This window comes from Macaca fascicularis, chromosome 1, assembly GCF_037993035.2.
Source record: "Macaca fascicularis isolate 582-1 chromosome 1, T2T-MFA8v1.1".
NCBI lineage: Eukaryota > Metazoa > Chordata > Mammalia > Primates > Cercopithecidae > Macaca > Macaca fascicularis.
This window is the reverse complement of record NC_088375.1, coordinates 113,555,231-113,677,126: the sequence shown is the minus strand read 5'-3', so window position 1 is coordinate 113,677,126 and position 121,896 is coordinate 113,555,231. Positions and strand designations below refer to the sequence as shown.

Sequence of the window (121,896 nt, the reverse complement as noted above, 5' to 3'; positions counted from 1 at the left end):
GGAAAGTTTCAGAGATGAAAAATAGGCTTAAAAATTAAAATGTGGCAATGTAAAATCTTAACTCCTGAAGACCAATGAATTACCAAAAACAGTGAACTGGCTGCAGACGCTCACTGCCTCTATTTCTGTGAGGCAAATTATTTTAAGATTACTAGGAAAAAAGACAGTAAACAATAAGTTGAGCACTTTGAGAGGTTGAGGCAGGCAGATCACTTGAGCCCAGGAGTTTGAGACCAGCCTGGGCAACAAGGCAAAACCCTATCTCTACAAAAATATAAAAATTACCCAGGCATGGTACCCAGGCATGGTGGCAACATGCCTGTAGTCCCAGCTACTTGGGAGGCTGAGGTGGGAGGATCACTAGAGCCTGGGAGGTCGAGGCTGTGGTGAGCTGAGATTGTGCCACTGTGCTCCAGCCTAGGTGACAGAAAAAAAAAAAAAAATCAGTGAGTTGGGGATTTTTTTTTTTTTTTTTTTTGAGATGGGAGTTTCATTCTTGCTGCCCCGACTGCAGTGCGATGGTGTGATCCTAGCTCACTGCAACCTCCGCCTCCCGGGTTCAAGTGATTGGCCTGCCTCAGCCTCCCGAGTAGCTGGGACTACAGGCATGCGTCACCACGGCCAGCTAATTTTGTATTTTTAGTAGAGACAGGGTTTCTCCATGTTGGTCAGGCTGGTCTCGATCTCTTGACCTTGTGATCCTCCTGCCTCGGCCTCCCAAAGTGCTGAGATTACAGGCGTGAGCCACCGCACCTGGCAGGAATCATTTTTTAAAATCTCAGAGGCAAAGATCTCAAACATCTGTCTTTCTGTGCCTGTATGCTGCCCAACTCATTCCCAAAAAGGAATGGGAATTAGATTCCTACCAACATAAGGCTCCCAATATATGTTATGTAGGTTTCTGGGGAAACTACATCAACTGAAGTAGTCTTTAAAAATTAAAGTAAGACGCCAGGCGCAGTGGCTCACGCCTGTAATGCCAGCACTTTGGGAGGCTGAGGTGGGCAGAGCACAAGGTCAGGAGATTAAGACCATCTTGGCTAACATGGTGAAACCCCAATCTCTACTAAAAATACAAAAAATTAGCTGAGCATGGTGACAAGCGCCTGTAGTCCCAGCTACTCGGGAGGCTGGGGCAGGAGAATCGCTTGAGCTCGGGAGGCAGAGGTTGCAGTGGGCTGAGATCGCGCCACTGCATTCCAGCCTAGGCAACAGAGCAAGACTCTGTTTCAAAAAAACAAACAAACAAAAATTAAGAAAACCAAAGCACACAATGATGAACCACTTTTCTCTTCTTGCTGTAATTTTTCTTTGATTTGCTCTCTGGGGTTCAAGACAAAACGAAATCATTAGTCTTAGATTCCTGAATTTGACCTCGCCTCATAGCTAATGTGAGCAAGAGTAGTTTTTTTTTTTTTTTTTTTTAATACAATTAAGACAAAAGGACTTTATATCAGCAGGACTTTAGGGCTGTGGTTCCACTGTTTTTATAGTAAAATACACTAATGGTAGGGTAGAGGTTGGAGAAGGAGGTGGAAACACCCGTTACAAGGCAACATGACAGATAGCAGGACCCTAACTAGACTTTCAGGAATTAATTCTATTCAGGTGGGAGGAGCCCTACATAATTAAGTTTCACACTTATAAAATTATCACTCTGAATTCAGGGATAAGAGGCATTTGGTTGTAGACACAATTCCATCTGTAGATACTAACTTTAAATTTAGAGAAGAAAAACATTCATTGCATTAATATTATGTGTTGAGTTTCTTACATGATTCCTAAATCCATCTACTAATTTTTTGTTTTGATACAATGTACAGCTATGGTAAGATGATTACCACAGCCCAGATTCAGGTGTGGTCTTTAGCTTCAGAAAGTCCATCGGTCATGTAACTGACTGTCATTGCTAAATCTGTTGCTTGCAGAGGCCTCAGAGCTCTGGCTTTGCCGAGTAGAGTCCTCACCATTTAAGCTCTTCCTACATACAGGACATGTGTCATGCTGAAACAGAAAAATATTAGTCTATGTGAAGATCCTGGCCTGAGAAGCTGGGAGTACTGCACACTTAAATAACCCTGAGAATTGTCACATCAAAAATTATGACTTGGAATAGAAAAACAATAGGGAATGCATCCTCATACAGCATGCACTGGCCTCTAAGGTGTGATACCAGGGTATCTCCCAAACAGAACTTTAAGCAGAACTGACAGGCACAATTCTAGGCCAGCAAGTTAATAACAGCTAACACATACCACCAAACAGAACTAACCAGAAACAGTGAGTAATCTATGACAAGAGGGTAACTGCCCATTACTTCCCATATGGTCTAGAGCAGAGGTCAGCAAACTTTTTGTTTAAAGGGACAGGAAAATTGGCCGGGTGCACTGGCTCACACCTGTGATCCCAATACTTTGGGAGGCCAAGGCAGGAGGATCACTTGAGGTCAGGAGTTTGAGATCAGCCTGGCCAACATGGCGAAACCCTGTCTCTACTAAAAACACAAAAATTGGCTGGGCATGGTGGTGCATGCCTGTAATCCTAGCTACTCTGAGAGACTGAGGCACAAGAATCACTTGAACCCAGGAGGTGGAGGTTTCAGTGAGTTGAGATCATGCCACTGCACTCCAGTCTGAGTGACAGAGTGAGACTCTATCTCAAAATAAATACATAAAGGGACAGAAAATAAATATTTTAGGCTTTGCAGGCCACACTACAGCTGTTACGACTAATCAACTCTGCTGATGTAGCACAAAAGTTGCCACAATCTATAAACAAATGAACATAGCTGTGTTCCAATAAAATGTTATTTACAGTAACAGGTGGCAGGAAACAATGACCTGTAGAACATAGTTTGCAACCCTTGGTCAGAAAAGTTCCAAACAAATAACAGTACCAGAGTTAGCCAGGGATTTATGGGATAAAATCTGATCTACTTGGATCTCGAGGAACTGTTAACTATATCTTTACTCTGAATCATCCCCCCAAGAAGCCATGACTTGCTGTACTCACCAGTTCCAGCCATGGCACAATACAACTGCTGTGAAAGAAGTGATTGCAAGGTAACTGCCGGACTTCCTCTTCAACTGTGTAATCTTCTTTGCATACTGGACACTCTAAACCCATATCTGTTGAAGAAGGTAATGCCTTTTAAAGTAAACAAGCAAAAGGAAGGAAGAAAAAACTAACCCAATGTCTCTACCAACCCTATGAATGCATAAAGACATGAGACAAAAGAAAATGTACACCCAAGTAGCAGGCAGCTAAGAGGCATGAATTTATTTCAAAACGAGGGCAAAGGTGTAGTAGACGGAGACACGAAAAGGAGGAATGACGAATGGGGCCTACTCCAAAAAGGCCTACGTAGGAATTATACAAGGCCTATTTTTTGATGTAAAGAGTTGGAAGAAATAAACCGGGGCTTAGATGATCTGTTCAGTAAAACGGAAAAACTTCTTCCCAAATGTGTGACAGCCCTCTGGCAGTCAGTTTCCACTGTCAATCTGTCCACCATAGCCAAGGGATTCATCTCAGCAACCTTGGCAGTTCAGTGTCTCAAGCCACTTGCCACTTTCACCATGCTCTTTTCAGCATGGGATAAAGCACTCTATTTCAGTGTGGCTGCCCTAAAGTCCTCTGTAAAAATTGTTAATGAGGGCGAAGGCGGGTGGATCACGAGGTCAGAAGTTCAAGACCAGCCTGGCCAAGATGGTAAAAACCCTGTCTCTACTAAAAATACAAAGATTAGCTGGGTGTGATGGTGGGCACCTGTAATCCCAGCTACTTGGGAGGCTGAGGCAGAGAATTGCTTGAACCCGGGAGGCGGAGGTTGCAGTGAGCCAATTCGCGCCACCGCACTCCAGCCTGGACAATAGAGCAACTCTGTCTCAAAAAAAAAAAAAAAAATTGTTAATAAAAGCTATACCAGAAAAGAAAAAAAAATACCAGAAGCTATACCAGAAAAGCTATACCAGAAGTGGTGCTACAGAACTGCAAAGTTGAAGTCTAGCTCAGGTCACCAAATCAAGAGACAGAAAACCCTCTTCTCTGAGAAGCATTAGTCACCAACTATATTGGGAATTCCAAGCAGCAAGTTTTGAGTTTCCCAAATTTGGCTAATACTGTCAGCTAGTCTACATGCCTAGTGGCTGGGATATGCTCCATGAACCAACAGCAGATAAGGCATTTGGGGCAATACTACTACTTAACCGATTTACTCCTTACTCTCCATTCTTACCACCTTAGCCTTAATTATTTTACTTCTCATGCCTAGTCTGCTGCAACAGCCTCCCAGCTAGTATCCCAGATTCCATGATCTTAACCCTCCAAATATATCCTATACTTTGCTACAACTTAATTTTCCCTCAAACCAGCTCCATAGCAATCCCCAGCTCCTCTTCACTTGGATTCTCAGCTGGCACCTCAAAAATCAACGAATTAAAAATGTAAAACATCACCTCATCTCCTTACCCAAACCAGGGCCCATTCACTATTTCCCCAGCCCTTAAGATGTCAGCACCATGTTTACAGTTACAAAGCTGTGAAATCTCAGAATTATCTTTGACTTTCCCCTCCTTCATCCCATTACGCAATCAGTGAGGAAAGCCTCTCTCCAAAATGATCTTCTGAATCTACCCTTTCCTTTCTGTTAGTATTGTCACCATCACCTGAACCTCACCTGGACTGCTGCGACAGACTCTAAAATCCCTGTTTCTGCTATCTCGCTTCCAATGTGCTACACACTGCCCCTAGACTAATCTTCCCTAAAGACCACTTTACCTGACTCACACACCACGTATATTAGTGCATACTTTTCCTTAAATAGAATGACCTAAGATGGCCCACCTTGTCTTTGAAATCTCTAACTCTAAACCCAAACTGATGGGAACAGAAACTCCCAGTCCAGAATGTTGTCCCTTGTCACTAAATTCCTCCAGTGCTTACAAATAAAGTAATATCTATGACTAATATACCTAACTGTACCTGACACAAAGTAGATCTGAAACAAATTCCCAGTCTCCTATTTTTTTCTCTTCTCCTTTCCCCAATGTCAGTATCATGTGTCCAACACAGTTTTTAATCATTTGATGAGTTTTTCTTCAACTTATCAGAGTCAAGTCTTATCTATCTTTGTACCTCTTTATTCCCAATGGCACCTAAAAAAGAGACATAATTGCTTAGGAAATACCTACTGACTAACCTAATAAAGGGGTAGGAACTTTCCAGATTTGGCACCCAGGTAGGAATTTTAGAGGGCCATAGCTTCACTTAAAGGTCCTTAATATAGGAAGGTATTGGGATTTTTTTTCTTATTTATCTTTTTTGTCTTTTTATTTTGTTCGTTTTTTAAACTTTTCACTTGTCAGAAGATACTGGGATTTTGAACAGAGATCAGAAGATGACAGAGTAAGTATAAAAATGAACCTACCAACTTGTTCCTGAGTTACTGTCACTGTTGGAAGAGATGTGATCTTTTCCTTGTCAGCTGGTGGAGGGCCTGTGTTTTCCAGTTGTCCTAAAAGCTACAAAAAAAGAGAAAGAAAAAGATGAAGTGGCAGACATCTCAATACACCTGGAGAGGGAGCTGCTCCAGCTGAGAACCAACAGCACAGACATTAGGTATGTTAGTTACCCTTACTTCTGCTAGGCTCTGAGAGACTTGGGTTTCCCCTTTCCTGCTGCCAGAACACTCATAATTGCTTTACAATTTCAGAGTGACATTGCATAAGCCTACAGACAAACCCATGATTGCAAGGCCCACCTCTGGGCATAAAGCAACTTCAGGGGCAGCAAAAGGGTTGTGATGTCATGAATAAAACTACAGCTTAATAAAAAGTTAATATGTAACTGGTCCAAAAGCTTCATTCTGCTGGAATAAGAAAAAAGCGAGAGTATGAAAAGTAGCATAATGTAAGCCAAGAAATAGGTAAATTACCGCCTATAAGAAGACTGAATATAAAGGACATGCTTTCTAGTCTCAGAAATCCACAAGGGAAATGAAAAACCAATCAAATTAAAATGAACATAAACAAGTGGAAGCAATTATACATGGCATGGGAATACCTTTTTCTCTGCTTCCTTCCCCTACTTTGCTCCATCTAGCAGAAATCCCTGCTTCGACATGTGAGGAAATCCTCCTTTTTTTGTGAAATACTTGTCAACAGAATCCTTATAGGACTGAACAAGAAAGACCAAAAATACAAAATACTATTTTTTATAGAAGTCTTTTCTTCCTATGGAGATGAAACCATCTTCTAGAAATTCCCTCGGACCTAGGAAGTGCATGGATGCTGAGCTAACCCCATAAATCATTCATCCCTTTAGTAAAATGGAAACCCCAAAACTCAAAATATTAGAGAAAGCAGAATGACTGCCATTTCAGAAAGTAGCAGAAGGAAAGCAGGAAGCCTATGGAACCATGAGACACACTGAACAGACACCCTCAAAAGGCAGCTCCTCACCTGGGTTACAATGGCATCAAGCCCTGTCTGACCCCAGGCATAGTCCCCAGGGTTGGAGTGCAGCATCCCGCTCCTATACATGAGATGAGACAGACAGCATTAGATGGAGTGACCAGGCTCTGCCTTACACCACAGAAAAAAAGTGGCAGAGGGATCCTGTTCTCTCTCAGAGCTGGAAAGTCACTAGTCCTCCAGGATCAAGAGGCAAAGAATTCTGTATATTTTCAAGATCAAACAAACTATCCAGAGATAGTATCTCATTCTCTAGGAATTTTACTTAACTAGAACATAAAATGTGAAGCTACCTAAAGTACCACATGACATGCCAGAACAAAAAGAGTGACTCATTGCCTGCTGGTTTCAAAAATTTGTCTTTTCTGTGCCCACTTATATTAAACACAGATGGAGCTGCTTTTTAAGGAGAGTTTTCCCTTCATGACTGGTCAAAATCTACAGCAAACATCCCTCATTATAAGAGGCTGCCCACAGTTCTGGACAATGAGGAGCTTTCAAGTAGAGAAGCAGCCATAGCAGTCTCTCTGAATCACAACTTAGAGCAATTACAAAAGGGACTTGGCAACACCTTTTTCTCCCCCCTCCGCAGAGCTGCTGGTACACTACCAGCAGAGGTCCAGACTAGTGGATGACAGAGGTCCTAAAAGGACTGAGGTTCCTTTGAGCAAAGAAACCTTCTGGGCCACAGTCAGAAGCGGCAAATAATTTCTCTGACAAGAAGAAATTCCATCTTTAATCCCTATCATACGTAAGTGTCACTCTGATACTGAATACAGCCTATTGTTTCTTCCGACAAATCCTCTTACTTTGAAAAAAATAAAGTTCAGCATAATGTTTTCAACTTCAGAAATTCTTAAGGAGTAAAATATTCCTGTGTAGTCTACTGGGGAACCCACAAATCAGATACCAAGCCTGGCAGGGACCATCTCATTCCCTACCTCAACACAACTCTCAGATCTGAATATAAAAGGGATCAAGACATTTCTAGCAACCAAACATTCTGGGGGACCAGGACAGCCTTCCTGAGCCTGAATAATAAAAAAATAAAAGTTCTGATTAAGTTTGGGCTTAGCAGATAATGGCAGTCTAGCAGCCTCCAGTTACATCTACATACTCACCTATGCAGTTTTTTTGTTTTGTTTTTTGAGATGGAGTCTCGTTCTGTTGCCCAGGTTGGAGTACAGTGGCGCGATCTCGGCTCACTGCAACCTCTGTCTCCCGGGTTCAAGTGATTCTCCTGCCTCAGCCTCCAAGTAACTGGGACTACAGGCGCGTGCCACCACGCCTGGCTAATTTTTGGTATTTTTGGTAGAGATGGGGTTTCATCATGTTAGCCAGGATGGTCTCGATCTCCTGACCTCGTGATCCACCAGCCTCGGCCTCCCAAAGTGCTGGAATGCGATTATGGGCGTGAGCCACCACGCCTGGCCTATGCAGCTCTTTTTCTCTACTGCACAGAAATGACAGCACCTAAAATGATGTCACTCCAATAGAGTAAGATAGAAAGCAATTAGTTACTTACCAGGAAAAAGGGTGTGGAGATCCAGGAATGGCAGAATTTGCAAAGAATCCTGCAAAGATGTGTTGTAGTATTCTGTTAGAGAAGAAAAAATTAGGTAAGACAACAGACTAATGAAAGTACTCTACAGATATCCATGGCTGCCTAATTACCAACTACTTCCCTAAACCAAAATAGTTTTTTATTGGCTATTACACAAGAGACAGCATCAGAAACCAGCCTGCCACACGGCGGTGTGCTATTTTGCTATTATGGCTATCTTCCTGAACTCTGCTATCTTATAGATTAATAGATTTTTGTGAATTAAGCTGGAAAGGGATCTGATGGTATGGTATAGTTTTTCAAACTATGTTCCTTGTTCCACCAACAAGGAACTATGTTCCACCAACATAAGAAAGGGTTAGGGCCGGGCGCGGTGGCTCACGCCTGTAATCCCAGTACTTTGGGAGGCCAAGACGGGCGGATCACTAGGTCAGGAGATCGAGACCATCCTGGCGAACACGGTGAAACCCCGTCTCTACTAAAAAATACAAAAAACTAGCCGGGCGAGGCGGCGGGCGCCTGTAGTCCCAGCTACTCGGGAGGCTGAGGCAGGAGAATGGCGTAAACCCGGGGGGCGGAGCTTGCAGTGAGCTGAGATCCGGCCACTGCACTCCAGCCCGGGCGACAGAGCCAGACTCCGTCTCAAAAAAAAAAAAAAAAAAAGAAAAAAAAAAAAAAGAAAGGGTTAAAAGGGATGCCGAGCCAGTGGAATTCTGGACCCACCTTCCTTTAACAAGGGTAGTTCCATTTTTGTATGTTGTACACATTGGGTTTGTGAATAAGATATCATTTAATGGGTCCTTCAAAATAAAAGTTCAAGCAATAATTCTATTTTAAGGTTGTTTTAGATGATTATAACACAAACACATATAAACACACACATGCTTAGCATTTGTCACTCTGAATACTTAAGATGGCACAGGTACACAGTTCTTTATACGAATGAGTCTTTGTTACCCAAAGAGATACTGGAGTGATGCCTCAGCAAAAGAAAAACCTGAAGAAATTGTTCCCCTAGATCTTCTGTGTTCTGGATGATGTGTAATTTTTTTTTCTTTTTTGAGACAGAGTCTCGCTCTGCCGCCCAGGGTGGAGTGCAATGACGTGATCTCAGCTCACTGCAACCTCTGCCTCCCGGGTTCAGGCAATTCTCCTGCCTTAGCGTCCCGAGCAGCTGGGATTACAGGCACCTGCCACCACACCCGTCTAATTTTTTGTATATTTAGTAGATTTAGTAGAGACGGGGTTTTACCATGTTGACAAAGCTGATCTTGAACTCCTGACCTCGGCCTCCCAAACCGTTGGGATTACAGGTGTGAGCCACTGCGCCCAGCAATGATATGCAATTTTAAGTCCCTGGTTCCCACTTTACTTATTAGGCCAATTAATGTAACAATGGCAGTAGCCAACATTAGACTTTCCCTGCTACTAAAGTTCAACAGCAGTTCAGCAGCTAACTGCACTATTCCGTTTGTTTGCTTGCCTTTTTGTATTATTTTTCATTATTTATTTTTAACTGACAAAAATTGTATATATTATGGTATAGAACATATTTTGAAATATGTAAGCATTGTGGAATGACTATATCAAACTATCAACATATGCATTACCTCACAAACTTATTTACAACAATAACACTTAAAATCTACTCTCTTAGCAATTTTCAAATGTACAAAACACTGTTTTTTGTTTGTTTTTTTTGAGATGAAGTCCTGCTCTCTCACCCAGGCTGGAGTACAGTGGCACCATCTCGGCTCACTGCAAACTCTGTCCCCCAGGTTCAAGCAATTCTTGTGTTTCAGCCTCCCAAGTAGCTGGGATTACAGATGCGCACCAACATGCCCAGCTAATTCTTGTATTTTTAGTAGAGATGGGGTTTCACCATATTAGCCGGGCTGTCAAGTAATCTGCCTGCCTTGGCCTCCCAAAGTGCTGGGATTATAGGCATGAGCCATTGCACCTGGCTGAAAACATTGTTATTAACTACAGCCACCATGTTGTACAACACATCTCTTGAACTTTTAACTGAAATTTTATATCCTTCAACATCTCTCTAATCCACCCCCTCTGCCCCACAGCTCCTGGTAATTACCATTCTACTCTCTGCTTCTATGAATTCGCTGGCTTTTTCAAAGAATGCTTCGTGTTGTTTTAAAAATATGTCCAAAAATTATTTGATAATCTTCCCTTCAGTGTGGGCTTGACTTAGTGACTCACTTAACAATAGAATATGGCAGAACTGATCACCTGTGACTTCCAAGACAAGGTAACAAAGCAGGAGAAATGGCCAGGTGTGGTGGCTCATGCCTGTAATCCCAGCACTTCGAGGTGGATGGATCACTTGTGGCCAGGAGTTCGAGACCAGCCTGGCCAACATGACTCCATCTCTACTAAAAATACAAAAATTAGCGAGGCATGGCGGCACATGCCTATAGTCTCAGCTACTCAGGAGGATGAGGCAGGAGAATCACTTGAACCCGGGAGGCGGAGGTTGCAGTGAGCCAAGATCATGCCATTGCACTCCAGCATGGGTGACAGAGTGAGACTTTGCCTCAAGAAAAAAAGGTGGTGTGGTGGGCGGGGCGCATAGTGCTTTCTCCTTGTACTTCTGTTGGATCAATCACTTGCTCTGGAAGAGTGCCATATCAAGCAGTCCTATAGAAAGGTCCATGTGATGAGGAACTGAGCACTCCTGCCACCAGCCAGAACAAACCTGCCAGAATATGTGTAAAGCCTAGTCACCCCTATACTGCAGCAGTGGCCAACATCTTGACTGTAAGCTCATGAAATCCTGGGCCAGCATCACTCAGCAACGCTACTCCCAACTGAACCTGTTCCTGACCCAGTGAATCTGTGAGATAATAAATATCTGTTTGTTTTAAGCCACTAAACTCTGAGATAATTTGTTATACGGCAATAGGTAACATACAGATTTTGATACCTGGATACACGTGCTACCATAATAAAGACCTAAAATGTGAGAGTACCTTTGGAACCCAGCAGTGGGGCAGAAGTTAAAAGGACTTTGAGGAGAACATCAGTAAAGTTTGAAGAGCCTTGAAAAAAAAAAGCAGCACTATGGCCTTTGAGGAAGTTAAAGGTGAGATTAAGAAAAGGCAGAAAAATCTTATTAGAAACTGGAGGGAAAAACATCCTTGTTATATACTGGCAAAGCTGTTGCCTTACCATAACATGGAAAGCAGACGTTGCGGTCCACAAACTGGTTGATAATCTAGCTAAAGAGATTTCCACTTTTGAAAGTACCTCCTGGCTTCTTGTTGCTTACTTTAAAATGCAAAAGAGGTATAAATTAAAGGAAGGACAGACAGTTAAACAAAAAGGACAGAATTATATAATTCTGAGAATTCCCAGCATCTCCAGATTAGTAAATGACACTAAAATTAAGAAATGGATTTCAAGCAAAGATTAAATCCAAGGCACTGCCAAAAGACTGATTTCAGATGAAGCCAAGGATCAGACTATAACAATTCTTTGTTAAGACCTCAGAAAGGGCCAGGCGCAGTGGTTCACACCTACAATCCCAGCACTTTGGGAGGTCAAGGCAGGAGGATCACTTGAGGCCAGGAATTTGAGACCAGCCTGGCCAACATGAAGAAACCCGTCTCTACTAAAAATACAAAAATTAGCTGGGCATGGTGGCACACACCTCTAATGCCAGCTACTCGGGAGGCCGAAACATGAGAATCACTTGAACCCGGAGTTAGACGTTGCAGTGGGCTGAGATTGTACCACTGCACTCCAGTCTCGGTGACAGAGTGCAACTCTGCCTCAAAAAAAAACAAAAACAAAAAAAACCACCACAACCTCAGAAAGATCTAAAATAGTACCTAAAGAATCACTCAGTTAGAAAATTGGACTAAGAAGTTTAAGGGTGTTACTGCTATAACAAACTACCACAAACTGGGTAGCTTAAAACAAAAGGAATTTATTCGCTCACTGATTTGGAGGGTGTCAGTAGGGTTAGTTCTTTCAGAAAGTTCTGAGGGAGATTATTTCCATGACTCTTTCCCGGCTTCTGGTGATGGTTGGCAGCAATCTTTGCCATTCCTTGATTTGTAGACGTTATGTCCCCCCAGTCTCTGCCACTGTCATCACACGGCTTTCTTCTCTTTGTCTTCTGTGTTCATGTCCAAATTTCTAGCTTCCTCTTTTTTTTTGAGGCAGAGTCTCACTCTCGCCCAGGCCGTAGTGCAGTAGGTGCGATCTTGGCTCACTGCAACCTCTGCCTCAAGGTTTAAGCGATTCTCATGCCTCAGCCTCCTGAGTAGCTGGGATTACAGGCATGAGCCACCACGCCTGGCTAATTTTTGTATTTTTAGTAGACATGGGGTTTTACCACATTGGCCAGGCTGGTCTCGAACTCCTGACCTCAGGTGATCCTCCCACCTCGGCCTTCCAAAGTGCTGAGATTACAGGAGTAAGCCGCCGCACCCAGCAAATTTCTCTCCTTATAAGACTATCAACCGTTGGATTAAGGCCCTTCCTGATCCAGTGTGATCTTCTTATAACTTGACTACATCTGTAAAGACCTTGTTTCCAAATAAGGTCATATTCACAGTGACCTTATCAGGGTTAGGACTTGAATACAGCTTTCTGGGGGACACAATTCTACCCACTACAAGTGGTATCCCTCAGCAATCCCAGCAGAAACCCAAGTTGGAAAAAGTCTAATTAGAAGAGATTGGTGGACGTGGCTTTTGCCTAATTGCATGAACCCCAGTGAGATTCACAGGATATCAAAGTTTTAAAAAGAAACACTGACAGCTTAAACCGAAAGGTGGAAAGATAGTACAAAATGAAAACAGGTCTCTGGGCCCTCAAATTTCTACCAGCAAGAAGCATGCTAAGAAAGCTATGCAGCTACAAATATGAACTACTTTTAATGGAAAAGAAAGGATGACTAACAAGGTGGACTCCAGAGTCACAGAGAAGAACTCCTGGGCAGAAACAGAAGTCCTAGTCAAGGAATTTCTGACATTTGTCTAGACAACTATTATAATTGCTATGAACCAGCAATTTCTTTGTGCTGCCATTTTTCCCTTTTGGAACAGGAAATCTTTATACCTGTTCAGAATCACTGCCTGTCCACATCACTGCATGTTGGGTGTGTGATAGGTAGATTACTTGTCTCTTTAGTTTACAGGTCTTCATATCAAAAGGAACTGTACCTGAGGAACTATACCCAAGAAGCCACACCCACACTTGGACCTAGTTAAAGGACAGCTACCTGTATTTCAAGTTGATGCTACAGAAGAAGGAAACTTTTTTTGATAGCTCTTGGGAGGAAGAAGTGTAAATAATTTGTGGCTAGAGGGCAAACTGGTGATTTTAAAATACATCCATGAATTCTTTAGAGGTGGAGCTAATTCTCTTCTCCTTGAATGTGGGCTAGACTTAATGATTCACCTCTTACAGACAAAATGCAGCAGAAATGACAGTGTGTGACTTCCAAAATTAGGATATAAAAAGGCATTATGGGTTTTTTTCCTTCTTCCTCTATCATTCTCTTGGATCAATAACTCCAAGAGAAGCTAGCTGCCAAGTAATAGGGACATTCAAGGAGCCCTATGGAGAGGCCCAGATGGTGAGGAACTATGGCCTCCTGCCAACAGTCATGTGAGTGAGCCATCTTGGAAGTGGATCTTCCAGGTCTAGTTAAGTGTTCGGATGACTGCAGCCACAGCTGACATGTTGATTATAAATAACCTCATGAAGCCCTTCACCAGAACCACCTAGCTAAACTGCTCCCAAATTCCTGACCCGCAAAAATTGTGAGATAATAAATACTGTCATAAGCTGTTAAATTCTGGAGTAATGTGTTACACAGCAATAGGTAACTAATATATATCCACCTATTTGCCAGTGACAAGAAGGGCAAATTATCACATGCTTAAACTGATCAATAAGTAAATGGTAATAATCAAGTGTGAGAGACAGCCTAGTTCTTGAAGCTGTTAAAAGTCAATCCTATAGGAATGCTTGGAATTATGAGGAACAATTCACCAGCAGCTGATGAGCTGATGATTCCTCTTTCTTGGCTGCTCACTCTCTGGAAGTCAGATGTTAGTCCCATATTTTTGCAGCAGTAACAGAGACTGCTCAGGGTGGCCCCAATGCATATGAGCTGTTGCTCGGAGAACAATAGTTCATAGAGTATTTACAATGAATTTTGTTTATTAAAAAAAAAATCTTTTCTTGTTAAAGCTAAATGTCTGGGAGGATGTGGAGGGAACAAAGATAGTGTATACATTTAATTTCAGAAACTTACAGAAGAGAAAAATCAACCCACTGGGTCTGGAAGGGAAGTCACATGCTAAAACCAGGTAAGAGTCTTCACATAGTTGCCAGAGCTGTACTCTCTCTAGGTTTTCCTCATACTTCCCAGGCTGTTTCTTCTGAGTTTCCTTTGCTTATTCTTATCTTCCAAACTTCTAAGTTTGGAAGGCCCAGGCCTCCATTCTCTGAGCTCTACTATCTCCTATCTTGACTTCTTTGACCATTTTATCCAGCTTTATAATTTTAAATACCATATATAGGCCACAACTTCCAAATTTTATCTCCAGCCAAGACCTCTGCCTACTCAACATTTCCACTTGCGTAATAAGCACCTCAAACTTATTATGTCCCAAACTGAATTAACTCTTAAATATTTTCCTCCAAACTTACTCCTCCTAATGTTCCCCATGTCAGCAGATGGTGGCTCCATTTTTCTTGTTTTCAGGCCAAAAACCTTGATGTCATAACTCTTCTTTCTGTTACACCCCATATCCAATCTGTCAGTAAATCCTATCATGAATATTGCCAAACTGCATCTGAAACCAAACCATTTTTCACTACTCTCACCCAAACCACTGGTATCTCTAGCTTATATGAACGCAATAGCCTCTTAAATAGTTTCTCTGCTGTGTCTTTGCCTCGCACACCTTGCAGCCCCCCATTTTATTTTCAGCACAGCAGTGAGAGCAATCATTTCAAGATATAAATGACACCTAACTCTCCACTGGAATAGAAGTTCTTATAATTGCCAACTAGGCTTCATATAATCTAATACCCACCTCCCCATTCCTACTCCCATCAACTTCTCCTACCATTCCCCTCACCTTCTCTGCCCTACATTGGTCTCTCCTTGTTTGTACATCCCTACACTTCCTTGGTGTCTATTCAGATACTTTCTCAATAAGACATTTGCTGACCATGCTCTTTTTGAAACTTCACTTCCACCATATTCCCTATCTCCCATCCCTGCTTTTCTTCCACCATAGCACTTACTACTGCTTAACATTCTGTTTATTTTGATTGTCTATCTCTCCCCATTAGCACTTAAGCTCCATAAGGGCAGTCATTCTTGACTATTTATTGACTACTATATGCCCAACATCTGGCACATAGTAATACACAATGTCTGTTGAATAAATTAAGAGACCTCTTATGGGGCCAGGCAAACTGGCTCACACCTGTAATCCCAGCACATTGGGAGGTCAAGATGGGAATACAAGACCAGCCTGGACAACATAAGGAGACCCCATCTCTACGAAAAAATTTTAAAATTAGCTGGGCCTAGTGCTGCACACCTGTGGTCCCAGATGCTTAGGAAGCTGAGATGGGAGGATCACTTGAGCCCAGGAAAAAATTAATTAATTAAGAAACCTCCCCTAGATGGGCTCTGATATGGTTTGGCTGTGTCTCCACCCAAATCTCAACTTGAATTGTATCTCCCAGAATTCCTACATGCTGCGGGAAGGGACCCAGGGGGAGGTAATTGAATCATGGAGGCTGATCTTCCCCATGCTATTCTCATGATAGTGAATAAGTCTCATGAGATCTGATGGGTTTATCAGGGGTTTCTGCTTTTGCTTCTTCCTCATTTCTCTTGCCGCCACCATGTAAGAAGTCCCTTTCGCCTCCCACCATGATTCTGAGGCCTCCCCAGCCATGTGGAACTGTAAGTCCAATTAAAGCTCTTTTTCTTCCCAGTCTTGGGTATGTCTTTATCAGCAGCGTGAAAAAGGACCAATATAGTAAATTGGTGCCAGGAGTGGGGCATTGCTAAAAGATACCCAAAAATGTAGAAGTGACTTTGGAACTGGATAACAGTCAGAAGTTGTAACAGTTTGAAGGGCTCAGAAGAAGACAGGAAAATGTGGGAAAGTCTGGAACTTCCTAGAGCTCAATGGTTTTGCCCAAAATGCTAATAGTGATGTGGACAATAAGGTCCAGGCTGAGGTGGTCTCAGAATGGAGATAAGGAACTTGTTGGGAACTGGAGCAAAGGTGACTCTTGGTATGTTTTAGCAAAGAAGAAGCATTTTGTCCCTGTCCTACAGATTTGTGGAACTTTGAACTTGAGAGAGATGATTTAGGATATCTGGCAGAAGAAATTTCTAGCACCAAAGCATTCAAGAGGTAACTTGGGTGCTGTTAACCAATTTTATAAGATAAGCAGAGCATAAAAATTTGGAAAATTTGCTCCCTATGTGATAGAAAAGAAAAACCCATTTTTTAAGGGGAAATTGAAGCCAGCTGCAGAAATCTGCATAAGTAGCAAGGCGCCTAATGTTAATACCCAGGACCACAGGGAAAATGTCTCCAGGCCCTGTCAGAGACCTTCACGGCAGCCCCTCCCATCACAGGCCCAGAGGCCCAGGAGGAAAAAGTGGTTTCATGGGCTGGGCCCAGGGTCCCCGTGTTGTATGTAGCCTAGGGACTTGGTGCCCTGTGTCCCAGTTGCTCCAGCCATGGCTGAAAGGGGCCAACATAGAGCTTGGGTTGTGGCTTCAGAGGGTGCAAGCCCAAAGGCTTGGCAGCTTCCCTGTGGTGTTGAGCCTGCGAGTGCACTGAAGACAAGAATTGAGGTTTAGGAACCTCCACCTAGATTTCAGAAGATGTATGGAAACACCTGGATGCCCAGGCAAAAGTTTGCTGCAGGGGCGGGGCCCTCATGGAGAACCTCTGCTAGGGCAGTGTGGAAGGAAAATGTGGGGTGGGAGCCCCCACACAGAGTCCCTACCAGGGAACCGCATAGTGGAGCTGTGAGAAGAGGGCCACCATCTTCCAGATCCCAGAAAGGTAGACCCACCGACAGCTTGCACCATGAGCCTAGAAAAGCCATAGACACTCAACACCAGACAGTGAAAAGCAGCAAGGAGGGAGGTTGTATCCCACAAAGTCACAGGGGTAGAGCTGCCCAAGACCACGGGAACCCACCTTTTGCATCAGCATGACCTGGATGTGAGACTTGGACTCAAAGATTATTTTGGAGCTTCAAAATTTGACTGCCCCGCTGGATTTCGGACATGCATGGAGCCTGTAACCCCTTTATTTTAGCCAATTTCTCCCATTTGGAATGGCTGTATTTACCAAATACCTGTACCTCCACTGTATCTAGGAAGTAACTAGCTTGCTTTTGATTTTATAGGCTCACAGGCAGAAGGGACTTGCCTTATCTCAGATGAGACTTTGGACTTTGGGTTAATACCTAAATGAATTAAGACTTGGGGGGACTGCTGAGAATGCATGACTGGTTTTGAAATGTGAGGACATGAGATTTGGAGGGGCCAGGGGCTGAATGACATGGTTAGGCTGCCGCCATGTTACAAGTGCCTTTAGCCTCCCACCATGATTCTGAGGCCTTCTCAGCCATGTGAAACTGTTAAGTCCAAATAAACCTCTTTTTCTTCCCAGTCTCAGGTATGTCTTTATCAGTTTTGTGAAAACAGACTAATATAGGCCCCAATCAAATGTATCTTGAAAGATATATACAATCTATTAAGATAAAAAATATTATAAAATATGTGTAGTATAATCAATTCAATTTCAATTATATAGATGTAATTATCATATATATATATTTTAAAAGGTCTATAAGATTATACATCAAGGCGTAACTATGGCTATTTCTGGATAAGGTTGTCTTTTTATTCCATACCAAAAAAAATATTTTTTTTAATAAGGAAAAAAAAAGTTAACCGAAAAAAGTCAGTTCTCAAAATCTGAGATGTGATCAGTGGTCAGAAAACCATGGTCCAAGAATCTAGGGTTAACTTCAGAAGCACATATTCTCTAGGTAGGAAATCTTAAAATATATTCTTTACACAGCCATAAAAAAGAACAAAATCATGTACTTTGCAGCAACATGGATATAGTTGATATAGTTGGAGGTCATTAGCCTAATAAGCAAGTTAATGCAGAAAACAGAAATACCATATGTTCTCACTTATACATGGGAACTAAACATTGGTTACACAGGGACACAAAGTAAGGAATAATAAACACTGGGGATCACAAAACCGGACAGGGAGGGAGAAGGGCAAAGGTTGAGAAACTACCTATAGGTACTATGTTCACTGCTTAGGTTATGGGATCATCATAAGCCCAAACCCCAGCATCACACAATATACCTGTGTAATAAACCTGCTGTTCTGTGAGTTACCAGGAGAGCAAATTTTTAAAAATTTAAAAATTAAAACCAAATCTGTACATGTACCCCCCGAATCGAAAATAAAAATAATAAATTTTAAAAAGAACATATTATTTAGGTGGGACAGCTTCTTAGAAGTAATGTACCCTACAAAGCGAATCGGAAACAGCTTACTGCTAACTAAAATCAAAGAGGCTTCCTTTATATAGCCAGGAAGGAGACTAAACCACCAGGCTAAAATGCAACAAAGAACCAAAAGAGTAAAGCACAACAAAATAAAAATGGGGCTGGGTGCAGTGGCTTATGCCTGTAATCCCAACACCTTGAGAGGCTGAAGCAGGAGGATCACTTGAGGTCAGGAGTTCGAGACCAGCCTGGCCAACATGGCAAAACCCTGTCTTCACTAAAAATACAAAAAAATTAGCCAGGCATTGTGGCTCATGCCTATAGTCCCAGCACTCAGGAGGCTGAGGCAGGAGAATTGCTTGAATCTGGGAGGCAGAGGTTGCAGTGAGCTGAGATCACACCACTGCACTGCAACCTGGGAGACAGTGAGACTCCCTCTCAAAAAAACAAAACAAAACAAAACAAAAACAACAAAATAAAATAAAGATGGGTTTCAATGTAATAAGTGCAGACTAGTGGGTGGTAATCTCTATTACTTGTCTGGAAAATATGAATGTGCTGGTGTTGACCTAACACAAAGCAAAAAAACCTAACAAGCATTAATATTTTACCGTCCTAAGGCCGGGCGCGGTGGCTCAAGCCTGTAATCCCAGCACTTTGGGAGGCCGAGACGGGCGGATCACGAGGTCAGGAGATCGAGACCATCCTGGCTAACACGGTGAAACCCCGTCTCTACTAAAAAATACAAAAAAAAAACTAGCCGGGCGAGGTGGCAGGCGCCTGTAGTCCCAGCTACTCGGGAGGCTGAGGCAGGAGAATGGTCTAAACCCGGGAGGCGGAGCTTGCAGTGAGCCGAGATCCGGCCACTGCACCCCAGCCTGGGCGACAGAGCAAGACTCTGTCTCAAAAAAAAAAAAAAAATTTTACCGTCCTAAAAAATTTTTTGAAGTGAAATATGAGTAATTTCTTAGCATTTATCACAACCTGAATGGAATTTCTCTTAAAGATCATGCAATTTCCTTGCTGATTCTATATGTACCAAACCACCATCCGATTGCTTTTGATTTCTTGATATCTGAGAAATTCACAGACAACAGTATGCTAACAAACAAATGAGTTTTGGAGTCACTGAAACAGAATACCCTCAGTTATAAATGTATAAATTAATCTTCTGACACAGGTCAGATGCACTTAAAGTCAGATAAGATGAGCTAGTCTATTCAAGACCTAATTAACTATCATTCAAAAGCTGCAGATTAGAGGATAAAGCACATACTTTAGGGACACTGAATAAATATTTGCAGAATGAATGAACAATGTGAGATTTCCCTGTCTTTGTGTTAGTAAAAAACTTTTACTCATGCCAATGAAAAAGTCAAAGAAAATGGATCTCATTTCAGGGAAACTTATTAAGTTGGCGTGAGGAACACACTAATAATCCCACAAAGGCTAATCTCTGACACCTGATTTCTTAAATACAAAGTACTCTTTTTCTTGAAATGGAGTCTTGCTCTGTTGCCCAGGCTGGAGTACAGTGGTGCGATCTTGGCTCACTGCAAGTGATTCTCCTGCCTCAGCCTCCTGAGTAGCTGGGATAACAGGCAACCACCACCATGCCTTGTTAATTTTTGGATTTTTAGTAGAGATGGGATTTCATCATGTTGGTCAGGCTGGTCTGGAACTCCTGACCTCAAGTGATCCACCCACCTCGGCCTCCCAAAGTGCTGGAATTACAGGTGTGAGCCACCGCAGCTGGCCATTAAATACAAAGTACTCTGTTTACAGTGAAACCAGTAAAATGAACAGGAAATTGAGATGTAGCCCATGGAAACCATAAATGGAATGCCCATATGTTCCTTCTCAAAGCAAGAGGACAAAACTGTTATCAGGAAGAAGCCATGCTAAAGTTTAATCAATTTTTTAAAATTTGTAAAACATGAAATTGTACTTTCAAAACATACAGTGACATCATAATGACAATTACTGTAAAGTAACAACCATATGGAACAATCTGGGCAGGCCTGCTAAGTAGGTATAGTAATAGGCCCCAAAGATATACTGTGTTTATTTATACTTCTATGAAAGAAAAGAGAAAAGAAACTGAATTTAAAATTTTCAAGTTCTATTTACTGATATACTGGTGCCTTGGAAGGAAAGTTTCTGAGAAAATTAGGGAAATGCTTAATTCTTTGGTTAAAAAATAAGTGAGAAGGCTACTTAATTTTAAATTTTTGACTTATACTAAACAGTTATACTAAAATTTTTCAGTACAAGTAAACAGTTAAAAATCTCACCAAATACAAACACTTCCATTTCTGCACTATCCTGGCTCCAATATTTAACTGCCTTTATACTCTTAGACAATTTACCTAAACGCTCTGTGCCTCAGTTTCTCTGGTAAAATGGAGATATTCACAATACCTTCTTCACAGAGTTATAGTGAGGATTAAACAAATGAATACCTGTAAAGCATTTAGACTAGTTTCTGGCACATACTCTTAGCTATTATTACTACTAATTTATATTTTTTTGTACTTTTTAGAGACATAATTACAATTATCCACTTATTCAAAACAAACACGTTTAGTAGCCACTATAAAACCGATACTGTGTTGAAGCTGAGAATACAGAGATAAATAAAACATTACCCTACACTATTAACCCCAGAAGTAACTGAAAAGACTGTAATAGATCTAGTTCTCAAAAGATACCAGGTCCAGATGGAATTACAGGTAACTTGTATTAAACCTTTAAATAATAGGTAATTCCTGTGTTATTTAAACTATTTCCAAGCATAAGATTACAGCAAATTTTCCCAGTTCCTTTTATGCAACTAATATAATCCTGACACCAAAACTTGATAAAGAGACTCACCGTCTTTTGAATAAATATAAAAATTCTTAAAAAAAAAAAAAAAAAAGATAAGGAACAAATCAACTCCAATAATGTATTAAGAGACTCCAGCCTGAGCAACCTAGTCTCTACCAAAAATTGAAAAATTAGCCAGGTGTAGTAGTACATGCCTGTAGTCCTACCTAGTTCGTAGGCTGAAGTGGGAGGATTGCTTGAGCCCACCGAGTTTGAAGTTGTAGTGAAACATGATCTTGCTACTGCACTCTAGCCTGGGCAACAAAGTGAGACCCTATTTCCCCAACCTCCGAGCCCTAAAAAAGAGAGATTAGTGCTCCTTGACAAAGCAGCTTGAATAGAAACACTAGAAAACATTAGAAAACATACTTGTTAATAAAATGCATTAACTGTTTAAGGGAGAAAAACTCTAAGGTCATTTTGATAGGACTGCAAAGGGCATGTGACAAAATCATTAGTCATTCTTAATTAAAAGCCCCTAATAAATTATGAATAAAATTAAACTTTCTTAGTGTGATAATGCATATACTAGGAACCAAAAGCAAACATGTTTAACAAAGAAACACTAATTCATTCTCACTGAAGTCCGGAAAAACACAATGATGCCTATATTAAACAACTTTGTTTTGGTAGTATAGTCAATATAACAGATAAGAAAAATAAGAGGCATAAACATTGGAAAGAGAAACACAATCAATATTTGAGGATGATATGAGTGCTAACTAGAAAACTAAATAGAATAAAATGAAAAACTATTACAATTAATAAGAGAATTCATTAAGTAACAAGACGAAGGGTAACAAAAAGTTTGCCAGCAATAATCAGTTAAAAAGTCAAATCGGCCGGGCGCGGTGGCTCAAGCCTGTAATCCCAGCACTTTGGGAGGCCGAGGTGGGCAGATCACGAGGTCAGGAGATCGAGACCATCCTGGCTATCACGGTGAAACCCCGTCTCTACTAAAAAATACAAGAAACTAGCCGGGCGAGGTGGTGGGCACCTGTAGTCCCAGCTACTCGGGAGGCTGAGGCAGTAAAATGGCATAAACCCAGGAGTCAGAGCTTGCAGTGAGCTGAGATCCAGCCACTGCACTCCAGCCTGGGCGACAGAGCAAGACTCCGTCTCAAAAATAAATAAATTAATTAAATACATAAATAAATAAATAAAAAGTTAAATCAAACTATGAAACTTGACTGAATGATGAAAAGTGTCCTGTATCTTCTACTCAATTGGCTGTGAACCTAAAACTGCTCTAAAAAAGTCTATTTTTAAAAAGAAAGAAGAAAGGGAAAAGAAGAAGGAAAAAGAAGGAAGAAGAAGAAAAGAGAAGGAAGAAGATGGAAAAGGGAAGGAGAAAGAAGAAAAGGGAGGAAGAAAAAGGAAGGAGGAAAAAGAAAGGAAGGAGGAGGAAGAAGGAAGAGGAAGAATGAGGAAGAATGAAAGAGGAAGGAGGAAGAAGAAGGAGAAAGGAAGAAGAAGAAGGAAGAAGGAAGAGGAAGACAGAGGAAGAAGAAAAAAGAACCAAATAAACTGAGACCATGAGCCATAGGTCTGAGAAGTTTCAGTATTACTAAAACGTACCGGCTGGGCACAGTGGCTCACGCCTGTAAACCCAGCACTTTGGGAGGCCGAGGCAGGCAGATCACCTGAGGTCAAGAGTTTGAGATCAGTCTGGTCAACACGGCGAAACCCTGTCTCTATCAAAAATACAAAAATTAGCCAGGTGTAGTGGCAGATGCCTGTAATCCCAGCTACTTGGGAGGCTGAGGCAGGAAGAATGCTTGAATTGGGAGGCAGAGGTTGCACTGAGCCGAGATCACACCACTGTACTCCAGCCTGGGCAACAGAGCAAGACTTTGTCTCAAAAAAACAAAAAAGCCTTTCCTGTCCCAGCCTGCGTGGTGTGGGCTTGTGGGTCTTTGAGACCTGAAAATTGAGAGCGTTTTCGCACCCCAGGGGCTGCTTCTGGTGGTTCTGCGGCCATCACCATGCCACAGACCGAATATATTGAATTACACCGTAAACGCTATGGATACCGTTTGGATTACCATGAGAAAAAGAGAAAGGAGGAAAGTCGAGAGGCTCATGAACGTTCAAAGAAGGCAAAGAAAACGATTGGTCTGAAGGCTAAGCTTTACCATAAACAGCGCCATGCTGAAAAAATACAAATGAAAAAGACTATCAAGATGCATGAAAAGAGAAACATCAAACAAAAGAATGATGAAAAGACTCCACAGGGAGCAGTACCTGCCTATCTGCTGGACAGAGAGGGACAATCTCGAGCTAAAGTACTTTCCAATATGATTAAACAGAAACGAAAAGAGAAGGCGGGAAATTGGGAAGTCCCTCCGCCTAAAGTACGTGCCCAGGGAAAAACAGAAGTATTAAAAGTTATTCGAACAGGAAAGAGAAAGAAGAAAGCATGGAAGAGGATGGTTACTAAAGTGTGCTTTGTTGGAGATGGCTTTACAAGAAAACCACCTAAATATGAAAGATTTATCAGGCCAACGGGCTTGCGTTTCAAGAAAGCCCATGTAACACATCCTGAACTGAAAGCCACCTTTTGCCTACCAATATTTGGTGTAAAGAAGAATCCCTCATCCCCACTGTATACAACTTTGGGTGTAATATTACCAAAGGTACTGTCATTGAGGTAAATGTGAGTGAATTGGGCCTTGTGACACAAGGAGGCAAAGTTATTTGGGGAAAATATGCCCAGGTTACCAACAATCCTGAAAATGATGGATGTATAAATGCAATCTTACTGGTCTGACAGCAATTTCATATATAATTATTGAGGACTACACACCAATTGAAAAAACTGCCATTACTGTGATGTTTCTGAATACTACCAAACAGCCATACATGTCTGCAATGAAGAGATTTATTAAATTGTAAACATTAAAATGGTCCTGTTTTTAAAAAAAAAAAAAAAAAAAAAAAAAAAGAAAAAGAAAAGAAAAAAAAACTCAAAGTACCAACTGTCCCCAAATTAATATATAAATTCAATGCACTTCCAATCAAAATCCTAATGGGATGGGAAAAGGGGCAGAGATTAAAAAACTGCATCTAAAATCCATTTGGAAAGGTAAATACAAGCAAAGCATTAATAAACTTGCAAACAAACTAAGAACTTTGTTTTTTTTTTAAGAAAAGAACAATAATGAGATGGACCTTCCCTACCAGTTTTCAGATCACAGTATAAAATCGTAGTGCGTACACCAGAATGGTACATGAATAGAATACAAAAATAAAGATCTACAGCACATAACAGAGAATCCAGAAAGAGAAAGGTAAGTATGAAAATGTATACATAATAAAGGTGATATTTCAAATCAGATATGCTATATATTATGCTGTAAATAACTGGATACGCAAATGGGGGGGATTAGATCTTTAACTCAAAAATACACAAAAATACTCCCCACCCACCAGAGATTTGGGCATAACGCCCAATCAGGGCCAGAAACCTTCCACAAAAGTCGATGGATGGGCACGCCTGTAATCTCAGTACTTTGGGAGGCCATGGGTGGATCACTTGAGGTCAGGAGTTCAAGACCAGCCTGGCCAACATAGTGAAACCCCATCTCTCTTAAAAATACAAAAAAAAATAGCTAGGCATGGTGGCGTGAGACTCTAATTCCAGCTACTCAGGAGGGTGAGGCACAAGAATTGCTTGGATCTGGGAGGCAGAGGTTGCAGTGAGCTGAGGCCACACCACTGCACTTCAGCCAGGGCAACAGAGCAAGGCTGTCTCAAAAAAAAAAGAAAAAAAAAGTTGACAGATGGACATATCCTCTGGGATGAATCCTCCATAATTCCTGTAAACTTGGAGCCATCACCGGCTATCTTTCATTTCACAAAGAGAGAGCCATCATGATAACACAGGAAAGCAGATTTGAGAGAGAAAGAATGATAGACAGATGAACATAACATATTGACTGACCATCTAGATCCACCTATAGACTTCTAATTTACATCAGTGCTTCTCAGTGTTACTCCTAGGAAGTGATTTAGAAATCCAAGGGAGCAGTTTTGCTAGTCACAATAAATGGTAGGTACCATTCACATTTACTAAGCAGGAAAAATGAGTGCTAGCTACCCTGCAATAAACAGGAGGACAGCCAGGCCCAACAAAGAACTGTCCGCCAACCTGCATATTCTGAACATTCTGCCTGGACATTCATTTGGTGACAAACTACCTATATAATTAACTGAAACTAAATCCAGCTCCATTCTACACATAAACACAAATTATTTTCCATTTGGTTTTAATATATACTGAATTTTCTAGGCATGTAACTATTGTGAAAACTGAGGGAAGTTTATGCTTCCCCACAAACCCCAGAAACTTCCTAAGAGTTCTTCACCATTCTGAAAAGTCGTAACATTGTACCAACAATGCTTGTGGCAGATGAACTGTAAAATATAATCCTCTTGTACTGTTTGCATTTGTAGCTATCATCTTAATGATTCTATATACAGAAGTAAGCACCTAACTTTTCCTTTTGTCTCCCATAATAGTTATGGCTAGAGATTTACACATTAAAACACATATATTCATATATTTTTTTATTTCTCCTTTATATTAATTGGAGAACTGTGTGTGTGTGTATATATATATGCATATGTGTTTTTATTATGTTTTATAGCTTATATTATCAATGAGTTTCTAATCAGAATAGTAGAGGGCATTACAAGACAATTGTTATAATAGGGAGATGTTGGGTCTGATATAGCTAACAACCATTTGAGCTATGTGAACCAACACATTCTAGTTTTTTGGGTTTTTTTGAGACAGAGTTGTGCTCTGTCACCCAGGTTGGAGCAATCTCGGCTTACTACAACCTCCACCTCCCAGGTTCAAGCGATTCTCCTGCCTTAGCTTCCCAAGTAGCTGGGATTGCAGGCATGTGCCACCATGCCCAGCTAAATTTTTTTAATGTTTAGTAGAGATGGGGTTTCGCCATGTTGGCCAGGCTGGTCTTGAACTGGCCTCAAGTGATCTGCCCACCTTGGCCTCCCAAAGTGCTGGGATTACAGGCATGAGCTACTGCACCTGGCCGCCGGTTAGTTTTTTCTTAAGTTATATTAAATTGAATTTCTATCACTTGTAACCAAAGAGTTCTAACATAACCATAAAAAGCATTAAGAAAATATAAAAATTAAATTTTAAATCTTGGAGTAAGAAGAGCCTCTTTTTTTTTTTTTTTTTTTTTGTGAGACAAGCAAGGACTCACTTCTGTTGCCCAGGCTGGAGTGCAGTGGTGTAATCACTGCTCAGTGCAGCCACAACCTCCCAGGCTCAAGCGATCCTCACACTCATCCTCTGGAGTAGCTGGGACTACAGGCACATGCCACCATGCTCAGCTGATTTTTCATTTTTTGTAAAGATGAGGTCTTGCCATGTTGCCCAGGGTGATCTTAAATTCCTGGGCTCAAGCAATCGTCCCAGAAGTTTGAGACCAGCCTGGGCAACATAGCGAGACTTCATCTTTACAAAAAAAAATTTAAAAATTGGCCAAGCGTTACAGGCATGGTGGTACATGCCTGTAATCCAAGCTACTTGGGAGGCTAAGGCAGGAGGATTGTGTGAGCCCAGAAGTTTGAGGCTCAGTGAGCTATGATCACGCCACTCTACTCCAGCCTGGGCAACAGAGCAAGACTCTTATTACAAAATAAAGAAAGAAGAAGAAGAAGAAAAAGTAATTTCAAGGGGGAAGAAAAAAGATTAAAAGGGTTGAATTCAGTGAACTAGACCTATACAATAAGGATTTTAAAGTATCCACTGGGTCTGCAATTATTAATAGAAAGTCACCAGGGACTTTAGTGAAAGAAGGGCCAGACTACAGCAGGTAGAAGAATAATGAAAGATAAAAAAGTAAACACAAACAACTCTTAAGAAATTTTATTGAACAGGAAAGGAAAAAGATTACTAGGCAGTAACTGGAACAGTAATTCTCAATTCTGGCTACAATAAGAATAACTTCAGGAGCTTTTTAAAATTACCAATGCCTGGTTTCACCCAGACTAATAAAATCACAGTCCCTGGTGATGGAGTCCAGGTACCAGTTTAAAAGATATCCTCAGTGACAACGATTTACAACCAGGACTGAAAAACACAGAGCTAAAGAGTAAAACAGTGGCCAAAGGGCATTAACTGGGAAAGAAAGCAGGAAGAAGAAGATGGATGATACAAAATCCCAGACGAAACAGCTAGAGAATGGGTCAGAACATGGGCTGATAGGCTTGCCTTGAAAAAAAAACAAAGGACACCTCATCTCAGGAGGCTCGAAGGAGAAATGAATGTTGATATAGAGAAACTGGGCACAGGGATTTGGGGAGTTCATGCCCAAGGCCCCAATTTTCATAAAGGAGAATATAAATCAGCTTCTGAGAAATTTGAAGAATGAAATTTAGTGAAAATTAAAATATCTGTTGAGGGAATGCAAAACAAAAGCCTAATCAAAAGCATGAAATCTGGTGGCGATTAAATGCACCTTACTATCTGCAGGGGCACGATTGGGAACATTTATGTGACTTTTCTAAAGCAGTATTGAACCATCCCCTAGTAAAGGAGCAAGGAAATGTGAATCACAGCACTGCTCCAAAATTGGCCATTTAGTGGGTGGAATGGAGAAAAAAAAAAAAAAAAAGATGCATAGGAGGTAAAAGTTTAGACGAACCGTAGTTGAGAAACTCAATAATGGGATCTCAAATCTCAAAACAGGTAGAAAAGGGAAAGTAATCTACACACAGTTTAACTGGCACAGGATATAGTAGTTTTAACTCTGGGTGCCATAAGCTATTAAAACAATGTAATTCACTGATTTTTCTCCTAGACAATCTCATTAAATCAGATTTCCCATATCCTGTATTTGTTCCATGAAGCGATGTCTGCAACTAACTTTGAAATGCACAAAACATAAGATGAACTAATGGAGAGCTAGATGGATAGATATGTAATAAAGCAAGTATAGTAAAATGTAATAAAGCCTAGAAGGTGTGTGTTGGGGGAGGGGGGAGTGTAGGCTCTAGAACAGCACTGTTCGATAGAACTTTCTAAGATAATGGAAATTTTCTATAATATGTTCTGTCAAGTACGGTAACTATTAGCTACATGTGGCCAATGGGCCCTCAAAATATAGCTATTTGGGATTGAGGTCTTTGAATTCTGAGTTTTATTAACTGTTGGTTAACTTAAATGTAAACATATAGCTACATGTGGCTAGCAGCTACCATATGAGACAGTGCCGCACTAGATTCATAAAGCCCTAGATTCAAGTCTTAGATACACCAATGGCTGTTACCTTATTTCTGAGACTCAGTTAATTATTTTATAAAATGAAAACAGCAATAGCACCTATTACTTCACACAAATTAAACAACATAAAGCAGATAAAGCATGAAGCACAGTCCTCTACATATGGTAAACACTTAATAAAATTAACTTTTATTATTCCAACTAAATGAGATCCATGAGCAAAACCATCTATTTGACTCATCATTGTGCTCCTACTGTCCAGTACAGTGCCCCATACAAAAAAGACACTCAACAAACATGTATTACATGAATGTTTTTACAGTCATAAGACTTTATATTTATCCTATTAAATTTGTTTCCTTTCTTCTCAAAAAGCAGATACTTGATTCAATTTCATGTTAAGTCCATTGTTCCAATCTGTTGAAATATTTAACCCTAATGCCTATATATTTGATACCCTTTTGAAATTTTGATAAATATATGGCTATAGTTTGAATGTGCCCTCCTCAAAAATTCATGTGTTGGAAACTTAATCCCCAATGGAGCAGTGTTGAAAAAGAGACTTTAAGAGATGAATCTCCCATGAGTGGATTAAATGCCTTCATCTCGGAAGTGGATTAGTTATTGTGGAGTGAGTTCCTAATAAAAAGGATGAGTCTGGCACCTTTCTTTCTTGCTCATGCATGCTCTCTTGCCCTTCTGCCTTCAAACATGGAATGACACAGCAAGAAGGCCCTCGCCAGATGCAGATCCCTCAATCTTGGCCTTCTCAGCCTCCAGAAATACAAGAAATGAATCTCTGTTCTTTATAAATCACCCAGTCTCAGGCATTCTGTTATAGCTACACAAAATGGACTGAGACACATATCGTCTATATATTAATTTAAGACATTAATAAAAACGTTAATCAGAGACGTATAACATTTCTCACTCTCTAGTTCATCATCAGGTGAGTACTAACATTCAATTTAGCTTCATTTTCATTCTTTCTACTTATGTCCATCTTGTCCACAAAGGTAGTAAGTATGAGACCCTTATAAAGATTAGATTACACCAATTTGTCCTTCACTGAAACTACCTTAAAAAATAACTTTAAAAACAACAACTCACCCTTCAATAGCTGGAGATCTGTCAGGACGAGAACTTCCTCGAGATCTGTATCTCCGACCCAATGGTAACCGTGGAGGCCTTGCTCCCCAGAAGTCAGTGTGAGTCTGGTGACCCCTTTCATTGGCTCTATTATCTTGGTCCAGTGGATTGCCACTTAGAAATGGTCTAAAATCTTGAAAAAACATTGTGTGATCCAAATGGCCCCAAAGCTAGTAAAGACCAGAAATAAGTCACGTGTTAGAAAAATCAATCAATAAACACCTGGATTGTTTACAGTTTTTTATATTCCAAATGGCCACCGTGATTATTACTGGATGTGTCTGCTGCTGCAGAGGTACAAGAGTTTTTACGTTTTTGGTCTGTCCAACTATTACATGATCCATACATCTTCAACTTTACTGGGTAGCGACAAATTGTTTTCCAAACTGGTTGCAGCAATTTATACACCCACCAAATGTTTAAGAGTTTCTATTGTGCTACATCCTGGCAAGCACTTGATATCACAGGACTGTTTTTAAAAAAAGTTTTTAACAATTTGGTGAATAGAAAATGATTTTCCAATGTGGGGTTTTTGGTTTTGCTGTGTAAGAAAAATTACGAATGTTTAATTAAAATGCGTATGTTTTGGTCCTATGCCAAAAAGAAAATTTAATAGATCTGTGGTGAGCCTGAAGACTCCTTTTAGCATTTCTTACAGGGCAGGTCTATTAATAATGAAGCCCCCTCAGCTATTATCTGGGTATGTCATGATTTCTCCTTAATTCCTGAAAGATAGCTTTGCCAGATTTAGAATTATTGGTTGGCAGGTCTGTCTTTCATCACCTGAAATATGTCATTCCACTGCCTTCTAGCCTCCATGGTTTCTGCTAAGAAATCAACAGAAATTCATCTTATTTAAGATCTCTTATATGTTACAAGTTGCTTCTCTCTTGCTGCTTCCAAGATTCTTTATCTCTGGCTTTTGAAATTTTAATTACAATGTGTCTTGTATGGGATGTCTTTGAGTTTACCCTTCTTGGGTGTTAGCTTAGCTTCCTGGATGTGTATATTCATGCCTTGTCAAATTTGAAATGGTTTCGGCAATTATTTCTTAAACATGTTTTCTGCACCTTCCTCCCTCTCCTTACCATGATACATACGTTGGTATCCCACACATCTCTTGGGCTCTGTTCATTTTTCTTCAATCTTTTAAATGTGTGCTCTTCAAACTGTATAATTTCAGTGGACCTATCTTCAAGTTCACTGATTCTTCTGTCTGCTCATATCTTTTGTTGAGCTCCCTTAGTGAATTTTCATTTCAATTATTGTAATCTTCAGCTCCAAAATTTATTTGCTTACTTTTAAAAACTTCTATCTCTTTACTGATATTCTCTATTTGTTGAGATATTATTACCTTGAATCCCTTTACTTCTTTGTCCATGGTGTCCTCTAAGCTCTTTGAGTATACTTAAGACAGCTGATTTAAACTTTTTGTCTAGTAATTCTAGTATTAGTGCTTCCTCGGGGTAGTTTCTGTTCATTTCTTTTTTCTTGTGAATGAGGCATATTTTCTAGATTCTTCACATGCTTCGTAATTTTTTTTAAAAAAAACTGAACATTTATAATGCGTAAAAAATAAAACAAAAACAAAAAGAGATGGGTGCAGTGGTGTGTGCCTATAATTCTGGCTACTCATGAAGCTGAGGTGGATCGCTTGAGTCAACGAGTTCAAGATTAACCTGAGCAACATAGCAAGACCACATTTCAAAACAAACAAATAAACCAAAGAGAAAAAAAAAAGAAACAAAAAAAGAAAAAGACGGCCAGGCGCGGTGGCTCACACCTGTAATCCCAGCACTTTGGGAGGCCAAGGCGGGTGGATCACCTGAGGTTGGGAGTTCAAGACCAGCCTGACCACCATGGAGAAACCCTGTCTCTACTAAAAATACAAAATTAGCCGGGCATGGTGGCACATGCCTATAATCCCAGCTACTAGGGAGGCTGAGGCAGGAGAATCGCTTGAACCTGGGAGATGGAGGTGGTGGTGAGCCGAGATCGTGCCATTGCTCTCCAGCCTGGGCAACAAGAGTGAAACTCCGTCCCAAAAAAAGAAAAAGAAAAGTAAAATGCTCGCCAGGTCTTTGCTGATTAGCTGTTGGGGCACTCCTTCAAAACTCAGCCAGGGCCTTTATAAATCTGCCTTAATACTCACTTCCTGCTTGTGCTGAACCTAAAGACAAGCCAAGGTGAAAGCTAATGGCCTTCTCTTTTCTGAGCATGCATACTGCCCTGAGCTGTGCACTTGGCTTTCCAGTTTCTCATCCACAACAGCTTTTCAAAGCTCCTATTCCTCCACAAAAACTCACTCTACAGCTTTTCCTCTCAGGCTTTCAATATCTTATTGTTTGCCCTGGTTTTTTGTTTGGTTGGTTGGTTAGTTGGTTGGTTGATTTTTGCCCCTAGTTGCAGTCCTTCGGGGAAAGGACAAAACAGAACACATAACCCCTTAGGAGGAAGAGGGTTCACTCTCTGGAATCAGGCACCAGCATGGGGAACACAGGCTCTCATCTTCAAGATTGCAGCCATACCAGGAAGGAAGGTGAGGCTAGGGTAAGCTAAAATGCTACAAAGATCTCTTATCTTGTTTCAGTGCCCTTTCTTCTGGCGAAGTATTTGCTTGGCTGCTGTAAACCTTTGACTATCTTTCCAGAGTTTCGATAAGCTTGATTCTGACTTTTTTGTCAAGGTATTTGGTGTTTCTGCAGAGGGATGACCCCCAGAAGCTCCTACTCTGCCATTTCACTGACATCACCCTGTCATTGTGGTTTTAGTTTGCTTTCTCTGATACTAATATACTAATAAGGCTAAACATCCTGTCATGTAATATTTACTAGCCATTCCTATGTCTTCTCTTCCCTGCTGCGCCCCCCCAGCCTTTTTCTTTCTTTTCTTTTTTTTTTTTTTTTTGATGTTTTAGAAATCCAAAAATTTCTTTCTTTTTTTTTTTTTTCCTTTTTGAGATGGAGTCTTGCTCTGTCACCCAGGCTGGGGTGCAATGGCACGATCTCGGTTCACTGCAAACTCCACCTCCTAGGTTCAAGCCATTCTCCTGCCTCAGCCTCCCGAGAGGCTGGGATTACAGGCATGTGCTACCATGCCCGGTTAATTTTTCATATTTTCAGTAGAGATGGGTTTCACCATGTTGGCCAGGCTAGTCTCAAACTCCTGACCTCAAGTAATCCGCCCACCTCGGCCTCCCAAAGTGCTGGGATTACAGGCGTGAGCCATGGCACCCAGCCACATTTATTTCTTAAATTTAAATCATATTCTTGTTAAATCACACAGAGTTTACTTTTTCAGCACTCATCAGTTGTTTCAACTAAATCAGTTTTAAATCTCTATTCTTTCTCTTTTATGTCTTCTCTTCTTTCATGTCTTTTGTCCATTTTCCCATTGAACTGACTTTCTAATTGCCTTAGTATCTTTTTTTAAAATTCTGTATTTTAATAGTTAATTCCTGGTAACAGAAATGCAACTGATTTTTGTATACTGACCCTAGTATACAGAAAATTTGCTGAACTCTTAATAATAATTTGTGTACATAGAAAACCCAAAAACAGGCTGGGCACAGTGGCTTATGCCTGTAATCCTAGCACTTTGGGAGGCCAAGGCAGGAGGATCACTTGAGTCCAGGAGTTCAAGAACAGTCTGGGCAACACAGTGAGATCCTGTCTCTACAAAAAATTTAAACATTAGGTGAGTGTGGTAGCATGCACCGTTAAGGCCCAGCTACTCAGGAGGCTGAGTGGGGAGGATCACTTGAACCCAGGATCCTGAGCTCAAGATCATGAGGTCGAGGTTACAGTGAGCTATACAGAATCCTAATTATATGCTATGTTTTTTCATATACATACATACCTATGGTAAAGTTTAATTTATAACTTATAACTTAATTTATAACTTAGGCATCGTAAGAAATTAACAATAACTAATAATAGAATAGTTATAACAATATATAATAATAAAAGTTTTGTGAATGTGGTTTTTTGTTTTTTGTTTTTGAGACAAGGTCTCAACTCTGTCGCTCAGGCTGGAGTACAATGGCGCGACCATGGTTCACTGCAGCCTCAATCTCCTAGGCTCAAGTGATACTCCTACCTCAATCCCCCAAGTAGCTAGGACTACAGGGACGTACCATCACACTTAGCTAATTTAAAAAAAAATTTTTTTTTCTTTTTTAGAGATGAGGTCTAATTTTGTTGCTCAGGCTAGTCTCAAATATCTGGCTTAAAGTAATCCTCCTGCCTCAGCCTCCCAAAGTACTAGGATTGAACTATGAGCCTCTGTGCCCCACTTTAAAATATCTTTTTGTAGCTGGGCATAGTAGTTCAAGCCTATAATCCCAGCACTTTGAGAGGCTGAGGTGGGAGGATCACTTGAGGCCAGGAGTTTGAGACCAGCCTGGCCAACATGGTGAAACCTTGTCTCTACTAAAAATACAAAAAAATTAGCCAGGCATGGTGGCATACACCTGTAGTCCCAGCTACTCAGGAGGCTGAGGTATAAGAATCGCTCAAACCCAGGAGGCTGAGATTGCAGTGAGCCGAGATCACTCCATGGCACTTCACCCTGGGCAACAGAGCAAGACCCTGTCTCAAAAAAATAAAAATAAATAAAATAAAATATCTTACTGTGGTATACTCACCTATTTTCAGGCCCTGGTTGACCACAGGGTAAGGGGGGGCTACTGTACCAATTTAGACTCCTACCAGAGTATAAAAGCTTACATTTACCACTACTCTGACCAACGTTTTTTTTTTTAAGAAGGAGTCTCGCTCTGTCGCCCAGTCTAGAGTGCATTGGCACGATCTTGGCTCACTGCATTCTCCGCCTCCCAGGCGCAAGCCATTCTCCTGCCTCAGCCTCCCGAGTAGCTGGGATTACAGGCGTCTGCCACCGTGCCCAATTAATTTTTGAATTTTCAATAGAGACGGGGTTTCACCATGTTGGCCAGGCTAGTCTTGAACTCCTGACCTCAGGTGATGCACTCACCTTGGCCTCCTAGAACACTGCAATTACAGGCATGAGCCACCACACCCAGCCTGACCAACATTTTTTAAAAGTTTTAAAAATTCCAATACATAAGCTGAAGAACAAAAAGTAACATGCAGAGTAAAAACATCAGTTAGATTTCTCAGCCAGGCACAGTGGCTCACATCTGTAATCCCAGCACTTTGGGAGGCTGAGGCGGGTGGATCACCTGACGTGAGGAGTTCAACACCAGCCTAACACGGTGAAACTCCGTCTCTACTAAAAATACAAAAAGTTAGCTGGGCATGGTGGAGCATGCCTGTAATCCCAGCTACTTGGGAAGCTGAGGTAGAAGAATTGCTTGAACCCGGGAGACAGAGGTTGCAGTGAGCTAAGATCGCGCCATTGCATACTCCAGCCTGGGCAACAAGAATGAAACTCTGTCTCAAAAAAAAAAAAAAAAAAAGATTTCTCTAAATACTGGTGACATAAAACACCTTTTCATTTTAACTGCCATTTGCACTTCTTATCAAATCTGCCTTATTTCCCTTTACTTTCCAGTTACAGTCTTCATCTATTAGAGATCACTGGTTTCTAGTCTGAAAAATTGTCTAGAACACAAGAATTCTCTTGACCCAAAATTCCAAAGTAAACGCAAGATTTAAAAACCTAAAACCGAGGCGGGCGGATCACAAGGTCAGGAGATCGAGACCATGGTGAAACCCCGTCTCTACTAAGAATACAAAAAATTAGCCGGGCGCGGTTGTGGGCGCCTGTAGTCCCAGCTACTCGGGAGGCTGAGGCAGGAGAATGGCGTGAACCCGGGAGGCGGAGCTTGCAGTGAGCCGAGATCGCGCCACTGCACTCCAGCCTGGGCGACAGAGCGAGACTCCATCTCAAAAAAAAAAAAAAAAAAAAAACCTAAAACTATACTTGTCTTCAATAAGTGAAAAAGTACAAGCAGACTCCTCCATGTTCTCAATCATCTATCTCACGAAGATAATTACAAGAACTATGATTCCCTTACTATATACGATTCCACAACATTTGCTCACAGAAAACAACTCTCAAAGTAACCATTAGTTTCATTATAATTTAAAAATAAAATATTTTAAAATCTTGACTGGAAGAAAAGTCAAGCACCAAGTTCATAATAATCTGCTTTGATACTAACATACTTTTAGATGACTATAAATTGTTATCACACCTAATAATATATAAAATTTCTAAAGGATCCATGCTTAAAAACAGCTTCAGCCAGGCGTGGTGGCTCACGCCTGTAATCCCAGCACTTTGGGAGGCCGAGGCGGGTGGATCATGAGGTCAGGAGATCGAGACCATCCTGGCTAACACAGTGAAATCCCATCTCTACTAAAAATACAAAAAATTACCCGGGCGTGGCGGAGGGCGCCTGTAGTCCCAGCTACTCGGGAGGCTGAGGCAGGAGAATGGTGTGAACCCGGGAGGCGGAGCTTGCAGTGAGCCGAGATCGCGCCACTGCACTCCAGCCTCGGCAACTGAGCGAGACTCCGTCTCAAAAAAAAAAAAAAACAACAACAACAACAACAAAAAAACAGCTTCAACATCATAACGAGGCATTTTTCAACTTGTATAGAAAGTGCAAATTAGTGCAAATTAATAGTAACAGTCAATGTATTTGTGGCCTATTTTAATCTCAAAATAATAGTGTACCCTGACCAAAGAACACAGGACAGCAGAGCACACCTCGCAAATTTATACCAAATCAGCACTAAGGATAAAAATAGCTTCAGGTCATTTGTCTCTGAGTAGACTTAGATAAGCATAAAAGAAAAAAAAAAAGCTCATACAACAAAACTGGGTATTTAGGACACAGCTTACATAAGTAAAAACTAATAGGGAACACTATCATAGAGTTTTGCTAAAATAGTCTAAAGAATCACAGAGACAGTTTGACAAGTTTTGCCTTGAAAACCTGAAAACATTACTCTGAATATAAGTACAATGACAGTATTTCTGAAAATATTTGGGGTGAACTACTTTCACATTCAAAATAAAAAACAGGATGGACAATATCTTCCATTTAGCAGAACTTGCTCTACACTAACCATGATCACATCAGCACTTCTTAAAATATTATGGTATGGTCCTCAAAAACGTAAACAGTTACCAAATGACCCAGCAATTTCACTCCTAGTTATATAACCAAGAAAATTAAAAACATATGATCACACAAAAACTTGTACAAAAATATTTAGAGCAGCATTATTATTCATAACAGGCAAAAAGTGTAAACAACCTAAATGTCCATCAACTGATGAAGAATAAATAAAATGTGGAATATCCATACAATGTAGTATTATGCAGCCATAAAAACGAATGAAGTACTGATACATGCTACAGCATGGATGAACCTTGAAAACAGTATGCTAAGTAGAAAAGAGTCGGTCACAAAGGTTCACATATTACGTGATTTCATTTATAACAAATATCCTATATATGCAAATCCAAAGAGACAGAAAATAGATTGGTGGTTGCCTAGGGCTGAGAGAACTGTGGAGAAGTATGTAGTGACTACTAAGGTGTATGGGGATTTTTTTGCGGATGATGAAAAAGTTCTAAATCAGTGGTAAACGGTTGTACAACTCTGTGAATATACTAAAACCACTTAGTTGTATACTTTAACAGGGTGAATTACATAGTATATGAATTATATCTCAAAAAATAATATTAGAGTCTATAAAGATGAGTCAATTAAGGGTAAATAATTTTATAATTATTAACCTTAGAAACGTAATCTCGAAAAAGTTCACAGGTGATTTTGTGAAAACATTAAAGCAAAGCAAGGAAGACACTCATCACTCCGAAATGTTTCCTCGTGTGCCTTTATAATCCTTCCCTCCTGCCCCTCCCCATCCCCAAGCAACCCCTGATCTTTCTGTGGTATGCGTTTTTTAGAATTTTATGTAAAGGGCATCGTATTCTATGTACTCTTCAACAGAGGAATGATGTAGCTGATTAGTGAATAGCAAAGTCTAATCTCTAATGATTTCACATTTCTCCAGCAAGTGAAGTTGCACAAATGCAAAATAAGAGGTTCTGATTATGTGTGCCTGCTCTGCAGACTCTAATTCTCAGGTAGGTCATCCTGTATAAACTTAGGATGTCCATTTGGCCACAGTTCAACTTTGTGTTCCAATTCAGCTGAATAAAAATTAAATTTTTATATCCATCTGTCCAGTGTTCTGTTTTATTTCTCAGTATGTTGTAGACTTAGGTAGAAGAAGTATGATCAATGATCAACCATCATATATAACTAGACATGCCTAACACAGGATAATAGTTCAATAAATATAGTGTAGCCATTAAAGAATATGAAGTCCTAAATTTTTTTTTCTTTTCTTTTTGAGACAGGGTCTCACTTGGACACCCAGGCTGGGGTACAGTGGCACGATCTCAGCTCACTGCAATCTCTGCCTCCCAGGCTCAAGAGACTCTCCCACCTCCGCCTCTCGAATAGCTGGGACTACAGGCATATGCCACTACACCTGGCTAACTTTTTATTTTTATTTTTGTAGAGACAGGGTTTTACCATGTTGCCCAGGCCAGTCTTGAACTCCTGGGCTCAAGCGATACGCCTGCCTCCACCCTTCCAAAGTGCTAGGATTACAAGCGTGAGCCACCATGTCCAGCTATAATTCTATTAACTATAGAGAGACAAGTAAAAGGTTTATGACATAATACCAAGTAAATTTTTAGAGGCAGAAATATGATACACTCTTATGACAGCAACTCTAAACAGTTATGAGGTATGCATATGAGAAATGAGAAGTATGCTAAAAAATGCATAAAGCTATAATCAAGTAATGAGAATATGGGATATTTCTTTTTTTTTTTGAGACAGAGTCTTGCCCTGTTGCTTAGGCTAGAGTGCAGTAGTGCGATCTCAACTCATTGCAACCTCCGCCTCCTGGGTTCAAGCGATTCTCCTGCCTCAGCTTCTCGAACAGCTGGGATTACAGGTGCCCACCACCACACCCAGTTATTTTTTTTATTTTTAGTAAAGATGGGGGGGTTTCGCCACAGTGGTCAGGCTGGTCTGGAACTCCTGACCTCACGTGATCTGCACACCCGGCAGATATTTCTCATTTTTAAAAAAGCTTAGGCCGAGGCACAGTGGCTCATGCCTGTAATCCCAGCACTCTGGGAGGCCAAGACGGGAGGATCACCCAAGGTCAGGAGTTCCAGACGAGCCTGGCCAACTTGGTAAAATACAAAATTACAAAAATTATAAATTATTTTACTTGGTAAAATACTAAAAATACAAAAATCAGTCACGCTAGGTGGCGGGGGCCTGTAATCTAAGCTACTCAGGAGGCTGAGGTGAGAGAATCACCCAAACCCAGGAGGCAGAGGTTGCAGTAAGCCGAGATCATGCCACTGCACTCCAGCCTGGGCAACAGAGCAAGACTCCGCCTCAAAAAAACAAAAACAAAAAAGCTTAAGGTTGTTATTTTTCAGTGTCTACACCTTAGGACAAAATCTGAAAGGAAATGTATGGAAAAAGGGAGCTCTTAGAATAGTGAAACTCGAATGGGCGCAGTGGCTCACACCTGTAATCCCGGCACTTCGAGAGGCCAAGGCGGGCGGATCATGAGGTCAGGAGATTGAGACCATCCTGGCTAACATGGTGAAACCCCGTCTCTACTAAAAACACAAAAAATTAGCGAGGCGTGGTGACATGCGCCTGTGGCCCCAGCTACTCAGGAGGCTGAGGCAGGAGAATCACTTGAACCCAGAAGGCGGAGGTTGCAGTGAGCCGAGATTGCACCACTGCACTCCAGCCTGGACAACAGAGTGAGACTCTGTCTTAAAAAAAAAAAAAAAAAATTGTGAAACTGAAGATACATATTTTTAATTTTTTTTACTGCCACTATAATGCTGCTTATGTAACAAAAACAAATTTTATTTAAATACATATAAATCAGACAGCTCAGAGCACTCTGCCCTCTTGTGCATACCTGAGAGCTCTTTTTTCCAGAAAGCCATGTATCTTATTTTCTCCTAATCTGAGGCAGCCGCCAGAGCCACTCTTGCACTGAAGTGATCCATTCAGGTAAGCTGAGACTCTAAGATCAGATGACCCACTGGCACCAGGTCATGGTCAGAAGTGCAAGTAATCAATGAAACCTTCAGGTAGCTATGGGGCTCACTTTCCAGATTACCAGCAGGAGCTTAGTATAGCAATGTCTTCTCTCTACAAATTGCTAGCAACATTTTCAGATTCACTCTCTACTGGCCCTCACACATTATTCAAACATTGCTCCCATGTAACTGGCAACCCTCCCCTACCTTCTCTCTATCCCATTAGTCTCTTATCTCCCACCCCAGTCTCATTTTTTTAAAAAAAAGTCAATACCGATTTTGTCAGAAATTTTCTTGGAATGAGCCTCTTCTAATACAGTCAGTATTTTAAGAATTCAGCTATCAGTAAATGTTACTTATAGAAAATAACCACCTCATTGTACAAGTAGCTCTGGCTAAAGAAAAATAGAGCAAACCTGAGCATAAGTCTTTGCTGAAATTACCAACTAAAGCGGGGAAAAGAAAAACAACTTTAGTTTCTATATATAATTTTATTTCTGTTTTTTCTTCAGCGACATAAGCATAAAACCTTACAGCTTATGAATATTATTTTGAGATAATTTTCACATCTTTGCTTATCTAAATTCCACCTACTCTTCAAGGCTCCAGTGCCAAGTTTTACCTTCTCTATGAAGTCTTAAGAATGGCTAAAATGTATCAAGCACTCACTAGATGGTAGGCACAGTCAGGTCTACATACCTAGCATGTATTAACTCAATTTAATCATCATAACATCCCTATGAGGAAAGGATGATTATTTCCCCCAATTTACAGACAAGGAAACAAGAGAGGCACTGAGAGATTCTAAGTAACTTTGCCCAGGTTACACAGCCAATAAGTGGCAGACACAGGATTTGAGCTCAGGCAATTTGGTTCCAGAGGCTGTGCTCTTAATCACTGTTATATGACCTCTCCTCAAGACCATGGCCCACCTTATCTCTTCCTTCTACTATACTTGTTACATATATCCCACAATAAATTTATTATACTCTGTACATTTTTTTTTTTTTTTTTTTTTTTTGGAGACAGAGTTTCGCTCTTATTGCCCAGGCTGGAGTGCAGTGGTGCAATCTCCGCTCACTGCAACCTCCGCCTCCTGGGTTCAAGCGATTCTCCTGCCTCAGCCTCCTGAGTAGCTGGAATTACAGGCGCCCACCACCATGCCTGGCTAATTTTTTGTATTTTTTAGTAAAGATGGGGTTTCACCATGTTGGCCAGGCTGGTCTCAAACTCCTTACCTCAGGTGATCCACCCGCCTTGGCCTCCCAAAGTGTTGGGATTACAGGCATGAGCCACCACGCCCAGCCTTCCCTGTTTTCTTAAGTGTTTCACTTGCTCCACAACTAAATTTTAAGTTCCTTTCAGGCAAGGCAACCATGACATTTACTTCCTGGCCCTATTTCTAGGAGAGTGCTATGTATGAAACATTCAATATATACTTTTAGTCAGGCACAGTGACACCTGCCTGTAATTCCAGCTACTAGGGAACCTGAGGTGGGAAGATCACTTAAGCTCAGAAGTTCGAGTCCAGCCTGGGCAACACAGTAAAGCCCCATCTCTTAAACACACACACACACATACACAAACACTCACACACACACACATACACAAACACTCACACACACACACATACACTTCTTAGCTAATTTTTTAAAAATCCCTGGCAACATCTAAAGAATATGAAGTTACAAGCTATGAATCAGCAAAATTACTTTAACACCTGAAGGATAACTCATGCCATCAGTGTCGGATTTAGCATTACTAAAGTTAGGTAACTGACTACATATATTTATTTTTCTTCTTACTCAATGCATCTCTTCCTGGTGAGTCATATCTACAAAATTGGCAGACCAATCTATTTCCATTACCTAAAAGAGAACACTAAAGAAAAATCAAATGAAATTTCTTCTTCTGCATATGCATAATCAGTAAGTGACAATCTGTGTTATCACAAATAGCACACACAAGAGAAAAGAATACTGAAATCACAAAGGCTTCCAGGACTGGCAAACAGAATACATTTTATTTTATTTTATTTTTTTGAGATGGAGTCTCGCTCTGTCACCCAGGCTGGAATGCAGTGGTGCGATCTCGACTCATTGCAACCTCTGCCTCAAGCAATTCTCGGGTTCAAGCAATTCTCATGTCTCAGCCTCCCATGCAGCTAGGATTAAAGGCACATGTCACCATGCCCAGCTAATTTATTGTATTTTTAGTAGAGATGGGGTTTCACCATGTTGACTAGGCTGGTCTCGAACTCCAGCCCTCAGGTGATCTGCTCACCTCAGCCCCCAAGGTGTTGGGATTACAGGCGTGAGTCACCATGCCTGGCCCAGAATACATTTTAAATAACGTTTTTCAACTCATTAAAATGAGAAAATAAAAATGGAAGTTCAAAACATGATCTGTCTGGAATCACTCTAATCAACCTGGGCAGTTCAGAGTTAACCAAAACTCTTAATACTGGATATTAAGAAGTAGTACAGACCATAAGCAGAAAAACCACCCTAAATAGAACTGGACCATTACCCACACAATGTTGGTAAATCTAACAACATCAAAATGTGGGGGCTACAGGTCTTAAAACAATTTTCAAATAATAAGGGAGAGAAGCTTAGGGTTTTACAGGCTTCTTCTTAAATATCACTTTTCAAATATACTACTAGTACAATTTCAATTTACATACAAAACAGTGAAATATTTTGCTATCTCTCTAGGCACTTCAGCTATCTCTGGAAAAGGTTAATGTGATCCTAAAACAAAGAAATCCTGATTATGGGATTTAACTTATTTCTTACTTTTAGCATCTGTCAGCTTCCTAGAGCTGAACAAGTTGTATGGCAATATAGGGTACACATACAAACAAGCAAAAGAAAAACATCAGTGTTTTTTGTAGGCTGGCAGGTTTGTACCTTCTGGGCTGTAGTCTCTAAATGATTAAAAACAGAGAGTACTAATGCCACTGAATTATACACTTAAAAATAGTTACAATGGTTTCTTTTTTTAAAAAAAGACAACTAAAGAGACTTTAGGTCAATGGACAAAGTGAAAAAAGAAAATTACTCTGGATTTAATATAAAATGGTATTCAAGAATGAAGACTAATACCCTATTTTCAAATCACAGTTAAGATTTTTCCCAAAAAATATGGACGCCACATTATAAGAACACATAGAAATTATTTATAGACCCCATCTTGGGATCTGAAAGGCAAGTAAATGTATCCTTAATCTACACCAAACTACTGTGTTGACTAAAGGTAAGCCCTGGAAACCAGTACCTCTGTACAAGGTTGAAGACTATTTCATTGTGACTTCAACAACTCATCCTGGCCTGCACTTTACCTGGTTGTCACACCACTAAAGCAGAGTCTGCAACACTGTTATTTCAAAAACAGCACAAGCTTTTTATTCTCACACTGTATGTACAATAACGAAGTAGAAAACAAGAATTAAAAACACTACCAGTTTAAAAGAATACAGTTTGAGGCTATTACTTTCTCCTAAACAAGGGTTTATCAAAGGTAACATGCTCAAGCCCCAGTTACTGAAAACACAAACCTTCCCAAGGGTTACTCTGGCCCACATTTTTTCTTATACATTCAGTTAAACTCTGATGTCTTGCCACACTGGAAAATTAGTATCTGCCATGATTTTAACACCTAACCACTTCTCAAAGAATTCCTACAACTAAAGGAAAACTTACCTCTGCAAAATGTGTTGTTGTGCTATTGTCTATCCGACTGCCGCCACCACCTAAAAAACTAAAGAGAAAAGGAATGAGTGGTGATTCTATTCCCAGGAACAAGCTCCCCTCCCAGAAGCTAAATATAGAATGGCATAATGAGAACAAAGCCCAATAAGGAAAAATAACTCATCCCAACACAACACCTATAAAGGAAATTATGAATAACTGGCATGTAAATTAATCTATGAGAAGTATCATAAACCACAAAATCAAGTGATTTTCAAGGCTAAATCCAATGAAAATTGGAGAAGTCACCATAGAGAAGGAAGAAGGACCCACAGCCAGCAATGCAATTCAGATTTGACCTATCAAAAGAAAAACATTTATCCTCAAAAAACACTAACAAAACAAAATGTTTCACTAAAAAACCATTCAACCACCAGATGAACAAAACATGTGCAGCTACAATAGTTAATATGTCTTAGGAATGATTAAATGTAGTAACGTAAGGGGCCTGGTACTGTGTTTAAAACACTATAAAAGGATTCAATAAATATTTCTCCCCCTACCCACCTTTCAGGACCCAACTCAAATGCTACCTCCTCCATCAAGCCTTTCTGTACTCACCAACCAAATAAGACTCTTCCACACCCCTCTGCACTCTCACTTTGATTCTAAAACCTACCTTGTATTATAAATATCTAGGATGTGCTGCATCCATTTCAACCCATTTGCCTCCTTCATCAATATAAATTCAGGAGGCGAAGACTGCAATTTATTAATGCCTCTCAAATACACGTAGAGTGTTCATTAAGTGTCAGACATTACACAGTACTATCACCTTTAAAAACCCTGCAATGTCAATATCCTATATTGAGACTCAAAAATAAAAGTTGTTGAATTAATCACGTGAAAATGATAAAATAACTATCTATTCCCAAGGACCCTGAAGAGTGGAGAGAAATATTAAATCCCATTGTCCTCATGAAATTTGCAAAGAACAAAGAAAACAAGCTAACACATCCAGGAAGGGGGAATGGAAAGAATCACAGGAACTGCTGGATACCACTTTTACCTCAAGAGACACACTTAAGCACACAAACATAGAAACACTCACCCCAATGATAAGTTCACAAACTACTACAAACAGTTTTCATCTGTAGGATTACAATACCAATCCAGGCATTGTGCTGAGCTCACTGAGGAAACACACACACCCTAGTTAGTCTGAAACCAAAAATGAAAAAGCAAAGCTAATGCCATTCTTTATGCAATCATTCTCAAGCCTTATTCCATGATTAGAAACCATTTAATACCTCTATTAATTTCAGAAAACCACTTTTGTAAAAATCACTCCAAATGTATAACAAGCCCAAAAGTACTTGTACATCTATGCTAAATAAAGAGCTAACTGAACTACCACATACCATAAAAAACTAAGTTGAGTGGCTATGTATCCATTTGATTGCTCAAGCCCAGACAGGTTTCCAGGACTCTTCCTTCCTGCCTTTACTACACAGTTTCAGGGATTTAAATATCCTTGGTAATTGAAACTGCAACTCTTATCTTCTGGGGTTCTGCTCTCCCTGAAGCTACCTCACTGTTCGCTTTCCTTAAAATTCCTTTACATTTTAAGAGTAATAGAGCTAATCATAGAGAAGGGATAATAGAAAGCACCACGTTGTTCTGAGAAATGTTACAAAGCTTAAGAAAACTTACAGTGTGCTCCTCTACATGGAAGTTTAAGAGCAGATGGCGCCCATCATCTAATATTTACATGTGAGAACCTCCTCTTACTGGTTTTTACCCTTCCACTACTTACCACTGCAACTGCTAAATATTTAAATCAGCAAATATTTATGAACTTTATAGAAGGAAATACCATACTGCCTCTAAAACAAGGATTCTAAGAAAAAGATATCTTCTTTCATGTAAAACACTAATCTCTTTCAAAACACACAGTCTGTATGAGTAAACTGCTACCAATAGCACCTATATAAGACAACCTTTGATCTACAAAGACACATAAAAGAATTAAGAACAAAAACCACAGAATCCATAGTTCCCTGCTAGGCAAAGATTCATCCTATAGTTATTCATTCTCATTTATAACTGTATTTGCATAAAAGTACTATCTGCCTAAAGAAACCAGGGTTACTACTTGAAAACTTGGCAAAAAATAAGCCCATTAATCGTTCCCCCACAACCAATATATCCTTTATTTAGCACATGCAGAGCATAAGTGCCTGAAATAAGTATTTGATGCAATTATAATGGCACAAACAAAAAGCTATCCCAAGTTAGCATGCCATCCACACAAAACTGCTAATTTTGCAGTCATGCTATTCTTAAAGGTTTAGTGTTGGTATTGTACTATTTAAAACCAAGATGACATTTAACTGTATCAAAATAGATCCCATGCCACATATTGCCCCAGAAGCTCCAGCTTGTTTACACATATAATCACCAATCATTAGTAAAGTAAAACTAATAGTACATACTGTAAAATGTGTAGTTTTTCCTGGTTGTGGAAGGTACCTTCAAACTTTAGATTCTGCCAACAGTAACAGTAAAGGAATTACCTACTGCCATTAAAATCCCCAAAGTCACTCCAAGATTAAGATGCTTCAGATTACAGATTCTTTTTGACCAGTCAGTATTTCTTCAATTTTCAGACCAATGTTTAACCAAATAGCCCCAAAAGAACAAATGTGCCATTGTGTTTACCAAAAGAGGCCATCCTATCAATGCTATTTTAAAATTTATTAAAATTTTAGGTTAGGCCAGGTGCAGTGGCTCACACCTGTAATCCCAACACTTCGGGAGGCTGAGGCGGGCAGATCATGAGGTCAGGACTTCAAGACCAGCCTGGCAAACATGGTAAAACCCCATCTCTACTAAAAATACAAAAATTAGCCAAGCGTGGTGGCGGGTGCCTATAATCCCAGCTACTTGGGAGGCTGAGGCAGGAGAATCACTTGAACCTGGGAGGCAGAGGTTGCAGTGAGTCAAGATCGTGCCATTGCACTCCAGCCTGGGCAACAGAGTGAGTGAGACTCCGTCTCAAAAAAAAAAAAAAAAAAGATTTTAGGTTGGGCACAGTGGCTCATGCCTGTAATCCCACCACTTTGGGAGGCCAAGACAGACGAATCACTTGAGGCCAGGTGTTCGAGATCAGCCTGGCCAACACAGCAAAACTCCGTCTCTACTAAAAATACAAAAAAAATTAGCAGGGCACAGTGGCGCACACCTGTAGTCCCAGCTACTGGGCAGACTGAGGCCCAAGAATCGTTTGAACCCGGGAGGGAGAGGTTGCAGTGAGCCGAGATCGAACCACTGCACTTCAGCCTGGCAACAGAGCAAGACTCTGTCTCAAGAAAAGAACAAAAAACAAAAAACAAAAAACAAAAAAAAACAAGAAAACACATTTTATAGTTTTGTTCACATAAACAAAAAAAGAATATGTAAGTCACTTCCAGAAATATTTCCCCTTTTTATCAGCTGTATACCTTTACTAAGGCCAATAAGAACAAATTCCAAGCACTGCAAACCCATATATTAATATTACACTGGAAAGATGGCCTAAGTTTGACAGCAACAATCTTTTTTTTTCTTTTTTTTGAGACACAGTTTCGCTCTTCTTGCCCAGGCTGGAGTCTTGGCTCACTGCAACCTCCGCCTCCCAGTTTCAAGTGATTCTCCTGCCTCAGCCTCTCAAGTAGCTGGGATTATAGGCACCCGCCACTATACGTGGCTAATTTTTGTATTTTTAGAGGAGATGGGATTTCACCATGTTGACCAGGCTACCAGGCTGGTCTCGAGCTCCTGACCTCAGGTGATCCACCTACCTCGACCTCTCAAAGTGTTGGGATTACAGGCATGATCCACCACACTGGCCAAATAATCTTAATAAGAACAAGAGACTCAAGGCTTCCTCAAAGTAGAGGAACAATCAGCTTCCCTGACTAGAACAGCCTGTTTACCTGATTAGGTATCTATGTCAGAAGTCACTCCCTAACCCACCAAAGAGGTATAACAGCAGTTTACCTTCAGGCATCAGAGTGGTCACTAAAAACCAACTAATAATCTAAGATAAGCCCCCAAGTCTCAGCTAATAAATGAAAACTTACCAGATTTACTCTGACATGCGTACAGTTGTACATGGAATGCCACATACAATCAGAAGCAGTGCATATCACCACATCTGCTATCTTATTACTTTCCAAATTTTCCCATTTTTCTTTCTTTTTCCTCTCCCATTCTTCTGCCCTCTTTTGTGCAAGCTCATGCACTCACTGACACTCTCTTTCTCTCTCTCTCTCACTCTCGCTCTCTCTGTAGAGTGTAAGTTATAAAACAAATTCAATTTACTCAGTCCATGCTGAGAGAAAATAGTTTTGATAATATAATGTCTGGCTTATTCATGAGCTTGTACAATACCTGGAATCATCTGTCACTTCTTCAATAAAGCCTGATTCACATCTGGGACAAATATATTCCTATAAAAGAAAGGAAGAAACAAAAATTTTTCATTAGAAAGCTAAGTGAGATCTGTAGTTTCAGAATAACATGCAGTATACAAGCTGAGGCTCTGAAATGCGGTATGTACTTGCTGACTCGAGTAGTATTTTTTTTTCTTTTGTGATCTGTCACCCAGGCTGGACTGCAGTGGTATGATCATGGTTCACTGCAACCTCGATCTCCCAGGTTCAAGAGATTCTCCTGCCTCAGCCTTCAGAGTAGCTAGGACCACAGGCATATGCCAACATGCCTAATTTTTTTTATTTTTTGTAGAGGATGAGGTCTTGCTATGTTGCCCAAGCTGATCTCAAACTCCTGAACGGATCTTCCTGCCTCAACCTCCCAAAGTGCTGGAATTACAGGCATAAGCCACTGAGCCCAGGCTAGTTTCTTCTTTTTTCTTTTTCTTTTCTTTTTTTTTTTTTTTTTTTTGAGACAGAGTTTCGTTTTTGTTGCCCAGGCTGGAGTGTGCAATGGCATGATCTCGGCTCACAGCAACCTCCACCTCCTGGGTTCAAATGATTCTCCTGCCTCAGCTTCCCAAGTAGCTGGGATTACAGGCATGCACAAACACGCTCGGCTAATTTTGTATTTTTAGTAGAGATGAGGTTTTTCCACGTTGGGTCAGGCTAGTCTCGAACTCCTGACCTCAGCTGATCCACCTGCCTAGGCCTCCCAAAGTGGTGGGGTTACAGGCATAAGCCACCATACTCAGCCTTCTTTTTTTTTTTTTTTTTTTTTTTTGAGATGGAGTCTTACTCTCTTGCCCAGGACCTCAGGAGCTAGAGTGCAATGCAATGGCATGATCTCGGCTCACTGCAACCTCCACCTCCTGGGTTCAAGTGATTCTCCTGCCTCAGCCTCCTGAGTAGCTGGGATTATAAGCTCCTGGCTAATTTTTGTATTTTCAGTAGAGACGGGGTTTCACCATGTCGGTCAGGCTGGTCTCAAACTCCTGACCTCAGGTGATCCACCCGCCTCGGCCTCCCAAAGTGCTGGGATTACAGGCATAAGCAACCACGCCCAGTCCAGTACCGGCCTAGTTTTTTCTATTATACTCTGGCAAATACGGAATTCCATAAAATATTTGCAGAATTGTTTCATAGCTACCTAAGTGGTTTCCACTGACAGCTGAAAGGTAGAGTGCCAAAGATTTTTTTCTTTATTTTAAAATTTAGGTTATTCATTTATTTATTTTGAGACGGAGTTTCGCTCTTATTGCCCAGACTGGAGTGCAATGGTGCGATCTTGGCTCACCACAACCTCCGCCTCCCGGGTTCAAGCGATTCTCCTGCCTCAGCCTTCCAAGTAGCTGGGATTACAGGCATGCACCACCACGCCCAGCTAATTTTGTATTTTTAGTAGAGACTAGAGACGGGGTTTCTCCATGTTGGTCAAGCTGGTCTTGAACTCCCGACCTCAGGTGATCCCCCCGCCTCAGCCTCCCAAAGTGCTGAGATTACAGGCGTGAGCCACTGCGCCCGGCCTATTTTTTTTTTTTAGACGGAGTTTTGCTCTTGTTGCCCAGGCTGGAGTGCAATGGCATGGTCTTAGCTCACTGCCATCTCTCCCTCCCAGGTTCAAGCCATTCTCCTGCCTCAGCCTCCCAAGTAGCTGGGATTATAGGCACCTGCCACCATGCCAAGCTAATTTTGTATTTTTAGTAGAGACGGGGTTCTACCATGTTGGTCAGGCTGGTCTCGAACTCCTAACCTCAGGTGATCTGCCCACCTTGGCCTCCTAAAGTGGTGGGATTACAGGCGTGAGCCACCATGCCTGGCCTAAAATTTAGGTTTTTTTTTTTAATTAGAATGAATTCATCGTCTAATTTTCTCTTCAAATCTAACCAAAAAAGCTCCACTATATATATATATATATATATATATATATATATATATATCTCAAAGCAGTAAAATATTATGATAATGACAGGTATAGAAACCACTACTTTTAGGCTGGGCGTGGTGGCTCACACCTGTAATCCTAACACTTTGGGAGGCCAAGGTGGGCGGATCACTTGAGGTCAGGAGTTCAAGACCACCCTTGCCATCAGGGTGAAATTCCATCTCTACTAAAAATGTAAAATTAGCTGGGGTGTGGTGGCGTGTGCCTGTAGTTCCAGTTACTTGGAAGGCTGAGGCAGGAAAACTTCCTGAACCCAGGAGGCAGAGGTTACAGTGAGACCAGATAGTGCTGTTGCACTCCAGCCTGGGCGACAGATCCAGACTCTGTCTCAAAAAAAAAAAAGTAAGAAACTGCTACTTTTTACTATGTAAAGAAAGAGACTGCTACTTTTTACTATACATACAAGAAACATAAAACTGGGCCGGGCATGGTGGCTCATGCCTGGAATCCCAGCACTTTGGGAGGCCAGGCAGGTGGATCATCTGAGGTCGGGAATTTGAGATCAGCCTAACCAACATGGAGAAACTCCATCTCTACTTTTAAAAAAAAAAAAAAAATTACAAAATTAGCCGTGGTGGCACATGCCTGTAATCCCAGCTATTCAGGAGGCTAAGGCAGGACAATCGCTTGAACCTGGGAGGCGGAGGTTGCAGTGAGCCAAGATTGCGCCATTGCACTCCAGCCTGGGCAACAAAAGCGAAACTCCACCTCAAAAAAAAAAAAAAGAGAGAGAGAGACATAAACTGAGTAGCAGCATAAATCAATTTGTAGACTAGGAACAATGAAGCGGTACAATATTTCTATTCTAATCTATCTTCTGTTTATCAATGATTCCAAATAAAACCTAACATTCTCAAATACCCTACAGAAATGACAATTCAAATAACCAAAACAATTCCATTAAGTCAATTTCTATTTCCTTCAATAATAAATCTTTCTTTTAAATAGTATCAAGCGTTGGGGATAAGAATACACTTTAGACACTACCTTATAGTAATTTTTTAAAGTATATTTTAACTACCTATGAAAATAGATCTGGGAAACATTTTTTTTTTAACCTCATCCTGGACTCCAAAGGCACAGGAAAGACATTTTCAACCATTTTCTTTCTTATTTATTTATTTATTTATTTTTGAGACAGGATCTCACTCTGTTGCCCAGGCTGGAGTGCAGTGGCACAATTTTGGCTCACTGCAGCCTTGACTTCCAGGGCTCAGGCAATCCTCCTGGTCTCAGCTGGGACCACAGGCATACACCATGGCCAGCTATTTGTATTTTTGGCAGAGATAAGGTCTCGCCACGTTGCCCAGGCTGGTCTGGAAGAACTCCTGAGCTCAAGCAATCTGCCCACCTTGGCCTCCCAAAGTGCTGGAATTACAGGCATGAGATACTGTTCCCAGTTCAAGTATTTTCTTATGCCCTATAGTTTCTGAACCCAAAATTTTGTTTTACCTGAAGATGATGTAAGCTGTATTTGACTCTTCAAAGAAAGACAGGATGGCAATTCAAACACTCAAATGCTTTTTTTCTAAAGAGATGGGGTCTCATTCTGTCACCAAGAGTGGTGTGCAGTGGCACAATCACGGCTCATGACAGCCTCAAACTCCTGTGCTCAAGTGATCCTCCCAAAGTGCTGGGATTACAGGCATAACCCACCATGCCTGGCCCTCAAATGCTTTTTAAAAAGGAAAAAAAAAAAAATCCCTCATGTCAAAAAGATTAGTTTCTTGAAGAGACAGTCAAACCAAGAAACAGCGAATCTAATACAATAATTGCTATAATCAATGAACACTGGAAACAGAAACAAATACAGAGTTTGCCTGGGAGAACTAGGGAAAGCTCTGACTGAAACACACACCTAAAATAATTTGTCCAATGAAAAAGGAAATAATAGGTTTAGGACCATGATGATCGAAAACAGCATGCATGGAGGTTGGGAGTGGTATGAATGTGGATATGCAGACAGGCAGATAGGGGTCAGAATGTAGCAAACTTTAGATAACTATTAATATCAACTTTACCTTCAGGATCAGAAACTCAACCTTTTTTCCCCACTACACACATGAAGGATGAGACACATTCACAACAGGCATACTGTAAACTACTCCAGAAATAAAGTAATCTGAGGACCACATAAATCCCTGAGTCCTCCTCTACTCCTTCATCCGCTACCCTCCCAGAAAGCTGCAACTCCCTCCCTTTCTCTCCCATTAAGAAAACTTATCTGGTTAGGCGTGGTGGCTCACACCTACAATCCTAACACTTTGGGAGGCTGAGGCGGGAGGATTGCTAGAGCTCAGGAGTTTGAGACCAGCCTGGGCAACATAGTGAGACCTCGTCTCTACAAAAATTTAAAAATTAGCCAGGCATGATGGCACATGCCTGTAGTCCCAGCTACTTGGGAAGCTGAGGCCAAAGGATCGCTTGAGCCCAGGAGGTTGAGGCTGCAGTGCGCTGTGATGGCACAACTGCACTATAGTCTGGGTGAGAGTGAGACTCTGTATCAAAAATATATATATATATACACACACACACACACACACACACATATATACACATACACACATACATACACGAGTGTATCTGAATGCCGAATGCAAATGAGACTGATTTTGGAAAGCTAACCTTATCTAATGTCTAAGATTAAATTCAAAAAAAGAGTCAATAGTAAAATGAAATCACAGTGCTAGGCCCTCTTTCTTCTCTCTCCCTCTCTCACTCATTCCTATTGCTTTAAATATCTCTATATGCCAACTCCCCCCAAATGTATATCTCTATCCCAGGCCAGTCTTCTGAATTCCAGACTCACTCACTCTTATATGTATGCGCTCTCACACGCTTTTTCTCTCTTACACACACCCCCCCTCAAGACGTGGCATACCAGTTTGCTCATACTAGAAACCCAGGGGTCATTCCTAACGCCTCTCTTTCACCTCCCACCATCAAATCCTGGTACTCCAAACACAAACACATTTCCCAAATCTACATACTCCTTGTGCCGCTGCCGCTACCTTAACCCAAGCCAGTACTGGCTCTGAGCACTAAATATCTTCCCCTCTTTTTCCTTTTTTTTTTTTTTTTTTTTTTGAGATGAAGTCTCGCTCTGTCACTCAGGCTGGGGTGCAGTGGCACCATCTTGGCTCACTGCAATCTTTGCCTCCTGGGTTCAAGCAATTCTCCCACCTTAGCCTCCAGAGTGGCTGGGATTACAGGCATGTGTCACCACACCCGGCTAATTTTTGTATTTTTAATAGAGACGGTGTTTCGCCACGTTGGCCAGGCTGGTCTCGAACTCCTGACCTCAAGTGATCCGCCTGCCTCAGCCTCTCAAAGCGCTGGAATTACAGGCCTGGGCCACCACGCCCAGCCTGAGTATCTTCCCTCTTAAGTCGTGTCCTGCTTCTCATTTAGTCCTTTCCAATCTAAAATCAAAAAAGAACCATCTTTTTTAAAGCATTAAACAGACCACGTCATTACCCAGCTTAAAATCTTTCAATTATTTACAAAAACACTTAAAATTAAATTCTTTAACACGATTTACAGGGCTGGTCTGTGCTCAACTTGACAATCTCATTCTAGACTACCCACCTCTCCCCTCCCTCAGTGTGTTCTAGCCACAAACTAGCCTTCTTTTGATTCTTCGAACTCATCAAGCTCAGCATTGCCCAAAAGCTTCCTGTAACTAGAACACTATTTCCCTTTCTGTATGGCAAGGGGCGTCTAATTTCTTTCTTTTTTTTTTTTTTTTTTTTTGGAGACAGAGTCTCACTCTGTCGCCCAGACTGGAGTGCAGTGGTGTCATCTCGGATGGGGATCACATGAAGTCCCCACTTCACATGGTCCCAGTCACGGCTCTGTGTCCGGAATGTATTCCTTCCGGTGGGTTCTTGGTCTCACTGACTTCAACAATGAAGCCGCGGACCCTCGCGGTGAGTGTTACACTTCTTAAAGATGGTGTGTCTGGAGTTTGTTCCTTCAGATGTTCAGATGTGTCCAGCGTTTATTCCTTCCGGTTGGTTCGTGGTCTCGCAGACTTCAGGAGTGAAGTCGCAGACCTCCGCAGGAAGTGTCACGGCTCTTAAAGGTTGCGCCTCTGGAGTTGTTCCTCCTGGTGGATTCCTGAGTTCGCTGGCTTCAGGAATGAAGCCACAGACCCTCCAGGTGAGTGTTTCAGCTCATAAAGGTAGTGCGGCCCCAAAGAGTGAGCAGCAACAAGATTTACTGCCAGGAGCGAAAGAACAAACTTTCCACTACTTGGAAGGCGATCCGAGCGGGTTGCTGCACTGGGCTGAGGATGGCCCGCTTTTATTCCCTTATTTGTCCCCATCCACATCCCGCTTGATTGGTTCATTTTACAGAGCGCTGATTGGTCCATTTTATAGAGTGCTGATTGGTACCTTTCTACAGAGTGTTGATTGGTGTGTTTACAATCCTTTAGCTAGACACAGAGCTGCTGACTGGTGCATTTACAATGCTTTCGCTAGACACAAAAGTCCTCCAAGTCCCCACCCAATCTAGAAGCTCAGCTGGCTTCGCCTCCTCAGTTCTAGGAACCAGGCTGTCAACCACTACAGCTCCTTCACAGGAACATGACACTTCAGAGATATAAATCAAACTGTAGAAGTGCTCTGTGGTGGCCGGGCGCGGTGGCTCAAGCCTGTAATCCCAGCACTTTGGGAGGCCGAGACGGGTGGATCACGAGGTCAGGAGATCGAGACCATCCTGGCTAACACGGTGAAACCCCATCTCTACTAAAAAATACAAAAAACTAGCTGGGCGAGGTGGCGGGCGCCTGTAGTCCCAGCTACTCAGGCGGCTGAGGCAGGAGAATGGCGTAAACCCGGGAGGTGGAGCTTGCAGTGAGCTGAGATCCGGCAACTGCACCCCAGCCTGGGCGACAGAGCAAGACTCCCTCTCAAAAAAAAAAAAAAAAGAAGTGCTCTATGGTTCTTCCTGTCATTTGGAAGTGACAAGTACTCCTTCCATTTATAAGCAACAATCAAAGCTTTCTCAATAGTTATATTTTGATTTCAGGGAAGAAAAGCCAAAACTCTTCCCAAATGCTCTGTTAATTATTCTTGATAAAAGTAGCTAATTATAAAATAAACATCACAGCCTGGAATATCCTCCTGCAATCAACATTACAGAAACAACAGAGAACTTTTTAGAATATACAAGATCTTCATTCTCTAATTATCAAAGTAAAAAATGCACATTTGTATCTTACATACTTTAGTAGTCTGATTTCAGAACAAAGTCTGGTCTCAGAAAACTATTTCACTTCCATTTCTTTAATCTGCCTCTTAGATACTTGGAAACCCCAAAATGATACTCTAAAGATACTGTATTTCCTGTTTCTAGATTTTCCTTATAAAGGCTTCATATCACTCCACTTACTAGTACCACTTTTCTTCTGGATTCACACAAGTCACTAGCTTTCCCATGATTTCCAGCTATGTTAAGGGTCCACCCCTTCACTCTAAGAGCTCAAAAACTCTATCAATTGCTTCAAACTAATCAACAGACAAGGCGTTAGATGAGGACAGAAATGAAATAAGATTGGTTATAAGCTGATAATTGTTGAAACTGTATACATATAGATTCGTTATATTATTCTGTCTACACATTTTGTGATAGAAAATACACAAAAATTTGCCATCTTAACCTTTTTTTTTTTTTTCTGAGACAGGGTCTCCCTCTGTCACCCAAGCTGGAGCGCAGAGGCATCATCTCAACTCATTGTAACTTCTGCTTCCTGAGACTACAGGTGCATGCCACTGCACCCGGCTAATTTTTGTATTTTTTGTAGACATGAGGTTTCACCATGTTGCCCAGGCTGGTCTTGAACTCCTAAGCTCAAGCAATCTGCCGGCCTCAGCCTCCCAAAATACTGGGATTACAGGCATGTGCCACCACACTCGGTCCACATTAACCATTTTTAAGTGTAACAGAAGTGTTAAGTATATTCACATTGCTGTGAAACATCTCCAGAATCTTCTCATCTTGCAAAACTGAAACTCCATACCCATTAAACAACAACAACCCATTTCTCCCCTTCATTCCCTGGTAACCACCATTCTACCTCTGTTTCTATGAATTTGTAATTTTTGATACTGACACCAACAACCCAACTGTCCTACAGAACTGATGATTATAGTTTCTTTTGAAAAAAATAGAAACTGACTCTCCCAGTCTTAAAACGTGAAAAACTTACATTTGTCTTATCTGAGTTCCTTTCTCAGGAAACCATCAGGTATCCCAGATATATCAAGGAACTGAAACTTACCAGATCACTGCATCTAAATAATGAAACCTCAGACCCCTCAACACATCATGACTGCCTAAGTGACCTCCTGCTTCCTGTTGACCAACTTCTCTTCCTTATCTCTCCCTAATTCCTATTTTCCTGCATGTAGTTACAGCTCTTCCCTGCTATATAAGCCCTTAATTTTAGTCAGCCTGGGAGATGGATTTGAGACTGAGTTCCTGTCTCCTCAGCTACAGCACCCAATTAAAACCTCCTTCCCTGGCAATACTCATTGTCTCAGTGACTGGCTTTCTGTGCAGCAAGCAGCATGACCGAGAATACACCCCTGGTGTTTCAGTAATAATACCTAATATAAGTGAAAGCATACAGTATTTGTCTTTTTTTTGACTGATTTATTTCACTTAATATCCTCAAGGTTCACCCACACTGCAGTATGTGACAGATTTCCTTTTTAAGGCTAAATAATATTCCATTGTGTGTATATATCATATTTTATTTATTCATCAAGGACATCTGGGTTGTTTTCACCTCACAGCTATCCTGAATGTACTGCTATTAGCATAGGTGTGAAAATATCTCTGAGGCCCTGCATTGAATACTTCTAGATACATATACAGAAGTGAGTTTGCTGGATTACATAGTAATTCTATTTTTAATTTTTTGAGGAACTGCCATGCTGATTTCCATCACAGTTGCACCATTTTACAGTCCCACTAACAGTGCACAAGAATGGTTCCAATTTCTCGTAATCTTCACTAACACTCATAATTCCCTGTTTGTTTTTTAATAGAAGGCATCCTAATGGGTGTGAGGTGATATCTCATTGTGGTTTTGATCTCTCTGATGATTAGTGATGTTGATCTCTCTGATGATTAGTGATATTGAACATCTTTTCAAATGCGTCTTGACCACTGGTTTATTATCTTTGGAGAAATGACTATTCAAGTCATTTGCCTATTTTTTAATCTGTATATTTGATCTTTTGTTGTTGAGTTGTTGTTCTTTCTACTTTCTGGACATTAATACTTTAACAGATACACAATTTACAAACATTTTCTCCCATTCCACAGGTTGCCTTTTCAAGTTGACTGTGTTCATTGATGCACCACAGTTTTTAAGTTTTATACAGTCCCATTTGTCTGTTTTTGCTTTTGTTGCCTGTGTTTATGGTGTCATATGCAAGAAATCACTGCCAAATCCAAAATCATAAAGCCTTTCCCCTAAGTTTTCTTTTAGGAGCTTTACAGTTTTAGGTCTTATGTTTAGGTCCTTAATCCACTTTGGGTTAATTTTTATATATAGCGTAAAATATGAGTCCAAATTTTTGTTTTGCATGTGGAAGTCCAGTTTTCCCAACACTATTGGTTGAAGAGACTGTCCTTGCTCCACAGAGTGGTCCTGGCACCCCTGTCCAAGATCATCTGACCACATATGCAAGGGTTTATTTCTGGAGTCTCTATTCCATTGTCTATATGTCTGTTGTTATGCCAGTACCACACCAGTTTTATTACCGTAGCTTAGTAATATATTTTGAAATCAGAAAGTTTGAGTCCTCCAGCTTTGTTCTTCTTTTTCAAAACTGTTTTGCCTATTAGCAGTACCTTGAGATTCCAAATTAATTTTGGGATGAAACTTTTATTTGCAAAAAAAAAATGCTGTTGGGATTTTGATAGGTATTCTGTTGAATCTGTAGATTGCTGTGGGCAGAATTCATATCCTAACAATATTAAGTCTTCCAATCCATGAACACAGGATGTCTTTCTATTTATTTGTAAGCTCTTTAATTCTTTTCAGCAGTATTTATGTTTTGTTTTTCGTGTTTTTTGAGACGAAGTCTCGCTCTGCCACCCAGGCTGGTAGTGCAGTGGCGCGATCTCGGCTCACTGCAAGCTCTGCCTCCCAGGTTCACGCCATTCTCCTGCCTCAGCCTCCCAAGTAGCTGGGACTACAAGTGCCTGCCATCATGCCCAAGCTAATTTTTGTATTTTTAGTAAAGATGGGGTTTCACCATGTTGGCCAGGATGTTCTCAATCTCTTGACCTCGTGATCCGCCTGCCTCGGCCTCCCAAAGTGCTGGGATTACAGGTATGAGCCACTGTAGCCGGCCTCAGGGTTTTCAACAAATAAAATCATATCATCTGTGAACAAAGATAATTTTACTTCTTCCTTTCTAATTTGGGTGATTTTAAGTTCTTTTTCTTGCCTAAATTGGCTCTGGTCAGGACTCTTAATACTATGTTGAAATAGTGGTGGCAAGAATGGGCATCTTTGCCATGTTCCTGATATTAGGGGGAAAGCTTTCGGTCTTTTACCACTGAATAAGATGTTCACTGTGGGCTTTTTTTTTTTGTCGGGTAGGGGGGTAGGTGAGGGTGGGAAGGGTCTTGCTCTGTTGCCCAGACTGAAATGCAGTGGTACAATCTTGGCTGACTGCAGGCTCAACCAATCCTCCCACCAAAGCCTCCCAAGTAGCTAGGACTATAGGCGTACATCACCATGCCTGACTAATTGTGTTTATTTTTTGCAGAGATTAGGTCTCACTTTGTTGCCCAGGCTGGTCTCAAACTCCTGGACTCAAGCGATCCTCCCACCTTGGCCTCCCAGAGTGCTGGAATTATAGGCATAAGCCAACACACCCAGGCCACTGTGGGCTTTTCATAAATGCACTTTGATATGCTGAGTTTCCTTCTATTCCTAGTTTGTTGAGTGTTTTTATCATGAAAGGGTGCTGGATCTGTCAAATGCTTTTTCTGCATCAATTGAGATGATCATACAGTTTTTTGTCCTTTATTCTGTTAATGTGGTATTCTCTTTACTTTGATGTGTTTGAAATTTTCCATGATAAAGTTTGTTTTGTTGTTAAGTTACAACAGTCTGAGAAACGTAGTTGGGTCAAGAAACAGTTAACCAAACCATATACTGAGCAAACTTGTGGCCATTTAAAGTAGAAGATCAGAAGTAATTTGTTACGTTAGAATTAAGGAGGGAAGTCTACCTATATTTACCAAACACATTTTGTGCTTGACACTGTGCTATTCCACTTAACCACTCTGTGAGGTAAATATTGTTACTGCTATTTTACAGACAAAAAAATGAAGGAAAAAATTGTTTGTGCCCAGATGACCTTCCAGAGACAGCCCCAATAAGATCTCTCAGCCCATATATTCTTCTGCAATGTGACCTTCCCACTCCCTTTAAAGACATGGAGTCTATTTCTCAAGTCCCTTGAATCTGGGAGGCCCTGTGACTTCTTTGATACAATACTGTACCAGTTCCAAAGCCCTTAACCGCCTGGCAACTTCTACTTCCTAACTCTTGGAACCCTGAGCAGCCACATAAGTTTAGGCTACTCTGATGGATAGACAGGCCATCTCAAAGAGCACAGAGACATGAGACAAGTAAAAGGAAAAAACCATCTTAGATCCAGCCTAGGGCAGAGTCTTCAGATGGCCCCATCTCCAGGTACCATCTGACCACAACCACATGAAAGACCTTAAGGGGAGAAGTGTCCAGTTGAACCCTGTCAATCCACAGAAACATGAGAGATAATAATAAGTTATTGTGTTAAGCCACTACATTTTGGATAGACTTGTTAGGCAATAATAGAAAACCAGAACATAGCCCAAGGGATGAAAAGGAGCTTTAGGCCAGGCATGGTGGCTCACGCCTATAATCCCAGCCCTTTGGGAGGTTGAGGCAGGCGGATCACAAGGTCAGGAGATTGAGAACATTCTGGCTAACACGGTGAAACCCCATCTCTACTAAAAATACATAAAAATTAACTGGGCGTGGTGGTGGTAGCCTGTAGTCCCAGCTACTCGAGAGGCTGAGGCAGGAGAGTAACGTGAACCCGGGAGGTGGCGCTTTCAGTGAGCCGAGATTGCGCCACTGCACTCCAGCCTGGGCACAGCGCGGAGTGCAGAGCGAGACTCCGTCTCAAAAAAAAAAAAAAAGAATAAAAGAAAGAAAAGAAAAGGAGCTTTAAACCTTGGTCTTTCTTGAATCCAAAATTCCATCTTCTTTTCATTACACCATGTTGATTGAAAATAACTATGCTTTTAAAAGGCACAGTGTCTCACGCCTATAATCTCAGCACTTTGGAAGGCCAAGGAGGGAGGATCACTTGAGGCCAGGAGTCTGAGGCCGGCCCAACATGGCAAAACCCCGTCTCTACTAAAAATATAAAAATTAGCCAGGCATGTTGGCACACGCCTGTAATCCCAGCTACTCTGAAGGCTGAGGCAGGAGAATTGCTTGAACCCAGGAGGCAGAGGCTGCCGTGAGCGAAAGAGTAAGACTCCATGTCAAAAAAAAAAAAAAGAAAAAGAAAAGAAAAGAACTATGCTTTTAAAGGAACACTAAATCAAGAATAATAATGAATCAAATGCCAGTTATGTCAGGCACTATGGAAATCTATCCTACACTCACATATTAATACGTCAAGTCTTCACAACAAACCTCTCCCCAAAATATTTCCAATGTATACAGTCAAAAAATCTTACCCCTCAAAATTCAGTAACTAATTTCTTTCTTTTCTTTTAAACTGAGACAGGGTCTCACTCTGTTGCCCAGGCTGGAGTGCAATGGCACGATCTCGGCTCACTGCAACCTCTGCCTCCCCGGCTCCAGAAATTCTCCCACCTCAGCCCCCAAGTAGCTGGGACTACAGGCATGTACCACTACGCCCAGCTAACTTTTGTAATTTTTTGTAGAGATGTTTTGCCATGTTGCCCAAGCTAGTCTCGAACTCCTGAGCTCAAGCAATCCTCCCATGTCAGCCTCCCAAAGTGCTGGGATTACAGGCGAGAGCCACCACGCCCGGCCGAGTCATTTCTATCATCCCATCTGTAAAAGAAAAGCGTAACAAAAAACCTAAGTTACTTACCTAGAATCATTGGAAACAGGAACCCAATTGTTTCCAGCAAACTAAGTTGCTCTCCCCCTAGGATCTAAAAGATTACTATAAACAACTCTAGTGAAGATACTCAGTAGCAGGTTCTGAATCAAGAACAACTCCTTAAGCATAGCTTAGTCCTGATGCTGACCCACATAAAAGAACAGGCCGGCCCGGCGCAGTGGCTCACGCCTGTAATCCCAGCACTCTGGGAGGCCGAGGCGGGAGGATCACGGGGTCAGGCAATCGAGACCATCCTGGCTAACACGGTGAAACCCCTTCTCTACTAAAAATACAAAAAAAAAAAAATTAGCCAAGCATGGTGGCAGGCGCCTGTAGTCCCAGCTACTCGCGAGGCTGGGGCAGGAGAATGGCGTGAACCTGGGAGGCGGAGCTTGCAGTGAGCCGAGATGGCACCACTGCACTCCAGGCTGGGCGACAGAGCAAGACTCTGTCTCAACAAAAAACAACAACAACAAAAAGAACAGGCCAAGAGGACACAAAGCACTAGAAATATAGGAAGGAAAGGGAAAGGGTGGTTTTAATGCATTATTTTCTTTTGCCTCCAGTATTTCAAAGGATTAGTTATCACAATATGTGACATCTTAGAGGACAAGGAGCTACAAATTCAGACCTATTTATATCAGGTCACATAATGTGAAATTTACATATTCTTGAACCCTATACAAGTTTGTATCCAATACATATTCAGTGCATCAAATGTAATATAAAGACTTACTACTTATTTCCTAATTTCACAGCTATGTTTTCCTACCTCTTCATTATCAACTCAAAGTGTTTATTTTATCTAAAACAGAAGTTCCAATGGTGATTAAAATGTCAAAACAAAAAAAAAGCCCATTTTCTGTCTAGTCTGACAGTTACAATACTGTTAGACACATTCTATTGTTCATATTCTCTTTGTATCGCATGGCAAGACAGTCAGAAATTCCTAATTAGAAGAATTAAGAACACAAAATTTTTGCTACACATCACAGCTTCTAGGCCAGTACCCAAAATACTTTTAATCTGATGCTAAGTCTCATCACTAGGTCAAAGACCCTGCTTTTTTCTAGAGACTGGTTCCCTTTACAAGTCAGGTTATACGTCCTCCTCCCTTTTCAAAAGCATCAAATGAACCCCAAAATAAAGACAACAGAACTTCTGAGTTCTGTTCCCAGTTCCACCATTATCTCAAAGTCTCTGTGAAAATCTGTTTCTAAAGTACAAATACTGTCCTCACTGACTTCTTTCTCTCACCTCTCCTTCAAGAAAATAAGGAAGACATACTTCTTATTCATTACAAGAAAGAGAAAGTTTCCAGTCTAAACATTTTGAAATTAGTCCTCTGAGCTCAAGGAGTTGTAAGCAAGTGTTCTCTTGGCTATTAATAAGGAAAAGCAGTTTACTAAAAAGGAAAACAACAGGCCACAGTTTCAGTGTTACACAAGGATACCTATACAATTTAAATACTGTTTGAAGAGCTGTGATTCAGTTCCAGGCCAATAAAACTATCTTGATTTATTTATGGTCTCACCCCTAAGAATAGTAACATTCACATTCACAACCTTTATCTTCTTTTTTTTTTTTTTTTTTTTTTTTTGAGACGGAGTCTCACTCTATTGCCCAGGCTGGAATGCAGTGGCACAATCTCAGTTCACTGCAACCTCCGCCTCCCAGGCTGAAGCAATTCTCCCACCTCAGCTTCCCAGTAGGTGGGAATACAGGTGCCCGCTATCATGTCCAGCTAATTTTTATATTTTTAGTAGACCAATGGGTTTCACCACATTGGCCAGGCTGGTGTTGAAATCCTGACCTCAAGTGATCCACCTGCCTCAGCCTCCCAAAGTGTTGGGATTACAGGCGTGAGCCAGCGCACCCAGCCACCTTTATCATTTTGTTCCTTAATTCAGGCCATGATTGAACACTGACATTACAGATTCCAAACAGGAGTGCATAATCAACCAAGCTTCTTTAGCTCATTGTGTACCAAAGCAGAAAATCAGGTCACAAGACAAAGTGTTACTTGATACAAGCTTGATCAGATAGTCAAGAAGCCAAATTTTCTATGGAAAAAACACATGGGACTACAAGAATTACCAGAGAACATGTTAACCTCAGACAACATAATATAGCGGAAAAGATTTATAGTGTTTTTGGCTTGCTCACACTAAAGGCAGCAAGAAAGGAAACAACCCAGTGGCATAAATATAAAATGATAAATTGAGCCAAAAAGTATAGATGATTAGCTCTGATGTGTACCACAATCGTTTAGAAAATGTATTTTCTTGCTTTTAGCTTAGGCTGACAGAATCTTGTTTCACAAAGTGACAACATTCATTCACTCAGCAAAAATTCTAAGCTGTATATTCCAAGCATTATGTAGAAAGAAAAATAACCTGGAATTAAAAGTCACTAAAATCACCTACAAAGTGTATGCTCTGATAAAATCATACTTCCCTTAACCATATTCTAGTAGTTAGGGAAGTCAAAAGGCATATAAAATGAACTTCTGAATATCCTAGTCTTAGGTACTTAGCCTCGAAATGAGAACTGAGCAATGCTTCACAACAGCGTAAGTGGTTAGAGTAATGAATGTGAAGCAAAAACAAAGCTGGACTGGTAATCATTTCAACTATGTATGTGCACTTCAAAACATCATGTTGTCTATCTTAAATGCATGCATGCATGCACACACACACACACACACACACACAATTGGACTGGAAACACAGAATAACCAACCAGTTGTGTGTTATTGGGTAGCTCACTTCATCTAAATGAGATAGTACCTGGAATATACTAAATTCTCAACCAACTGTAGGTTCTAATAAATTATTCTGAGTGATTTGGATATGGAATATTTCTCAAACCATGTTTCACAAGATATTAACCAGTGGTTAAGGGGGGAAAAAAAAACTAGATTTAGAAAACCTGAACTAAATATCAAACATGCTGCTTTAATGAATGATTTTTCAGAACCATTAATATGCCATTCTGTGTCACAAAAGGGGAAGTGGAGGGATGGAGATAGGGAAACAATTTGGTATGCAATATTTTACCATAATTCTGAACTCCTATTAAATCTCCTGGCACACAGTTTGAGAAACACTGATCTAGACTACTGATTCCCACACTTTTGGTTCCCATAAAGCAGTTCGATTTTTAAATTAAAAAATTGGAAACTCGCACACATTGCCAGCTTTTTTATTTTGCCAAGTATAAATATTTCTTTTAAATAACCATCTACTATCACCATCATTTCATTTTAAAAAGTACTATTTTACCATGTACCCACAGAGCAATCAGAGCTTCTGACTGAGAACTCTTAATCAAAATAAAAGTAATACTTGGAATTCTAGCACTGACTTTCCATCAATGATATAAGAGAACTTCACAAGTATGACCTAATTCAATTCACGGCAGGAGCATTCAGGTCAGGAAAGATCACATACAAACTGGTTGTTAACAGTAGCCACTGACTATTGGATTAAGAAATCAATTAGTTAACTGAATAGAACTTTAAGAACAAAAGCAACGTAAATGCAACCTCAAAGCAAAACAAAGAATATTCATAAAACAGTTCTAAAAACAAAAAATTATCCTAGGCCAAGTTTACCTGTTACTGAATCCCAAGTCTTCAAAAAAAAAAGAAGTTTTAATTTATTTAGTCAACATTATCAGCATTATTGCTTTGTTTGATTTATAAAAGGAAAACTTTGACATTGCTTTGCATTATGTCCTCCATCCTAACATTTTCAAGACTGTTCATCATTATAAGATAAAATATGTACTAATAGTTTATAACTCAAGAAGCAGATTATTTCAGGGGTAAAATCTAAATCCTAGTATGTTAGTGGCTACCACATGATCTATGTGGAAAAACTACAGAAGAAAATTTCCTTACAAAAAATCCAAAAATACTCCAAAGCTCAAATCACTAAACCGTAGCTAGCAGGAATAATCACAACTATCTCATTTTACAGACAAGGAAAATGAAGACCCTGAAAGGTTCAGTAATTTAACAGCTAAGATAAAGCATTTTTTCCCATAGTACTATAATATTATTTATATGTAATTAAAATAAATAAAATCAGCTATAAAAAGGGCTGACAACAGCTGCAAAATGAGGGCTAGTTGTTAGTTCTACAGCTTACAACAACAGTATCTCAGACCTGAAATGGGCAAAAAAGCATTTGCTCTAATCCAGAGATAGCTACATTAATATAATGTTTAAATGAAATATGAAATTTAAGTCCAGGCGCAGTGGCTCACGACTATAATCCCAGCACTCTGGGAGGCCGAGACGGATGGATCACTTGAGGTCAGGAGTTCAAGACAGGGTGAAACCCCATCTCTACTAAAAATACAAAAATTAGCTGGGCATTGTGGCGCATGCCTGTAGTCCCAGCGGCTCAGGAAGCTGAAGCAGGAGAATCTTTGAACCCGGGAGGCAGAGGTTTCAGTGAGCTGAGATCGTGCCACTGCACTCCAGCCTGGGCAACACAGAGAGCCTCCATCTCAAAAAAATAAAATAGATAAATAAATATCAAATTTAAAGAAAGCCAAAGGAGGAGAAAATATTTAAATCCTCATTTTACTACCCATTTTTCTCAACATTTTATTAATCTCCTTGCTTCTTCCTGAATATAGCTGATACAGTTTGGATATGTGTCCCCTCTAAATCTCATGTTGAAATTTGATCCCCAATGTTGGAGGTGGGGCCTAGTAAGAGGTATTTAGGTCATGGACGCAGATCCCTCATGAATGTCTTGGTGCAGTCCTTATAGGAATGAGTGATGTAGTTATTTAAGAGTGTGGTACCCCTCCCCTTTCTCTCTTGCTTGCTCTCTTGCCTTGTGGAACACCTGCTTCCCCTTGGCCTTCCACTATGACTGGAAGTTTCCTGAGGTCCCACCAGAAGCAGATGCTGGTGCAAAGCTTCTTGTACTGTCTGCAGAGTAATTAGCTAAGTAAACTTCTTTTATTTGTTTATTTTTTGTTGAGACAGAGTCTCCTTCTGTTGCCCAGGCTGGAGTGCAGTGGCAGGATCTCAGCTCACAGCAACCTCCACCTCCTGGGTTCACACAATTCTCCTGCCTCAGTCTCCTGAGCGGCTGGGATTACAATGATGCGCCACTGCGCCCAGCCATAAACCTCTTTTAAGTTACCCAGCTTCAGTTACTCCTTTATAAGCAACACAAAATGGACTAAGACAACAGCCTAAGTACCTAGAACAGCTCCTGGAACATAGAAGGTACCAATACAGTTACTGAATAAATAAAAATGGTCTGCTGTTACTGTTGCATAATCTAGTGCCTGTTATTTTAATGTTATTATCAAATACAAACTAAATTCAAAGTGCTGTACTTCACAAATAGAGTATATGTGTGTGTCCTCAAAGAAAATATTCAGAATCAATCACTCAGGAATAGAAATAGACATACTTCTGGAAACCTTTTACAGTACTAGTGTTACAGGATGAGATAGACCTATATTATACTGCTAATCTTATTAGAAACCTTAGGAACTCTGAATCTGTCCATCTAATACTGATTGCATATTAAAATAGGATGCTAATATAATATTAAAACAACTTCTCCCTATCCATTCAATCAGCATCTACACTTGATAGAGAATAATAAACCAACAATTTTAGTGATTAGTAAACTAAGGTTGAAAAATTCAGGAAATTGGCCGGGCGCGGTGGCTCACGCCTGTGATCCCAGCACTTTGGGAGGCCGAGGCGGGCGGATCACAAGGTCAGGAGATCGAGACCACGGTGAAACCCCGTCTCTACTAAAAATACAAAAAATTAGCCGGGCGCGGTGGCGGGCGCCTGTAGTCCCAGCTACTCAGGAGGCTGAGGCAGGAGAATGGCGTAAACCCAGGAGGCGGAGCTTGCAGTGAGCCGAGATCGCGCCACTGCACTCCAGCCTGGGCGACAGAGCGAGACTCCGTCTCAAAAAAAAAAAACAAAAAAAAAAATTCAGGAAATTAAACATTTTTATGATTCTCACTTATTAATATTACTTTCAACCACTTTTTTATTGCTACAGGTATCTGTAAATATTCATGGGGTACATGTGATATTTTGGTACATGCATACCAAGTCAGGGTATTTAGGGCATCCATCACTTTGAATATTTATCATTTCCATGTGCTGGGAACATCTGAAATCCTCTCATCTAGCTATTTTGAAATATACATTGTTGTTAACTTTAGTCATTCTACTCTGCTATCAAACATCAGAACTTATTCCTTCCATCTAATTTTATGTTTATACCCATTAATCAACCTCTCTTTATCCACATGCCTCACACCCTCTACCTTCACACACCCTTCCAGCCTTAGATATCATTCCATTCTCTACCTGCATGAAATCAACTTTTTTAGCTCCCACATATGAGTGAGAATAGCAATATCTGTCTTTCTGTGCCTGGTTTATTTCACTTAACATAATAACCTCCAGTTCCATCCATGTTGCTACAAATGGCAAGACTTCATCCTTTCTTATGGCCAAATAGTATTCTGTTGCATATATACACACACCACATTTTCTTTATCCATTCATCCATTGATGGATACTCTGATTCCATCTTTGCTACTGTGAACAGTACTACAATGAACATGGAAGTGCAAGTATCCCTTTGATACACTGATTTCTTCTCTTCTGGATAAATACCCAGTAGTGGGATTGCTGGATTGTATGGTAGTTTTTAGTTTTTTTGAAAAATATCCACTCTGTTTTCCACAGCGACTACACTAATTTACATTCTCATCAACAGTGTTTAAGAGTTCCCTTTCTTCCACATTCTCATCAGCATCTGTTATTTTTGTCTTTTTAATAATGGCCATTCTAACTGGGGTATAATGATATCTCATTCTGGTTTTGGTTTGCACTTCTCTGATGATCAGTGATGTTGAGCACTGTTTCATATATCTGCTGGCTATTTATATGCCTTCTATTGAGAAATGTCTATTCATGTCCTTTGCCCAACCATTATTTGGTTTTTTATTATAATGTCAACAACTCTTTAACCTAAAACATACAAATCAAGACTAGCAGTGAAAATTAATTTGCTGTTTGCCTTTTACATGTTATTAAAAAGTAAATGTACCATTTATAAATAGTTTTTGCACTATATCAGCAATCCAAATAACTACTTTTTTTTCAAACCAATGAAGCTAAGATATAAAAATTTCTATTCCTCAACCTAACTTTTCTTAACTAGGTACACTAATACCTGTAAACATTTAGCAGTGACCATATTACAAGATCAGGATCTAATAATTGGCACCATAAATTCAAAATCAGGGAACCAACAGTTTAATAAGTTTGAGAGTAAAAGTACCTCACATTAGTACTTAGAGAAGATCCTCTAAAGAAACTTTCATTCAGCAAATTCAGCCATTAATGACTAATGAAGTAACTCTGCCTACAAAGCCCATCAGCTGTTTATCTGCAAGGCAGGCAATTATGGGATGACTCCTCTACTTATAAGCTCTCATATGCAGAAATAAAGCCATATTCCACAAGAGGCTCCACTCTACCGGCCACTAACAAATGGCAAGTGGTCCATCAAACTGCTGCTTTGAGCCAACCCTTCAGTCATTAGTCTACAGGTCTGTGCTTTGTTGCTTTGTTTTCAAGGGTTTTTTTTTTTTTTTTTTTTTTTTTTGAGACAGAGTCTCACTCTGTTGCCCAGGCTGGAGTACAGTGGTACGATCTCAGCTCACTGCAACCTCCACCTCCTGAGTTCAAGCAATCATCCTCCCTCAGCCTCCCGAGTAGCTGGGATTACAGGCGTGTGCCACCACACCCAGCTAATTTTTGTATTTTTAGTAGAGACAGGTTTCACTATGTTGGCCAGGCTGGTCTCAAACTCCCGACCTCAGGTGATCTGCCCCCGTCAGCCTCCCAAAGTGCTGGTATTACAGGTGTGAGCCACTGCACCTAGACCCAGCTAATTTTTTTTATTTTATTTTATTTTATTTTATTTTATTTTATTTTATTTTTTGGAGACAGAGTTTCGCTCTTGTTGCCCAGGCTGGAGTGCAGTAGTACGATCTTGGCTCACCGCAACCTCGGCTCACTGCAACCTCCACCTCCCAGGTTCAAGCAATTCTCCTGCCTCAGCCTCCCGTGTAGCTGAGATTACAGGCATGTACCACTACGCCCGGCTAATTTTGTATTTTTAGTAGAGATGGGGTTTCACCATGTTGGTCAGGCTGGTCTTGAACTCCTGACCTTGAGTGATCCATCTGCCTCAGCCTCCCAAAGGGCTTGGATTACAGGTGTGAGCCACGGCGCCCAGCCTGTTTTCAAGGTTTTTATGAACACTAGTACCTCCATCATTTTCAACAGGTACAAAAAGAAGAAAGCTGCAAGAAGAAAAAGCCTACAATTAAGTTTCCTTCATTCAACAAATACTAGTTGAATATCTACTATGTATGAAGGCACTGTCCTAACACTGACGAAAAAGAAAACATCAATAATAAGAGTGGTGAGGAAATAAGAAATTTGAAGACATACAGGAATTGTCTAAAGGCCAAGTAAATCTTTGTCTTTTAGACTAAAAGACTGTGCTTAAGTAGTGAATAATAAGCAAGAAAAAAAGACCAGAGTGAATGATAAAACAGAAAAACGTTTTCCTGTATGATTAAAGGTCATTCTTAAAGAGGACAATACAATCATCTAGGGGATATTTGGGACATCTATGGAAGTGCTTTGGTTGTCACAGCAGTTAAGAAGTGCTTCTCACTATTCACAATAGCAGAGACATGGAATCAATCCAAATGCCCATCAATGAGAGGCTGGATAAAGAAAATGTGGTACATATACACCATGGAATACTATGCAGCCATAAAAACGAATGAGTGATTACTTTGCAGGGATGTGGATGGAGCTGGAAGCCATTATCCTCAGCAAACTAACATAGGAACAGAAAACCACACATCACACATTCTCATTTGTAAGTAGGAGCTAAATGATGAGAACACATGGACACATGGTGGGGAACAACACACACTGGGACCTGTGAGGGGAGCCTCAGGAAGAACAGCTAATGGATGCTGGGCTTCATACCTAGGTGATGAGTTGATCTGTGCAGTCAACCACCATGGCACACATTTACCTACACAACAAAACCTGCACATTCTGCACATGTGCCCTGGGACTTAAAATAAAAGTTGAAGAAAAAAAAAAGTGTTACTGACATTCAATTGGCAGAGGTCAGGAAAGCATAGGCAAGTCTGGCACAAAGAAATAATGTCTTTATTCTCAAACTTCCTTATGAATAGTTAACTGGATTTTTAAAATTTGTGTAATTACCAAAGCCTAGAACCTAATTCCATTCTACATATAAGCACCAAATCCTTCTGCATAATTTTACTGATTTATTTTTTGAGACAAGGTCTCACTCTGTCACCCAGGCTGGAGTGCAGCGGTGTGATCACGGTTCACTACAGCCTTGACCTCCTGGGCTCAGGTAATCCTCCCACCTCAGTCTCCCAGGTAGCTGGGACTTCAGGCACGTGCCACCACGCCCGGCTAATTTTTTAAAAATTTTTTTGAAGAGACAGAGTTTTACCATGTTGCTCAGGCTAGTCTCCAACTCCTGGGCTCAAGTGATCCATCTGCCTTGGCATCCCAAAGTGCTGGGATTACAGACGTAAGCCACCGTGCCCAGTCCGTAATTTTAATATGTACTGAATGTCCAGAAAAGCAACTGCTGAATAAAGTAAGAGAAAACTGTACTTTGGGGCAGATACAGTGGCTCACGTTTGTAATCACAGCACTTTGGGAGGCCAAGGAGGAGGACAGCTTGAGCCTAACTCAAAACCAGCCTGGGCAACTAAGTGAGACCCCATCTCTACCAAAAAAAAAAAAAGGAAGAAGAAGAGGAAGAGGAAGAGGAAGAGGAAGAGGAAGAAGAAGAAGAAGAAGAGGAAGAAAGAAGCTGTATTTGAGTTTTATTTATACATTTGCAAAGAACTGTTCACTGTACTGGTTTGCTTCTCCTGGTATTTAAGTTGCAAATACCCTTACAGCAGTCTATTCAGGCAGCTGTTATGTCAAGCGAATCTGTCAGAAATGTTTTCTATTTATCCTTCATCTTACTGCAAGATAATTTTTTAAATTATATATGTAGGGCCGGGCGTGGTGGCTCACGCCTGTAACCCCAGTAGTTTGGGAGGCCGAGGTGGGCGGATCACTTGAGGCCAGGAGTTCGAGACCAGCCTGGCCAACATGGTGAAACCCTGTCTCTACAAAGAACAAATAATAATACAAAAAAAATTAGCCAGGTGTGGTGATGCACACTTGTAATCTCAGGTACTTGGAAGGCTAAGGCAGGAGCATTGCTTGAAGCACCCTGGAGGCAGAGGATGCCGTGAGCCAAGATCACGCCACTGCAGCGCAGCCTGGTTGACAGAGATTCTGTCTCAAAAAAATATATATATACATATATATATATGTATGTATGTAGAAAAGTTGTATTACCTGTGGGTTTCATTTCATTAAAGAGAGTACTTCAAAATACTTATAAAAAGAGGGCAATGGATCTGAGAGGTTTGAGAACTAACGGGCTAGAAGATCAGCATCACTGTAGGATGCCTGCAGGTCTCAGTTAATCCAGCAAAAGGTAAGAAAGAGCATGTAACTATAATTGTTTTTTCTTTTGAGAATGTAAATTCTAAGCATGGTGAAAGGTAAGCAAAATGAAACTTCTGGAAGATGGTACTATGTTTTAAAAGCCTATTCAAATCTATACAACATCAAAGTAAGCGGCAACGAGGTAAACATTACCTTGTCTACTAAGAAGTTTCCTGTGACACTTCCTCAAATTGTCAAGGAGAGAGATTAATCTGTCTTAACAGATTTTCAAGGAAGATAAAACTAACTGGTCTGGCCAGGCATGGTGGCTCACGCCTGTAATCCCAGCACTCTGGAAGGCCGAGGCAGGCAGATCACTTGAGGTCAGGAGTTTGAGACCAGCCTGGCCAACATGGTGAAACCCTGCCTTTACTAAAAATACAAAATTAGCCAGGTGTGGTGGTGCACACCCATAATCCCAGCTACTCGGGAGGCCAAGGCACCAGAATTGCTTGAACATGGGAGGCGGAGGTTGCAGTGAGCCAAGATCGCACCACTGCACTCCAGCCTGGGTGACAGAGTGAGGCTCTAGGTCTCAAAAAAAAAAAAAAACTGGTCTGTTTTGGGGAAAGAGTCACCAACAGTCTACTTATCATATAAGAAAAGTATGCCTGGTTTAAAAATCACTAGAGCCAACTCACTTCTGTCTTTTTCTTCAAGAGATGGGGTTTTGCCATATCACCCAGGCTGGTCTCAAACTCCTGAGCTCAAGTGATCCACCCACCTCAGCCTCCCAAAGTGCTGGGATTACAGGCATGAGCCACCATACTTCTAACTGATATACATGCATCTGGGGACCTCTGAGAAACTCTGAACTGCAAACAATTGAAAAAAGAAATTTTTAAAAAAGAAAAATTTTTCAGCACCTAAACTTCTGTGTGAAACTACAACCACCACCAAAATGTTTCCAATACATTAATGGCCCTATTTCTCTGCAAATAAGGATTACTCATCATTCTTACACTGCCTTTCAATTAGGATTATACAGATACATTCCTTATTCAAGCTTTCAATACGTGCACCTAAGTATTATTTTACAGTGGGATATACTTAGGTAAAATGAGAGGGTCAGATGACTCAGAAGTCGCCTGAAGAATTTTAGAACAAAGATTAATAACTCCAATATACCCCCTCAACCAAGAATTTGAAGAAACTAAGAGGTTAAACACAAAATTTCCAGAGCTCATGAAACTTCTGAGAAGTGTAAGAGAAACACAGAAAGTAAAACTAAAAGTAAGGCTTGTTGTTTGTTTTCATTTTGTTTTCAAACTGGGATTTCCAGCTGTCTTACTAAATTACATGCAGTGTTACTATCTCAATTAATTCCCAACTGACAAAACATGTGGATAGTTTTCTTTTAGAAGTCACCCTTACAGTACGTAACTTGAGAGGAGTAATCCAATTCCTCTGGTTTCAGTAACTCCAAAGACAGAAAGTGACTCCAACAGATATAGCTATAATGGAATCGCAGCCACTAACTGAGCCCTAGTTCCTGTTCTAAACAATCTCTCCCATCAGTGCTTTGCCTAAAATTATACGGTCTCAATTATCTTACTGAAAATTCACTGGGATCCCAAAATTAAAAATCAAACCTACACCAAAACAAACCTTAAACACCATTAGCACAAGATGACACTGACTATCCCTCTAGCTATCCCACGGTTTCTCAGCCTCAGTCCTCTTAACTTTTTGGGCCCAATATAATTCTTTGAGGGGGCTATCCTGTGCACTGTAGCATGTTCAGCAGCATCTCTGGCCTCTACCCACTGGACAACAGTAGCAGCCCTCCTCACAGCCCCCAGTTATGAAAATCAAAAATGTCTACAGGCTGGGTGTGGTGGCTCACGCCTACAATCCCAATACTTTGGGAGGCCCAAGCAGGACTGCTTGAGGCCAGGAGTTTGACATCAGCCTAGGCAACACAGTAAGACTCTGTCTCTACAAAAAATTAAAAAATTAGCCAGGTGTGGTGGTATGGTGGTACAGCTACTTGGGAGGCTGAGGTGGGAGGATTGCTTGAGCCCAGGAGGTAGAAGCTGCAGCGAGCCGGTGATCACACCACCGCACTCCAACCTGGGCAACAAAGTGAGAAAAAAAAATTGTCTACAGATTTTGCCAAATGTTCCCTGGGAAACAAAACTACCTGAAATTGAAAACCACTGCTCTAGGCTATCTCCTTTATTACTCATTAGGCTGTGAAGAGATCCAGCCTGGCCAACATGGTGAAACCCCCGTCTCTACTAAAAATACAAAAATTAGCTGGGCGCGGTGCCAGGCGCCTGTAATCCCAGCTACTTGGGAGGCTGAGGCAGGAGAATTGCTTGAAACTGTAAGGTGCAGGATGCAGTGAGCCGAGATCGCGCCACTGCACTCCAGCCAGGGTGAAAGAGGGAAACTCCATTTAAAAAAAAAAAAAAAAAAAAAAGGCAACTAAACATAAAGAAATACAAAGTGTTAGCACATCTAGTTGGTACTTCCCCCAAAAATACAAAAAAATTCATCTGCAGTGAGTTCAATTTTCAGATTTTTTTCTTCCTTATACTGAAAAAGTCCCACACAAATTTCCCCAATATATACATTTATATTTATCAGAATTTCAAGGATAAACTAGCCTCTACCTATAAGAATGCATATTTATTTCTAGATATTGCAGTGAATATATGTACTGACACTGTACATTCCAATTTCATATGGCAGCACCTGCATTTTGTACCACTGTAGCCTTTTAAAGACCTCAAAACACTGAAGTCATTACTTTTTAAATATAACTACTGGGTGTTCAACTCTTATCAATCATTCAATCAAAAAATATTTAATTAGCAACTGCTATATAACACCAGATAGATACCTCTCTGGGACCTTTCTAAGAATCGTGCAACTTAGAAAGGTCAGTGAGCTTAAAGGGTCACAAAGTCTTTAAGAAATCTGCTTTTTAGCTACTTTTATTATGGGTGGTTTGAACATTTTCCTGTATTAGAGTTATTACAAGTACAATTCAATGATGAATGCCTTCTGTAGCACCTGGTAGAGCCAAACTAGATAACATTACTTATTGATAAGGAAAACATTTTATTAGATCACAGAAGATGATAAAAGAAGAAGATAGAGGGAGAGAAGCCTACTACATAGTTTCTTCAGGTGGAGCCTGAAGGTGAGCAGGCCTTAACCTGATCTCTTCATCTGGATTTAGGAAGATACCCTGATCTCCATAAAATACTTAAAGAACCACCCTAGTCTCATCAGTACCAAAAGTAGGTTACTCTGCATATGATTTGTCTCACCTGTTTAATGATGACTCTACCAAATTTAATCTCATAAGGTTACATTCTCTAACCTTGATTTAATGGGGAAAGACGGATGGTAGGGTGTAGGGACGGAATAACACCTTTACACTCCATGACACTGCCCTCTGTGGTGTACTACCCAGTCATTCATAATCAACGTAGCATACTAACTCCATTAGTCATGGCTTCACATTGTCTCTCGATAAGATAGGTCGAGTTTCTGCTATGGTTTTGAAAATAATACTCTCAAGTTAATTTAAGTATTTATTCTATCATCTGATGACCAAAAAATCTACAACGGCATTTTACCCAGTCCTACAGAAACTTGAAATCCTGAGGCTCCAGACTATAGAATCGAAATCTCTGATTTTAAAATCCAAGTTTAGTACTCACAAAATTCTACTAAAGTTATTTTCACTGTAAATAGGAAAACACTTTCAATAAGAAGGAGAAATTCCTAAACAATACTCACTTGGAATGGAGACTTTTTTTGAAGCCTAACAGAAAACAATGCCATGAAATACGTTTTCATAATTCCCTTCATGATTTCTCCTTATTTCTTAATATCTTCTTTCCAAATGAACCTTTTGTCCTCTTTTCGAATGGTTTTTTTTGTTTGTTTGTTTGTTTTTGAGACAGAGTCTCCCTCTTGTTGTGAGTACAATGGTGCGATCTCGGCTCACTGCAACCTCTGCCTCCTGGGTTTTCAAGCAATTCTCCTGCCTCAGTCTCCCGAGCCCAGCTTAAATCACTAAATTGTTTAGATTAGAGGCGCCCACCACCACACGAGGCTAAGTTTTGTATTTTTAGTAGAGACGGGATTTCACCATGTTGGCCAGGCTGATCTCGAACTCCCGACCTCAGGTGATCTGCCCACTTTGGCCTCCCAAAATGCTGGGATTACAGGCGCTAGTTACCATGCCCTGCCCTCTTTTGTCCTCTTATCTGGGTAGATCCAACCCAAAGACACACAAAGCTAGAATTGATCAGGATTAGCAGTAAGGAGTGTTATTTTATCAAATTAAATGAATTCAGTCTACATGTGGCTTTAAAAAAAAAAAAGATGAAATAATAAAATAATAAAATTTTAAAAAGAAGAGAAGAGTGATTAAACCTTGCAACCTAGTCCCACTGAACACAATCATGGCTCTGAAACAGTCCTTCCCATTGAATGGGTGAAGAAACCTAGTAATAGCTCATTAAAAGCTGATGTAAACTCAATACCCAGCCTCTGGTGTTCAGTGAGGACAGCACTCATAGGTGATGGGTTCTTTCTTTCTCTTTCTTTTCTTTTTTCTCTCCTCTCTCCCCTCTCTTCTCTCTCCTCCAGACTGGCTCTCTGCTGCCCAGGCTGGAGTACAGTGGCACAACCATAGCTCACTGTAACCTCGAATATCCTGGGCTCAAGCAATTCTTCCACCTCAGCCTCCCAAGTAGCTAGGACTATAAGCACATGCCACCATGCCCAGCTAAGTTTTATTTTTTATTTTTGTTGAGACAGGGTCTTGCTATGTTGTCCAGACTGGGAGAACATTTTAAACAAAGGGAGACAGAGGTCTAAAAATAGGTAACACACAGAATGGTGAGGTAAATGCTATGGCCAAGGCACAGGGCGTGTGGAGGAATGAGATGAGTTTTTGAAGCTGATTAGATTATATCATGGAGTCTTTTTCTTTTCTTTTTCTTTTTGAGATAAGCTCGCTCTGTCACCCAGACTGGAGTGTACTGGCACGATCACAGCTCACTGCAGCCTTGACCTCCCGGGCTTGAGCGATCTTCCCCACCTCAGCCTCCTGAGTAGCTAGGACCACAGGCACACACCACCACCCCTGGCTAATTTTTTTTTATTTTTGTAGAGATAGGGTCTCACTTTGTTGCCCAGGCTAGTCCCAAACTCCAGGGCTCAAGCAATCCTCTCCTGCCTTGGGTTCCCAAAGTGCTGGTATAACAGGTATGAGGCACAGCATGCCCCAGTTAAGTGATGGTTCTTGGTATCCAACTATCACAAGAGTCAGTACCTTCTTTGTTTACTTTGTTTTTATACAATTTATCCATATCTGATTTTGACTGGGGTATTAAGCCTTTTTATATATTGACTATAAATGGTTTTTAGGTTTTATGTCCTTCATTTTGCTCTTTGTTTTCTATACATCTTTCTTAGATTTTAGGTTTGGGGGTACATATGTACATTTGTTACATGGATAAACTACGTCACTGGAATTTGGTGTACAGATTTCGTCACCCAGCAACTGAGCATAGTACAAGAGTTTTTTGACTCTCATCCTCCTCTTACCCTCACCACCTCAAGTAAGCCCTCGTGTCCATGTTTGTGCCCATGTGTACTCAATGTTAGCTCCCACTTATAAGTGAGAACACGTGATACTTGGCTTTCTGTTCCTGCTTTAATTCACTTAGGATAATGACCTCCAGCTGCATCCATGTTGCTGCAAAGGTCACGATTTCAGTTTTTTTTTTTGTTTTTTTTTTTAAATAGCTGCATAGCATCCCATGGTGTATGTGTACTACATTTTCTTTATTAAGTCCACCACTGATGGGCATCTAGGTTGATTCCATGTCTTTGCTCTTGTGAATAGTGCCACAATAAACATACAAGTGCATGTGCCTTTTTGGTAAAACGATTTATATTCCTTTAGGTATATAACCCAGTAACGGATTGCTGGGCAGAATGGTAGTTCTGTTTTAAGTTCTTTGGTAAATCAAACAGCCTTCCACAGTGGCTGAACTAATTTACATTCTCACCCGCAGTGTATAAGCATTCCCTTTACCCCACAACCTTGCCAACAACTGTTATTTTTGGCTTTCTAATAATAGCTATTCTGACTGGTGTAAGATGGCATCTCACTGTGGTTTTGGTTTGCATTTGTCTGATGATTATCGATGTTGAGCATTTTTTCGTATGCTTATTGGGCCACATATATGTCTTCTTTTGAGAAGTGCGTAGACAAAAAAAACCAAAATCATACCAACCACACTCTTGGACCACAGCACAATTAAAATAGAAATCAATACTAAAAAGGTCTCTCAAAACTATACAATTACATGGAAATGAAACAACTTGCTCCCGAATGACTTTTGAGTAAAAATTGAAATTAAGGGAGAAATCAGAAAGTTCTCTGAAACTAATGAAAACACAGATACAGCATACCAGAATCACTAGGACACGGTTAAAGCAGTATTAAGAGGAAAGTTTATAGCACTAAACACTTACATCAAAAAGCTAGAAAGACCTCAAATTAACAACCTAACATCACAGCTAGAGAAACTAGAAAAACAAGAACAAACCAATCCTAAAGCCAGCAGAATAACCAAAATCAGTGCTGAACTGAATGAAATTGAGATGCGAAAATCCATACAAATAAATGATAAATGAAACCAAAAGTTGGTTCTTTCAAAGAATAAACAAAACTGATAGATCCCTAGCTAGATTAATAAAGAAAAAGAGAGAAGATCTAAATAAACACAATAAGAAATGACAAAACTGACATTGCCACCAATCCCAGAGAAATACAAAAAACCCTCAGAGACTATTACAAACACCTCTATGCACACAAACTAGAAAACCTAAAATTCCAGATAAATTCCTGCAAACATACAACCCCACAAGACTGAACCAGGAAGAAACTGAAATTCTGAACAGACCAATGATGAGTTCCAAAATTGAATCAGTAATAAAAAACCTGGCCAGGGCCACGGCTCATGCCTACAATCCCAGCACTTTGGGAGAAAAAGGCAGGCAGATCACTTGAGCCCAGGAGAGACCAGTCTGGGCAACATGAAGAAACCTTATCTCTCAAAAACAAAACAAAACAAAACAAAAGAGAAAATGAGCCACGTGTGGTAGCACATACCTGTAGGCCCAGCTACTCAGGAGGGTAAGGTGGGAGGATCGCCTGAGTTTGGGAAGTCAAGGCTGCAGTGAGCCGTGATCATGCCACTGAACTCCAGTATGGGCAACACAGTGAGACCCTGTCTCAAAAAATAATGAAAAATAAAAACTTACCAACCAGAAAAGGCCCTGGACCAGATGGACTCACAGCCAAATTCTACCAGACACATGAAGAAGAGCTGGTACCAATTCTACTGAAATTATTCCAAAAAATCGAGGAGGGACTCTTCCCTAACCCATTCTACGAGGCCAGCAGCATTCTGATACCAAAACCTGGCAAAGACATAATGAAAAAAGGAAACTCCAGGCCGGGCGCGGTGGCTCAAGCCTGTAATCCCAGCACTTTGGGAGGCCGAGACGGGCGGATCACGAGGTCGGGAGATCGAGACCATCCTGGCTAACACGGTGAAACCCCGTCTCTACTAAAAAATACAAAAAACTAGCCGGGCGAGGTGGCGGGCGCCTGTAGTCCCAGCTGAGGCAGGAGAATAGCGGGAACCCGGGAGGCGGGAACCCGGGAGGCGGAGCTTGCAGTGAGCTGAGATCTGGCCACAGCACTCCAGCCTGGGCGACAGAGCGAGACTCCGTCTCAAAAAAAAAAAAAAAAAAAGAAAAGAAAAAAGAAAACTCCAGGCCAATACCCCTGATGAACACAGACACAAAAATCCTAAATAAAATACTAACAAACCAAACCAGCAGCACATTAAAAAGCTAACGCAGGTCAGTGTGGTGGCTCACATCTGTTATCTCAGCACTTTGGGGGGCCAAGTCAGGCAGATCACTTGAGGTCAGGATTTCAAGGCCAACCCGGCCAACATGGGGAAACCCCGTCTCTACTGAAAGTACAAAAATTAGCCAGGTCTAGTGGTGCAAACCTGTAATCCCAGGTACCTGGGAGGCTGAGGCACGAGAATCATCTGAACCCACAAGGCAGAGGTTGCAGTCAGCTGAGCTAGTTCCACTACACTCCAGCCTGGACGACAGAGCGAGACTCCGTCTCAAATAAATAAATAAATAAATAAATGAAAAGCGGCCGGGCGCAGTGGCTCACGCCTGTAATCCCAGCATTTTGGGAGGCCGAGACTGGCGGATCACACGGTCAGGAGATTGAGACCATCCTGGCTAACACGGTGAAACCCCTTCGCTACTAAAAACACAAAAAATTAGCCAGGCGTGGTGGCAGGTGCCTGTAGTCCCAGCTACTCGGGAGGCTGAGGCAGGAGAATGGCGGGAACCCGGGAGGCGGAGCTTGCAGTGAGCCGAGATAGCGCCACTGCACTCCAGCCTGGGCAACAGAGCGAGACTCCATCTCAAAAAAAAAAAAAAAAAATCAAAAAAATTAAAAAGCGAATCCACCACAATCAAGTAGTCTTTACTCCTGGGGTACAAGGTTAGTTCAACATACATAAATCAATAAATGTGATTCATCACATAAACAGAATTAAAAACAAAAACCACATATCAGGTCAGCCGCAATGGCTCATGCCTGTAACCCCAGCACTTTGGGAGGCTGAGGCAGGCAGATTGCTTAAGCCCAGGAATTTGAGACCAGCCAGGGCAACGTGGCAAAATCCCATCTCTACAAAAAAGAAAAAAAAATTAGCCGCGCATGGTGGAACCCACCTATCTACTAATACTCAGGAGGCTATAGTGGGAGGACAGATTAAGCCCACGAATTCAAGAACAGCCTGGGCAACAAGACAGAATAAATTCTGTCTCTATTTAAAAATAAAAAAGGAGGCTGGGTGCAATGGCTCACGCCTGTAATCCCACCACCTTGGGAGGCCGAGGTGGGCATATCATGAGGTCGAGATGGAGACCATCCTGGTCAACATGGTGAAACCTTGTCTCTACTAAAAATACAAAAATTAGCTGGGCATGGTGGCACGTGCCTGTAGTCTCCACTACTCGGGAGGCTGAGGCAGGAGAATTGCTTGAACCCAGGAGGCGGAGGTTGCAGTGAGCCGGGATCGCACCACTGCACTCCAGCCTGGTGACAGAGCAAGACTCCGTCTCAAAAAAAAAAAAAAAAAAAAAAGAGAGAATATACTGTATAATTGAAAATTACTAAGACAGTAGATTTTAAGTGTTCTTACCACACAAAAATAAATATGTGAGGTAATGCTTGTTAAATAGCTTGATTTAACCATTCCGTGTATACATATATCAAATCATGCTGTACACTATAAAAAATACAGTATATAACTTTTAGTTGTGAAAAAAACATGATTTATTAAATGCTTCTCCCCTCTTCATCACCCTCCCCTTCCTTTTGCTACCTCACAGTCTTTGGAATTCTCAATCTGAAATGTACCTATCCCTCAAAACTCAATTTAAATCCCACTGGCCACATCAATGCTATGAAATTCCCCTCTCTGTATCCTAAAGCACACATCCTCACCCCTTTATGTTGTTACTTTTTCCATGTTTGCCTTGTTTTTCCCCAAAAGCTGTAAGATCCTTAAGGTCAGGAACCACATATCGCTCCATATCACCTCCAGGACACTCAGCAGAGAACCTTGGATACATTTAGAAAGAATCTGGTTATATTCAATTGTGTTAGGCCTCAATTTACAAATCAGACATGACAAATAACATATCAGACCAAAAAGATCAAGAAACTTCTCCAGGCATTAAGTAAGGCTTAGAAAAACACCTACTCAGCCTTTAAAAATATCCCTTTGAAATAAGGACTTAAAGGTGAGAAGAAAATATATAATCAATTGTGGAAATTAGACTGTCTTCTCACTCTTGTTTTTTTTTTTTTTTGAGACAGGGTCTCACTCTGTTGCCCAGGCTGGAGTGCAATGGTGCAATCTCAGCTCATTGCAACTTCCGCCTCCTGGGGTCAGGCAATCCTCCTACCTCAGCCTCCTGAATAGCTGGTACTACAGGTGCATGCCACCACATACGGCAGATTTTTTTATTTTTTGGTACAGAAGGGGTTTCTCCATGTTGCCCAGGCTAGTCTCAAACTCCTGAGCTCAAGCAATCTGCCTGCCTTGGACTCCCAAAGTGTTGGGATTACAGGCGTGAGCCACCACGCCTGGCCAACTTCTCACTCTTAAAGGCAAAATAGTGAACAGCAACTTAAAGATCAAAAAAGCTAAGGTTGCAATATTCAACAAGGCATCACATTCAACAACATACCCCTGGTCGGTTACACACATACTGGTTGAATTCCAGACTCTATGGTAAAAGAGTTCTGCAGGCTCTGATGCTGGCTGGAAAAAAACTAGGCACCTGCTCTTCCCAGCACTGAAACATAGCCAAAAAAGAAAAAAAAAAACCATAAACACACAGCAAAATCAGCAAGCAAAACTAGCATTTAGGCAGGGAGTGGTGGCTCACGCCTGTAATCTCAGCACTTTGGAAGCCCGAGTCGGGCGGATCACTTGAGGTCAAGGGTTCGAGACCAGCTTGGCCAACAAGGTGAAACTCTGTTTCTACTAAAAATACAAAAATTAGCCAGGGTGTGGTGGTCACGTGTCTATAGTCCCAGCTACCTGGAGGCTGAGGCAGGAGACTCGCTTGAACCCGGCTGGTGGAGGTTGCAGTCAGCCAAAATCATGCTCCTGGGTGATAGACGGAGACTGTCTCAAAGGGAGAAAAAAAAAAAAAGGCCAAGTAGCATTTATATGAAACTATGACTCCGATGTTGGGGGTGAGGCAAGTAGAGAGGACAGAATATATCATAATGCCTTAAACAAAACTTTTGAGAGAGAGAAGACTATAAAACACCCTTTAAGCACTTACTCACGGGACTCCATTTGTTTCTAAGAAATAAGATATACAGACTCACTTTAGAAGGCTTCCTCCTACACTGTATCTGAGACACCATAAATATAAACATACATTATGTTGCCACTCTATGGTAAGGCTGAACCTGGACACTTCTAAGGAATGGAACAACCATGAAGACAGTTGGCCAAAGATAGGCCTGACATTCACCCTGGGGGAGCTCCTCGTAGTAGCTACAACCCAACCCAAAACAGCTTCTGGGTTTGTGATGCTGGTGCTGGCTAATAAGCTGCGTAAGTGTTGTTTGTTTTTTGTAGAGAGGAGTCTCACTGTGTTGCCCAGGCTGGTCTCAAACTCCTGGCCTCAAGCAATCCTCCTGCCTCGTCCTCCCAAAGTACTGGGATTACAGACCTGAGCCACCGCGCCTGACCTACAAAAGTGCTTTTTTCACAACCACAGCACTGCCTCTCAAGCAGCTAACAGTCTGGCAGAAACTCGTGAAAACCAATTTCATGTCGGAGGTAGCAACCCCAACATTCTACCCCGGCTCTTTTTCTTAAGTGAAGAAAGGGACAGGGCGGGGGGCGGAACAATGGTATTAAAGACACTAGCAACATGACAACCAAAATAAACGAAGTTGAAACAGTACGTCCTGCCTTCTTCCTAAAGCCATTTCCTTCAATAGTGATAGGAGTGCAGGCTGTCTGCAAGTCATTAGTACGCTGCTATTTTCACTTTCACAAGGACCCTGGAAACCTCTGAAGAGCAAAATCCTCCTTTTCGCCTCACAGATACCATCCAACCCCCTTTCTGTGCTTCCTTCCTTCCCCAGAGAAAACCGAATAGGGACAATCCTCAGCAATCCGCTATTTTGCTTCACTGACAAGGGAGGTGGCGGGGGCGGGGGGAGTGAAAAGTGGAAAAGAACGTAGAGGAAGGTGAGAAGACACAGCGGAAGGAGTATGGGGGGAGGTCATCGTGGGGAAAAGACCAGGTATAAAAGAATGCAAGAAAATTGAGGGGAGAGTTATCAGAGGGAAACTTGCTAAGAAAAAAATAATAATAATAAGGACAGGAGAGGTAAAGAGGTGAGATCAGGTGAAGCAGCCCACGATGAATTAAGAGGTGGGCAGGAGGTACGGGGCCGGAGCCGTGACGCCCAGGGTCTAGGGCCAGTGGCTGGAAAAGTGGGCAGCAGGTATTCGGCAGACCGATGTCCTGGGAGTCAAGGGTGTGCGGAAAGCTCCAAACCCAGTTCCGGGACATCAGAGCCAGGAATCTATGAGGTTCCCAAGTACAGAGAACACGGGGCTCTTACCGGTAGTTTGGGGCTGACCTCGCCCTTGCAAAAGTGGCAGAAAAACCGGTGGGCGGCTACAGCGGCGCCCGAGTCCGCCCCGGCCGCCGAAGCCTCCGCCATTTTTGTCCTCCGCCGCGGCCGTCCGAGAAGGCAGCCGGCCCGTCCCTCGCCAGGCCGCTACCTCCCGGGCTGCAGTAGCCACCGCCGCCTCGGCGCGGCCCACCGCTTCAGAGCCCGCGTCGGTCACGTGAGTCGGCCAGACCCAGAGAGGCGGCGGCGCCAACAGCAACCCTGCGGCCCGCCTCCCAGCACCAAATAGGCGCAGGAAGGAGAGGCAAACCTCCCGCCCGCCGGCTCCACAAACAGCCCCTCGCTGGTCCTCCAGCCTTCCAGCGAGAAGAAAGAAAGAGCGTCCCCGGAAGCCGCCGAAACTCTAGCGTAGAGCGGCACGCGCTTTTTGCCTTTCCGCGTCCTCTTCGGTGGCCGTCCTCTTCCTTGAAAGGGCGGTGGGCTCCACTTCCGCTCAGAAGGCCAGCGGGAGCCGCAGGAAGCCGTTGCGGGAAGTTCAGCAGCTTTGGGGTTGGTGCCTCTGAACTGCGCTGATCCTGAGGTTAGTGGAAAATGCTGTCTGAACGTGGCAGCACTGACTGGACCAAGAGACCAAATCCGGAATGGGAACCTGTGTAAAGGGAGTGTAGAGCTAGGAGCCAAGCGTCTTGTAAGTCCTTTCCGAGGATGGCAAGGGATCTGGAAATGCTTCTCCAAAGATACGCGGATGGACGAAATAGGTCTCTGGTGATACTAAGGCTTCTTACGAATTGTAAGAAATAAGTAATGTTTGGTAGCAATTTGTAATAAGGAAGTAATCGTATAATAAACTACGTCCGTTTCTGATTGTGTCAACTTTGTCAAGGAGTAGAAGTTTAAGAATTGAATGCTGTCCTGCAAACAACGTAACCTCATCTCCTATTTGACACGCCCTGTTGAGAAGCAGTCCTTTACCGCCTAAATTTCTTTTTCGAAATTATCATTTCCTTTATGAACTAAGAATAACACTGCCTGCTCACTTCCACCGGGCTGTGAACAGTGACCTTAATTCTTCCAAGCAATGAAGTGTAGAAACTAAGGTCTGTGACAGACTGCAAAATCATCTACTCCCAATCTTTAAAGAAAATCAGAATCATGCATAATCCCATAGAGGTATATTTGATGCACAGTCTTTTTCTATGCATACATTTTTCCTTTTTTTACAATAATTGAATCTTTATATTTTTTCAGCTTCTGTCACTTAATATATTATGAATAATTTTCCTCTTTTTGCTTTTTTTTTGTTTTTTTTTTTTTTTTTGGAGACAGAGTCTCGCACTGTTGCCCGGGTTGGAGTGCAGTGGCGCGATCTCAGCTCACTGCAACCTCCGTCTCCTCACTTCAAGCGATTCTCCTGCCTCAGCCTCCCAAGTAGCTGGGATTACAGGCGCCCGCCACCACGCCAAGCTAAATTTTTTTTGTATTTTTAGTATAGAAGGGGTTCACTATGTTGGCCAGGCTGTTCTCAAACTCCTGACCTTGTGATACGCCCACCTCGGCCTCCCAAAGTGCTGGGATTGCAGGCATGAGCCACAGCGCCAGCCTATTATGAATAATTTTCTTCTACACGAATACACATGGTACTAAATAACTTTGTTGGCATAGTATGCCATTGTATGGGTATGCCATCATTTATTGTTAGACGTCAGATTGCTTCCAGTAAGTCTGTATTATAGAGAGAACTAATGACTTCATTATTATTAGCTTTTTATTCTTTCCTTGGATACAATATCCAAAAAGAAATTGTTGTTTCAAACATATGCAAGATTTTTAAGGCTTTTTGATATGTATTGTCAAATTGCCCTCCAGAAAGAATACATGAATTTACACTCAGCAGCTCTGCTTCCAGCATGAAAGACTTTCCATTGTACCGTTTTGGTGTTTTTTCCCTAGCTCTCAGACTCCCCAGTACCATGACTCAAGCAGAAATTAAGCTCTGTTCTTTGTTGCTGCAAGAGCATTTTGGAGAGATTGTAGAAAAAATTGGAGTCCATCTGATAAGAACCGGCAGCCAGCCACTAAGAGTAATTGCTCATGACACAGGAACATCACTGGATCAGGTATGTCTAAATGACATTAATTTTCTGTCATTTCACTAATTTATCTCACCCATCTTTGAATATTGTTCTTCTCACCCCAGAAAGGGAAAAATGAAGAAAACCTGCCCTGGGAGCAGAACAATGTTATTTGGGGAAGAAAAGGATGGGACTTAGGCATCAACATTTTGTTTCTCAAAGTGTTCCTAGTTCATGACAGCTTTTAGGCAAATCTTTGCTCTTCCCATGCCATACCTCATTTATTCACAATAGGTCTTTTAATCTCAGTACTGCCTTTAAGGAATGAGAATGATGAAAGTAAATTGTGTTTTGAAAGATAAGGATCAGGCCGGGCGCGGTGGCTCAAGCCTGTAATCCCAGCACTTTGGGAGGCCGAGACGGGCGGATCACAAGGTCAGGAGATCGAGACCATCCTGGCTAACACGGCGATACCCCGTCTCTACAAAAAAAAAAAAAAACACAAAAAATTAGCCGGGCGAGGTGGCGGCGCCTGTGGTCCCAGCTACTTGGGAGGCTGAGGCAGGAGAATGGCGTAAACCCGGGAGGCGGAGCTTGCAGTGAGCTGAGATCCGGCCACTGCACTCCAGCCTGGGCGACAGAGCGAGACTCCGTCTCAAAAAAAAAAAAAAAAAAAAAAAGAAAGATAAGGATCAGAGTAAATATAGCAAGGAATCTTCCTGATTTATTGTATTGATGTCTGATTCTTATTAGCTACTCCAATGGAGAGAAAATAAGTGCAGAAATTATCTAGCCATTTTCTGATGCTTAGTAAGTTGTTGGACAAAAAATTTCCAGCAGTAATGAGCTATATCTTCAGGTCTTTCCTCTCTTCTCTTTATGTCCCATCTAGGTGAAAAAAGCCCTGTGTGTCCTCATCCAACATAACCTGGTGAGTTATCAAGTGCACAAACGTGGTGTGGTGGAGTATGAAGCCCAGTGCAGCCGGGTATTGCGAATGCTTAGATATCCCCGGTACATCTATACTACCAAAACTCTGTACAGTGACACTGGAGAACTGATCGTTGAGGAGCTTCTGTTGAATGGCAAACTGACAATGTCAGCTGTTGTGAAGAAAGTGGCAGACCGGCTCACAGAGACCATGGAGGGTTAGTACTGTATCCATAGTTGTTAACAGAAGCATAGATCAGCTGGCTACAGGAATGGACCCTGAGCTATCTTAGGCCGTCTCATCTGCCTTTTTCCTCCTCTTATACAGATGGCAAGACCATGGACTATGCTGAAGTATCAAACACATTTGTACGACTGGCAGACACACACTTTGTACAACGCTGCCCCTCAGTACCTACCACTGAGAATTCAGACCCTGGGCCACCACCACCTGCCCCCACACTTGTCATCAATGAAAAGGACATGTACCTGGTTCCTAAGCTGAGCTTGATAGGTAAGGAATTTTAACCCCTGGAACTGTGACTTGCCTTAATTGTGGATTCTTCTTGATTGATTATCAAATGTATGAATCAGGTGAACATTTACCTTGGTAAATCAGACTGATTTACCAATCAGTCTGAACATTTGCTATGTGTCAAACATCGTGGTGGATAACAATGAAAAAATCATGGTCTCTGTCATGGGGCTTTAGGAGACATACATTAATCAGAAAATCACATCGATATATCATTAAACGGTGATAAGTACTATGAAGGAAATATTCCTATGAAGGAACTGTCATAGTATTATGACACATACATTAATCAGAAAATCACATCGATATATAATTAAACCGTGATAAGTACCATGAAGGTAAAGTATGAGGTGTTATGAAAATATATAATGGAGGCCGGGCGCGGTGGCTCAAGCCTGTAATCCCAGCACTTTGGGAGGCCGAGACGGGTGGATCACGAGGTCAGGAGATCCAGACCATCCTGGGTAACACGGTGAAACCCCGTCTCTACTAAAAAATACAAAAATCTAGCTGGGCGAGGTGGCAGGCGCCTGTAGTCCCAGCTACTTGGGAGGCTGAGGCAGGAGAATGGCATAAACCCGGGAGGCGGAGCTTGCAGTGAGCTGAGATGCGGCCACTGCACTCCAGCCTGGGCAACAGAGTGAGACTCCATCTAAAAAAGAAAAAGAAAATATATAATGGAGACTTTGGGAGACTGAGGCAGGCGAATTGCATAAGGCCAGGAGTTCCAGACCAGCCTGGGCAACATGGTGAAACCCCATCTCTACTAAAATTACAAAAATTAGCCAGGTATGGTGGTGTACACCTGTAATCCCAGCTACTCGGGAGGCTGGGGCAGGAGAATTGCTTGAACCCAGGAGACAGAGGTTGCAGTGAGCCAAGACTGCGCCACTGCACGCCAGCCTGGGCGACAGAGTGAGACCGTCTCAGAAAAAAAGAAGAAAATATATAATGAGGGACGGGATTCATCTGGGAGTTTAGGCCTCATGTTTCTTTGAGAAGGTGACATTTGAGCTAAGATTTAAAGTGGAAGCTAACAGTGAGGTAACAGAGGAAAAGCATTTTTGGCAAAGGGAATAGTATGTAGTAAAAAAAAAAAAAAACCAGCATTTGTAGACCAGGCACGGTGGCTCATGCCTGTAATCCGAGCACTTTGGGAGGCCAGGGCGGGCGGGTCACAAGGTCAGGAGATCAAGACCATCCTGGCTAACACGTTGAAACCCTGTCTCTAAAAAAAAAAAAAATACAAAAATTAGCCGGGCATGGTGGCGGGTGCTGTAGTCCCAGCTACTCTGGAGGCTGAGGCAGGAGAATGGCATGAACCCGGGAGGCAGAGCTTGCAGTGAGCCAAGATCTGAGATCATGCCATTGCACTCCAGCTCTGTCACACTCCAGCCTGGGTAACAGAGCAAGACTCCATCTCAAAAAAAAGCATTTGAGGAAATGAGAGAGTGTCAGTATAGCTAAAGCATTGTAAGCAAAGCAAAGAGGCATGAGATAAGGTTAGAGACATAGATAGGCAGGGGTCTGATATCAGAAGCTAATCAGGATCGACCTGCTTAGTACTTGGATGGGAAACAGGCAGGGACTAAATCAAGTAAGACCTTATAGAGCATTTGTTCTTTATGCTAAGAGCAAAGGAAAACCACTAAAGGATTTTTTAGGAAATGACATGATCTAATTTATACTTTTAAAAGATTTTTTGTCTACAGAAAGGATGGGAGAATGGGGCAAAGTAAAAGTTGACAGACTGGTGGAAAATGAAACAGAGGGTGAAGGAGACAAGTATTAAGAATGTCATTTCTGTGTCTGACTTGCACATGTGGAAGAATGGTGATATCATTGGCCATGAAAGACAGTATTGGAGGAGAAAGACTATAAGCTTCTTTTTGAACATGTTGAGTTTCAGATCATTTCATCCTTTACTTGAATTTCTTATAGCTCTTCAGCCCCCTAAGCAACTCTGATCTAGAGGCAGCTATAGATGTCTTTGGAATGAAAGACACCTGCTCTCATGTTTGGTCATTTGCTGTCATACAGTCATACAGTCTAAGTGTTCAATTATTTGTTTGGCAGGAAAAGGTAAAAGGCGCAGATCATCTGATGAAGATGCTGCTGGGGAACCCAAGGCCAAGAGACCAAAACATACTACAGATAACAAGGAGGTAATGGGGCTTCTTGATTAGAAGTCCTCACCCTGAAGCAGGCCAGAAAGAGCACTCAGATAACAAGCCCCAAGAGAGCTTAAAGCTTCCTGAGCTAAGAAGCAGTAGGATTATGAACCTCATTAAATATTAGAAATAGAATGAACCATTCTATTCATTCACAAAGAATGAATCATTACTGTCTCCCTTCTGAGCCTTAATTCTTTCATTGAACAGAGATAACAGGCTATGTAAAAAGGGGCCTAGAAAAAGTTTAGATTGCTCAATATGGCAAGAACCTAAAAACAGTGGTGAAAAATGGGTCTAAAAACTATACATAGGCCTGAACTTATATTCAGTGCCTTCTTAGCATGCCTATAAAGATGTCAGTAAGCATCTCAAACTTAGTGTGGCCAAAACAGAATAATTGATTCCTCCTCTTAGTAAAAGACACTACCACCTAGGCCAGCCACCTAGGACACCACCATTTCTGCTTAGGCCAAAATCCTTGGAACTTTCTAATCTCACAGTAAAACATATCAGCCCAGTTTCCAAAATTACCTCAAATCCAACCATTTCTCATCTTTTAACTGCCGTCTCTCATCAACTCTTTCCTAACCCTTTCGTTAATGGTCTCCCTAGCTGCATTCTTACCTACTTAGTAGCCAAAATGACTTTCTAAGTTCAAAACAAAACAATACATCCACTGATTAGACTCCTTTAATAGCTTTCCTTTACTCTTAGAAGAAATCCAAGATACGGGCTAGGAAGCCTTACATGATCTAGGTCTTCGTATGATCTGTTGGAGACAGGCTTTTCAACCTCACCTCTGACCCATCTCCGTCTTGCTCACTGTGTTCCCCCTACTGACTTTCTATCTCTTAAACATGTCAAACTCTTTCTAGTCTTTAGACTTTGGCCCTTATCATGCCTCTGGCTTCAAATGTTTGTCCCCAGATCTTCATGTAGTGGTCTCTGTTTTTATCATTTCTGTCTTAAATGCTCTTTTCATAGACTTCAAGCACCATTGTCTTCTCCTACACTGGTCCCTACCACATTTCTCATTTCATATACTTCACAGCATTTATATTTATAACTGGAATTATTTATTATTTGTGTACATGTTTGTCTAAGAGGTGTGGACTTTATCCTGAAGACAAGGGAGAGCCATTGATGGATTTTAAGCAGAGAAATGAAGTAACTGGATTTATATGTTAGAAAGATTATTATAGCATAGCAGTTCCTAACCTGTACTACTCCATGGATGGATTTCAGAGAGTCTGCTTGTACTTATGTGCATTTTTCAGTGAAGCTCTCCATACCTTTCATTACATTCTTCAAAGGAACTGTGACCCAAAACAGTTTAAAAAAAAAAAAAAGAAATGGGAAGAATGATGCAAAACAAAATTAGAAGGAGAAAACCCAGTTATTCCTTTTATAGTGTCTGCTATGTTTTAAAGGGGAAAAAAACAAGAAAAAAGAAAAACCAGTTAGGAGGTTATTGTAGTAATCCAGATGGGCCAAGATTTAGAGTCTGAAATAAGGTAATGATAGGAGAGAGAAAAGTAGACATCTGATAACTATGAAGAGTAGATAGAACTTGGTAATGTGGTAGATTATGGACAGCAAGGGACTAGGGGTGATACCCAAGTTTGTAGCTTAAGAAATTGGGTTGGCCGGCCAAGCACGGTGACTCACGTCTGTAATCCCAGCACTTTGGGAGGCCGAGGCAGGTGGATCACCTGAGGTCAGAGTTCAAGACCAGCCTGGTCAACATGGTGAAACCCCGTCTCTACTAAAAATACAAAAATTAGCCGGCCATGGTGGTGGGTGCCTGCAATCACAGCTACTTGGGAGGCTGCGGCAGGATAATGGCCTGAACCTGGAAGGCAGAGGTTGCAGTGAACCGAGATTGCACCACTGAACTCCATCCTGGGTGACAGAGCGAGACTCTATCTCCAAAAAAAAAAAAGAGAGAAAGAAAGAAATTGGGTTGTCTAGGCACAGTGGCTCTCGCCCGTAATCCCAGCATTTTGGGAGGCTGACGCAGAAGAATCACTTGAGCCCAGGAGTTTGAGACCAGCCTGGACAACATAGACCCTATCTCTACCAAAAAAAAAAAAAATCCACCAGACCTGATGGCACATGCTTGTAGTCCCAGCTACTGAGGGGCTGAGGTGGGAGGATCACTTGAGCCCAGGAAGTCAAGGCTGCAGTGAGCCACAATTGTGCCATTGCACTACAGCTTGGGCAACAGAGCAAGACCCTGTCTCAAAAAAAAAAAACTGGGATGGTTATAGTGCAGTTACCTGAAAACTTACAAAACAGAACAGTTTGGAGAACAAGTGAAAGTGTCAAATAGGCAGCTGAGTCTATGCATCTGAAGCCTAATAGAGGGTTCTAGGATAGGCCGGGTGCGGTGGCTCATGCCTGTAATCCTAGCACTTTGGGAGGCCGAGGCGGGTGATCACCTGAGGTGAGGAATTCGAGACCAGCCTAGCCAACATGGCGAAACCCCATCTCTACTAAAAATATAAAAACTAGCCAGGCATGGTGGCACAGGCTTGTAATCCCAGCTACTCAGGAAGCTGAGGCAGGAGAATCGCTTGAACCTAGAGGGTGGAGGTTGCAGTGAGCCGAGGTTGTGCCACTTCACTCCAGCCTGGGCAAAAGAGCAAAACTCCGTCTCAAAAAAAGAGAGAGAGGGTTCTAGGATAGAGTGACATATTTGGAAATGCACCAATAGTTGAAACCTGGAGAGCAGATAAAATTACCCAAGTAGAGCATGTAGAATAAAAAGAAAGGAAAGGTATGGATAGAACCCTGACAAAACACCAGTATTATAGGTGGGATCTGAAAGAGGAATCGGTGGAGACTGAGGAAAGGTGGCCAGAAAGGTTCAAAGTAGCACCAAGAAAAAATAGTGTCAGCCAGACCCAGTGGCTCACACCTGTAATCCTAACACTTTGGAAGGGCAAGGCTGGCGGATCACTTGAGCCTAGGAGTTTGAGACCATCCTGAGCAACATGGTGAGACCCTGTCTCTACAAAAAATACAAAAATTACCCAAGCGTGGTGGCACACACCTGTGGTCCCAGCTACTTGGGAGGCTGAGGTGAGAGGATCACCTGAGCCCAAGGAGGTCAAGGCTGCAGTGAGCTACGATCACACCACTGCTCTCCAGCCTGGGTGACAAAGACCCTGTCTTTAAAAAGAAAAAAAAAAAATGGTGTCATAAAATCCAAGGAGCCACATAAAGTTTTAAGAAGGAAAAAATGTCCAACCATGTCATATGCTTCCAAAAGGTTAAATAAGATCAGAAGTGGAAAGTATTATTTGAACTTAACAACATAGAGTCCTCAGGGACAATTGTGGAATTTCACTGGAATGCAAGTGACAATTGACATTTCAGTACAATGGTGGAAACGGGTTAAGTAAATCTAGATAGAGATAACAGCTGGGATGGCCAACTGTTTGAGAAGCTTGGCTGTGACAGTAAGGAAAAGAAGAGAAGGCATAGGGTTGAAGGAGAATTCTAGAGTAAAAGAGACTTGGACAGGGTAAAGGCTGATAAGAAGGCGGTAGAGAAGGAAAGGCTGAAGATGTTAGAGGACAGGGTAAAATAGAGCTGGATCCCCAAGAATGAATGAGAGAGTAAGATCTGGAATACCAATATGGGCATTAACCTTAGGTAAAAGGAACATTTTTCAGCTGTGATAAAAGTGAGTGAAAATATGAGTTAAGAACAAAAAAGAAAGAAATGTGGTGAGGATGTGCACAGAGCTGAGTAAGTTCTGGCTTAGTGGCTTCTATTTTCTCTGTGAAATCAGAGGCAAAGTCATCTGCCAAGAGTGAGAAGGAAGAAGGGTCAGGTTGGAGACTTGAGGGTAATGGAGAAGAGTTAAAATAGGGAGAGAAAGGGCGGTCATGGTGGCTCACGCCTGTAATCCCAGCACCAGCCTAGCCAACACTGTAAAACTCAAACTCTACTAAAAATAGAAAAATTAGCCTAGCTCAGTGGTGGTTGCCTGTAATCCCAGCTACTCGGTAGGCTGAGGCAGGAGAATCTCTTGAACCCGAGAGGCAGAGGTTCCAGTGAGCCGAGATCATGCCACTGTACTCCAGTCTGGGTGTCAAGAGCAAAACTCCATCTCAAAAAAAAAAGTAAAATAATAAAATAGGGAGAGAAAGATTGGAGATGAGCTTAGAGAACCTGTTTGAAGTTGGGATTTGTCTAGACACCAATCTACATGACTGAATGATTTTTCTCCAACCAATTTAGTTGTTACTGTGTAGGAAAAGAAATGGTGAACCATTAAATCCAAGCTCCTCACCAGAAAACTTTACATTATATCTAAATGTTTCTCTCTAAATCTTTTCTCTTCCTCAGCCCATTCCAGATGACGGGATTTATTGGCAGGCCAACCTTGACAGATTCCACCAACACTTCCGTGATCAAGCCATTGTGAGTGCAGTTGCTAACAGGATGGACCAGGTAATACCTAAGTGGGTCTGTCATTGGTCATCAGGGACATTTACTTATTTGTCATATCTGGCCATTGGCACAGAGAGCCGGGGGCAGCACTGTGATTTCTGAATTCTAGTTTACTTTTCAAACAGACGAGCAGCGAGATTGTGCGAACCATGCTCCGAATGAGTGAGATTACCACTTCCTCTAGTGCTCCCTTCACCCAGCCATTGTCTTCCAATGAGGTGAGTTTCGTGTTCTTGCGCTAACTTTCTGACAGATTCTTGGGTATTAACAACGTTTATTATACACAGATCCTGGGTTTGGGTTGAGGTCTGAGCCTTGATAGAGAAGGGCGTTTGTTTGATGTGGAGCAGGGATTATCTTCAAGTGGTGAGCACTGAAATGTTTGGTCTCTTAGGATCCAGCTTTTAAAAATCTACACTATTCACTTAGTCAAAGTATCTGTTCGTCAAGTACAACCTATTCCTAATTATTTTAAGAATCCACGATTTGGACTCTGAGAGCCTTGGCATTCAGGATATTATTTGACCCCTTGTATTTAAAATACTGATATCTAATATATCCAATATGTGTTATTTATATTACTTTCGTAGTAATACAGTCATGCACCACTTAACAACGGGATACATTCTGAGAAATGTGTCGTCAGGCGATTTCATCATTGTGTGAACATCGTAGGGTGTATTTACATGAACCTAGACGGTGTAGCCTACAGCACACCTAGACCGTATGGGATAGCCTATGGCTTCTAGGCTGTAAACCTGTACAGCATGTTACTGTACTGAATACTGTAGGCTGTTGTAATGCAGTGGCATCTGTGTATCTAAACATCTAAACCACAGAAAAGGTACAGTAAAAATATGGTATGAAAAATTAAAAACTACACCTCTTTAGTGCACTTAACATGAATGGAGCATTCAGGACTAAAAGTTGCCCTGCGGGAGTCAGTGAATGAATGGCAAATGTGAATGTGAAGGTCTACATACTTAGGCTACACTGTATTTATTAAAAACAGTAACAGGCTGGGCAGGGTGGCTCACGCCTGTAATCCTAGCACTTTGGGAGGCCGAGGCTAGTGGATTGCTTGAGCTCAGGAGTTCGAGACCAGCCTGGGCAACATGGTGAAACCCGTCTACTAAAATACAAAAGAAAAAAAAAATTAGCCAGGCATGGTGGCGTGCACCTGTGGTCCCAGCTACTCGGGAGGCTGAGGCAGGAGTATCGCTTGAACCCAGGAGGCAGAGGTTGCAGTGAGCCAAGATCATGCCACTGCACTCCAGCCTCACCACAAACGTGAGTAATGTGTTTCACGGCGGCATTGTGCTATGATGTTACAACAGCAAGAAATCACAAAACAGTAGGAATTTTTCAGCTCCAGTATAATCTTATGGGACCACAGCTGCACACGGTCCATTGTTGACTAAAATGTTATGTGGTGCATGACTATATTTACTTAAATATTCCTACATTTTTATATTGTTTATTTTAAAGTTCCACAGCCAGGTGCAATAACTCACACTTGTAATCCTAGAACTTTGGGAGGTTGAGGCAGAAGGATCCCTTGAGGCCAGGAGTTCAAGACCAACCTGGGCAACATGGCAAGACCCCCGTCTCTACAAAAAATGTTTTAAAAAAATTAGTTGGGTGTGGTGCCACATGCCTATAGTCACAGCTATTCGAGAGGCTGAGGCAGGAGGATTGCTTGAGCCCAGGAGTTTGAGGTTGCAGTGAACTGTGATCATGCCACTGCACTACAGCTTAAACAACAGAGCAAAACCCTATTTCAAAAAAAAAAAAAAAAAGGCCAGATGCAGCGCCTCACACGTATAATTCCAGCACTTTGGGAGGCTGAGATGGGCAGATCACCTGAGGAGTTCAAGACCAGCGTAGTCCAACATGGTGAAACTTCATCTCTACTAAAAATACAGAAATTAGCCAGGCATGGTGGTGGGCGCCTGTAGTCCCAGCTACTTGGGAGGCTGAGGCTGGAGAATCGCTTGAACCCAGGAGTGGGAGGTTGCAGAGAGCTGAGATCAGGCCACTGCATTCCAGCTTGGGAGACAGAGTGAGACTCTGTCTCAAAAAATAAAAAAAAAAAAAGGTTTGGTATGTATCTTTATTCAGACCTTGCATACTCTAACATATGTGTGGGTGTATGTATGTTTTAACCCCAAAATGGGACTATTCATGCTGGCTTGGCTTTTTTTTTTTTTTTTTCATTTTTTTGTGACAGAGTCTCACTCTTTCACCCAGGCTGGAGTGCAATAGCATGATCTCAGCTCACTGCAACCTTCAGCTCCTGGGTTCAAGGCATTCTCCTGCTCATCCTCCCGAGTAGCTGGGATCACAGGCCCATGCCACCACACCAGGCTAAATTTTGTATTTTTAGTAGAGACAGGGTTTCACTATGTTGGCCAGGCTGGTCTTGAACTCCTGACTTCAAGTGATCCACCCACCTCGGCCTCTCAAAGTGCTGGGGTTACAAAGGCATGATCTACCGCACCCGACCTATTCATATTGTTCTATAACTTGTTTTTTTATATGACAGTGTATGTAAAACTTTTCATGTCAGTTTCTATAGATTTGTCTCACTCTTCATAATGACCGTATCATATTCCACTTAATGGCCATGCTATATTTTAGTGTACTCCTCGGTACTGGTCATTTGGGTGTTTCTAATTTTTTACTCTTACAAACAATCCTGCTATGAATATTTTTGGACAGTTTTGTGATAAAACTAAAATTGAAACTTTTTTTTTTTTTTTGAGACGGAGTTTCGCCCTTGTAGCCCAGGCTGGAGAGCAATGGCACAATCTCGGCTCACTGCAACCTCTGCCTTCCAGGTTCAAGCGATTCTCCTGCCTCAGCCTCCCAAATAGCTGGGATTACAGGCATGCGCCACCACGTCCAGCTAATTCTGTATTTTTACTAGAGACAGGGTTTCACCATGTTGGTCAGGCTCTCCAACTCTTGACCCAAAGTGATCCACCTGCCGCAGCCTCCCAGAGTGCTGGGATTATAGGCGTTAGCCACTGCGCCCAGCCTAAAACATCTTTATTTCAGTAAAGTTAGGAGTTCTAAGTTCCCAAACCCATTTTAAGTGTCTTTTGCTCCATAGATCTTCAGATCCCTACCTGTTGGCTATAACATCTCTAAGCAAGTTCTTGATCAGTATCTCACTCTGCTGGCAGATGATCCTGTAAGTCTATTTTTGCTTTTTTTCTTTTTTCTTTAGTCTGTACTGTTGATAATTTACTTCTGCACTGATATCTAGTATCATTCTCCTGTAGAGTTATTCTCTGCCTAGCCAACCCAGACAATTTCTCCGCATCATTTGATCTCCCATCAAATGTGTACCCATCAAATGATGTGGAGAAATTGTCTGGGTTGGCTAGGCAGAGAATAGTCTGTCTGCTGCAGACTTTTGGTCAGATTTGTTCCATTGGAAACAGAATCACTGGACTTCCATTCAGTTAACACTCTCTCTTTTTCTTAATAGCTAGAGTTTGTTGGAAAGTCTGGCGACAGTGGTGGAGGAATGTATGTCATCAGTATCCTTACCAGTTATTTCCTTAGAGTCAGGCAGCCTGACCTATAAATCAGAATGGTGCTTTAGGAAAGAAAGATTTGATAATGTTTATTACACTAAATAAGTTAGAAAATTGAAATAATTGTTAAATAATTTTTTCTATGAATTTCCAGTGAACTGCATTGATGATAAAGAAGTAAAAAGAAGCCAGGCATAAGTGGCTCACACCTGTAATCCTAGAACTTTGGGAGGCTGAGGCAGGTGAATTGCATGAACCCAGGAGTTCAGGATCACCTAAGCAACATGGCAAAACCCCATCTCTACAAAAAATACAAAAACTAGCCAGATGTAATGATGCATGCTTGTAGTCCAGCTCCTCAGGAGGCTGAGGTGGAAGGATCGCTTGAGCCCAGGAGACAGGGGTTGCAGTAAGCTGAGATGATGCCACTGTACTCCAACCTGGGTGACAGAGTGAGACCCTGTCTCAAAAAAAAGAAGTAAAAAGGACTTTTAATCCGCCAAATTGTAGTTAAGCAAAACCCTTACTTAAACACTTGTATTAAAGTTTTGGAATATTTACGTACCATAACTGAAACCATAAATTATAACATGAAAAGCAAAATAGCTTTAAAATAGAAACTTAGGAGTAAAACTCAGATCATAATAACTAGGCCAAAACATTACTGAGTGACCTTAATTCTCTACATAAAGACCTCCATAAGGCATTAGCATCCCTAGCCACAGCCACTCTGGAGTCTGTCGTACAGGAGAGGTAAGGGGGACACTGGGTTTGGGATCACATACTTCCTATCCCCAATGAAGTAATTTGATCATTATGTAAGCAACCAATATAACCACACCTTGGCACACTTTGCCCCATTTTTTCACTGGACTCCTATGGATCACATTAATACTGCTCTTTACCCTAAAATAACCTATTGCTTAATTCCAATTAACCAGCCTCCCTAAAGCCTTTGCTTACAAATGTAGGAACTGTGGCACTCAAATAAGTCAGCAGTTGGTGACTGCCTTATGATTAACATCAGTTGGTGAGGCCTTACCATCACCAGCCTGTGGAGCTGTAGAATAATTTTCTGATCACTGTTCCTTTCTGGTCCTGGCTCCACACATGGAATAGAACAACCACCCCATCTATGACTGGGAACTAAAGCTAATCTTCTATGTTAGCATGCCATTTGCTTTCTTCATTCCTTTCCAGATTTGGGTCTCGCTGTGCTAGAATATTCCGTCTAGTTTTGCAGAAGAAACACCTAGAGCAGAAGCAAGTGGAAGACTTTGCAATGATTCCTGCCAAGGAGGCAAAGGATATGCTATATAAGATGCTCTCAGAAAATTTCATGTCACTCCAGGTAACCAACCAAGGGTGTAATAATTGCCAACCAGCAATGCTGGCCTAGGGTGAGAGAAACTTCTTAGGGAAACATACTGAACCCCCAAGCAAACTCTATATCCAGCTCTGAGACAGAAAAACATGATTCACAAGCACTTGGAGGATAATGTGGGGCCTTAACTGCCCTAGTAAGAAAGAGGCAGCCGGGCACAGTGACTCACACCTGTAATCCCAGCACTTTGGGAGGCCAAGGTGGACAGATCACTTGAGGTCAGGAGTTCGAGACCAGCCTGGCCAACATGGTGTAACTCCGTCTCTACTAAAATACAAAACCATTAGCTGGGCCTGGTGGCACGCGCCTATAATCCCAGCTACTCAGGAGGCTGAGGCAGGAAGGAGAATCTCTTGAACCCGAGAGGGGGAGGTTGCAGTGAGCCAAGATCGAGCCACTGCACTCCAGCCTGAGCGACAGAGTGAGACTCTGTCTCAAAAAAAAAAAGGCACAGCCAGGATGTCACCCCAAACCCATCCTGTCTTTTTTCTCTTCTATTTCTGTCCTTCCTTAAGCCTTAATTCTGTAATAGTTTAAATTTATCAACACATCTAACTGAGTCTGCAGGGCTATGTAGTAGACCCTATGAGTAAATAGAATGGATTTTGGAGTCAGATTAGAGCTCTGCCTTACCCAGTTACATTAAGCAAGTTACATTTTTTCCATCTATAAAACAGTGACGAATGGTGATAATAAAAATAATATGGTTGCCAGGCGCGGTGGCTTATGCCTGTAATCCCAGCACTTTGGGAGGCCTTGGCGGACAGATCACTTGAGGTCAGGAGTTCGAGACCAGCCTAGCCAACCTGTTGAAACCCTGTCTCTACTAAAAATACAAAAATTAGCTGGGTGTAGTGGCGTGTGTCTGTAATCCCAGCTACTCAGGAGACAGGAAGGAGAATTGCTTAAACTCGGGAGGCAGAGGTTACAGTGAGCCGAGATTGCACCACTGCACTCCAGCCTGGGCAAAAGAGCAAGACTCCGTCTCAAAAATAATAATAATATGGTTTTCTGTGAAGATCAAATAGAATTTACCTGGCACATAGAGTTGCTCAGTAAGTGTTAGTTGCCTTCCCTTTCTTCCCCAGCTCAGGATGCTGACAGTCATATAAAAAAACAGGGAAGCCCAGCTCTCCGTTTGACTAAGTATGACATAAACCACAGAGACTGGGTCGAGCACAACTGTAATCTCAGCACTTTGGGAAGCCAAGGCAGGATGCTCATTTGAGCCCAGGAATTCAAGACCAGCCTGGGCAATACAGTGAGACCATGTCTCCCCCACGCCCAAAAAAGTAAAAAATTAGCTGAGCATGGTGGTGCATGCCTGTAGTTCTGGCTACTCGGGAGACTGAGGTGGGAGGATTGCTTGAGCCGGAGGTAGAAGTTGCAGTGAGCCGATATCATGCCACCACACTCCATCCTAGGTAACAGAGCAAGACCCAGTCTCTAAATAAATAAATAAATAAACACAGGTACTGAATGACTAGGAAACAGGAAAGTATAAGTAAAAAAGAGGGCTGAGTAACTCCAGGTGGAATGAGTGTGTACTTTGCCAGTTCTAAAACAGTATAATTTCTGTTATTTTTCTTTCTATTGGACAAATAGGAAATTCCCAAAACACCAGACCATGCCCCATCCAGGACCTTCTATTTATATACTGTGAACATCCTGTCAGCTGCCCGAATGTTGTTGCACAGGTGCTATAAGGTAACTCCACACGGACAAGTCCCCCTCATATGCCCACTTCGCCCTGAGCTGCTGAAATAGAACTATGTACATTCCTTGGTCTGTCTTCTCTTTCCTCAGAGCATAGCCAACTTGATAGAAAGGAGGCAATTTGAAACCAAAGAGAATAAGTAAGTAACATTTTCCGTTGAGTTATTTACAATTTTCAAAGTCAAGGGCCTAAGGGGGAAATTTCCTCTAGAAATAGGAACTAATAGATGCTGGGCCTGGCAGGGTGGCTCATGCCTATAATCCCAGCACTTTGGGAGGCCAAGGCAGGTGGATCACTTGAGGTCAGGAGTTCGAGACCAACCTGGCCAACATGGTGAAACCCTGTCTTCACTAAAAATACAAAAATTAGCTGGGCGTGGTGGCGGGCACCTATAGTCCCAGCTACTTGGGAGGCTAAGGCAGGAGAATCACTTAAACCCAGTGAGTGGAGCTTGCAGTGAGCCAAGATCATGCCACTGCACTCCAGCCTGGGCAACAGAGTGACACTCCATCTCAAAAAAAAATATTTTTTTGAGAAATAGGAACCAATAGAGATAGCAACCAGTCTACTTGCATTGAGTCATTGGCTTAGATTAGTATAAATCATGCATTAGTCTACACTTTTCTAACATGCTCCCAGTGAAGTAATTTTTCAGATTAAATTTATGAGAAACGTACAAACGCACCAAACTTTAAGTGCAAATGAGAGGCAGTAAGAATTTCAGGATTAAAGTTATATTTCCCAGTAAGTTTGTAGAAAATGTCCTTAGAAGGTAACATTATCTACTTTGACCAGGAAAATAGTAAAAGGGTAGTGGGCTGTGCCTCAGACATACGTGGTAAGAGAATCTCCCAGGTTAGGGAACATGTTTCAGAGTTGTGTTTGTTTGACAGGCGTCTACTAGAAAAATCTCAGAGGGTAGAAGCCATCATTGCATCTATGCAGGCTACAGGTGCAGAGGAAGCACAGTTACAAGAAATAGAGGAGATGATCACAGCTCCTGAACGTCAGCAGCTAGAGACCCTGAAACGTAATGTCAACAAGTAAGCATCACAAACTTCAGACCTACATTTCAAAATACTATCCAGAAAATCCATTTTGACATCTGTAACCCTCCAACTTAGCATGAGCAAACCTAAACTCACTGTCTTCTCCAGCTAACTGAACAGAATTTAATCCACCTATTTTTGTAAACTAGCAGTTCTGAAGATGTTCTCAGCTTCTTCTCCATCACCATATACACTCTCTTATTCATCAAGTACTGGTAAATTTTTTTTAAGAGGGGATTTTGGCTGTGTTGCCCAGACTGGCCTTGAACGCCTAGGTTCAAACAATCTTCCTGCTCAGCCTCCCAAGTAGCTGGGACTACAGGCAAGTGCCACTGCACTGGCTTACTTTTACTTCAGTAATGCGTCTCAAATCTGGCCTTTCTAAGTATTTTTTTGGATGCTAGGTTAGTGGTTGCTTATTTCATTTTTGGATTGTTCATTGCTAGTGTTATACAAAAACAACCAACTTTTGTGTTGTGATTTTGTATCCCACAACAATTAAGACTACCCTCCCCCAGCCGGGCGCGGTGGCTCAAGCCTGTAATCCCAGCACTTTAGGAGGCCGAGACGGGCGGATCACGAGGTCAGGAGATCGAGGCCATCCCAGCTAACCCGGTGAAACCCCGTCTCTACTAAAAAAAAATATACAAAAAACTAGCCGGGCGATGTAGCGGGCGCCTGTAGTCCCAGCTACTCGGGAGGCTGAGGCAGGAGAATGGCGTAAACCCGGGAGGCGGAGCTTGCAGTGAGCTGAGATCCGCCCACTGCACTGCAGCCTGGGCGACAAGAGCGAGACGCCGTCTCAAAAAAAAAAAAAAAAAAAAAGACTACCCTCCCCCAGGACAGAGGCTCTGTATTTTGCATTCTTAGCAGTTTCCATGGTGTCTGGCACATAAAAGATGCTTGGTAAATGGCAGAATGATCTACTGGTTCTCCTGCCTTCTTGCCATCCACTCTCAGGGGCAACCAAGCAGTTATCCATGGCCACACCACCCTAGCCTCTAATCTTAAATATGCTAATGAACATTCAGTCTAGGCAAATAAATGCTTTTACTTTTTCACTCAGGTTGGATGCCAGTGAGATCCAGGTGGACGAAACCATCTTCCTGCTGGAGTCTTACATTGAGTGCACCATGAAGAGACAGTGATCCAGAAGCATCTTCCTCAAAAGATCTGGGGGGGGATGGAAAGCAAAATAAAGGAAGTACCTGGATGCATTATTTGCAGTGGGATAAGTTGCAGATTCTTCAACTAAACCCCCCTGTCTATCCCCTGCAGCCCAGGATACACCTGAAAGAATTTGGCATATTTAGATCCATTGCTATAATCTCCCCTCATCAAATCTTGGCACTGGGAAGAACCTTAAATCAACAGGATTAATCATCTATCAGATGTATCTGTATCCATAAAGAAGTTACCCACACCTATGGTTACCTACATCCCTGGCAGTAGGAAACTTCTTCCTAAGAAGTTAATTTTATTTTCAAATGTCTATGCCTGTTCTTTATTTTGTTGAGATAGATAGATAGATAAGATAGATAAGACAGAAAATTTGTTGTTGAGACAGGATCTCACTCTGTCACCCAGGCTGGGGTATAATAGTGCAATCACAGCTCCCTGCAACCTTGACCTCCTGAGCTCAAGCGTCCTTGCACGTCAGCCTCTGGAGCAGCTGGGACTACAGGCATGCACCACACATACCTGGCTAATGTCTTCTTTTTTTTTTTTTGTAGAGACGGAGCCTCCCTGTGTTGCCCAGGCTGATGAACTAATTTCTAACACACACATAGTGTAGGGAATGTGAAAGGCTATCACAGAGTAGAAGAAAAAGTTATTTTGAGGGTTAGCAGGTAGATTGTCCCAAGCAGTCACACTAGAATCTGTGGACTGAAGCCACATTTGCCAGCTCCAGGCTTCTAACACATCTGAAACTACGTAGAACAGCTAACCCAATGCCTGGCATATGATAAGCATACAGTAAATGAGTACCTTCCTCTTCTCCATGGTTCCTTAAAACTGGCAACGCTAAATTGTCTCTCTCAGTATCATGGATATAATTTGTCCCAGCAGCTTTAATTCATTTAAAGCAGTTAAATGTTGTTTTATAATATCTTCAGTTTGGTCTCACCAATGTGTTTTCTAATTCTTTAAACACTTGAGTGCCAAACAGTTGCCAGCCACCATACTAAACACAACATACAAAGATAAGTAAGACACCATTTCTGCCTTCAGACCAGTCACCATCATTTACTAAGCACCTGTTTTGTGCTAAGTACTGGCGTAAGCCTTGGAGTTGTAAAGATTAATAAATTTTGAGCATACAGTCTAGTAGGAGGAGACAAATAAGTACATAAGTACCAGGAAGTATTGGAGGTGCTACAGTAGAAGAGTAACTCCGTACGGAGAGGCCAGAAAGGGAAAAGGGTCAGGCAGGAAAGGGAACACAGAGAAAGTGACAATGTATAGTTTGAAAGATGAGGATGTTTTATTTGCAAACTATCTTAACAAGGGATTAATAACCAGAATACACAAGGAGCTCAAGCAATAGCAAAAAGAACAAATAATCCAACTTTAAAATAGCCAAAAGATCTGAATAGGTAGTTTTCAAAAGAAGATACACAAATGGCCAACAGATATATCAAAAAATGTTCAACATCACTAATCAGAGAAATGGAAATCAAAATCACACAGATATCATCTCACCCCAATTAGTTACTTTTACCGAAAAGAAAGAATGAATGCTAGTGAGGATGTGGAAAAAGGAAAGCCCTGCCTGGTACACTATTGGGAATGTAAATTGGTACAGCCACCATGGAAGACTACAGAGGTTCCTCAAAAAACTAAAAATAGATCTGTATGCTCCAGCAGTTCCACTACTGGGTATGTATATATATCTCTCTCTCCAACAGGAAAGAAATCAATATATCAAAAAGATACCTGCACTCCCATGTTTATTGCAGCACTATTCACGATAGCCAAAACATGGAATCAACCTAAGTGCCCATCAATAGATGAAAGGCTAAAGAAAATGTATATATTATTCAGCCGGAAGAATGAATGAAATCCTGTCATTAGCAGCAACATGGATGGAATTAGAGGTCACTATGTTAAGTAAAATAAACCAAGCACAGAAACAAATATTGCATGTTCTCTCTCACATGGGAGCTAAAAAAGTGGATCTCAAGAAAATAGAGAATAGATTGGTATTACCAGAAGCTAGGAAGGATGGGGAGGATGAAGAGAGGTTGATTAGTGGGCACAGATTAATACAGTTTGAAGAAATAAGACCTAGTGTTGGATAGATCAGCAGGGTAGCATAGTTATTAATTTACTGTACATTTCAAAACAGCTAAAAGAATAATTTTGATGGTGGCTCAATCCTATAATCCCAACACACTGGGAGGATCAGTTGAAGCCAGGAGTTCAAGAACAGCCTGGGCAACAGTGAGATTTCATCTTTACAAAAAATTAAAAAATTAGCCAGGTGTGGTAGTGCGCACCTGTAATCCCAGCTACTCAGGAGGCTGAGGCAGGAGAATCGCTTGAACCAGGGAGGTGGAGGTTGCAGTGAGCCGAGATCGCGCCACTGCACTCCAGCCTGGGTGACAGAGCAAGACTCCGTCTCAGAAAAAGAAAAAAAGCCAGGCGTTGTGGTGGACGCCCTGTAATCCCAGCTACTTGGGAAGCTAAAGCACGAGAATGGCTTCAACCTGGGAGATGGAGGTTGCAGTGAGCTGGGATCACGCCAGTGCACTCCAGTCTGGGTGGTGCGAGACTCTCAAAACGAAACATCACTCTGGCAGCACTGTAGAGGATGAACTGGTAGGGGCAAGACTATTTGGAGACTTGCAATAATATCTCAGGCAAAATATGAGGAAGGCTTAAACTAGGGCAATGAATGAAGGCTGGAGAGAACATGAGTTTGAGGAAGTTTAAGGAGATAGCATCTGCATACTTGGTTGCCATTTGGGTGAAGTGAAAGAAGAAGTGGTCTCGAAAATGTTATGTGGCGTGTTTCGCTTGGAGATAATGAATTCAAAGTGATGCCTGCTGTAACAGGTGTGCACAGTGCTGTAGAGGGTGCTTACAGTTCAGCTTAGGGCTGGTAGGAAGTAACATGTGAGTCCTGAAGTCAGTCGGTCTGGGGGTCATTGTCCTAAACAGAGAAGATAGGAAGGAAATAGGAGCTGAGCTTTTAGAGGTATTCTTTGTGGTTTAATATTATACCCATGGGTCATCCTCAAAAGATGTGCCCGGATTTCCCGGGGACTTTCAGAAACCCCGCTACCTTCCGACCCCGCGGAACGCTCCAAGAGGAAGCGTCGCTAGGCCACCAGAGGGCGCCAGGCGGGCCGCAGCGACCCCAGAGTCGCGTTATGGCCGCGGCGCGGGTACAGCTGCTCCTGTCCGGGCGTCCGGAGTCGGTGAGCTTCGCACGGAGTGTGTGTGGCCTCCTGGGAGCCGGGCCAGGGCTCGGGCCGTGGCCCATTCACTGCGGCTTGAAGCGAGGACGGCTTGTCCTCTCGAGCAGGCCCTTCCCAGGCGCCTCCGCTAGGCTTCCGCTCCAGGTCAGCAGAAAGGGGCCTCAGAGCGGGGGTGGGGGCAGTGAAGGGCCGAAGACGGGGACTGAAATCGGGTGGGAACTGGCGGCGAGGACCCCGCCTCCAACGCGCGGGGTAGCCCCATTTTTGAAAGTCACGCCCACCCAGTGCCGCCCCACTTCTGAAGCCTTAACCCAGCTGGCTTCCTTCTGCCAGCGACCCCCTTTCTGCCCTTTTGCGGCCCTGGACGGGCGGCCCAGGGTTCCTGGGGCTGAGCTGCCCACAGATCGAGGTGTGGACCTGGGTGTGGCCGTCATTCTGCAGTCCAGCGACAAGACTGTCTTGCTGACCAGAAGGGCACGCACCCTCAGCGTTTCCCCCAACCTCTGGGTACCCCCGGGTGAGTATTCTGGGGACGAGGCCCCACGTACAGAAATTTGCCCTTTCCCCGCAACAGTGTTTTCCCCAGTCTCAAAAGGATAAAGTGGGCCCCAAAATGTGGCATCTTCATAGCCACAAGTGACTGCAACTCCCTGTGTCCACTGGAGGGGAGAGAAATGTCAACAGTGAGTGGGCGGTCCCTGGTCAAGACCACCACCATTCACCTGTTGGCCCCGCTGTTGTTGCAGGTGGGCACGTGGAACTTGAGGAGGAGGTAACCAGTCAGCTGATCCAACCTGAGCCAAAAGACCCATGCCTAGGACCACCTTGGGTGTGGGCTGAGGGAGGGGCAAGCAGGAGGACTTGGAGGAATCAGGCACTGGCCAATCTGATGTGTCCTCTCTGACTCCCAGCTGCTGGATGGAGGGCTTCGAGAACTTTGGGAAGAGTGTGGACTACACCTGCCCCAGGGCCAGTTCTCTTGGGTCCCTCTGGGTTTATGGGAGGTGAGACAAGGAGCTGGGAGAAGCCCCTTCATATTTAACCAACAGACCTCAACACCTACCCACCAAAGTCCATAGATCAGCCCCTACCTGCCTTGGCTACAAGGGAAACAATAGCACATAAGTGGGCTGGAGTCCCCAAATCCATAACCCTCACCCATGTCCCTGCTGTGTCATCTATACCATCCATGCCCTCAGCTTTTGGCCACCATTTTGTTTCACCCTAAAGCTGTATTAACAAAGTCTCAAAAAGTGACAGAAAGGGCCGGGTGTGGTGGCTCATGCCAATGATCCCAGCACTTTGGGAGGCCGAGGTGGGCGGATCATGTGAGGTCAGAAGTTCGAGACCAGCCTGGACAACATGGCAAAACCGCGTCTCTACTAAAAATACAAAAATTAGCTGGGCGTGGTGGCAGGCACCTGTAATCCCAGCTACTCTGGAGGCTGAGGCTGGAGAATCGCTTGAACCCAAGAGGCAGAGGTTGCAGTGAGCCAAGTGGTGGTGTGCACCACTGCACACCAGCCTGGGTGACAAGAGCGAAACTCCATCTGAAAAAAGAAAAAAAGTGACAGAAAGTTCTCACTTTTGCTGTTTTCTTTTCCTAGTCTGCCTACCCTCCTAGGCTGAGCTGGGGTTTACCCAAGTACCATCACATTGTTCTGTATCTACTCGTGATCTCCCAGGAATCACAGCAGCAGCTGCAGGTAGGGCTGGCAGTGAGGGAAGGAAACAGGGCTCAGGGGAGCCCAAGCAACCTGGTTCTGCCTGTGATTGGAAGCTGGGCGGCAGGGGTGGGGGGAAGGGGGCGGTGGTCAGAAATAACCAAGAATGTGCAATACCCTTTCCCGTTGCGCCTGCCTTTCTCCTTGAAAAGTGCAGGTAGGTTATGCCGGGCGCGGTGGCTCACGCCTGTAATCCCAGCACTTTGGGAGGCCGAGGCGGGCGGATCACAAGGTCAGGAGATCGAGACCACGGTGAAACCCCGTCTCTACTAAAAATACAAAAAATTAGCCGGGCGCGGTTGTGGGCGCCTGTATTCCCAGCTACTCGGGAGGCTGAGGCAGGAGAATGGCGTGAACCCGGGAGGCGGAGCTTGCAGTGAGCCGAGATCGCGCCACTGCACTCCAGCCTGGGCGACAGAGCGAGACTCCGTCTCAAAAAAAAAAAAAAAAAAAAAAGAAAAGTGCAGGTAGGTTTTGATCACGAACAGGCATCCCAGGGAGAGGCAATGACTGAGGGGTCACCATGTCTGACCCCAGGCCCGGATCCAACCAAACCCAAGTGAGGTGAGCGCCCTTATGTGGCTGACACCAGATGTAGCTGCTGCAGTGGCTGCCACAGAGGATGGGACAGAGACACCCAGACTTCTCCCCCAGGACCTACCACCCTCTGTCCTGTAAGTAAGAGCTTCTCCCTCAGCCTCTAATACACCAGCATATTCATGTTGAGAAGTACAGCGTCTATCCTCTCCTCAGGATGGAATTTGGTGGTGTGGGGAGATTTAAAGAGAGTGGGTCAGGTGATAATTAAGAAGGTCCATGAGATCTAAGACACTGACCATCAAACCCCAAGGATTCGTGCTCTAACTGGCTAGCATTGAAGGTCTAAGTGTCAGTTCTAACAGAGGGGTAAGTCATTTAACCCTCCTTGAACCTGTTTCCTTTCTGCAAAAGAGATCAACACCCACCACCTCCTGTGGTAGTTGGGAGGATTCGGGGACCTCACATACATGTAAGTTCTTTGTAAGCTACAAGGCACAGCCCCAACAGGAGTTGTCACTATGCAGTGCACTGGAACTAGAAGAGGATGGAAGAGCCCGACCTCTGGTCCTGCCCATGTCCACCCTGCTGCGGATGATCCCAACCATGGCAGAGGGCAAAGAGAGAGTCAGCACTGGAACCAAGTTTGCCCTCAGGCTCTGGCTGCAACATCTGGGCAGGGAAAAGTGAAAAGGGACTGGAGAGCTCCACAGCACTGGGCTGGAATGGTCTGGTTTTACAGGCATGGGGGAAAGGAAGGAAGGACAACCTCTCTGGGAATTCCTCCATGGAACACCCCCACCGTGTAAAAGTGCAGCTCACCTGGACCCAGGGCCAGCAAAGGAAGAATGGAACATGGACCCTCTTCCCCCAAACCAGGGCTCTGGAAAGTGAAGTGTAACATCCCCTCCCTAGCCCATCTCCGTGACACTCACAGAACATTCACAACCTTTATTATGGGTGAGAGCTTCACTACAACTTTAGGAATAAAAAGTAAAATTACAACACAGGTCTCAGGCCTTGGACGAGCCTGAAAAAGAGGACTGGGAAGGAGGGCACAGGGTCCTCCCACCTCCCTGGAAAGGTGCAGAATGAGCCAGGCCTAACCACAGGGCCATGAGCCTCTAGAAGCTTAGGGCGGAATAAGAAACACTGTGAACTTAAATATATAAATAGAGAGAGACCCAAGCAATAGGCCGGGCCTGACTCCCAAACCACTGGGGGATCATGGCTAAGGCCTTACATCCTCCTCTGTCATACTGGAGTAGGAGGCAGGGGAAGTCATCTTTGGAGTATTTTGGTTTTTCTTATTTATGTACAAAAAAATCCACATCCACAATCCAAAATAAAGTTCTCTGTCCATCTCTGAAACTGCCTGTCTCAGTTTTTCCACCTGTCTGTGTGGCCAAAGGGAAGGGAATGGAATGGACATGAAGAGACAATGGATGTGAAGAAGAAATAGAGCCATGGGTTTGGGGGATAAGAAGAGAGAGCATTTGGGGTTCAAGAGAGGTGCCCCTTTCCCAAGAGGCTCTAGACACAGTTGAGGCTGAGGGTTCAGCCCTTCTCCCAGCTCACATCCCATCCCATTTACCTCCCACTGCCTAGGTTAACATACCCAAAGGAATGTGCCACCATCTAAAGAACATTTCCAAAAACAAACCCCAATGTCCTTAAAAAGAGGTTAAATATTAACCCTTTGGGTGCTGGCCTTGTCAGGCAGAGATGAGGCCAAAAGTAGGCATCTGTGAAGGTCTGTCTGGCCCTTGGCCAGAGCCAGCAGAGGGATCAGAGTAGCTGGGGTTGGGACTCCACAGCATACTTGCTCAGTGTTGGGGGACAGTGAAGTTTCCATACTCCAAGGAACTCAGTCCAGGGAAATGATGTCTGACCGACAGCCAGTCAAAGAAGGACCTGAGGGTAGGGGTCCTCCATGCCCCTCCCTCAAGGCTCCCCCAGGGGCCACAATGCTGCTGACACGGCCAGGAGGGGGCGCCGGAGTGGCACTGCGGTGGGAGCTCCCCAACGTGGGGGCCAGTGGGCCCAGAAAGTGAGAAGGGGTCCCTCGGTACTGGAAGAAGTGGCCAAGGGCATCCTGCTCATCTAGTGAGGTGATGACGGAGGGGCCATAGTGCTAGGAATAATCAAGGACATAGTTTAAGATCTCATCCTGACTTCCCCACCTCCCAGTCACTCATCTCAGAAATGCCGTATGGGGGCAATCAACCCCTGTGGATCCCAGGGTATTCTCTGAGAAAAGGGAGAGCCTCTCTCTCTTTCCCCTACTTCCCCACACCCTTCCCCTTTCCCTGCCTTGAGAGCTCCTCCAACTTGCTAGGTTCTTGGCGTTGTGGGTGTCTGAAATGTGTGGAATGTCCGGTTAGGGCAGGCATGGTGCTCTAAGTGCACACGGGGGTGGGGGTGAGTAGGCCGGGGCAGAATAGTAACAGGGGATCTACGAAGGAGGCCTAAGTAGGAATCTCAGGAACTACCAGTGGGGCTGAGGAGGGTAATAAGCTACCTACACCCCACTGCCCTCACAGAAAAGCAGATTTACATCCCCAGAGATCATAAGAGAGGGAGGGGTCCCATCAGTGCCTAAAGGACGCTTCAGAGATCTGAGACCTTCTGAAGAAAGAACCACTTACCTGACTCTCTGTCTGAAGAAATGAAAATAAATCTAAACCTGGCAAGAAAAGAAAAATCAAAATCAACCTCCTATCTGACCCCTTTACCACCAAAAGACAAAGCACTTTGGACTGTGGCCCCTTGCAGGAGAAGCAGGAAGCTTTGAGAAGGAACAAGGGTTCTGATGTAGCTCTGGGGAGGGTGTGGCAGTGCAGGGTCCATCTTATGATCCATGTCATACCTTGGATATCGGCTCCCAGTGGGAAGGCAGGTGGGTACTCATGTAGTGGGAGACTGGACAGGAAATCCCCACCCAACGCACCCATGGCAGGGCTCCTTAGCACCGAGGATGGCTGGTGGCCAGACGTCAGGACTCTGTGGGTAGAGAAGAGCTGAGGCAGCCAGCAAACCACAGATGCCCTCACCCAGCTCAGGTCCCCAGGTTCCCTCTCTGTCCCCTCCACATTTCTCTTGCCCCAGGTTTTGTCCAATGATCAGAAAGCATCCCTGACTTCTTCCCCTGTCCTTTTTGCCATAGATTCAGCCTATTTTCTCATACCCTTTGCTTCCAGGTAGGGCCGGGATGGCAGCTGAGGTGACAGAACAGTGCTTCTTGGTAGGGGGCAGATCCTCCTCATCTGATGAGCTTTCTATTGTCAAGTCAATAACTTCGACCTTCTTCTTATTCTCTGATGGATTTCCCTCCTGGACTGGGCTGTACTGGAGGCCTGCGGATATTACGAAGACTATGTCTCAGAGAAGAGGCCATCCAAGATTTAGCTTAGCTGGGGGACCGGGGGTCACTCACCATCCAGCCCATACCCTGGCGGGGGGCAAACCTCAGATGCCTCCTTCTTGGGTTTCATTGGGCACCAGGATCCATCTTCCATGAATTGGATCTCATCACAATCTGAACAGGAACTAAGAATCTCCATAAATAAACTGGGGGAGGAGAGAGATGAAAATTCATGGGGCTGGGAGATGAGCGGAACAGTAGCCAGAGAGTTCTATAACTCGCCTTCCTGTACCTCAGTTTCCTCATCTGTAAAATAAGGACATTATCCATCCTACTGGACCTCTCTGAGTTGTTGGAATCAAGTAACAGAAGGTATGTAAAAGAGCTTTGCAAACTAAGTAACAGGTTTTAAAATAAATACAATCTGAGGCCGGGTGAAGTGGCTCACGCCTGTAATCCCAGCACTTTGGGCGGTAGAGACAGGGGAATCACTTGAGGCTTGGAGTTTAAGACCAGCCTGGCCAACATGGTGAAACCTCATCTCTACTAAAAATACAAAAATTAGCCAGGTGTGGTGACACATGCCTATAATCCCAGCTACTTGGGAGGCTGAGGCACGAGAATCGCTTGAACCCGGGAGGCAGAGGTTGCAGTGAGGCTAGATCACACCACTGTTCTCCACCTTGGGCAACAGAGCAAGGCTCTGCCTCAAAAAAAAAAAAAAAAGGCCGGCGCTGTGGCTCACACCTGTAATCACACTTTCAAAGGTCGAGGCGGGTGGATCACCTGAGGTCAGGAGTTCGAGACCAGCCTGGCCAACATGGTGAAACCTCATCTCTACCAAAAATACAAAATTAGCCGGATGTGGCAGCACATGCCTGTAATCCCAGCTACTTGGGAGGCTGAGGCAGGAGAATTGCTTGAACCCAGAAGGCAGAGGTTGCAGTGAGTCGAGATCATAAGACTGTGCCATACCACTCCAGCCTGGGCCAGGCATGGTAGCTCATGCCTGCAATCCCAGCACTTTGGGAGGCCAAGGTGGGAAGATCACTTGGGGCCAGGAGGTCGAGGCTGCAGTGAGCTATGATTGTGCTACTATACTCCAGTCTGGGCAACAGAATAAGACCCTGTCTCAAAAACAGACAAATAAACAAACACAAAAAAAACCGTCGGGGGGGACTGGGAACAAGAACCATAATGTAGATTCCGAAAAGGGGTTAAGACTAGCAAGATCAAAAGATCAGAACTTCTAGGCCCTCAAAAGAACCTTACTGCAATGCTCAGTGGGAAGTCAGAGAGTTGTTATAGGTGATATACTATGACAGTTCAGTACCAGCTCTGCCACTTAACAATGTAACCTTGAGCAAGATTCAATCTCTCTCGGCCTCAGTTTCCTCATGTGTAATGATACTACCTATCTCATAGGGTTATTGTTTTCTTTTTTTTTTTTTTTCTGGGTGAGTGTCACTAGCCAATCATAGGATTATTTCTTTTTTTGAGACAGGGTCTCAATCTGTTGCCCAGGCTGGGGTGCAGTAATGCAGTCATAGCTCACTACAGCCTCAAACTCCTGGGTTCAAACCTTCCTCCCCACTCAGCCTCCTGAGCAGCTAAGACTACAGTCATGAGCTATCATACCATGCCTGGCTAACTTTCTTAATTTTTTATAGAGAGAGGGTCTTACTCTGTTGCCCAGGCTGGTCTCAGACTCCTAGCCTCAAATGATCTTTCCATGTCGGCCTTCCAGTGTTGGAATTACAGATGTGAGCCACTGCACCCAGTCCATAAGCTTATTGTGAGGTTTCAATGAGATAACTCATTAAAAGTACTCAGCAAGATGCCTTGTATATACTAAGTTCTTAATATTGCCCTCCCACTCCACATACACGCACATACACACTCACACACAAATTGGCAAAAGGGATAGATAAGGTGAGAACTGGGGTTCATGTGAGGAGAAGTAAGCCATATAAATTAAAAACCCTAAAGGAGGTGGTGGCTAAAAAAGAAATATAGACTGGGTATGGTGTCTCACGCCTGTAATCCCAGCACTTTGGGAGGCCGAGGTGGGTGGATCACCTGAGGTCAGGAGTTCAAGACCAGCCTGCCCAACATGGTGAAACCCCGTCTCTACTAAAGATACAAAAATTAGCCAGGCGTGGTGGCACAGACCTGTAATCCCAGCTACTCAAGAGGCTGAGGCAGGAGAATCGCCTGAACCCAGGAGGTGGAGGTTGCAGTGAGCCAAGATTGCACCACTGCACTCCAGCCTGGGCAACAAAGTAAGACTCCATCTCAAAAAAAAAGAAAAAGAAAAAGAAATAACAAAGAAAAGAGGGTCCTAGCAGATGTCCTAGGTTAAGAGGAAGCAAAATGGCCCTACCCATCAATGATAAGAGATTCATAGGGAGCCTTCTTGTCACACACAGGACATGTCCACGTAGGCTTCTTCTCATTCATCTGGAGATAAAGGGCAGCATCGAAGCTCTGCAGGTGGGCGCAGGTGAGGGCACGACAAGGGACAGTGAGGCGCATCTTCCCTAGCTGAGGAGAAGCAATTTCTCTTGTCAGAGGCTCCAGTCTGGTTTCATCCCAGAAAACTTCACTCCAGTATTCCTAGGAACCCTCATCAAAGTCCACAGGCTAAACCCAACTCCCTTCCCACCCTGTTCCCTTCTCCCCTTTTACCCACCGGGCACATGAGTGACACCCGGAGACTCGTAGTGGCCACCTCACTGTCAGGGTCAGCAGTCAATTTCTCCTTGACTGAAACAAAAGTGAGGCCAGAGCCATGGGGTCAGCAAGGCTGGAGGCAGCCCAGGAGCTGGTAAGGCCAGGAACAGATGGCTCTGGCTGAGAGGGTGCTGGGTGGAGCGTCTTTGGGGGCCAGTGGGACGTCACATGGAGTGGTCTGGGATATGGATGATAAAGGCTGGGTGTGGGGGATTTTCCCATCCCTGAAGATGCTTAAACATAGCTGGGTGACACTCTGGCTATGTTAGAGATGATGTGGAGGAGTTGAAGCATCATGTGAGGGTTAGATTAGAGGATCCCTAAGATTCTTTCCAGTCCAGAGAGCCCATATTCTAGCACAGCTGGAGTTAGGGACTGTGAGGTGCAAAGCAGATACATAAATGGAAATGCAAGGGTGTCACTCACTGCCTGGGAGTGGTCCAACTTCAACTATAAAGACTGGAAGACTGGTCGGGGTAGAGGGGGAGGGATGTGGTTCATGTGAGAAGGAAGTAAGTTGTCAAAAAAGAGGTACGGGTTTAATTATGAAGACTGGAGGGCCAGGAAGACATGGATCCAGATCAGGTGGGGAAGAGAGGAAAGACGTTACTCACTCAGTGCCCGCGAGTGGTCTGGGTTCCGGATTCCCTTTGCTCTAAGTTTTTGTAGAAGGGTTCCTGCAGTCAACTGCCTCACCAGGTACACAGACAAGGAGTAATTCTACTTGGAGGTAGGGGGTAGACAATTAGCCTCTGCTTCTCATACCACCACTGCCCACTTTTGTTCCATGAGGACCAGAGACAGACCCATAAAGAGAAAAGTGCTTCCCCAACCCAGGACACTGGATGGTTCCCCTTCACCCTCAGCAGGCTCTTCCCGGCACCCTGCTTTAGCTGGGCTCACCCGTCCGAACTCAGATGACCAATTGACCACAATGGTGTTGGGAACAGTGGCTGAGAGTCGAGCCAGAGGTGTGATGTTGATGGGGCGGCTGGGCCTCTTGGGCTCAGCCCCATTCTTGGTTGGGGGAAGGTAACCCTGGAGAAGGGAGGGACCGGTCAGTGGAGAAGTGGCTCTGGGAAGGGGCTCTGCTCTTTCAACAAAGGATATCTTGTCTCGGGTTATTCACTCCCTGGAGGGAAGGCCAACTCCCTCACTCACTGACCAAGGGGACGGAGGCCCATTCAGTGGCTCACAAAACTGGAGCACTGTCTCGGGCTGTGTGTGGGGTTCACTCCTGGGGAGAAAAAAGGAACGCACTCACTGAGTCCCTGAGGAGGAGGAATAAGGATGCCTCACCTTTTCCAACTCTCAGCTCTGGGGTCATGACTTATAAGTCTTTCTGGCCAGGTGCGGTGGCTCACGCCTGTAATCCCAGCACTTTAGGAAGCCGAGGTGGGCAGATCACCTAAGGTCAGGAGTTCGAGACCAGCCTGGCTAACATGGTAAAACCCTGTCTCTAATAAAAATACAAAAATTAGCTGGGCAGGGTGGTGGGCACCTGTAATCCCAGCTACTTGGGAGGCTGAGGCAAGAGAATCGCTTGAACTCGGGAGGCAGCGGTTGCAGTGAGCCGAGATCCCGCCACTGCACTCCAGCCTGGGTGACAGAGCAAGGACTCTGTTTCAAAAAAAAAAAAAAAAAAGAAGTCTTTCTTAAATCTCGGGTTGAACTAATGTCCTCCTCCGAGTTCTGACAGAACCTTTGTTCAGCCCTATCTTAATACTCTTGAGATGATATTGATTCAGTCAGTAAACTGAGCACCTACTATGTACCACGCACTGTGCTAGGCATACCTCTTTCAGAACAGGTTTGTAGTTAATATTTATGAACTGAAACGGTAAGGGATAACTGACAGAAGAAGGGGAGAGCATTTACCGGCAGGGGGCACAGTTTCCCATTGACCTTGACAAAGAGGTTGGGGGGAAAATAATCTTCCTGGGGGCAGCTGGTCTCACAGAGACAGAACCTGGTAAGAGATGAGAAAGGAAGAAAGACTGGGAAGAAATTTCTTTAGCTGAAGCTGGCAGAGAGACAGGGAACCCCAGAAAATCAGTCATAGATGTCTGGAGCCCTCAGCATCCAACAAAAGTCCCAGGGCTGCAGTAGACAGTGGCAGAGCCGGGACATCTTGTAAGGGGATCTGTCATACTCCCACTTCACTCCTACCCCTAATGCGCACCCAGCACAGGGAGGATGAACTCACCTTAGCTGCACCTGTATGGTATAATCACATTTGGCTCCTGGCAGAACCTCTCTGTAACAACGAGGGAGACGAAGAGATATCAGCGTGTAGCCCCCAGAGGGCAGGGGTGAACGCACAGAGAGGCTGAAAGTTAGATGTCCGGAGGATAGAGCAGAGACACACAAAAGAACGAGAGACAAGTAGGTACAAGAGGATGGATAGGGAAAAGCGCAGGGCAGAAGAGAAGAAAGTCAGAAAGCAGAGTCCAGGGGTAACCCCCCAGGGATGAGGGAGGAAGACTGGAAGAGATGTACCTGGATGTAAGAATCTGCTGCACTTGCTGGGGTGTGAGGGCAAAGGTAAAGTGCGCTTCCTCAAACCGCTGGCTAGAAGTGGATGCTGAGGATACAAAGGGGCAGTTATTCCAAGCCCATGCACAGGCAGCCACAGAAATCACCCCCATCCCAGGTCACTGATCCCATAGGACTAAAGCCTAAGAAATGTCTGGGGAACAGGTAGGGAGTCCAGAAGACTAAGGGACCACAAAGAGCCATACCAAGGGTGGTGGGCCGGATGAGCTCCCCGTAGACTTCATAGAAGGGCAATGGTTTCATGGTGACATCAGGGTGCACAGGCTGGGCCAGAGAGGGGTGCATGTCCACCTCACGCTTGGGGCCCAGCAGGGTGCCAGGGGCCAAGAGGGTTGGGGGAATGGGAGCTAGAGGACCAGGGGAGCCTACAGGAGAGGTGCCAGGAGGCAAAGAGAGAAGGGAGAGATCAGAGGGCCCCAGGGTCTTCCGGGGAAAGCGTCGTCGGTAAAGCTCTTTGATCTTCATCTGGACGCTAGGGGCACAGCTGGACTTCAGGAGGTGCAGGGCCTTGGCCAGGAGCTCGTGCTTCCGCCCACTCTTGTTCCGGCCAGCAAAGCCAAGAAGCACCTGGAGCTCAGACACCCGGAAACTCATCACCATGTGCTGTGGAGAAGAACAGAGAAGCTTGAGAATCCTCCGTTGCACAGGCCTGCCCTGCCAAGACATGGGCTGAGCTACCAGGTGGGCAGTGCCTTTTTCCCTCCAGCACTGATGGGAAAGATGATGCTTCGCAGCTAGTGGATTACTGCCAGGTAGTCAACCTATCCAAAGGGACATCTCAGTCCCACTTTAGCAACCATCAGGTCAGCATCATCACCACCCCCTGCCCACCCCAAGCTTGAGCAACACTGTCTGTCTCCCCAGGCCTGGAAGTGGCCAGAGTGGGGCAGGGAATGGCAGACAGCAAGCCACCCTCAGACACACCTCCAAGTCTATACAGCCTCCCGCCTCCAACCCTGCCTCTAGTCTGGACTCTCCTTTAAGCTGCTTATCTCCTCTCTTGCCCTTTCTCAGACACTCAAACTCATCCCAGCCTCCTGGGAAGAGGATAGGAGACAGGGAGAAGGAGGGAGAGACAAGAGGATTCAAGCCAGACAGCCCCACGGGGAAGAAAGGGGCCAGGTGGCTGGAGGATTGTGCCCTTCAGCCCACCCCTCCAAACCACCTTAATTCCTCAGCTATTTCCCCCAAGCCTCTGAAGCTTCTGTGGGCCGGGGTTTTCAGGTCAGGGTTCAATGCTCATTACTCCCCCAGATCCTTTCTTGGAATCATTAATATAACCGCCCCCTCCCCACAACTTAGTCCTATTTTTCTGGAAGGGAAACAGGACCAAAACTTAGGTTGAGGAGATTAACAGTGATTCACTGAGTCCAAGTATCCTGCCTGTTTACTCTATCTGCCAGGAACCATTATCTGGCGTCTCTCCTACATAGAGAAAATAATACTCCTGTACAACCTACAGCCCCCCTACACGGGTGGAAGAGGAGCGGGCAGAGCTCTAAACAGAGGCCCTGGGTGGATGAAGGAAAAGCCTCTGAGTCAGGGCACAGAATCGCAAATTTCCTGAAGGTAGCTGGGCCCAGTGGCTAGACCTCCAGACTGCCCAGGACCATAGCTCCATTTCAAAGGGCAGAAGAAAACCAGGAGGCATGGGGATGAACTCGGTGGTTTAAGGTTCTATGAGATGTCCTCAGACGTGGTCACCCTCCAAACTCTGTGTGGCAGAAGGAGGGGAGCGCTCTCCTTAGAGGGAGGACTCCCTTCTGTGAATCTCTAGGAGATCCTGTCATGGGCAGGGCTTGCTAGCCCTACACAATTCTTCTCACAGGAGGCTTTGTCTTGGACCCCTTTTGTGGAATGTGATGAGAAACTTGCTCCTCTTTCTCCCCATCTTTATCTTCTCTGTCCTGTCTTATTTTTTCCATTAGCTTTCCCTATAACTTCCCTCCTTTCTATCTCATAGTTTCACATGCCTCTGCCTCTGCCCAAACATCGCGATTCACTAAGGCAGGACCTTCCTCTGAGCCTCCAGGATGCTTCTGCCCCACCCCTCGAGGTATCAGCCCGCACAGCCCCGCCCCCTGCATCTCAGCCGCCTACTGGTATTTCCCAAAGCTCGGATCCCGAGAGTAGCCCCAAAGACCCTACCCTTTCAGCTGCCTTTCCCCCGGAGCCTCCCCTACATCTGCCCCGCGGTCCCATCCCTGCATCTGCCCCCTACTGTCGCATCTCTTGGCCTCGATCGACTCGCCCCCAGTGCCTCTAGAGCAGCTTTTCCCCCTGGCCCTACCCCAACAACTGCCCCTACTACTAAATCCGACTTCTACCCTTCGTCCCCGCCCCCTGCGCCTCAGCCCCCAACAGCTGCAATTCCCCTCGGCCCCACCCCTACATCTGCCCCGCAGCCCCGCCCCCGGAGCCCCGCCGCAGCCCCTTCCTCGCTCTCAGCCACTTCTTTCCCATCCTCAGCAGCCCGTGCCTGCCACGTCGTCGGCGCCCACCCGAGCCCCGGCACCCAGTCTCGGTCGCTTCCCGGACACGGCGTACCGCCGGAATCAGTCCAGATGGGGATGGGGGAGGGGGCCGGTACCTTTAATTCGCCCAGCTCCGCCATCTTGAGACATCGCAGGCGCCCTAGCCGGAGCCGGAGCTCAGGCCCAGGGACCGGCGCACAACTCTCCACCCCGGCGCCGGCCGCAAATGCCGCCTGCTCCGCCCCGTCCGGCCCCCTATACCTCCCCTTCCCGGCCCCGCCCGCCTGGCTTCGGACTAGCCCCAGCCTGAGCCCCTCCCTCCACAGCGGACCCAGCAGCTACACGTCTGCGGCGGGTTGGCAGGACGCGTAGCCCCGGAGGGAGTTTATGGCCCCCAAGATCGCGGGGTCCCCTAGGGCAACGAAGAGGAGGCGGGTCCGAAGTGCCTGGTGGAGGGGGGCTTTGCCACGGCAGAGTTGGGAGGGGACAAGCTTTTAGAGAGCCAAAGATACTTGAAAGATGGAGGGAAAGTATCGGGAACTGCTAGAGCTCAGAGAAATGGGGGAGGGGGTAGCGAAGTTGGAGCGCAAACCCTCATCTCCATCTCTACATAAGTTTAAGCAACTAAAATCGAGAGGTCTTCCAACTCGGGAAATGGGCGAGCGCTGATCCGTCTTAGGGAAGCCGTGGAGTCGGCATTCAGTTCAAGACAGCTATACTCAATTCACCCTCTCCTCCTCCCCCCCAACACCAACTACAATGCAGCTCGTGGTCCGATCGTAGGACTCAAACTCAGCAGCAAAAAAAGTTTGGTGCGGGGAGCGGGACTTACCAGCACAGTTGTGGGAAATGGAGAGAGGGTTCGGGAGGCTCAGAGGGCGGGCTGGAGAGGTGGGGGCATGGGGCTCGGCGCCGCTCCTGCTGTCCGCACGGCAGAAGTTCGGTCCAGCGGCCGGACGCGGCGGCCGCGGCTCCGCCCGGGCCGGAGCTCCGCCCGGCCTAGCGCTCGGGCTGGGGCCGCCCCCTCCACGGGAAGCCCGCCAGGACCGCCGAGAGTGAAGGGGGGCGGAGCTCGGGCGAGAGAGGGAGGGACTCAGAGCCTGGCGCTGGAGCGATTAACTCCTGGTGTGAGTGGATCTGGAGAGATGAGATCCTTGGATCCCATCATTCTCACTACCTCTGTGACCCCTCACGCTTATGTGTGGGATTGGGGTGGTGGCACGCTGCTGCTAAGGCCGTGTGAACCAGGTGTCTGACCGTATAAAGCAGTCTTCCTTGAAATGACAACTGTCTCTCCCTAGGGCAAAGCCTGGGCTACTGAATCCAAAGTGTACCTAACAGTAACTACTCCAGATACCCCTGCACAGTACCTCCACCAGAGCCCCTATACCTTTGGTGTAGCTGAAGATGAATTGAGGGGTTTTCTTGCCAACAAAAGGAATCTTTCTGTCCCTCTCTGAACTACCTACTCACTCTCCTTCCTCCAAAGCCTTGGACCCTCCAGAGGCCCCATCCCAACCAAGCTGATCACTCACATGCAGGCCCCAGATTAAATCTGTTTCTGTTTCCATGGAAATACCTATTTATTTATTTATGTTTGAGACGGAGTCTTACTCTGTCACCCAGGCTGGGGTGCAGTGGCGCAACTTGGCTCACTCTAACCTCCGCCTCCCGGGTTCAAGCAATTCTCCTGCCTCAGCCTCCCGAATAGCTGAGATTACAGGCCTGCGTCACCACGCCCGGCTAATTTTGTATTTATAGTAGAGACAGGGTTTCACCATATTGGTCAGGCTGGTCTCAAACTCCTGACTTCGTCATCCGTCCGCCTTGCCTGGGCCTCCCAAAGTGCTGGGATTACAGGCGTGAGCCGCCATGCCTGGCCCAGAAAATACCAACTTAAGGGAAATGTACCCTTACTACATACTGAGAAACTCACAGCATTTTATAGTTGGCTGCATATTTGTTCAATAAATATTTGAGTGCTTATCAGGGATCATTAGGTGCTGAGGACATAAAAGCCTTGCAGGAGTTCACAGTCTAGCAGCAGG

At 43.1% G+C, this 121,896-nt stretch overlaps 4 protein-coding genes and 1 pseudogene across 56 annotated transcripts; 3 read left to right on the top strand and 2 right to left on the bottom strand.

Annotated features, from left to right (window-relative positions):
- Positions 1-1,283: 1,283 nt before the first annotated feature.
- Positions 1,284-84,508, bottom strand: RNF115 (ring finger protein 115). Of its 11 annotated transcripts, none has more exons than XM_073997616.1 (12): positions 84,155-84,508; positions 82,246-82,353; positions 81,497-81,613; positions 48,100-48,158; positions 46,161-46,213; positions 43,678-43,735; positions 29,840-30,048; positions 7,999-8,070; positions 6,462-6,534; positions 5,429-5,522; positions 3,013-3,128; positions 1,284-2,004 (listed from the first exon to the last, which is right to left on the bottom strand). In XM_073997616.1, the coding sequence occupies exons 7-12, from the start codon at positions 30,022-30,024 to the stop codon at positions 1,873-1,875; spliced, it is 672 nt and encodes a 223-aa protein (XP_073853717.1). In that variant the 5' UTR covers positions 30,025-30,048; positions 43,678-43,735; positions 46,161-46,213; positions 48,100-48,158; positions 81,497-81,613; positions 82,246-82,353; positions 84,155-84,508; the 3' UTR covers positions 1,284-1,872. The 11 variants fall into 11 exon arrangements, 10 of the variants coding, with proteins under 10 accessions (XP_073853717.1, XP_073853720.1, XP_073853710.1 ...); XM_073997619.1 differs by lacking the exon at positions 82,246-82,353 and adding an exon at positions 79,058-79,175 and having other exon boundaries at positions 84,155-84,365; XM_073997609.1 differs by lacking the exon at positions 82,246-82,353.
- LOC123571342 (ribosome biogenesis protein NSA2 homolog pseudogene) lies at positions 22,822-24,397 on the top strand (annotated as a pseudogene).
- Positions 84,509-84,574: 66 nt separating the features above from the next.
- On the top strand, positions 84,575-104,694 carry POLR3C (RNA polymerase III subunit C). Of its 17 annotated transcripts, none has more exons than XR_012415812.1 (16): positions 84,575-84,746; positions 86,117-86,283; positions 87,131-87,386; positions 87,497-87,682; positions 89,780-89,868; positions 94,237-94,341; positions 94,467-94,559; positions 97,457-97,537; positions 97,838-97,889; positions 98,579-98,639; positions 99,087-99,237; positions 100,876-100,977; positions 101,077-101,126; positions 101,881-102,030; positions 103,103-103,240; positions 103,770-104,694. XR_012415812.1 is itself a non-coding variant. In XM_073997443.1 (16 exons), the coding sequence occupies exons 4-16, from the start codon at positions 87,335-87,337 to the stop codon at positions 103,182-103,184; spliced, it is 1,254 nt and encodes a 417-aa protein (XP_073853544.1). In that variant the 5' UTR covers positions 84,575-84,746; positions 86,117-86,283; positions 87,131-87,169; positions 87,283-87,334; the 3' UTR covers positions 103,185-103,256. The 17 variants fall into 17 exon arrangements, 13 of the variants coding, with proteins under 13 accessions (XP_073853544.1, XP_073853549.1, XP_073853555.1 ...); XR_010582308.2 differs by having other exon boundaries at positions 84,575-84,956; XM_073997443.1 differs by lacking the exon at positions 103,770-104,694 and having other exon boundaries at positions 87,131-87,169; positions 87,283-87,386; positions 103,103-103,256.
- On the bottom strand, positions 104,501-120,823 carry PIAS3 (protein inhibitor of activated STAT 3). Of its 6 annotated transcripts, none has more exons than XM_073997426.1 (14): positions 120,681-120,823; positions 117,560-117,977; positions 117,318-117,402; positions 117,025-117,075; positions 116,697-116,787; positions 115,722-115,856; positions 115,433-115,538; positions 114,778-114,851; positions 114,469-114,629; positions 112,158-112,291; positions 111,909-112,077; positions 111,591-111,724; positions 111,370-111,407; positions 104,501-106,192 (listed from the first exon to the last, which is right to left on the bottom strand). In XM_073997426.1, exons 2-14 carry the CDS (start codon positions 117,972-117,974, stop codon positions 106,169-106,171), a joined length of 1,617 nt encoding a protein of 538 aa, XP_073853527.1. In that variant the 5' UTR covers positions 117,975-117,977; positions 120,681-120,823; the 3' UTR covers positions 104,501-106,168. The 6 variants fall into 6 exon arrangements, 4 of the variants coding, with proteins under 4 accessions (XP_073853527.1, XP_065388895.1, XP_065388892.1 ...); XM_065532823.2 differs by lacking the exon at positions 120,681-120,823 and adding an exon at positions 119,965-120,079; XR_012415810.1 differs by lacking the exon at positions 104,501-106,192 and adding an exon at positions 109,658-110,855 and having other exon boundaries at positions 112,189-112,291.
- On the top strand, positions 106,402-110,092 carry NUDT17 (nudix hydrolase 17). Of its 22 annotated transcripts, none has more exons than XR_012415875.1 (7): positions 106,402-106,604; positions 106,794-106,977; positions 107,207-107,232; positions 107,372-107,464; positions 108,068-108,166; positions 108,673-108,858; positions 109,249-110,092. XR_012415875.1 is itself a non-coding variant. In XM_073997524.1 (7 exons), exons 1-7 carry the CDS (start codon positions 106,413-106,415, stop codon positions 109,409-109,411), a joined length of 894 nt encoding a protein of 297 aa, XP_073853625.1. In that variant the 5' UTR covers positions 106,402-106,412; the 3' UTR covers positions 109,412-110,092. The 22 variants fall into 22 exon arrangements, 7 of the variants coding, with proteins under 7 accessions (XP_073853625.1, XP_073853636.1, XP_065388972.1 ...); XR_012415871.1 differs by having other exon boundaries at positions 108,652-108,858; XR_012415876.1 differs by having other exon boundaries at positions 108,647-108,858.
- Positions 120,824-121,896: the final 1,073 nt, after the last annotated feature.

Coding starts and splice junctions, on each gene's coding strand:
- POLR3C (XM_065532826.1), top strand. CDS start 84,872: ATGGCAAGGGATCTGGAAATGCTTCTCCAAAGATACGCGGATGGACGA. Junction 97,538..97,837: donor CTCTGCTGGCAGATGATCCT/GTAAGTCTATTT, acceptor TTTTCTTAATAG/CTAGAGTTTGTTGGAAAGTC. Junction 102,031..103,102: donor CTGAAACGTAATGTCAACAA/GTAAGCATCACA, acceptor TTTTTCACTCAG/GTTGGATGCCAGTGAGATCC.
- PIAS3 (XM_005542108.4), bottom strand. CDS start 119,988: ATGGCGGAGCTGGGCGAATTAAAG. Junction 115,539..115,721: donor GGTCATCTGAGTTCGGACGG/GTGAGCCCAGCT, acceptor ACCTCCAAGTAG/AATTACTCCTTGTCTGTGTA. Junction 112,078..112,157: donor GCCAGGGTATGGGCTGGATG/GTGAGTGACCCC, acceptor TAATATCCGCAG/GCCTCCAGTACAGCCCAGTC.
- NUDT17 (XM_065532900.2), top strand. CDS start 106,413: ATGGCCGCGGCGCGGGTACAGCTGCTCCTGTCCGGGCGTCCGGAGTCG. Junction 107,465..108,067: donor TCCCTCTGGGTTTATGGGAG/GTGAGACAAGGA, acceptor TTCTTTTCCTAG/TCTGCCTACCCTCCTAGGCT. Junction 108,859..109,248: donor GACCTACCACCCTCTGTCCT/GTAAGTAAGAGC, acceptor GTCACTATGCAG/TGCACTGGAACTAGAAGAGG.
- RNF115 (XM_005542114.5), bottom strand. CDS start 84,256: ATGGCGGAGGCTTCGGCGGCCGGGGCGGACTCGGGCGCCGCTGTAGCC. Junction 43,736..48,099: donor GAAGTGACAGATGATTCCAG/GTATTGTACAAG, acceptor TTTTCTCTTTAG/TTTTTTAGGTGGTGGCGGCA. Junction 5,523..6,461: donor TTGATGCCATTGTAACCCAG/GTGAGGAGCTGC, acceptor CTTTTTTTGTAG/CTTTTAGGACAACTGGAAAA.